The 121,896-nt window shown below is 49.4% G+C and overlaps 4 protein-coding genes and 1 long non-coding RNA gene across 8 annotated transcripts; 2 read left to right on the forward strand and 3 right to left on the reverse strand.

The window, feature by feature from the left end:
• The first annotated feature begins 8,719 nt into the window (after positions 1-8,719).
• Positions 8,720-20,407, forward strand: PTMA (prothymosin alpha). 2 transcript variants are annotated; one of them, XR_003706968.2, is made up of 6 exons: positions 8,720-9,020; positions 14,286-14,357; positions 15,199-15,289; positions 15,826-15,987; positions 18,772-18,845; positions 19,403-20,407. XR_003706968.2 is itself a non-coding variant. In XM_028731812.2 (5 exons), the coding sequence occupies exons 1-5, from the start codon at positions 8,976-8,978 to the stop codon at positions 19,448-19,450; spliced, it is 330 nt and encodes a 109-aa protein (XP_028587645.1). In that variant the 5' UTR covers positions 8,726-8,975; the 3' UTR covers positions 19,451-20,407. The 2 variants fall into 2 exon arrangements, 1 of the variants encoding a protein (XP_028587645.1); XM_028731812.2 differs by lacking the exon at positions 15,826-15,987 and having other exon boundaries at positions 8,726-9,020.
• Positions 20,408-55,350: 34,943 nt separating this feature from the next.
• PDE6D (phosphodiesterase 6D) lies at positions 55,351-87,475 on the reverse strand. Of its 2 annotated transcripts, none has more exons than XM_028731808.2 (5): positions 87,260-87,471; positions 61,971-62,059; positions 58,372-58,497; positions 58,026-58,131; positions 55,351-56,106 (listed from the first exon to the last, which is right to left on the reverse strand). In XM_028731808.2, exons 1-5 carry the CDS (start codon positions 87,310-87,312, stop codon positions 56,025-56,027), a joined length of 456 nt encoding a protein of 151 aa, XP_028587641.1. In that variant the 5' UTR covers positions 87,313-87,471; the 3' UTR covers positions 55,351-56,024. The 2 variants fall into 2 exon arrangements, with proteins under 2 accessions (XP_028587641.1, XP_028587642.2); XM_028731809.2 differs by lacking the exon at positions 55,351-56,106 and adding an exon at positions 57,881-57,917 and having other exon boundaries at positions 87,260-87,475.
• On the reverse strand, positions 71,711-87,185 carry LOC144327924 (uncharacterized). Its single transcript, XR_013393093.1, has 2 exons — positions 83,555-87,185; positions 71,711-83,519 (listed from the first exon to the last, which is right to left on the reverse strand). It is a non-coding gene; the product is annotated as an uncharacterized LOC144327924 (long non-coding RNA).
• A 4,488-nt stretch (positions 87,476-91,963) lies between the features above and the next one.
• Positions 91,964-104,049, forward strand: COPS7B (COP9 signalosome subunit 7B). 2 transcript variants are annotated; one of them, XM_028731806.2, is made up of 7 exons: positions 91,964-92,061; positions 94,658-94,834; positions 96,422-96,497; positions 98,586-98,674; positions 100,016-100,218; positions 100,328-100,433; positions 103,759-104,049. In XM_028731806.2, exons 1-7 carry the CDS (start codon positions 92,008-92,010, stop codon positions 103,915-103,917), a joined length of 864 nt encoding a protein of 287 aa, XP_028587639.1. In that variant the 5' UTR covers positions 91,964-92,007; the 3' UTR covers positions 103,918-104,049. The 2 variants fall into 2 exon arrangements, with proteins under 2 accessions (XP_028587639.1, XP_028587640.1); XM_028731807.2 differs by lacking the exon at positions 91,964-92,061 and adding an exon at positions 93,212-93,364.
• A 5,303-nt stretch (positions 104,050-109,352) lies between these two features.
• On the reverse strand, positions 109,353-119,521 carry NPPC (natriuretic peptide C). The gene is made up of 3 exons (XM_028731805.2): positions 119,193-119,521; positions 117,229-117,628; positions 109,353-109,882 (listed from the first exon to the last, which is right to left on the reverse strand). Exons 1-2 carry the CDS (start codon positions 119,283-119,285, stop codon positions 117,266-117,268), a joined length of 456 nt encoding a protein of 151 aa, XP_028587638.2. The 5' UTR covers positions 119,286-119,521; the 3' UTR covers positions 109,353-109,882; positions 117,229-117,265.
• Between the last annotated feature and the right edge of the window lie 2,375 nt (positions 119,522-121,896).

Consider the following 121,896-nt stretch of genomic DNA (forward strand, 5'->3'; position numbering starts at 1 on the left):
AAGTATACAAATTTCATTCATAAAAATAATAATAATTGTGCAATATGTAAAAACACGCAAACTGACAAAAGATCCCTGCAGAAGAGGTGGGGCACTCCAGACCCCTTGTTTTTCAATTATTTAAACCACTTCTGTACCCTAACCACTCATCCAAGATACCAGGAAGGTCCACAAGCGGATTCCCAGTAGAAACCATAAATTAAAATGCAATACAGTAGGATACTTAAGAAGGGTTGTTACCAAAACAAACAAAACAAAACCCCGTGGTATTAGCAGCTACAAAAGCCTTGAGTAAACAGATGAGTCTTAAAATAAGCATTTAAAAACACATCAGAGTTGGCGCTTGCCTCACGTCAGCAGGGAGGAGATTCCACCGCAATCCAACGGGCCATTTCCTAGGTTGCCACAACATTAATCTCAGCAGGCTGCAGCACAACTGGGAGAGTCCCACCCTAAGATATCAGCATATGGACTGGTCTATATAGGAGAAAGCGCTTCTAAGCAGATGACCTGGTCCTAAGTTGTTGAACTCTATCCATGCCTTTGGGACGCGGGTGGCGCTGTGGGTTAAACTACAGAGCCTAGGACTTGCCGATCAGAAGGTCGGCGGTTTGAATCCCCGTGACGGGGTGAGCTCCTGTTGCTCCGTCCCTGCTCCTGCCAACCTAGCAGTTTGAAAGCACGTCAAAGTGCAAGTAGATAAATAGGTACCGCTCCGGCAGGAAGGTAAACGGCGTTTCCGTGTGCTGCTCTGGTTCACCAGAAGCGGCTTAGTCATGCTGGCCACATGACCCGGAAGCTGTGCGCCGGCTCCCTCGGCCAATAAAGCGAGATGAGCACCGCAACCCCAGAGTCGGTCACGACTGGACCTAATGGTCAGGGGTCCCTTTACCTTTTATCCATACCCTGCCAGCATCATTCATCTCCCACATAATGGAAGTTGTTGTTCGCATCTGTCTGTCTCGAGAGACAATGGAGTGTGCCTCCGAAGGTGAGGTCAAACCGCTGCGTTAGAGGCACTGAAGTGAGCTCCCTGGGGCGCAAGCCTGGGCCGTGTGTCTGGAGATCCTGGGCTGCCCAGACAACTAGACCCCCCCTCTGGGCCTCCCTGATGGGGTCTAAAGGAAAGCAGGGCAAGACGATTTACACCCACTAGGCTGCAGGAGTTGCCAGAAGGAGGCGTACACAGCGCCATCCAACTGCCTTAGGGACTCCGCTCTAGATTTGTGTAGGGTTTGCTTCTTAGCCTTGGAGTTGTCAGCCGGCACACCGGGGAGGGGGGGGCACAGATTCTCCTCCCCTGCTGAAGAGTATCCTGGGATATGGTCTTAAATACATTCTCCATGGCTGTTGGGCCTACGTGTCACCCCACATGAGCCCACAACGCACCAAATAATGAACCCAATGAAAAGCACGCTGCCCCCGAGTTCCTATGAAAAAAGGCAATTTTAGAACCACAGGTCCACACATCGCATCTTTGTGGCGCTGGGGAGGACGGCAATTACTTGAACAATCAGAAACCTTCTTATGATGATTGACGCGGGTGGCGCTGTGGGTAAAAGCCTCAGCGCCTAGGGCTTGCCGATCGAAAGGTCAGCAGTTCGAATCCCCGCGGCGGGGTGCGCTCCCGTTGCTCGGTCCCAGCGCCTGCCAACCTAGCAGTTCCAAAGCACCCCCGGGTGCAAGTAGATAAATAGGGACCGCTTACTAGCGGGAAGGTAAACGGCGTTTCCGTGTGCGGCTCTGGCTCGCCAGAGCAGCGATGTCACGCTGGCCACGTGACCCGGAAGTGTCTCCGGACAGCGCTGGCCCCCGGCCTCTTAAGTGAGATGGGCGCACAACCCTAGAGTCTGGCAAGACTGGCCCGTACGGGCAAGGGTACCTTTACCTTTACCTTATATATATGCAAATATCTACAACAAAGAAATTTATAAAAGAACCAGGAGAGGTTTGTGCAGTGTTGCAAATGAGCCTGTTACACAAACAGAACTTTGTACGTTTTCGCTTGAACATTAGGGTGCAAATTAGATTGAGGAATCCTTATGCACACCAGGAACACCTGCATTTCAGAGGAAAGGAGAATTTATTTGTTTCTCCTGCGCAGCCTAAATGCATCTTAATGCACTCCTGAATAATGCTTCACAATGAGGTTGATTGAGGGGGGGGGCTCTTTCCACACTTACAAATGGGTTTAAAAGGAAAGCGATTCCTCAAGCATTTTAGCAGTTCCTGGGAACACATCAGGTTGAATCGAGAATGAAAAAGCAAAGCTGGACCACGAGGAAGACCAATAACTTTGCTGCGGAAGGGAAGGGATTCATCACGGCTGAAACCACAAGAGTTTAGGCGGACACAAATGGGAAGTTAAGGATTAACTCAACATCCAGACTGGACGTTTCCCTGCAATCTGCTACAGAAAACGGTGCAAAAAAGGTGCCCAAGTCTGCAGCATGCTCTGTGACCCGTTGCTTCTTAGTGCTCAGACCCAGGTTTTCTCATGGGAAAGTCTATGAAGCCTAATGAAAGGGGTAACTACCTTCCTGCACGGACAGGACTTTGGAGGAGGTGACAGGATGCAAAGCTGAACAGGACTCCTTTGTGCCTCTCCATATGTGTGCAAGAGAGAGAATCTGAGTCTGTGCAGCTTTCCCCCCACCAACATTTGGGAGAAGGTGCACCTGCCAAAATCCCCCCTTCTGCACAACTGTGCAAGAGGAAAGAGTCGTGGACTGTTTCTTGGAATCCTCTCCTTCCCCTCCTTTTATCTCCTCTTTTAAGAAATTTGTTTTCACTATTTAACCTGTTCGCCAGATGCATTTATTTACTCTTTAGTGAAAGCAAAACCGTGCTATTTCATACTGGATATTTTACAATCCGATCTTGAGGCTCTCTCCTGCTACACTCCCCCCAACCCCCACTGCAACAGATTTATTAGAGTGTGTAGGCCCTTAGGGTGTGTGCAGGACTGCCAACTTTTTGATAGCTGTGCCTTTTAACAGCCCCTTGTTCTGCAGATATTAGCAGGTGAAGCTTCTTGCAGCATGGAAATAAACGAACCTCATATGCTCTATGCACCAAGTAAAACATTCCTTTTCACCAGGCCTTTGGCTAATTCAACTATCTATGGCCTTTTAAAGGGACGCGGGTGGCGCTGTGGGTAAAACCTCAGCGCCTAGGACTTGCCGATCACATGGTCGGCGGTTCGAATCCCCGCAGCGGGGTGCGCTCCCGTCGTTCGGTCCCAGCGCCTGCCAACCTAGCAGTTCGAAAGCACCCCCGGGTGCAAGTAGATAAATAGGGACCGCTTTCTAGAGGGAAGGTAAACGGTGTTTCCGTGTGCGGCTTTGGCTCGCCAGATGCAGCTTGTCATGCTGGCCACGTGACCCGGAAGTGTCTGCGGACAGCGCTGGCTCCCGGCCTATAGAGTGAGATGAGCGCCACAACCCTAGAGTCTGGCAAGACTGGCCCGTACGGGCAGGGGTACCTTTACCTTTATGGCCTTTTAAAATGTGGGTGCAGAGGGGGGCTATTGTTTTTCTTCGTTACTATGGTATGTAGTTTTGCATTTTAATATTGTACCCTGCCCTGTGATCCTTGCACAAAGGGCGGTAAAGAAATTTAATAAATAACGATGATGATGATAATAATTGCTGCGGATCCCAAACAGCAATAGAAGCCATCTGAAAAGAAGGAAACCCTACATGCATTTAATTGCATGAAAGCCACAATGGCTTTATCTTTCAGGGCCACAATTCTGGGACAGGGAATCATCTCATTCCAAGAGAAAGAACGGAAAAGGGATATCAGTGCCTTGAGAGAGGCATTGCTGAGGTGAAATGATGAACAGCACGATGACTGCTATTCTGTGCATGCTTTCAAAAAAAGAAGAAAACGAGTAACAGTTAATAATTATTACTTTTTAAATTACACACCATTTGTCACTGCAAGAAGAAATACAAGTTTTGGTTCACTAACAAATAGAAGCCGGTAGCTAAAATAACAAGAACTCTAGGTAAAGCTCTGTGACAAGTGTGTAATAGCGGGTGGCAAGACAAGGTTTGCCTCTGTGAAAAGTGCAAATTGATCCTCAGGGCCAGGGGTCAGCAACCTAAGGCCTAAAGGGCCAAAAGTGGCCCATGGGGGTCGTTTAAGCAGCCCACAAGCTGCCCCCAAACCAAGCTGCCCACTCATCGAGTCCCCATGCACTGTACTAAACTGGTGCAGCGCAGGGATTCGCTTCCGCGGCGCCAGAAATCGCGTCTGCGCAGACGGCGGAAATTGCGGGCGCGTGATCCGGCCCACGAAGGGGATCTGCTGGAGTGAACCGGCCCAGGCAAGGTAAACCTTGCGGCCCCCTGCTCTGGGCTAACATTCATGCTTTGCTTTTGAGTCTGCATGCTTCCTATAGGCTGTTACCTATTGGAACTGATAGGGTGAGAGGCAGGGAGGTTGGCAGCAGGGGGAGCTAGAGGCTCAGAGCCAACAACAGGCGGAGTCAGCTCTGCCTACTTCCATCCCATCCTCCTCTTCCCTGGCCGGTTCCACAAGGGCAACAGGAGGAGGTGGCTGCCAGGCAGGGCTGCAAGAGGGAGGGCACTTGGAGGGCAGCGCCCCACCTTCCAGCCTCCACTGTCTGCTGCTGCTGCTGTTCTCTCGCTTAGGAAAGAGCTGGAACGTGGCCCTCTAAGCCTCTCCGCTCGGCCCCCTGGCTTCTTCCCAGGGAAATGAGACTCTCAATCTCTCTCTCTATACATATATATAATTAGTTTTTTAACGTAACACTTTCAACAATTATTAAGCATACTTTTATATCTTATACAATTTTTTTTTACTTCCATCAATCGCATCTGAAAATTTTCCAATCTTTCACTATTACATTTAAATATCATAACTAATATCTCTCTTCTTTCCCACCCTTGCAATATTTCCTATATTTCTCCTTACAAAACGTCTTGTAGTCCTATTAGTGTAATTTGTTGATTACAGTTGCTCTTCAAATAATTCATATATTTCTTCCAATCTTCTGTAAATCTCTGGTCCTGCAGGTTTCGAACCCTTCCTGTCATTTTATCCAATTCTGCGTAGCCCATTAATTTCATCTGCCATTCTTCTTTCGTCGGTATTTCTTCTTGCTTCCATTTCTGGGCCAACAATACTCTTGCCGCTGTTGTTGCATATAAAAACAATTTAACATCCTGTCTGTTAATATCCTCACTTACAATACCAAGTAAAAATGTTTCTGGTTTTTTTAAAAATGTGTATTTCAACATCTTTTTCATCTCATTATATATCATTTCCCATAAGTTTTTTTTACTTTCTTACATTCCCACCACATATGATGAAATGTTCCTTCTTTTTCTTTAGATTTCCAACATTTGTTATTTGTCTTATACGTTTTAGCTAATTTCACAGGTGTGGTATACCATCTATACATCATTTTCATCACATTCTCTTTCAAAGCATTACAAGCTGTAAATTTTATTCTTTCTGAGACTCTCAATCTCAGGGTTCGAAGCCCACCATGGACAAAAGCCTCTGGCCTCACCCAGTATGTGTTATGTGACCCCTTGGTTTTTCAGGAAGGAATGGAGTCCTTGCATTTCCAATCCCTGTCCTAAAAACTTTGGGCAGCTTTGGATTCAGCGCTGGAAAAGCTGGAGTTCAAGTGCTGCTCTCACGCCGCTTTTAGTACAAGGGAGGTCTTAAGTTCACTGCTGGGTTTTCTTCTCTTGAGGTTGCTCATCCAGAAGCAACCTTGTTAACTATCATCATAATTTCCTTTCCGCAGAAGCTGAAGATTGCATGGGGATGGCGGCTCTCCAGAGTCACATTCCCAGGGCCTGGCTGAGCAGGACTTGAACTCGGCTCTCAAATTTCCAAAGTCCAGAGGAAAGCCAAAACGTCTCTCTGTGCCTGCTTTCTGCATGGAGCTCAGCAGAGCGTCGAGAGGGCGACTCGGAAAAGTCCGGGGTGCAGATATTTTAAGCGCACCTTGTACCCCAACTATGAGAAAAAAAGTTAGACGTCAGGAACGAAGGACTGTGGAACGAGACAGGGGAGGCGGAGAAGCGGGGCTTCAAAGCAGCTCGGAGGCACGAGCAACGCGTGCCAAAACCTGCAGCTGTTTTTGCAAAAGTCAACCCCGCGCAAAAGTCGATAGAAACTGTTCCAAAGTTCGCAAAACAGAAGCAGCGGAAAGACCAAAGTCCATGCGGCGTCCAGGATAAATGAATTGCTTCTTCTTTCGCTACATCACCGCTTTTCGTTGAAATCACGGGAGAACAAGGCAAAACCTAGCATTTTCCTTTGCAACCAGCCGCCCGGACCGGCGATTGCAGGCGAGAATTTCCCTTTCCTTTGCAATACGAGGCGGCGCGAGAGAGAGCTGAAAGTCCATTCCATCGAGCCAGGCTGATCCCTGCCTCCCGGTTTTCCCAAACACCCTTAATCACAAGTGGCACTAGCCTCGTCCAGTAAAACGCCGCAAAGCGTCAACACTGTGTTCGCCCGACGCCGCCGGCCAATGAGCGCCGCCGGAGCCCAATATCCCGCCTTCCGTGGAGCAGATGTGCACCGGCCTGGCGGCCATGTTGAGTGCGGCGCCAGGGCTGTTCGGTCGCCGACTGCGTACTTCGAGGCGTCGCTGACGGCTACGAACACCGGGGAAAGCTTTCTTAGAGCACGGGGGAACCGGTTGGATCGGGTCCGGTCGGTTAGCGGCCTTGGCTGCGTGGGGGAACCGAGTGGTGTCTCCGCCAAGGGCGCCAGTCGCCATCTTGAGTGTGGCACATGGCGCTTGCCTCCCCCTGCCTTGCAGACTCCATTGGGCATTCGGTGCACGGACGGAGGGGACCCCCCAAAAATCTCCCAGCCCCCCCCCGCAAATGCAAACTTCGGGGGTTTTTATTATTATTTGCAAAAGAAACAAGCAGCATGTGCAAAGTCAAAGAGCTTAAAATGAAAGCAGTTTTAGCAATTCCAGGGTTTTTTTTGTACGGTGGGGAGATTTGCACCTTTTAATAATTGCAATTGCAAGATTTTCAACCCCCTTGCACATATTTTTTCAGGGCTCCTTGCACCCAAATCCCTTGCCATTTTTTAAAAAAAAATTAAAAATATTTATTGAAGTGGTGGGCACCGAGCCGGGGAAGCGGGCGAGTGTGGTGGGGGCGGGAACCGGCCACCCGCATTTTAAGTTTGGCAGGATTCCTCGCGGGGGCTTTGATCGATCACCTCCGGTGTGCGTTGCGCTTTGTGAAACGAGCATGGCAGCAAAAAGTCGGAAGGGACGAACGAGCAGTTGCTGCTCCAGTCGAATTTCCCGGTTAGCCCTCTCAAATCAGAGCGAGAAATCGTCTCTCTGTCTCCCGCATCCTCCTTTCCCCCCGCTTTTGCAAATAAGAGAGAGCGGGAAGAAGTGCGCGGGGAGGAAACGCGAAACTCATCCCCTGCTTGGCGTGAGCTGCGGGCTTTAAAAAATGTGAAATTTCGCCCAAATATTTTAGACCGGGAAGATGGGATTTGGAGCGGAGATTGAATTGAACAGAGATCAGCAGGTTTCGAGAGTCATCTCTCTCCCTCTCCTCCCCCCATCTCCAAGTGCTGAACACGGAGAGAGGCGTTCCCACGTGCACGCGGGTTCTCCGGCCAATAGCGCAGCCTTCCCGTCCTCTCATGTTTGCTCAGCAGCAAGTCGAGCCAAAGACGCGTGTTGAGGGTTTTTGTGTGTGTGTGTGTGTGTGTTTTTGCGCGGGGTTCTAGTCGGGCTGTGCGCAAATCCCACGAACTTTGGGCGCCGCCGCGCAATTTTCAGCACGTTCGCCAGCTGCCCAAGCGACCCTCGCTGGTTCCGCCTGAACCTGCTGGCGCGTTAAAGAGCGCGGAGATGCGCGCATGACCTTTTAAAAAAACAACTAAAAACCACCCCACCCCCTGTTGTTCTCCACCCCCCCCGATCCCCGACTCGCAAAAGCCTTCTACCCCCACCCAGGTTCCTGCAACCCTCCCCCCCCCCGCAGCAGATTGCGCACGAGCGCAAGACTCGCGGACGTCGCACCCCCAAGGTTTGCGCGTTGCTTTTTGCGCAAAATGGTGGTGCTCGAGAGAAGTTCCCTGCGCGCGCGTGCGTATGCAAGCGACTTTGCTTCAGCGGGGGCGCAAAAAGGGCGGTTTTTTTTCCAGAAAGCGGCTTTGCAACTTCGGAGTGAAAGGGGAGCAGTGCGCGCGTGTGCGCGCGCCGAAAAGAAAAGTGTGTGGGGGGGGTGAACTCGGCCCCCTTCTGCTCCTCCCTCCGGGCGCGCTGCGAGCCTTTCGCCTTTTGCAATGCCTCCCCCGCTCCGCTTTTGCGCTTTTTGCACGGCGCAAAAACCTCCCCGCGCGCGGAGGAGGGGCAGGAGACGGCTCCGGGGGGGGGGAGGCCTGCATGCCCCCCCCCCCTCTTTCCCGCGCGCGCGCTTTGCAGCGCCTCCTTCCCCTCCCTCCCTCCCTCCGTCCTGCTCGCTTTGCATGGACGGCTCAGGCCCGGCACCAACTCCTCGCCGCGCTGCCCAGACGGGAGGGGAGGGCGGGGGGGGGGGCGAGCGCGCCTCGTACAGCTTTAAGCAGCCTTGCCCATTGTTCGCCCCCCGACCAATCGGCGGGCCCCTCTTCCCCGCGGCCGCCCAATCCGCGCCGGGCAGGGGAGTGAGCGTGCCGCCCACTAATCTATATTAAAGGTAGTGGCGCCGCGTGAGCTTCCCACTGGCTCCGTCCAAAGCCATCTTTGCATTGTTCTGCCTTGCTCGCTCCGGCTCTCGGGGGGTTTTGTTTTTTTCCTCTTCCCACCCACCCCCTTTGCTCTTCGCTTCTTCCCCCCTCTTGCTCCCCAGGCGCGCGCCGGTGGACCTGTAAGTCGCCGGGGGCTTTATTTTTGTATTTTAGCTCTATTTTCTATAGATTAGAGAGAGATTTATCCCCGCGCAACTCCCAAGCCAGCCATGTCAGACGCCGCCGTCGATACCAGCTCCGAGATCTCCACCAAGGTAAGCGGCCGCGACCCAACGCATGCGATGCGTCCTCTCCTCGCCACGCCGTCCTCCTCCTCGGCCGCGGCTACTTATTTCTGGATCTGCCTCGACGGAGCCTCCCGTCGTCCGCCCCCCCCCCTCGAAAGTCCCATTTTGTCCGTGTGTGTCTCTCGACGAGCGGCGTGCGCTCTCTCGGCTCTTCCCTCGTTTCTTTGTTTGCGACAGCGACCTCGCTCCCGCAAGATTCCCGGCATGTTTTTTGTTCCTTGGAGGTGGTTTTTGCGGAAAGGAAAATGGTTTTCCAACCCCCCGAGGGGTCGGACAGGACAGCTTGTATATCGGAGAGGGAGAAAGCGGGAGGCTTCTTTTGAGAAAATCTCTTGAAAGTGCCCGAGCTGCGGGCTCTCCTGGGCTCTCGCAATGGTCCCTGTTGCAAAGCGGCCGTCTGGAAAGAGCTCTCCATTCAAAGGAGCCTCGCGGGTTTGACAGACGTGGAAAACTTCAGAGGGTCCCTCCGATCCCCCTACTTTCCCGGTGACTTTTTAAGTGCCATGAGTGCGAGTCGGGGGGACGGGACGAGGGGGAACTAAAAAGCCACCCGGCGGGAAAGACCCGCCGTGCCCAACGGTTGAAGGCAGCCTTTTCGTGCTCCTCTTCCCCGGTCCATTTCCACCTGAAATTACGAAAACAAGCGAGGGGCGTCGGGAGGGATGTTCGCCTCTTGGGTATCCTTTGTGAACGTTCCGACGTACTTGCATGCAAGTTGAGTTTGCGTGTGTCTGCTGCTCTCTCTCTCCCCCCCCCCATATTTTTTAATTTGCTTTTGCTAATTGCACGGAAATAACTTTACGACCCCCGGTGGCAGCGATAAAATCGGAAGCGGTTTGTTTGGGGGGGAGGGAGGAGGAGGCGGGGGCGGGAAGAAGGGGGTCGGGGTTGACTTGAGTGTCGGGTTGGGGGGTCGCGGCTGTAAAGAGGCTTCGCTTTGATGGGGAAGCGGAGAGCAAATGTTGGTGGCCATCCGGCGCGGGCTCTTTGTTTCACGGTGCGGGGAGAGCCAGCACGTCGCGGCGGCCCCTCGCTTAGCGCCCGAGCCTCCCGGGGTCTCTATAGATTTCCTACCTACTTAATCTCTCCCCCCCCCCAGCACCCCACCCGCCCGACATTCACAGGGAAAGGGTGTCCCCTCGGGGTTTTTGGGGGGGAGTGAGATCTCCCGTCCAGCAAACGAGCTGGACTGTTACCAACGCACTGTTAACCTTGCGCACCCGGTACGAAAAGGGGGTCTTGCTAACATCTGGGGTGACATCTGAAGTTCAAATGCCACCCCCCCCTTTTTTTTTTGGAACTAGAATGACCCTTTTCCCTCCGTCTCACCTCGCCGCCCCAAGCAAAAGTTCCGGAAGCTCTCCTCGCGGTTTTAAAAGGGGGGTCCGTGCGGATGGCGCGGGGGCGTAACGGGGCTCGCCGGAGGGAACCCACGCGTCCGAGTGGGTAGATGGATGGGCGGGGATGAATGGGAAGACGGGGGCGGGATCGGTGTTTTCCTTTCCCCGCCGCCAACATCTCGGTTGCCGTTGGGTTGCCGGCGGGACAGGTTCGTCCTTCTCTGCTCTCCCCCCCCCCCCCCCGGGGCCTTGGACGGGCGGCGGATACAATGGAGCAGCCGCCGGATACATTGTGCCAAGCAGACGGCGCGCGGCTCCTTCGGCCTCCTGGCCACCCGCAGATTCGGGGAGGGGGGAGAGCCGGCGGTTTTAATAGCTTGCAGCCTTCGGGTGGCCATTTCTCTCCCGCTTTTAGGGGCACCCTTCACTTTTCTAGGCAGGGGGAGCGTCCCCGCAGAGACCACCGACGGGGCTCCACTCGACGTCCCCCCTCCCCAAACAACCCCCGTTTTCACAGCCCGCATCTCGAAGGGTCTTCGAGGCCACGGAAGCGAACCCAGCAAGGTCATTCCGCGGCTGGCACCGTCCCTCTACTTTCTATCTCCCCTCGAGGGGAGGGGGCGTCGGGTGCAGGCGGCTTGGGCCGTTGCTGGGATCCAAGAGAGGAGACCCCCCCCCTCTCCCCGGTGCTCCTGCGCCGCCTCCAGCTTCCATTAAGCCCCCCTGCCAGCCTCGTTTCTTTCCTCGCGCCCCGTCGAGCTTTGGCGCTGCGCTCCGCGGACGGCCTTTTTACAGGTGCCGGCAAGAGCTGCGGTTTGGGGAGGGGGGGTGTTTAACCCGAAAGCTTTGCAGCTGCGGGTGGGCAGTTCCGCTACAGAACCCTGCGTGGGGGGGGGGGTGAGAAGCGAAGGGACGTTTAACGTCCCGCTTTGGCGGCGAGGTTTTTTTTTGGGGGGGGGCCTTTGGACGGACCTCAGACCCACGTCGAAGCGGACGGGCGGGCGCCCCCAGTGAGTGGTGGTGGGGTCATGGGCGGGCCACCCTTAACTGGGGCGGTGGAAGTTGGGGCATCGTTTAGAAAGGGAACTTTTGACGGTGATTCACCCCCCCCCCAAAAAAAAACACCCCACTTTTTTTTCCCCCAGGATGGCCAGCTCACACCACTTGCCCAAGTGTAACTCTTTAGACGAGAGAGTTCCTATACACAACTATCTTATAAATAAACAGGGGGCGGGGAGTGAGCCCCCCAACCTATTTTCGCCTGCAAACTCTTTTCTCCCGCCCCCGTGAATTTATTTTTCTTTTTTGCCCCCCCCCCCCCAGATGCCCCGGGGGCAGCCAGCTCGCTTTATTCCCCAGCCGGGCGGCGGCTCCTCCTCTCCAGCGCCGCCCCCGGCTGCTGCGGCCGCGGCAAACAGCAGCCCAAAGCGGCCCCACCACGTGCCGCCTCCTCTTCTCCCTCTTGCCTTTCCCCCCTCCTCCTTCCCTTCCCTTCCCTCTGGCCCCCGCCCGCGCGGGGCCTCTTGGGAATCGTAGTCCGCTGCCTTCCCCGCGCCCTGCCGCAGCCCTCCCTGCTCCTTTCAAAGGGGGAACTACACGTCCCGGCATGCGTCGGGAGTTCTTCCGCGGCTGGCCAATCGGAGCGGGCGCCGGCCGTGGCGCGCTGTTTTGAAATGGGCCCGGGCGCGTGGCAGGCCGTAGGCGAAGCGTCGAGCGCTCGCGGCGCGGGCGCCCCCTGTAGGTGGGAGGCTTTTTTATAAATTAAATAAAAATAAATGTTTGCCAGGGTTGTTAATAGGCGTATCTGTTACAGGTGGCGGCGGCAGAGGTTGCACTTTGCAAAGCTTGCAATTAGGAGGGGTGGGGGAGGGAAAGAACGATCCCATGAATGCATTTGACAATTGGGTTACCCTTGGCACCAGGCTGCAAATGTGTTTTGAAATAAGGGTTGAAATAAGTGCTTTTGTCAGTTTTGCTTTACGTGGACTGTTTTATTTATTTATTGCCGTTCCTCAGTTAGCAAATTGGGTTGGTGCAGGTGCCTCCTGCTTATGTTTCCTATGCCAGAGGCCCAGTGCATGTAGGGTGCTGTGTTAATAAAATAGTTTCATCTAGATTTCAACCTAGCGGCTCTGCAAGGTTGATACCCGTCGTGTTTCTTTTAGAGTACAGTTCCAGATAATTGTTGTTCTCTTTTTAAAAAAAAAAATATCCAGCAGGTATGGATTGCCCCTCCTAGCTAGTGTTGTTGTGGCTGGTCTTGAAGTGGCAAACAGCTCTGCTGGGCCTGTAATTATAGACTCCTGCCTCAAAGGTTTCAGGATCAAGTTAAAGCTTGTTAGTATTGTCAATTTGCCTTGGAGTGTGGAAAAATCTGGTGCTTTCTGCTTTGAGGTGCCTCTACTCCATGCAAAGAATAAAATAAAAATCAACCATGTCTTGTAGTTCAACCGGCCTGTGATGATCTAGCACTAGGTTTTCGTTACGAGGTTAACACTTGCCACTGCTGCTTCATTACGGAGCCTGTTTTGATTTGCTCTTTAGAGGGTGTTGCTCAGAGAGGTTTTGTGTTCGTATCTGTTTCTGCACATGAGGGAATACTGCTCCAATCTGGTCGATGTGAAAACGATGGATCTGCTTGCAAGCCTTGCTGGGTGAAGGTAACCAGATCCAAAAGTGAAAAACAAAACAAAACACTGGGCTTGCTTGATTTTTGCCCAGATTTAAATGCTCAGCAACAGGTGTGAGCCTAGTGGTACTAAAGTGAGGCAACACAAGAGGAGGATTCCCGGGTGTTCCTTCTCAGTGCAGGCAGCGTTTGCTAATCTGTTCCCGATTTACCCAGGAGCCCTGCTTGTCTTGAGAGGCTTAAGCGATGCATGGCTGCACCGGGCCTGCAAATAATTTGGAGGCTAGTCTAATCCAAACGAATAAACCGGGGCGGGGGGAGCAGGGAGGCAATCCTTTATGTCGGGTTGTGCATATAACCGCCCTCCAGATTAATCATTATTTGCTCTGTGGGGAGCAAAGCATGCAGCCATTCGGGTGGCAGAACCACCAACAGACCAGGCCACGGTTTATCCGCTAAGATGTTCCTAGATACCTTGCGGCCTTTTAAACAGCTGGCAGGCTGAGGCTGTCAGTCAGAGAGGGAGAGGGCAGGATCCTGGTGACAGGCTTATCTGTGTATGCGTGGGCAAGGGGTTTCCTGCCATGGCTGGTGCCTTTTTCCGCCAGATTGCGGCAACCGGCCGGCAGCAGGTAGACACATCCCGCGGCTCAAAATGGGGTTTCTGGACTCTGCTTCCCCCCCTAGCTCCTGTGGTTTTCAGTGTTGGCGGTTTGTTGATGAGCCACTGACTCGCCCCCCTTTCATAAGGGGGAAGAGAACGTGCCGTAATATCAGGCCGGAGGCCGGTGGGGGAATGTTTCTGTGCTGTGGACTCCCATAACCTAACCTGGTCCAAGCCTGGTCTGCTACGGGGAGGTGGAGCTCTGCTGGAACAACATGAAAAGCTGGGCTTTTCCGTTCCTGAGGTTTACGCGTGTTTGTCAAACACTGCACTGCCTAAGCGCAGAGTCTGTCTGTTTGGTTTGGTTGGGGAGGGGGGGCAAGGTTTTGCTGTGCCCAGTCCCGGCTTCTGCATTCAAGCTGTTCCACATGCAGTTGGGGAGGAGTACGTTCATTTCCTATACTTTCCCCCCCGGCCGCTGTGATGTTCTTGTTTTCCTTCCTTCGTTCTCCCACCCTTCCAAAAAAACAAACCAAGCTCATTGGAGAGGAGGAGGAGGAGGAGGTGAAAGAGCTCCTCAGATTCCCAAAAAGAGCGTCAACCATATTGGAGGCTGGAATCCTGGTGACTCACTGTGGTTTATTTCTGTCCCTTTTAAGGACTTGAAAGAGAAGAAGGAAGTCGTGGAAGAGACAGAAAATGGCAGAGATGCCCCAGCTAATGGAAACGCCGTAAGTATTTTCTGCCAGGAGGCATAGGAAGTTACCTTCCGCTGGGTCAAGCTGTGGGGCCCAGCCTTTTGCAAGCTGCTGCCCCCCCCCCTCCCCAGATGTGTTGAACCACAGCTCCTATCACGTTGTACTGGTTGGGACTGATGGGGAGTGGTTATCAAAAAGATCCAGAAGGGACCAGCTTACAGAAGGCTGGGCTTCTCCCCGTGTGAGGTGTCTCCTGTTTCCCTTCCCCAGAGAAATCTGGGAGGTGGTAGAACTCGAACCCAGGGCCTTGTGCATGCTGCTCTGTCACTGCTGCAACGTCGCTGGTTTCTCTTTCCTGAGCTTAAAGTCTTGTTGTAAATTAAGAGAACGCAAATGTAAGCTCATCCAACCAATACCGTATGGTAACGATTGAAACAGTAAATTATCGTGGGCTTGCAAGTTGTTGCATCCGGTCAGTGGGGTGTTGGCTCTTAGTTTTGACCCCGTCCCCCTTTTGCAACACCTGTGTTTGATTGCTGCAACACAGAAATGTTAGGATTTCAACTGTCAACCCACAGATTCTGCATCCCTGCCATAGCAGGGGATTGGCAAGTGGCCAATAACCCCGACCGCTCTGTGTGTGTGTGCGCACATGTGGGGAGGGAGGGAGGAGAAGGGGGCAGGTGCCGACCCAAACCTAGGGAATCCTGCTAGGATGATCTCTGGTGCACCCTAGCAGCTGTTTTAAGAAACAAGACCGCAGCTCTTTCAAATGCTGTGCTTTTGGGGGCAGTTTCCTGTGCGGGTGGCGTTTGGGCTGCCCCCTTTGAGGGGCGAGTTTTGCCTTTTCCTAAGCGTGTTTTGTTTCCACAAGGAAAACGAGGAAAATGGGGAGCAGGAAGCGGACAACGAGGTAGATGAGGAAGAAGAAGAAGTTGGCGAGGACGAGGAGGATGAGGAAGAAGGTGACCTTCCGTTTCCCTTTCTGACCTCCCCCCACCGCCACAAGGGCCCCCCCCTTCTGCTTGCAGAAGGCCAGCTGCTCCCCCTTGCCCCAGCTGTGTCCAGTTGCAGAGGGCAGTGGCTCCCCCTAATGGCCTTTCTGGGTTGAGCACGACAGGCAAAGCATTTTGCTTTTTCGCCAACTCCTCTAAGGAGAGCCAACCGGCGACAAAATCAGCGGGGAGCAATGTATATTGGGCCCTGCCTTTCCCATAAGGAGGACACGGGCTTCCCCCACCCCTCCCACCACCGCCGCAACAACAACCCTGTGAGGCAGGTCAGATTCTGTGCGACTAGCCTGCGATCTCCCAGCGACGGCTGCGTGAGGATTTGAGAAACCTGTCCTGGCCCCGCACCTTTAACCTGCAGGTGTTTTGGGCCCCAACTCCCGTTCCGCCCAGCCTCAGCCTCCCCGGCGAAGCTGGAATATTTGGCGTCTGTTCAGATGCGGGGGGAGGGGGGAACCGTTCAGGGTTTGATTCCTGCCATTCCTTTGCAGGCCTGGCACCTTTGCAATTTTGCAGCTGGCTTCCCAAACATTTCCCCCTTCTGTTGCTGAGGAGTCGGGGGTAAACTTCTCGAGCCTCATTCACACACTCCCCAAAGGGGGGCCTAATGTGTCGGATGCCCCCGGGTGTGTGAGTGTATAGGTGACAACCAGGTATATTTCCTTGTGGCGTTTTAAACCACTTTTAATTGTTTACAGCGAGTGGGCTATCCACTGTGCACTATATTATTTCCGTGGTGGGCTAGGAAACCCAAAAGCCTGGGTTTTGGGTGGGAGAAAAGAACCGTTTGCGATGGGCAAATCTTCCTTCCCTTTCGCCCTGTGGATAAATTGCAATGGTCTCTTGCGCAATTGCAAGAGCTGGAGGCTGCTTCCTGGAGGAGATCTCTGCGAGGGGAGCTCTTGTGGCTTAGCTTTAGGCACTTTGATTCCCCTCTTTTCCCCAATAAATAAAAAAATATTAACGACCTTGCTCCTTGTTCCCTTTACCCAGTTTCTTTGCCTTTAATGGCATCCCCGGAGAGCCTCTTTAATTGTGGCTCTGAACCGCTGGCGAAGGCATCTCATCTCTCGTGAAAAACAAGACAACGTGCAACACACACACACACACACACAAACACACACCCCTGGGTGCAAGAAGCATTGCCCCTTTCTGGAGAACGCTCTGAATCACACTTGGCTATTGTCTCCTGTGGCCTTCGGGCCGTTTTGCATAATTGGGTATCTGTTGCTGGGTGGGGGAGCGTTGCCTGGCGACCCCTGGTGATTGAGGAGGAGGAGGAAAAAGGGGTGGGGAAGCAGAGCTCGGAAACCATGGCGATGGAGCGGTGATGTCAACACCAAGCTAGGATGTGGCAGAAGCGTTCTGGGTTGCCTGCGGGGAAAGGAGGTGGGGAGATAGATAGATAGATAGATAGATAGATAGATAGATAGATAGATGCCTTTGATACCATTTCATATAGGGTGGTGGCATTAATCATCATGATTTGCATTTTTAAAAAAATAATAATTGCAAATCTAACAAAGAACGTCAGCTCACCTTAACAATCATCATCGATTACGATTTTAAGCATATATTAATATACATTGTCCATATGGCCACAAAGGATAACCAAACAAGGCTGACGATTATAAGCTCTTCAGGGATGGATATTTAACTCTCCAGCCTTGGAGTATAACTCTTTTTGCAACCATCAAGGGCTTGCAGGATCTGCTTTTTGAGAGCTCTCCGGCACAAAAGTTCAGAGAGGCAAGTAAATGTTCCTATAAAATTACATTTAGAACATCAACATTAACACTATTACAATTTCTTTTCCCAAACATCAGAAGGAACAAAGGCGCTTTTTTGTGTGGTGGGGCAGCAGATTGGGCCCCTACTCCCCAAAGTGCCCTGGAGGGTGTGTTTGCTGTATTTTCTCCCCTTTCGAAAACACTAGTATCTGGTTGCTCCTCGGATCCCGTTACTTCGCTCCAGAAGCCAAGAATGTCCTGTTCCATTGGCACAAAAGGCAGCCATTTCCCTCTGTCCGTTTCCCTCACAGCCCAGCAGAGCTCCCTTCCATCCCCAGGACTTTAAAACTCTGCTTGAGGTGAAGCAGAGCAGCATTGAGCCCCCAGCCTGAGCTAATCCCGCCTTCCTGAGCCGGCCGCCATCCCGGAGGAAGTGGGGCAGCTTTTCTGCCCAGGTGACCCTAATCTCTCCCCTCCTCTCGCCCCGAGGCCTCCTTCCACTCCGCTCTCTGCTAGTGGCTTGTGGTGACAATTAAGCCAGATTACTGGCCTAAATGTGGAAGGTTCAAACAGGCCTGCCACTTATCTAGAAGAGCTTAAACTGGGGGGGGGGGGGACACACACAGATCTCTCCAGTGCTGGAGTATCTCTCCGAGCCGTCCCCAATCCACCGGCCTATTTCAGACCTTTTCTGGGTCAATCCAGTCCTCTTTTCTTTCTCTCAGTTCTGAAGGATGTGGTCCTTGGCAGGTTCCCTGCCCCTGACAATTAGCAAAACGCCCTGAGTCAGAACTAATGAATTTTGGCTCTCTTCGTCCCACCTCATTAAAGGCGGGCTTGTCGTTGGGACGGGGACGCAGAAACAAACTGGGTTTGGCTGAGCCACAACAGAGGCCTCCCCTCTTTTCCCTGTTTCTGTGCAGTGTGGGTTTGCTCTCACAAAAGGTGCTTGTTCCAGTGTTGCCTTGCGCCTGCACCCCCGGCTTGCGTGCAGAGTTTTCTGCATCGGTTCCTCTGCACATAGTTCTTGGGTGTAACAGGGCACACGTCTCGTCTCCCCAAAGTTTCACTAGCCTTTTGGCCCCCTATCTTCTCCCTCCCCCCCCCCCCCAAGGCAGGGGGAATTGAACGGATAACTGGGTGTGAATGATGATGGAATGTCCCCCTCTTGTGCCCTGTCCTGCTGCACAAAAATGCACAGCGTCTTGTCATCTGCAAACGAAACTCTTCAAACCAGTAAAAGATTCCAGCGTTTTGTGGAGAGAAGGGGCAACTGCTTACTGGGAGTGCTGCCCCTGCCGCCATTTGTAGCCCCTGCTAAAAAGCCCAAATCCGAACAAGCAAGAAATAAAAATAAAAGGCAGAAGGGAGATTGAATAAGTAAGCCTTCCTGCAGAATACCTGCAGCTCCTTCTCCCTCTTTGCAGCAAGCAGGCAGGCAAGCACCCTCCTCAAATGGACTCCCGGGGAAATGGAAGGAGGAAGTAAAACCCATAAAAAGTAAAACTCGCATAAAAAGGAGAACAAAAGTGGCACCTTGCATTCTGCAAAGGCTAAAAGAACAGAGCTTTTAAAAGTCAGGACGCTGAGAATCTGTTCTGCAAGGGCTCCCGGAGGCTTGGACCAGGCGCAGTGGGAGGGTGTGGGTGTTGCTGCTTCCTCCTCTCGCTTTCCCTCTTTCACGCCCGTCGTCCTCTTCCCCCCCAGGTGAAGAAGAAGATGGCGATGAGGACGATGAGGCTGAAGGGCCCCCAGGGAAGCGGGCAGCCGAGGACGATGAGGTGAGTGGCTTGAGGTCCGCAGCTGTGCAAGATTTAGAGAGTCCCCTAAGAGAATTGGAGAGCCGGGGCCCTTCTGGTTCTTCCCATAAGTCGCGGAATAAACTTTCTGGCATCTGTCGATGGGGAGATAAGTGAGAAGCAGACTGCTTTTGTGGAGCAAAACATCTGCAGGCCAAGGGAGCCTGGCTACCTGTATCTTTGCCCTTTCTCAAGTTTTCCAAAATTGGGCAAAGGGAGATTTATTTCTGATCTGCTCCATGGAACTTATACGCCACCCGACCGGGGCAAGAAATCTCGTATGCAGATATGAGTAAGATTGAATAACAATTTTTAAGACTTTCTAAAAAGTCTCCGTTAACAATGGACTGGAAGACGGGTTCCAACTGGCACCAGCATCCTAAACATCTGGGCAGGCTTCTCTAAACCAAAATAGTTTCCGCCCAGTGCTGAAAAGAGTGCAGCCGATAATCAATAGGCAGGGAGTTCCGAGGTTGTAGGTGCTGAAACACAGAAAGAGCCGTGTTCTTACACGTAATATACCATTTCCCCCCCCACAGGATGACGACGTCGATCCCAAGAAGCAGAAAACCGACGAAGACGATTAGGAGGCAGAGCTACTTTTAGAAACACACACATTTTTTTTAAAACTTAAAAGAGGAATTTTTTTTTAAAAGGCCAGCGTGACCTACTCACCTTTGAAGCTCCTGTTGCAAAATGTCCCCCTCCTCCTCTTCCTCCCCCCCCCCGACCCCCTTTTTGCTGTGGTTGCTTGTCATCAAGTAGAGGGGGGGGGCAGTCCTTCTCCCAACTCTGAGTGGAATGAAAGTTATGCCACTTTTGTGGGGGGAGACCGGGTTGGGGGGAGCGGAGAAATTAAGGTCCTAATTCCCCCCCCGCCGCCGCCTCTTCTCCTCCCCAATGGAAAACTTCAAGGCCCAGCTTGCTTTCTTAAAAGTAACTTTAAAGGAGAATTTGTTTGTATTTTTTATTTACATTTTATATTTTTGTACATATTGTGACGAGGTCAGCCATTTTTAACGCGATCTCCGATTGACCAAAAGGGGGGGCGGGGCTTTGAAGTGTGGTGTTTTAATTTTTTAAAATCTCTCTCTTTCTCTCTCTCCCTCTGTTCCTCAAAAACAAAACAACCGAAAAGGAAAAAAAATTGAAATATTTCTTGACTTTACTTGTGGTGTGACCATGTCCAAAACATTTATCTCGAAAGGAGAAGGGGGGGAAACAAAACACGACCTTGTAAAAAAAATAAATGCAAAAAAAGTCCACAATCTTTATTCTGAGCATTCCAGTAACTTTCTCTTTTCTTCTGTGTATGTACTTTAGATGTACCATAACTAGTTGGTTTGTATGAGATGGCAAGGCCAAAGATAAAAGGGTTTTTTTCTTTCCTTTTTCTTCTTTTTATTTTTCGTTCTTTTGTTTTGTCTACAAAGTTGCTGTTATGTTTTTTTTGGCCTGTTTGATGTATGTGTGAAAACAATGTTGTCCAACAATAAACCGGAATTTTATTTTGCTGAGTTGTTCTAACGAAGCTGGTTGTACAATTGCTGTGTAGCTTTCGTTCTTTCCCCTTTTATTCTGTCTTTTGGGGGGGGGATGGAATTGAAAGGGCGATGGGTTTTTTCCCCCTCCTGGCAAAGAGGCCTGTTGGAATCGTAGAACTATAGAGTTGAATGGGACCCCAAGGGTCATCCAGACCAACCCCTTGAAATGCACAGCTGTAGTCTGAAACAAACACCTGGAAGCATTTGCGGCCTGGGCCCAGCCTTTGCCAACCTGGTGCCCTCCAGGGCGTGGCTTGCTCCACCCTTAAAAAGCTATTTTGTTGCCTGATTGATTTCCATTTATTACAGAATCATTATTATTGTGTACACCTTCCTTTTTCTGATGGACTCAAGGCAGCTTACAGATAATAACAGTTAAAAACAGAACTGGGAGGAAATAATTAAGCAAAAATTGATGGGAGAATCTCCTTTGCACTGTGAATACATTGGCATGATTTTGATGGTCGCTGAAAAGTCCCACATTATCTGGGAGGTAAGGCTGAGAGCCAGGAATTCAGAGAGACAAATTAAAACCATAGATAATTACAATAGAAACAGCATGGCACCAGCCCTTTGATTAGAAGCGGTCAGTTCCCGAACGTTTGTCAGAAGTTCTTTGACAGCTGGGGAAAGACAACAAGGAAGGAAGGAGATTTGAAGCTTGGGAGGAGCCACCACTGAGAAGGCCCTCTCCTGAATCCCCAAAAGGCCTCCCGCCAGAGAACTCTTAAATCCAGGCAGGTTCATATCAGGAAATAGTCTTTGAAAGCCTGGGCCTAAGGCGCCCAGGGCTTGGGAGGTCATAACCAGCACTTCGAATTGTGCCTGGAAACAGACTGGTAGCCGGCAGAGCTGTTGTAACCAGGGGGTTACTGGTTAAAGGTGGGACAATGGGGGTTTTTCTCACCCTCCTAGTTTTACCCTCAACAGCCCTGTGAGGTAGGTTAGCCTGAGAGACTTGACCAGCCAAAGATCACCTGCTGAGTTTCATGACTGGGTGGGGATTTGAACCCTGGCCAGGAAGTAGTTAAACACCTTTAATTGCTTCACCACACTGCCTCAGCTTGCTTTGCAGTCGGGTTTCTTCACATGAGAGAAAGCCCTGCATCTAACGCCAGGTTCGTAAAGGCTTAGGACAGGGGTCAGCAAACTCTTTCAGCAGGGGGCCGGTCCACCGTCTCTCGGACCTTGTGGGGGGCCGGACTATACAGTGGTACCTTGGGTTAAGGACTTAATTCGTTCCAGAGGTCCGTTCTTAACCTGAGGTACCACTTTAGCTAAAGGGGCCTCCTGCTGCGCCGCTGCCACACAATTTTACTACTTCCAGATTAGCCGAGTCTGTAACTTGAAGTGTTTGTAACCTGAGGTACCACTGTGTTTTGAAAAAAAATGAACAAATGCCTGTGCCCCAGAAATAACCCAGAGATTCCTTTTAAATAAAAGCACACATTCTGCTCATGCAAAAAACACCAGGCAGGCCCCACAAATAACCCGGAGATGCATTTTAAATAAATGGGTGCATTCTACTCATGCAAAAACACGCTGATTCCCAGACCGTCCGCGGGCCGGATTTAGAAGGCGATTGGGCCGGATCCAGCCCACGGGCCTTAGGTTGCCTACCCATGGCTTAGGAAGTCCCAACATCTTCCGCCTTTAGCTTAGTAAGGAGGTGGCCAATGCGAATCAAAAGAAGCAGAATACACCTTTTCAGCCCTCAGGGTCTACTGAAATTTCCAAACCCTCTTCAAGGCCAGCCCCGAGTGCTACGCATTGCAGTAGTCAAGCTCAGAGAGACTGCACAGTTTGGGGAGCCTCCAGAAAGAATTGCCAAAACTTGACAACATGCCCTGGCACCTGGATGGGAAAGCAAACCTGGATCCCGGAGCCTTTTCAACTATCGACAGCCATTTTGCTGCACGTCTCTGGGGCTTGTGAGCATGCGGCGAATGTTCCAAGCCTACGAGGTGAGCGATGGATGGCACCCAGCTCGCTGGCATGCCCACCTGCTGGGCAGGTGCCCTGCAATAGGGGACCAGAGCAAATTCTGCCTGAGCAGCTGGCGAGAGAGCAAGCGCAAAAGAAACCCTGCCTTTCGAGGAATCCATCAAGCAACGGCGGCTTTTGGAGGCGCTTCCATGCTCTCCTGAGCGCACTGACCTTTCGGCGGCCTCTCTCGCTGCTGCCTCGTGCATCTTTCATGGGCACAAGAAGGTTACTGGAGCAGGGGGTGAGCTTAGGGGAACCGGCAGGTCTCTGGAAGAGCAGAGCAGCTGCAAAGACTGCCTTGGAAACCGGGTCTCTTCCCTCCTCCAGCCTCCGTTGCGCAGAGCAGGGCTGTTTTTCCTGCTGTCAACAGAAGCAGCTAATTTCTCTCCAGAGAACATAATGTTGCTCCACTTCTGACAGCTCTACATTGCCGCCGGTAGGGCAGAAGAGAAATTGATGGAGGCCGCAGTTCAGTAGGAGAGCAGCTCCTTTGCGTGCAGAGTATTCCGGGTTCAGGAAGGGTTGTAAAGCCTTCTGGTCGGCCACTGGAGAGAGATGCTGCCAGTCAGTGCTGGTAATCCTGACCTGGATGGACTCTGTATAGGGCAGTTCTGCATGTCTCTGCAGACAACATGGCTTACAAAAAATGCTTAGATTGGTGCCAAAACTCTATAGATTTTCATGTGCACTTTTAAAAAGCAATCCAAATGATTCCAGTGGTCTGACTTTGGGGCAAATTGGCCACTATATTTCTATGTGTTGGACGTGAGAAGACATTCAGAGTTCTGTTGGGTGCAAAAGCACTTTTTGGGGGGGGCAGATGAGGCAGTAGCCTGCGGTTTTTCTTCCAGGGAAGGGGGATTGCTGCGGAAATTTTCTCCCTGGTGACTTTATAGTTTTACAAAACATGGAAATGTGGTCAGAGGGTGAAATGGAATTTCTAGCTCAGAATCCCAAGTTCTGCAGCAGCTGCAGAGATATCTGCGATGTCAAAGTTGAAGCACCCTGACCCGTTTCCTGTGTCGTTTTCATGGCTGAAATAAGTGCTAGCAACTTCTTATAGAAACCCAACACATCATCGAATCCGTTTGTCTAGGTTTGGCAGCTGCCATCAGATATTATTATTATTAAATCTGTATGCTGCCATTCATCGGAAAGTCATGGGGCGGTGCACAACACAGGAATGCAAAATGGGAGCACAAAATACATAATAAAACCAAAACAAACCTGTAACACACACCTATAACACACAAACACATTTAAAAAGTTGTAGAATGTTAATCAGCCCAAGGCCTGCTTCTAAAGAAATGGTTTTGCCAGTGGCGCTTTTTTTTTCTGAGGGGCTAGAACCTTAGGTATACCACCCTTAGGTATAGGTCAGCTTAGGTAGATATGACCTTGCTATGGACTTCGGTTGGTCGCCGCAAGGGGCCTGGTAGGAATTTTTCCAAGTTGGCGAACTTACGGCCTTTTGGTTTTTTCGCCTACCTCGTAGCAAACGTCACAACTTTCTTTAGTATTGGCGGTTAGGCATTGGCTGGGGGTTCAATTGTTATGCAAATGGATCGGGGGGAAGGTACGCCATCACCTTCCCCAAGAAAAGGGGTAGTCCGGTAAAGGACTCCGGGGGGCGTTGTCTTGTCCGAAACCTGGGAAGGTAAGGGCCTCCGGCACGCCCCCGAGCGGTGACACCCGTGGGGATCCTAGTTGGCGTACTTCAACAGGACCCCCCACGGTTCGTGTTAACCCATCCCGGTCACCATGCCGGGTAGTGGATAGGTGCCAATGCCTAAGGCCAATACCTTCAATTCTCTAATCAATAAAGTTGTGGCCTTTTCATGCCCAATTAACTTAATCAACGTCTCCTGTGTCTTTATTTCTGGGGGGGGGAGGGGTATTGACACGCAACCAAAACAAACCTGTAACACACACCTATAACACACAAACACATTTAAAAAGTTGTAGAATGTTAATCAGCCCAAGGCCTGCTTCTAAAGAAATGGTTTTGCCAGTGGCGCTTTTTTTTTCTGAGGGGCTAGAACCTTAGGTTAGCTTTAACCTCATCTGGCAAGGCTAGTGTTAAGTTGTGGGTGAACATATCAGACGACACAGCAATTCTTCCAACAGCTCTTGTTTATTCACAGGCCAGAACAGAACTGAACTGAAGGCTTCAGCCAGCCTGCTTATATAGAGCTCCACTACAACGCAACAGTAACCATTTTCTGTAACTATCCAATCACTGAACGTCACTTTCAATCCCCTATTTGCATATGTGGACCTGAGTGAAAACTATCTACAGTATCCCCCTGCTGGCCCAGGGTGAGAACTTCAGTACATAACAGGTAGCAAACATGGTGACTGCCAGATGTCATTGGACTACAACTCCCATCAGCGCCTGTCCATGTTTGGGGATTATGGGAGTTGTAGTCCGGCAACATCTAGAAGGAATCACATTGGCTTGCCCTTCTATGCAGCATCAAATCAAAGCCAAGGTTCTCTCTGAGATTTTTGGCATCCGTCTGTCTTAAGAGACAACGGAGGAATGCGCCTGGGGTGTTTGTGAAGTTAAACTGCTGAAAGGTTGCAGCAATAGAGGAGAGACATGTTTTGTTGCAGCTGGAGCAAATGAAGACATCCGGTTGCACTGCTGCAGATGCACCGTGACGTTTCTTCTCTCTGCGCTTCTCCCAAAGGTCATTCCTCCTCTGCTCACTGCTGTGGATACATGACCTGTTTGTCTCCAGGCACTACGGTCGTCTGCAAGTGATTCCCACACGGCAGGGTTGATGATCCCAGCCTTTGTGTCACATTTGCAGACATCTTTGTAACACAGAGTTGGTGCCTGAAGAGTTTGGATTTGATATCCTGCTTTATCACGACCCGAAGGAGTCTCAAAGCGGCTAACATTCTCCTTTCCCTTCCTCCCCCTCAACAAACACTCTGTGAGGTGAGTGGGGCTGAGAGACTTCAGAGAAGTGTGACTGGCCCAAGGTCACCCAGCAGCTGCATGTGGAGGAGCGGGGAAGCGAACCCGGTTCACCAGATTACGAGTCCACCGTTCATAACTACTACACCACACTGGCTCTTCCGCAGAACACGTCCCTGGGGATCCTGCCCTCTTCCATTCTGCGACCGCGACCAAGCCAGCGTAGACGTCGTCGAGACACGAATGCAAGCGTGCTTCGAATCTGGACGGCATCGCGCATCTTTGTCCTGCCATGCATGTGACGCAACACGATGCTCAATTTATAATTGGAGGCACATGAATCCTCTTTTCAAACCTCGGTCCACACAGGGCTTGAGTTTCAAAGCGTTCCCTGCCCCATATGGTTGAATAAAGAGGCCAAACACCTGCCTTGCTCTGTCCCCAAATCACACTTCTCTGAGGTCTGCCTGGAACAGAACTGGTGTAGCATATGAATGTCTCTCTCCCGGGGAGAGGGGAGGGGGCTGGATCTCTCTAACCTGATGCAAAACCTGTGCTAATTTCTCTTCTCCCCACTTTCCCCCTCCAGCGGGGTTGGCACCTAAGAATAGAAGCAGCCGCAGGCGATCTGTGGAGCCAGGCAGGGTGAGTGCCGTGCAAGATTTGCCCAACCCTCTTGGCCCAGATCGGTTTAAACATGGGAGCATTAATGGAGCTCTGCGGCTGGGTCAGACCAAAGGCTCATCTAGGCTGGGATCCTGTTCTCAGAAATCCAGCCAGAGATCCCACAATGCCGATCCTATAAGCTGGACCAGAGCCTCTCGCTTCCTGCTGTTGCCAGCAAACGGCATTTAGAGACATTCTGCCTCCAGCCATGAAACCTTCCTTTGCAGCCACATGCAACGTCCTGTCCCTGGGTCTCCTCTGGTTGAGATCTTAAGCTGAGGTTTAGGGATTGTAGGGGCAAAAGCCCCGCCCCCACACACAAAAAGACGATTAAGCTATGGATGTATGCAACGACTGCAGCTACACGAGAACCTAACGAGGACTCTTTTGTGGGGGAACGGAAACCTTTTCCTTCACGTTTAAAGAAATAATTAAGCGTGATAAATCCATGCGCAGGAATTGAACTATGAGCGACAGAAGGAATTGCAGTTTATTGTAGGGTGGTTATGATATAAGAGAGAGAAGAAAGGGTGCAGCGAGGCGGAGAAATTAAAAATGGGAAACAGGAGGGAAAATCGGGGAAAAAACAAAGAAAATATATGTTTTGGAGTGATTTTAAAAAATAATAATAATAAATTACCGTATTTTTTGCTCTATAGGACGCACCGGACAATAGGACACACCTTGTTTTAGAGGGGGGAGAACAAGAAAAAAAAAATCTCCCCCTCTCTGCCCAGCACCCCTTCAGCGAAGCAGCAGGAGGCGTTGCGCAGAGAGGGGGAGAATTTCCCCCCTCTTGTTTTCCCCCTCTAAAACAAGGTGCCGCTTAAGGTGCGTTCAGTCGCCTTCAGGCGGCTACCTTGGAAGCCTGGAGAGGGGTCGGTCCGCACCGACCCCTCTCGCTCTCCAGGCTTCAGGTTCCTTTCAACCTGCTCTTTGGGGCTGGCGGGGGGAAGCCCACCACCAGCCCCAAAGAGCAGGTCGGGGAGCAGCGGAAAGGCGCGGCGGAGAGGCTGCTGCCATAGGCACGCGTCACCTCTCCAGCCGGGAGAGGGTCGCGAGGCTATGGCTTCTTCGCTCCATAGGACGCACACATATTTCCCCTTCATTTTTGAAGGAGAAAAAGTGTGTTCTATAGAGCGAAAAGGGACGCGGGTGGCGCTGTGGGTAAAAGCCTCAGCGCCTAGGACTTGCCGATCGAAAGGTCGGCGGTTCGAATCCCCGCGGCGGGGTGAGCTCCCGTCGCTCGGTCCCAGCGCCTGCCAACCTAGCAGTTCGAAAGCACCCCCGGGTGCAAGTAGATAAATAGGGACCGTTTACCAGCAGGAAGGTAAACGGCGTTCCATGTGCTGCGCTGGCTCGCCAGATGCAGCCTGTCACGCTGGCCACGTGATCCGGAAGTGTCTCCGGACAGCGCTGGCCCCCGGCCTCTTAAGTGAGATGGGCGCACAACCCTAGATTCGGACACGACTGGCCCGTACGGGCAGGGGTACCTTTACCTTTACCTTTATAGAGCGAAAAATACGGTAAATGAAAAAATAAATCTTAAGTCCTGGGCTAGGGGTTTTATTTGGGGGAGAGGTGTGACCCTGGATCCCATATCTTCTGCCCACTTCTTTTTAAAAAAACTAACTTAGTTTGTTTTGCTTTTCTGGGAGGGCAGGAGGTAAGTACCCGTTCCACCCGGGCCGAGGGACTTGCCACCTTCATTTGCAATGGGCAAATGCGCTCATTTGCAATGGGCCAAGGTGCAAAGCTTCTTCAAATGGGTGTCATGCGCCGTCAGTAATTCCAGCTGGGCCTGTGAGCCCCATGCCAGGTATGCTGGCTAAAGCCGGGCTTGAGGCTGGGGTGTCACGGTCTGGTTCATGGGCGATCAAAGTCCCGCAAGATGGCGGGGTGGGAGCAGGAACGGGGGGTCCAGAAGCCAGGAGTCGGGAAGCCAAGAGTCCGAGGGTCAGGAAGGAAGGAGTTACGAAGTCAAGGTCCGAGGATCGAGGATCAAGAAGCAAGGAGTTAAGAAGCAGATGTTGAAGGCTCAGGAAGTAATAATAATAATAATAATAATAATAATAATAATAATAATAATAATTTATTTATACCCCGCCCATCTGGCTTGGTTTCCCCAGCCACTCTGGGCGGCTTCCAGCAGAACACTAAAATACAATAACCTATTAAACATTGTGGGACGCAGGTGGCGCTGTGGGTTAAACCACAGAGCCTAGGACTTGCTGATCAGAAGGTTGGCGGTTCGAATCCCCATGACAGGGTGAGCTCCCTGCCAACCTAGCAGTTCAAAAGCACGTCAAAGTGCAAGTAGATAAATAGGTACCACTCCAGCTGGAACGTAAATGGCATTTCCGTGCACTGCTCTGGTTCGCCAGAAGCGGCTTAGTCATGCTGGCCACATGACCCGGAAGCTGTACGCCGACTCCCTCGGCCAGTAAAGCGAGATGAGTGCAGCAACCCCAGAGTCGTCCACGACTGGACCTAATGGTCAGGGGTCCCTTTACCTTTACTATTAAACATTAAAAGCTTCCCTAAACAGGGCTGCCTTCAGATGTCTTCTAAAAGTTTGGTAGTTATTTTTCTCTTTGACATCTGGTGGGAGGGGGTTCCACAGGGTGGGTGCCACTACCGAGAAGGCCCTCTGCCTGGTTCCCTGTAACTTGGTTTCTTGCAGCGAGGCCCTCGGCACTGGAGCTCAGAACCGAAACGCAGCAAGGCAGGGGACGTGTTTCTGTGGCAAAGAGCCGAAGGGAAATGCTGACCTTATATCCCTTCCCGGCTCTTGCCACCAGGTGCTGTGAGTTACCAGTCGGCCTCACCTGTGCAGCCACGCCTTGCCTCTTGAGAACAAACTTAGGAAGGCCCCAGTCCTGCAAAGTCCTACTGGTCACAGGGCCTGGCTCCTGCACGCACTCCTGACATGGGGTCCCAGCTCTGCCTCCCACTCCCTTCTGAGCCACGGCATGAGCTCCTTGCCAAAGGATGCTCGTGTTATTTAGGGGTGGGCAAGATTCAGGGAATGCCTCTCCTTCTTGCCCACGGGTGTGTTTGCTTGTGTTTTAAGTAGATGGACCCTCACTTGATAGAATACTAGAGCTAAAAGGGATCTCCAAAGGCCATCTAGCCCAACCCCCTGCAATTCAGGACTCTCAAAAACCAACTGGGAAGATGATGTACATGCAGATGCCTTTGTGTCAGGATGTGCCACACATAGAGCCAGGATACGGCCACAAGGGGCATTTGAAGTGTTAATTTGCTCCTGTGCAACACACCCCAGGCTGCCTCCCCCCACTTCCTCCCTTGCAGCTGGTGGGCTGCCAACTTTATTTTATTTTTTAAAAATATATTTTATTTTTTACCAACCACCAAAACACAAACCGCGAAACCCCCCAGGTGGCTGATACATTGGGTATACAATATTCAATAATATACATATTCAATAATAACATTTTCAAATCAACCATGTGTACACTTCTATATACCTTAACACTCCTCCCTCCACAAGCTTTATTTCACTTTTAACATTTTAATTGCCCCAAATTGTTCAAACCTACCCAAATAATTCAATATCTTCTCAAACCAATCCTCCTCTTTCTCACTGACCTTAAACCCTTTCATTCTACGTATCTTCACAGTTAGGTGAAGACTGCCAACTTTATTTGTGGCGCGGGCTCCTGCGCCTTTGGCAGTTGCGCAGCGATGAGCAGGGTTTAGACGGGTGCAGCGTTTCCTGCTGGAGGAAGTGGCTAAAAGTCATAGGGATTGTACCAGCTTCTTCCAAAATGGTTAAAGGCCTGGAACAACCAAAATGGTCAAAGGCCTGGAAACGATGCCTTATGAGGAACGGCTAAGGGAGCTGGGCATGTTTAGCCTGGAGAAGAGGAGGTTAAGGGGTGATATGATAGCCATGTTCAAATATATAAAAGGATGTCATATAGAGGAGGGAGAAAGGTTGTTTTCTGCTGCTCCAGAGAAGCGGACACGGAGCAATGGATCCAAACTACAAGAAAGAAGATTCCACCTAAACCATTAGGAAGAACTTCCTGACAGTAAGAGCTGTTCGACAGTGGAATTTGCTGCCAAGGAGTGTGATGGAGTCTCCTTCTTTGGAGGTCTTTAAGCAGAGGCTTGACAACCATATGTCAGGAGTGCTCTGATGGTGTTTCCTGCTTGGCAGGGGGTTGGACTCGATGGCCCTTGTGGTCTATTCCAACTCTATGATTCTATGATTCTTCCCTCTCTGCTCCCCCAAAATAGGCAAATGTAGAAGGCTGGTCTATTGCGGGGGGGGGGGGGGCAGGAAACAGAGAGAGAGGGAAGTGGTGTTTGCTCAGTGGCAAATGCTTTGCATTCAGGAGTTCCCAGTTTCTTCTGGAGCAGATGTGGCGCTCTAGAAAGGCAGCTGCCACAGGTCACGTTTTTGAGACGGCTAGTGAACAGGAGTCTAGAACTCTGGCTGCAGTGGAGCACAGAATAAAGATTCTTCCACAGACCAGAGAATTACAGAAGATTGGAAGAAGCATATGAAATATTTGAAGAGCAATTGTAATCAACAAATTACGCTGGTAGGACTACAAGAAGTTTTGTAAGGAGAAATATACGAAGTGTTACAAAGCAGAAAAAGATAGAGATGTTGGTTAAGAGTTTGAAATGTAATAGGGAGGATAAGAAATGCATACTGAGAGATTAGACTGGAAAATTTCCAGACAGGATTGATGGAAGTCAAAAATTTGATTAAGATGTAGAAGTATGTTTAATTACTGTTGAAAATGATATGTTAAAAAAAAAACTAATAAAAATTATTTTAAAAAGATTCTTCCACAGAGCATCTTGTGCAACATGGGGACCCACAGCAAATATCCTCCTAAACGCTGCAAACTTATTATTTTTTTAACTGAAACGAAACAAGACTCGAACAAATGCCGTTCTGAAAAAACATATAATTATGCACACAGATTAGGTAAACGCATGATACTTTTCCAATTTGCTTTGTTTCCTCCAAACGGATAATTTTAGATGCTTTCCTTTCGATGCAGAAAATGCAGCGCTTTGGCCATCAGTGTCAATGGTGTAACTAATGAGTTTAATATATTAGTTGGGAATAAAGATGGAAACCAACCCTCAGGCTGGGGAGAGAGAGGCTTCTCTCCTCGTCCAATATGTGGTTGCTCTGGTTAGTCTCAAAGTCTGTGCCGGTCCAAGTCAAAAGGGAGTTCCCTTAAAAGAGCAAGTTGATATGATTCTTTGTTGATATTATTATTTCTCTCTTTTATATCTAGTTCGTTTGCAACTGAAAATCAATAAAACACTTTTTTTAAAAAAAAAAGAGAAAGAACAATGCATTGTGTAGCATCAATGCAAACATGGAACATAAGTACAGCTACATATTGTTCAGGTTTAACAAATATTTGAAAAAGAAAATGCCACGGTAATTAGCAATATGTTGAACTGAAGGTGGATCAAACATAAATGTTAATCTTAATTCCCTGCTTTCTTATCATGTGTGCACCATATGAAGAGAAATAATATGGGAAAAATATGATTCAGTAAATCAGCAAGGGTATGTGATTTTTATTTTTTTTAAGAGCAAGGGGGTTAGACAGCAAAAGGTGGAGGCAATATTATTGCAACTTTAGTAAGATCATTCTAACTAAACCAGGCTTTGCCAACCTGGTGCCCCCCAGCTGTTGCACATCAGCACCCATAAACCCCTCCCCAGCATAACTAATGAAAGTTGTAGTCGGAAACAGCTGGAGGGCACCAGGTTGGGAAACACACCCTAAACATTTCAGCAATGCACATAAAGATCGTCAGAGAGGAGGGGAGTGGTCAGTGATGCAGGTGGGGAACTTTAACAGATGCTCCACCTCCCCTTCTCCCTGCTTTTCCCTCCTAAAGCTGATTTCCTCCCTAAAACAGAAGCGAAAACTGCATTTGAGCTGTTGCAATTGGCAGCTATGTCACAAACACACCCCGATCTTTGCATAATTCATTGAGTTTCTGTTCTATCTCAGGGAAAGCCATGCAGGGTGAGCTTAATTTGTGGTTGATGCAAACACTGCTCTTGCATGGTGTGTGTGCGTGAAAAGTGGAAGACACACCCCATTACCACCTGTTTGAAATGGGCCTCCGGAGCCCTCAGCCACGGCAGAGTGGGGTGTTTCTGGGATGCTGCTCTGCCAAACTCGGAAGCAGCTCCACTTATTTCCAGTGTTGTGGGCCGTCAGGAGAAGAGGAGAGGAGGCTTTCGGAACCGCTAATGGCTCAAGATGGTCCTCTAATGGATGCTGACACCTGGGACGAGCCTTCTGTAAATGAGCATTGATGGCTGGTGGCTGTTAGTTATTGCCCACACCCCACGTTCCTGGAGAAGGTTGCATCTTGAAGGTACCTCCAGGAAGAATCTTAGAATCGTGGAGTTGGGAAATTTGTTGGCTGTTTGAAGATGCACTGTAAACAACTTGAAACCTTAGCAGGGTTGACACAAACTGGTGTAGTAAGAATTAAAAGGGAGTATGATGGTGTAATAAACAAAAATCTGCCCTTATTCCCTTATGGGGAACCCAAGCGCCCTTATAGAGTCCTTTGTAGGTTCTCCATCAGTTGGAGAAAATAACAGAGGCAAACCAGAGAATATCGAGAAGCAAAGCAGCTCGTAAGCCTGATCTTTATTGATCTGTTGCAATAGGGTGCTCCCGTCAGACGCAGGAAAGGAGGAGGACCCAGAACCCAGGTGTGCCTGCCCTTATATAGATATTTTAAATTCCCTGCCCTGGAGTCCAAGACCACCCCCAGATACATCATACCTACATCACAGAAAAGGCGGTCTACAGTAGAAATCTGAGTGCGTTGTTTATCTCCTGTCTGGCAGGTTACCTGTTAATGCTCACTTGATTGGATACTCTGGGAAGCCTGGCCAGTCTTTTGTAATAATAAATACTTAGTTCCTGAGCCAGGTCACAGGCTCACCCTATTCATACACAGACATACCCTTAAGACAGGATTTGTGAAGGAGGAGACAATGGGGAGGCCTTTCCATTTTCCTTTGACCTTGCAGAAAAATGTTTGAGGTCAATTTGGGAGGGACAAAATGGTTTCAGGACTTTTTCCTGTGGGGTTTCAGACATGTGGTTTATATATCAATGTATGTGCTTGATTGGTGCATTTATGAACATTTGTTATATATATGTTGTTGTTGTTGTTTAGTCGTTTAGTCGTGTCCAACTCTTCGTGACCCCATGGACCAGAGCACGCCAGGCACTTCTGTCTTCATATTATATATATATATGACCTTACATTTTTTTATTTCAATGGGAAGCTAACAACTAGATATAAATTGGAGATGCAGTAACAAAAAGATATGAAATAAGTGACCACAGAAAGGAGGGGAGGGAAGTCGAAGGAAATTTGGATTGATTATGTTAAGATTGATTTTTCTTTGTCAAAATACATGTAATCGTAGAGTTGGAAGCTATCCTGGTGATCGTTCGTCCAGCCCCCTGCAGTACAAGAATCCTTTGCCCAACGTGGGGCTCGAACCCACAAGCCTGAGGTCAAGAGGCTCTTGCTCTGCCAACTGAGGCATGCCAGAAGTAAAGAGCCCTGCAGCTAGCACCATCTCATGCGTGTCATGGAGGGTGAGATTTTCGCCAACAACTAGTCCTACGGCTATTAGATTGCCTCCAGCATCAGAGGCAGTCTATCTCCAAAACCAGTTCAAGTGGAAAGAGTGCTGTTGACCTCGTGTGCTGCTTGTGGACTTCCTGGGAGGTATCAGAACATAAGAACAGACACGCAGGATCAGGCCAAATGCCTGTAGGAAACCCACAAACAAGATCAGAGCACAGGAACACATTCCCCCCCCCCTGCCATTTTCAGCAGCTGGTATTCCGAAGAATTGCAGCCTCTGACTGTGGAAGCAACACATAGCAATCGGGATTCGTAGCCATCAATAGCCCTCTCCTCCTCTGCAAATTTGTCCAGTCCTCTCTTAAAGCCATCTAAGAAGGTGGCCTGAAGCTCAACATCAAAAAAACGAAGATCATGGCCACTGGTCCCATCACCTCCTGGCGAATAGAAGGGGAAGAAATGGAGGCAGTGAGAGATTTTACTTTCTTGGGCTCCATGATCACTGCAGATGGTGAGAGCAGTCACGAAATTAAAAGATGCCTGCTTCCTGGGAGTAAAGCGATGGCAAACCTAGACAGCATCTTAAAAAGCAGAGACATCACCTTGCCAACAAAGGTCCGTATAGTTAAAGCTATGGTTTCCCCAGTAGTGATGTATGGAAGTGAGAGCTGGACCATAAAGAAGGCTGATCGCCAAAGAATGGATGCTTTTGAATTCTGGTGCTGGAGGAGACTCTTGAGAGTCCCATGGACTGCAAGAAGATCACACCTCTCCATTCTGAAGGAAATCAGCCCTGAGTGCTCACTGGAAGGACAGATCCTGAAGCTGAGGCTCCAAGACTTTGGCCACCTCATGAGAAGAGAAGACTCCCTGGAAAAGACCCTGATGCTGGGAAAGATGGAGGGCACAAGGAGAAGGGGACGACAGAGGACGAGATGGTGGGACAGTGTTCTTGACATGAGTCTGATCAAACTGCGGGAGGCAGTGGAAGACAGGAGTGCCTGGTGTGCTCTGGTCCATGGGGTCACGAAGAGGCGGACACAACTAAACAACAACAAGAGGGTGGCCATCATCCTGTGGCAAGGAGTTCCATAGTTGAACAATGCGCTGGAGACTCACTTTCTTTTTTTCCTGTCCTGAATCTTTGCCCTCTGCCCATGCACCTCGACCTTTGGAGATCCCAGCTGAAGTTCCTTCCTCCTCTGATACCGTGAAATTGCTCCTGCTCCCATCGCAGGGCATCCTTCCTGCTCTCAAGCCCATGACTTCTGCTTGGTTTTGAATGCCTTAATGCCTGCTGGGCCAGAGAACAGAGGGGTGGGAAGAAAGCAGAGGTTTCCTGCGCTGCCTGGGAGCCTGAAAATGGGGCAGATCCCCAGCTGAGGCCTGCTAGGTGAATATATAGGGCACGTAGCAGCAGGAGCTGTGGAAGGAGGCTGGATTTCAGAAGAGGAGGAGGGAAGGAGCCACGGCAGCAGAAATGAAGAGAGCTGCCAAGATGTGTTGCTGGTGTTGCATTTTACTCCGCTTCCATTTGCAGGGAATGCAGCTCCCGTGGGTTTGGCATCGCGGTCAGACGCACAAGGAGGGAAGACCCGAGTTCAAATCTCGCCTCAGCCACAAACTGCCCTCCCCGCACTCTTGGTGGAAGCAGCCCAGGACGTTTTTGTGCCGGAGGCAGAAAATCCAAATGCCTTTAAAATGTCATCGCAAGCAATTCACTTCCTCCAAAAACCTACTGTCTGGGGTGAGGGGTCTTAGGCTACTCACTGTATCTCGACCTCAGTCTTCTGTCTGTAATAGGGGCATAATATTGCTGGTCTTCCTTTTGGGGCTGTTGCATTCCTTACCGAACTAATGACCATAAAGCCATTTGGACCCTGTAAAGTGATTTGTAAATATCACGTTTCTTATTGCAGTTACCTTTGGGGTCTGACTTATTCACATCTGCTCCTGTGGCAACCTCTGCACTGTAGGGCATTGCAGGGTTCAGAAATCATAGAGCCATAGAATTGTAGAGTTTGGAATATTATTGGCACAAAAATGGAAACAAGAAGAACTACCGACAAAAGAACAATGGAGGATGAAACTGATGGACTATGCAGAGCTACATAAATTAACAGGAAGGATTCGAGACCTGCGGGAACAGAGATTCTTAGAAGACTGGAGTAGATATACAAATTGTTTGAAAAGTAATTGTAATGAACAGATTCCGCTAGTAGGATTGCAAGAGGTTTTGTAAGGAGGATTATTTGAAATATTGCAAGAAAGACTATGAGGAGAATTGTTAGTTAATGATAATTAGGAGTAATAGGGAAATTAAGAAATGCAGAATAAGTGATGAAAACGGAAAATCATCAGAGGAGTTGACGGAAGTAAAAAATATTGTATAAGATAAGAAACTATGTTATGTGAATGTTGGAAATGATATGTTAAAAAAGCTTATATATATATATATATATATATATATATATATATATATATATATGAATTATAGAGTTTGAAGAAACATGTCTCAGACCCTCCGACTTTTCTCCGAGGAAAATAGGGGCATCCCATTCCATAAGTATAATTTTACTATTTATACCCCACACATCTGACTGGGTTGCCCCAGCTTCCAACATATATAAAAACATAACAAAACATTAAGAAGAGTTTGGATCTGATATCCCACTTTATCACTACCCTAAGGAGTCTCAAAGCGGCTAACATTCTCCTTTCCCTTCCTCCCCCACAACAAACACCCTGTGAGATGAGTGAGGCTGAGAGACTTCAGAGAAGTGTGACTAGCCCAAGGTCACCCAGCAGCTGCATGTGGAGGAGCGGAGACGCGAACCCGGTTCCCCAGATTACGAGACTACTGCTCTTAACCACTACACCACACTGGCCTTTTTAAAAAAAACTTCCCTATACAGGATTGCCTTCAGACGGCTTGGGGGGGTTGGATGACCCTCCAACATTTCTCCAATGAAAATAGGGACATCCTAAGGCAGGCATCCCCAACCTTCGGCCCTCCAGATGTTTTGGACTACAATTCCCATCATCCTTGAGCACTGGTCCTGTTAGCTAGGGATCATGGGAACTGTAGGCCAAAACATCTGGAGAGCCGCAGGTTGGGGATGCCTGTCCTAAGGAAAAGTGGGAACTTCTGGGATGAAATCAGAAACCAGGACAGCTTCTCTAAATCAGGGACGTCCCTGGAAAATAGGGACGTTGGAGGGTCTGACCAGTCACTCGTCGTAAAATGCGACTGGTGCCTGGCTCATAGGGACGTTGGAGGGTCTGACCAGTCACTCGTCGTAAAATGCGACTGGTGCCTGGCTCATGTTGAACGCTGCTTGAGGGCATCTAGTCCAACCCCTTAAACACAGGAATATTTTGCCCAAGGTGAGACTTGAACCCACAGCCCTGAGATTAAGAGTCTCATGCTCTCCCAACTGAGCTATGATGTCTCTGCAGCTTCAAGGGAGAACTCTCCTACGGTGGCCAGCAGGATCCATTCAAAGCACAATCCCTCTCTTCAAAGTATCCTATCGTCAGTAAACAGCCAGTTCCCTAAAGACACAACACATAAGGAAAAAGGAATAAGGAGAGGGAGAGGGGAATGCAAGCTTAGGCACCAGTTCTTACAAGTCACAGATCTTATTAGAAGCAGCTGGGATGGAAATGGTTCATGTAGACTAACATGCTTTAACTGTTTTTAATTCTGAATTTTAAATGCTTGCAACGTGCCCCGGGACCTTCTGATTAAGGGCGGACAACACATTCAGCAATAAATAGCAATAATATAGTTTGCCCCTCCTCGCGCTACAGTTCCCAGCACCCTTAACAAACTACAGTTTCCATTCCTTGATTTAAAGGGGAAGGCTTTGCTATAAATGTACTTGTCACCCGGGTGGTGTGTATGCAGCCCTGCTGGGTCAATGAAGGGCAGCTCAGCCTTTCTCCAACAGCCGTCTGGGGAGCTCATGGGATTTGTAGTCTGAGACACCTGGAGGGCGCCAGGTTGGGAGGGGGGGGAGCCTGCCAAGTCGTTCCACCTTCGGAGTCTCTTGGATGAGAACAACGGAGGCCTGCCAGGTTAGGGGGGAATTCCCCCTGCAGATGGCGGAGAGAACAAAGAGGAAGAGGAAGACCACACATCTGCACAGCTGGAGACAAACGCTCCCAATTACGGCAGAAAAGGGCTGGGCCTTCTCCTTCAGCTGGCGCACATCAGGCTGGTTTTTTCTTCTCCTGCAGCGTTGGTGGCCCAGATCTGACGTGAGAGACCTGCAGAAAACACAGACAGGGTGTGTTCGGCTGCACGGAGAAGAGACGGAGCCCAGCTTGGCACTGAGCTTTGTTGTCGTTGTTGTTTAGTCGTGTCCGACTCTTCGTGACCCCCTGGACCAGAGCACGCCAGGCACTCCTGTCTTCCACTGCCTCCCGCAGTTTGGTCAAACTCATGCTGGTCGCTTCGAGAACACTGTCCCACCATCTCGTCCTCTGTCGTCCCCTTCTCCTTGTGCCCTCCATCTTCCCCAACATCAGGGTCTTTTCCAGGGAGTCTTCTCTTCTCATGAGGTGGCCAAAGTCTTGGAGCCTCAGCTTCGGGATCTGTCCTTCCAGTGAGCACTCAGGGCTGATTTCCTTAAGAATGGAGAGGTTGGATCTTCTGGCATTCCATGGGACTCTCAAGAGTCTCCTCCAGCACCAGAATTCAAAAGCATCAAATCTTCGGCGATCAGCCTTCTTTATGGTCCAGCTCTCACTTCCCTACATCACCACACTGAGCTACAATATTCCATTTTTTAAAAATGTAGTATAAACACCAAAATTGGGGAAACACCTGCCTGCGAGCGCTCCCGTTGGAGAACAGCCTTTATCATCTTTTTCAACATCAAGATGTTGAAATATAAATTAAGAAACCAGAAGGATTTTTACTTGGCATTGTAGGAGATGATATAAATAGAAAGGATTGTAAGTTGTTTCTACATGCAATGACAACGGCAAGAATATTATTGGCACAAAAATGGAAGCAAGAAGGATTACCGATGAAAGAAGAATGGAGGGTGAAATTGATGGACTATGCAGAGAGGGGAAGGAGAAGGGGACAACAGAGGACGAGATGGTTGGACAGTGTTCTCGAAGCTACCAGCATGAGTTTGACCAAACTGTGGGAGGCAGTGGAAGACAGGAGTGCCTGGCGTGCTCTGGTCCAGGGGGCCACAAAGAGGCGGACACGACTAAACGACGAAACAACAACATGCAGAGTTAGATAAATTAACAGGAAGGATTTGAAACCTGCGGAATCAGAGATTCTCAGAAGACTGGAGTAAATTTACGAACTATTTGAAAAGCAATTGTGATGAACAGATTACGCTCGTAGGATTTCAAGAAGTTTTGTAAGGTGGATCATTTGAAATATTGCAAGAAATATAATGAGGAGAATTATTATTTAATGATAATTAAATGTAATATAGAAATTAAGAAATGCATAATAAGCGATAGAGAACGGAAAATCATCAGAGGTGTTGATGGAAGTCTAAATATTTTGTATAAGATGAGAAGTTATGTTGTATGACTGTTGGAACTGATATGTTAAAAAATTAATAAAAATGTATATAAAAAAACAGTCTTTATCAAAGGTGTCATTTGAAGACACTTGAACTGAGGACGCAAGGGAGAAACGTGCTAAGAGGAAGGCACGCTTGGCAAACTCTCATCAGGATCAACTCCTGCCTGGAAACCTCTGTCCCCACTGTGGAAGGATGTGTGGATCCAGAATTGGCCTCCACAGTCACTTACGGACTCATTGTTAAAACCATGTTTATGGAAGACAATCTTACTCGGCTACAAGGGATCGTCAAAGAAGAAGAATTCCGGGAAAGAGCAAAGGAAAATGTCAGAGACTAGGTTTATCTAAAACCCAATATTGCCCTCACTGGCTGGCAGACGCTCTCCAGGTCTTCAAGCACTGGACATTCTCAGCCCTATCCAGGGCATAGCTGTCAACTTTTCCCTTTTCTTGCGAGGAATCCTATTCAGAATAAGGGAATTTCCCTTAAAAAACGTTGACACCCATGATTCAGGGATTGGGACCGTCTGCAGGCATGGGGAGAGTGCTCAGACCAGCAAGATTTCCACCAGCAGAAACTCTGGCATCCTGGCATTGGTTTGCTGATTCACACCTACAGTGGAGTTTATTAAAAAAAACATACACCCCTTATCTCTATTTGTGCCACGGGTGATAGAATCAAATTTAATTACGTTGTTTCACAGTGGGGGTCTTCCTTTGAAGGCCTGTTTCTCAAGAATAGCCACGTTTAAGTCCAGCAACCAAAATATTACCCCACACGTTGGTTGCCCTTTCTGGTGTCAGATTTGTGCTTGTTTATCCTTTGGCATAGAAACTTTGAAAAGCTGCTATCACCGGAGCAAGTCCATCAGTTTTGTTGAATTCATTAAACTAGTTTTCACTAGATTTTGAATAACCGTGCAATTGATTACTACTGTTTTGAATTTTATTGTTGTATGTAATAATAATAATAATAATAATAATAATAATAATAATACAGTGGACACTCGGGTTGCGAACGTGATCCATGCGGGAGGCACATTCGCAACCTGCAGCATTCGCAACACACAGTGCTGCGTCTGCGCAAGCGCAGGTTGTGATTCGGTGCTTCCGCGCATAGCGCAATTTAGTGATTTTGCGCATGCGCGAGCGCCAAAACCCAGAAGTAACCCGTCCCAGTACTTCCAGGTTTGGCGCAGTGCGCGACCCGAAAACGCGCAACCCAAAGCGTCTGTAACCTGAGGTATGACTGTAATTAATAAAAGTGAAAATCCAGACAAAACTATTGACTTTTGGCAAGGTTGATGTTGTTGAGCTTTCAGGGAGGAAATCCACCTGGATGCCAGTTTGATGATAACGACAACAACAATTTGTCTACTGCCCTTCATCCGAAGATCCCAACAGAAGATCCACGGCATAAAAATACAAAGTGAGAACATAACATGCTTAAGAAAACAAAAATAAACCGGCACCCTCTCACATTCCCACAAACACATTTGAAAGTCCAAAAAATGTTAATCAACCAAAGGCCGGGTAACAGAGGAACATTTTTGCAAGGCGCCTAAATATATGTATCTTGGGTTGCGCAATCTTCTATTCCGAGTAATGCTTTTTATAGGGTAGCCACTGCCCGGAAAAGTTTGGGAATCCCCGATTTAAATGAGAACATTGAAATCGCCGCCTGCTGGATTTATGAATAGAGGGCGCCCTCTGGTGCCTGAAATGAGACCTGCAGGAGGACAACCTCCCACTATAAACCAGGGCGCTGCTTTTTGCACTTTCGGTTCCTGCGGGTGACCTGTTTGGGGAGCATTCGTCCTGATTTGCTGGCACAAAGCTTACAGGGCGGTTCGACTGGACCCAGTCCTTTCTGAGCATTTGTTCTGATTTGTGTCCTGGACGGCCCCAGGACTCTGTGATCCGTGCTGCATTCATCCTTTTTGCTTCTGGGGATGTTTAAATATCTTTCCATTGACCATTCATCCATTCCAAGATTTTCAGTGCATTTTACTGTAGTAGTAGTAGTAGTAGTAGTAGTAGTAGTAGTAGTAGTAGTAATAATAATAATAATAATAATAATAATAATAATAATAATAATTTATTTATACCCCGCCCATCTGGCTGGGCTTCCCCAGCCACTCTGGTCGGCTTCCAACAGAACGCTAAAATACAATAACCTATTAAACATTAAAAGCTTCCCTAAACAGGGCTGCCTTCAGATGTCTTCTAAAAGTCTGGGAGTTGTTGTTCTCTTTGACATCTGCTGGGAGGGCGTTCCACAGGGCGGGTGCCACCACCGAGAAGGCCCTCTGCCTGGTTCCCTGTAACTTGGCTTCTCGCAGCGAGGGAACCACCAGAAGGCCCTCAGCGCTGGACCTCAGTGTCCGGGCAGAACGATGGGGGTGAAGACGCTCCTTCAGATATACTGGACTGAGGCTGTTTGGGGCTTTAAAGGTCAGCACCATCACTTTGAATTGTGCTCGGAAACGTACTGGGAGCCAATGTAGGGTTATGTGGTCTCAGCGGTTGGTGCTGTGGGTTAAACCACAGAGCCTAGGACTTGCTGAACAGAAGGTTGGAGGTTCAAATCCCCACGACGGGGTGAGCTCCTGTTGCTCGGTCCCTGCTCCTGCCCACCTAGCAGTTCAAAAGCACGTCAAAGTGCAAGTAGATAAATAGGTACCGCTCTGGCGGGAAGGTAAATGGCGTTTCCGTGCACTGCTCTGGTTCGCCAGAAGTGGCTTAGTCATGCTGGCCACATGACCCAGAAGCTGTACGCCGGCTCCCTCAGCCAGTAAAGTGAGGTGAGCGCCGCAAGCCCAGAGTCGGCCATGACTGGACCTAGTGGTCAGGGGTCCCTTTACCTCTTACCTTATTATCTGCTAATCATGTGTGCTTAAAGGTGGGGAGATCTCACATGCGCCAAGAGAAGTGAAATTCTACTCTCCCAGATTCTCAGCTAGAGAAATTGTTGCTGGCTACGATGCTCATCACCCCAAACCATTGGGCAGGCCGTCTTTACCCGGGGGTGGAAGGGGTGCAGGGCACCCGGGCGCCAAATTCTAGGGGACGCCAGGCACCCACCGCTGAAGCCATCTAAACTCTTAACTATTTACCTGTTGTGAAATAATAATTTTGATCAAGCTAGAAAAAGAAAATACATATATACCCAGGTATTACCGAAATGTATACCTACTGTTAGTGAAAGGACTTTCGACTTTGTGCGCTCTTTTACCAAAGACGTGTTGTGCTTGTCATTCACAACGGCGGCTTGTCAGACTTGGGGGGGCTGGGCGGATATGCTAAAAGACTCCCCTGCTTCTGCAGTGGATGAAAAGCCGAAGTCTGCAATTTAGAGCTGCCTGAAGATGTGAGTATAGGGGAAGGCTTTTTCTTTCTTTCTTTCTGTAGAGCTAATTAGGTTAGGTTAGAATTTGCTTTTGGTGCAAAAAAAAAGATATTAGTTTACAGCAAGGCATGCTGGGACAAAGAAGCAATGGCGGCTCTCCCCTTGCGGGGTGAAGAGAGAGCCTCTGGTCATAATGAGAACTTCCAGGTCCCCTAGAAAGGTGGAGAAGGGCTTCCTCCATCTGCCTCTGTTCAGCTGCAGATTGCAAGCTCCTCAGGGCAGGGACCTATCCCCTTGTACACACTAATAAATAGGTGAGCAAATGTCATAGTCCTTTATAATGAGCAGAGAGGAGATTAGTTTTAGATGGTGCAAGCTGTTAAAATTCCTGCTCCGTGACTGCAGTCGTGGGATTGTTGTCTCACACATGACGGTGTGTGTTTTGACTCCACAGAGTGGGAAGTGACGAAGACAGGATGTTTGTGTTACTGTGTTCCGTGAAGTGGGACTATTGTCCTTTGTCCTTTTTCTCTTTGCTGTCTGATGCTAGAGAGAGAGGGAGCCACATTGCAGTGCTCTGTGTGTGTTTATATGTAAATAAAGTAGATTAGTCAAAATGCTGAGTTGCTGAGGTCTGTCATGCGCATGATGCGCAAACTCTGTGGATCCCTAAGTGTGCCGGTGTTGGTTGGCATCGGTCGCTGTGATGTTTAGGCTGAAGAAAGCTTATGAAGCTCCTGAACGATCAACCAGGAGGGAGAGAACATGCCAGTCGGGCACGTGTCTCTGCCAGGGTTCTACTCAAGTGTAGGCTGAGCTCCTGACAGTTATAATAGCCAGTGGAAGATGAATGGGTTGAGCTCACCACTTAGCCACCAGAGGGCTTGTCTCTTCCCCTTTAGATCTAAAAGGCCCATCGTTTTGTTTCCAGGAATTTCCTCCGGCTCAGAGTCCACTGGGAACCAAGACAGAAATGCTTGAGTCGCAGCACCATCACTATTTGGCCACGTGTCACAGAGTTTGAAGGGACCCAAAGGCTCATCTAGTCCAACCCACTACAATGCAGGAATCACAAGTAAATATAATTAATTTGATAAAAGCAGGAAGTGGGAGAACCGGCCTTGGTCCAGTATACCTGAAGGAGCGTCTCCACCTCCATCATTCTGCCCGGACACTGAGGTCCAGCTCCGAGGGCCTTCTGGCAGTTCCCTCAGTACGAGAAGCCAAGTTACAGGGAACCAGGCAGAGGGCCTTCTCGGTGGTGGCGCCCACCCTGTGGAACGCCCTCCCAGCAGATGTCAAAGAGAAAAATAACTACCAGACTTTTAGAAGACATCTGAAGGCAGCCCTGTTCAGGGAAGCTTTTAATGTTTAATAGGTTATTGTATTTTAGTGTTCTGTTGGAAGCCGCCCAGAGTGGCTGGGGAAACCCAGCCAGATGGGCAGGGTATAAATAATAAATTATTATTATTATTGAATGCAAAGCAGATGCTCCAAATATCTCAAGGGCTGTCACAAAGAAGAGGGAACAAGCTTGTTTCCTCCCGCTCTGGTGGGTGGGACTTGAACCCATGGCAGTGACAAAGAAAGGAGATTGTGACTTAACATCAGGAGAAATTTTCTGACATTAAGAGCTGTTCAGCAGTGGAACAGATGTCTCCCTCATAGCTGTCAACCGTCCCTTATTTGGTGGGAAAGTCCCTTATCCCAGCGCCGTGTCCCACTGCTGTCCCTTATTGATGATGTCCCTTAAATTTCCCGGGTTTCAAAGGAAGCAGCTCCTCTCCTCCCTCCCTGCCGGCCAGGGAGGAGGGAGGCTCCAACTGGGTTGCCTGGCTGCGTTGCTCACCCAATAAGGAGTCTAAGAACGACTGGGGGGTGGAGCTTGCATGCCTTGTGCCGATCAAATCGGCCGCGTTGCCTGGGGACTCGCCTTTGCTCAGCGCTTCCCAGCAGAGAGGTGACGGTGGTTTTCCTTGCTGCATCCCCTTTGCTGGGTTGCTGCGCTGTGGGAACCACTGCTTGAGGCTTCGTTTGGCTGCTGGCTGGACTTTCTGCCTTTGGCTCGGAGGGGCTCAGAAGTTGAACATACCTGTGCCCGGAAAATCCCTTATTTTGGCTGCTGATCCCTCATTTTCAAGGCTGCTGGTCCCTTATTTTCAAATCTGTAAGTTGATAGCTATGGTCTCCCTTGGCCCACAGGGTCCCTTCCAACACTACAATTCTATGATGGTCTGTTCCACAGGTGAGTCCTAAGACTGACAATAGGCTCTGGGACTAAGCCTTGGCATGTCTCGGCTGAGCCTGTCAGGCCGATGCCCCACAGGTGCAGACTTTTCCCTTGGGTGCCTCTCCTTGCCAGCACTCTCTGCGTTGCAGTTTGCCAACTGGCAACCGTAGCGACAACGGCTGCGGAAGTAATGTGCCCTGTAGGAAAGGCTGGCACCTTTTGTTCAGCGTAGATCCTCGCACTTGTGGATCATTAAGTTCATTAGGAGGCACAATTTAACCAACTTGAGATTGATCTGGTAAGACAGGCCCAGGGAGGGCAGGCTGCCAGCCGGCAAATCCTTGTGGCTTGGGGCGAAGTTTCTCTGGGCGTTGATGCGTGGTGTTTGCTGCCAGCTGTCTGAAAGAGCAGCGGGAGAAGACTGGGAGGAGAAGGCAAGAGCGATGGTTCCTAATGGCTCTAGAGAAGACTTTCCCAAGCTGGCACTCCCCAGGTCTTTTGGACTCACCTGGAGGGCACCAGCTTGGGGAAGGCTGGACTATAGCTGTCAACCGTCCCTTATTTGGCGGGAAACTCCCTTATCCCAGCGCCGTGTCCCGCTGCTGTCCCTTATTGATGATGTCCCTTAAATTTCCCGGGTTTCATGCTCGCCCGGCTCGGGAGGGAAGCAGCAGCTCAGGGTCCTCCGCCGCAAGAGAGAGCACGCACACGAGCTGCTGCGTCTCTGTCTCTCCCTTTCCCCCCTCAGGGGCACGTTGTGAGGATACGGGTGGTGGCGGGCGGGCAGGCAGCCCCCCTCTTGCGAGACTTCTGCCGCGCTGCCAGGGGAAGCCGGAGGCGGTGGCGGTGGCTGAGGAGGCGGCCTGAGGGAGGAGGAAGAGGAGGGGATGGGGAGGGACGCAGAAGGGCAGTGCTTCAGCGGCCGCCATGGCGCCGCCACCACCTCATGCCAGGCTCGCGGACGGCATGGGCGAGAGTCTCCTTCCCTCCCTCCCTCTCTCTTGGGTGGGGAAGGGCCGGTGGAACTCCTCGCGCCAGGACGACTGCAGCCCTGACGTGCTGCTTAGCATCCCCTCCAACCAGTGCAGCATCTTAATGTAGTGATTTCCCCCTCTGCATCCCTTTCCTAACTCTATTTTTATAAATCATTTGTCCATCCATAGTTCAAATTTTTACTATAAGTTTTCTGTCAATCCTACCAATGTATGTAACTCTTTCCAATAGCTTTTCAACTAAATTATAAACTTTCCCCATTCTTTATTAAAGAGGTCCTCTTCCTGGTTTCTAATTCTGCCTGTAAGCTTTGCCATCTCGACATCGTTCATCAGTTTTGTCTGCCCCTCTTCTTTGGTGGGGGTTGTAGACCCTTAGGATCATCTAGTCCAACCCCTGCAAAACACAGTCAGTCGCAGCCAAAGCAGCATGGCTCCATCAGTGGCGAGTTTATGTATAAGCTAAGCCAAAATCCCTCATTTTGGCTGCTGATCCCTTATTTTTGAGGCTAAAGGTAAAGGTAAAGGTACCCCTGCCCGTACGGGCCAGTCTTGCCAGACTCTAGGGTTGTGCGCTCATCTCACTCTATAGGCCGGGAGCCAGCGCTGTCCGCAGACACTTCCGGGTCACGTGGCCAGCGTGACAAGCTGCATCTGGCGAGCCAGCGCAGCACACGGAACGCCGTTTACCTTCCCGCTGGTAAGCAGTCCCTATTTATCTACTTGCACCCGGGGGTGCTTTCGAACTGCTAGGTTGGCAGGCGCTGGGACCGAGCAACGGGAGCGCACCCCGCCGCGGGGATTCGAACCGCCGACCTTTCGATCGGCAAGTCCTAGGCGCTGAGGCTTTAACCCACAGCGCCACCCGCGTCCCATATTTTCGAGGCTGCTGGTCCCTTATTTTCAAATCTGTAAGTTGACAGCTATGGGCTGGACTGCCCCATGCTGTAGTTGCTCATGAGGACTCTTCCCACATGGTAGCAGCAATCCTGCCTTCAAAGGCAATAAACAACTATTTTACTTTTAAAAGACAACTGAAGGCAGCCCTGTTTAGGGAAGTTTTTAATGTCTGATGCTGTATTGTTTTTAATATTCGGTTGGAAGCCGCCCAGAGTGGCTGTGGAAACCCAGCCAGATGGGCGGGGTGTAAATAATAAATTATTATTGTTGTTGTTGCAGACGGTTGCCACCATTATGCAACCAAAGGCCAGCAAACCACTCTATTCTGCCTTGGTTAGACCCCACATGGAATCCTGTGTCCAGTTCTGGGCACCTCTATTTAAGAAGGATGTCGACAAGCTGGAAGGTGTGCAGAGGAGGGCGACCAAAATGATCAAAGGTCTGAGATTCCTGCCTAGCAGGGGGGTTAGACTAGATGACCCTCGGGGTCCCTTCCAACTCTACAATTCTAGGGTTCTTTGGGCACAAGCTATTTCCCCAGATGCCACTAGAGGGCAGCAGAAACACACGGAGATGACTTATCCAAGGGACAGAGTCCATCGCCATTACATCACACAGCAAGGAGGAGCAGCCCAGGGGGTGAGGGCGAGTGGCTGGCAGAGTCCAAGGAGAGCCCCACTTCCCTGCCTTAGCACAGGGGAGGCAGAAGAGGGGGGCAGCCGCTCTTTGCAAATCACGCTGCGAAAACTTAAAGACAACTTGATGGGCTTGCTGCAAGGCCTTCTCGGTGGTGGTTCCCTTTTGGAGGCCTTCCTTCCTTGCTGCGATGCATCTGCCTCCTTCATTATAAACCTCCCAGAGGAATTGATCCTTGCATTGCAGGGGGGTTGGACTAGATGACCCCCTTGGGGTCACCTGATTTTTTTAAAATAAAAAAGTCCTGTTCAATCAGGCTTTTGATGGCTGAAAGATACTGTTAGGAAAGATACTGTTCCTAACAGCCTTGATATTACTAGCTGTGTGATTGTTTTCCATCATGGAAAACAATCACACAGCTGTTATCTATATTTATATCATCGATCGATCAATCAATCAATCAATCAATCAATCTATTATGTACTGAGTTGAATAGGATCCAAAAGGCAGCAGTCTGATTGGTCCTAGAATAATAGGGTCCAGAATACAGCAGTCTGGTTGGTCTACAGGAGCCACCCAATCCAGCTTCAGGGGGAAGTGAATCCGCAACCTGAATGGCCTACAGGAGAATCCCGGAAATTAGCCAATCACGTAGGGCCCATTGTGTAAATAATGTATATAAAGCAGACATTCTGGGGGAACTTCCATTCCTCCTCACCACTATGAGCTGAATAAAGAGCATGAAATCCACTCTCGACTCCGAGTATATTTCACTATCTATCTATCATCTTACAATATGGGTTTTTCCCACTTTTCTGCTGCTGTCGTCCTAGCCTTTCTTGGGAAGAAGGGCAGGGTGTAAGTTTAAAAGAATGAAATGAACAAGGGGCAGGTATGCATGCTCTGCCCTGGCACACATGCTGCGAAGGAGTTTCAAGGAGGAAAAGGCCACCCATTTCGCCCCCACTGCAATAGTTTCATTGGCTTGGCTGAGAAGCGAGGTGCTTCTCAGGGGCTGCAGGTACACACAGAGTGGAGAAACAGAGAGATGAAAAAAGCAGGTGAGGAGGGGACAGGGGCTGAGGTTGAGCCTGCAGGGCTGCCCTGCTCCCCCCAGACCCTGCCTGGCATTCATTTAAAATAAAGAGGTTCAAGGCAGGTTAGTCACCTCTAGCAACCAAGCTGCAAAGCAGATCAATATTATCAACCTGGGTGACAATTACCTTTTGGGCTGCCTTTTCACTCCTTTTTATGTCCTAGTAAAAGCTTTGCTGCCTTGCGCAAAAGCTCATAGTTGTGGGCTTATTCGACTTCAAAAAAGGCTGTAGCGGATTTACTGCAGGGTTTTTTCTCTCCTAAAGTCACATTTAGTGGATTTAGGTTTTAAAAGTTACTCGGAGTCCAAAAGGTGGCTTTTATTAGACAAACATATGTAAGAGGAACAGACTATTGGGAGCTAATGGCCAGGATAGCTAAATGGACTCTCTGTATTCAGAGACAGACGCCTCTATTCCAGTCGTTGGGAGAGGAAAGGGCACAGGAAGGATCAACAGCCAGCGGCTCTTTGGCATCCCAGACTGCAGTTTTCTCCCAGCCCAACCTGGAAATGTCAGAGGGACCTTCTGCAAGGAAGATGCTGTGCAACTGAGCTACCAGTGAGGGATTCCTTGCATACCCTGCCTGGGCTTTGCAGAATCATCTAAAGGGAGGAGCCAGGAGAGTGGCCTAGACAGAACCTGCTACATGATGCAACAAGGCTTTTCTCAGGCAATTGTTGTGGAGTGAGACAATGGAGTGTACCTCTGCGGGTGAAGCCAAACTGCTGTATTAGCAGCAAAGAAGTGACGTCTCTGGGACACAAGCCTGGGCAGTGTGTCTGGAAGTCCTGGGCTGGCCAGGAACAAGACCCCGCTCTCAGCCTCGCTGATGGGGTCCAAAGGAAAGCAGAGCAAAATATTTGGCACTAACTCATGGGACCGGATCCGGCCCAATCACCTTCTAAATCTGGCCTGTGAACGGTCGGGGAATCAGCATATTTTTACATGAGTAGAATGTGTGCTTTTATTTAAAATGCATCTCTGGGTTATTTGTGGGGCACATGAATTTGTTCATTTCCCGCCTCCCACCAAAGTATAGTCCGGCCCCCCACAAAGTCTGAGGGACAGTGGACCGGCCCCCTGTTGGAAAAGTTTGCTGACCCCTGCACTAGCTGCAGGAGTTGCCGGAAGGAGACGTACCAGGCGCCCAGGGCCTCCGCTCCAGATTTGTGTAGGGTTTAAAGGTAAAGGGACCCCTGACCATTAGGTCCAGTCGTGGCCGACTCTGGAGTTGCGGCGCTCATCTCGCTTTACTGGCCGAGGGAGCCAGCGTACAGCTTCCAGGTCATGTGGCCAGCATGACTAACCTGCTTCTGGCGAACCAGAGCAGCGCACGGAAACGCCGTTTACCTTCCCGCCGGAGCGGTACCTATTTATCTACTTGCATTTGACGTGCTTTCGAACTGCTAGGTTGGCAGGAGCAGGGACCGGGCAACGGGAGCTCACCCCGTCGCGGGGATTCGAACCGCCGACCTTCCGATCGGCAAGCCCTAGGCTCTGTGGTTTAAGTGTAGGGTTTACTCCTTAGCCTTTTCTTCTCCCAAAGATATCCTGCAAGGCAGCGGAGATTTAGGACCAGAGTTTTCCTTCTCCTAGATGGGCCACCTTCCCAGGTTGACAAGCCCCATCTGTGCCTCACCTCCCTCTACTACAGCATGTCCTGAAATCACCTTCTTGACCGTTGGGTCCACTCTTAGTCTCATCCGTTCAATCCGCCAGTGCCTTTCTTCGCATGCAGGAGAAGCCCCTAACTCCCTAAGGATTTGAGACCCTTCGGCTCCTCTCACCTGGTTTAACCAGCCAGTCAAAGCCATTTCCTGGGATGTGGCTGCTGTCACATGCGGACAGCCTCTAGGAGCCACAGGTGAGAGCCGAGTGCAGGGTGAGGACCAAAAGGGGACAAACTCCCCCAGAAGCATGGTGTCGTCATCCCCAGCAGAGGTACTTCCCCCACCTTCTTAATATTCAATGCAAATACGGTGCTGAGACCAAGGTCAGTACTGAGTTATGGCTTGTGCATACTTATATTTGTTCTGCATTTCTAGGCACAGGTCTGAGGCTTCCAGGTCTGCATCCAAGCACTTTAAAAAATCTTTTTGCCCATCTTTCCCCAGGAAAACCTGCTCTTTACCACTGAATCGGAACTAACAGCAATCTGCAGGAAACCCAAAGTGCTGTTTTCTCCGATTCAGCGGCAAAAAGTGGGTTTTTGTGGGGGAAAGCAGTGGGGCAAAATATAAATAGCACTCAGACACAGACCGGGGAAAAGCCAAAGGGCAAAGTACCATTAGTGGGAGATGCAAAATTAGGGCCTAGGACCCACGTACCTACGGGACCGCCTCTCCTGGTATGCCCCGCAGAGGACCTTAAGGTCCACAAATGACAACATTTTGGAGGTCCCAGGTCACAAGGTGGTTAGATTGGTCTCAACTAGGGCCAGGGCCTTTTCAGTACTGGCCCCGACGTGGTGGAACGCTCTGTCACAAGAGACCAGGGCCCTGCGGGACTTGACATCTTTCTGCAGGGCCTGCAAGACAGAGCTGTTCCGCCTGGCCTTTGGTTTGGACTCAGTCTGACTCTTATGTTGCCCTCCCCTTGCGGTTTTGATTTATGGGCTACTTTTAAAATGAGGCTGCATTTTAAATTGCATTTTAACCTGTATTTTAAATTGGTTCCCCCCTCCCAATTATGTTTTTTACTGTGATTTTATCGGTGTTAGCCACCCTGAGCCCAGCTCTGGCCAGGGAGGGCAGGGTATAAATAAAATTTATTATTATTATAAGATTAGCATGGAAAGGAAGTTTTCCTTCTGGGGCAGTTCTGGGTGTGAGCTGAGCAGGATTGGGGCTACAGTGCGGATAGGGTTAACTCCTGCATCCTGCCATGCTGCCGAATCGCCCCCATCCTGCATCTAATTAGGAAACAAGCTAAGCACCAGACCGAGTTTCCCTGCAACCCAAGCCATTAATGCTCCACCAGCTCATTACCTGCCTGGGCTTTTCACCTCACCCAGAGAGAACTGTATCATTAGGCTTCCAGTTATATAAAAGCAAAGCTGAGTGCTGGTTCTCTAGCCGCTTGTAATCCAGTCCCCTACGCATCCTATATGGCATGTTTGTATGGTTTGCACGGGAGCGGATTTCTCACGATGGTTTTGTGACAGTTCCTGCCACAGCTACGCTTCTCATCCAGGATGTTTGCAGGCAAAAGCTTTCTGGAGAGGCTTGTGAGCCTCCCTCTCGCAAAAGATTTTGGAGGCAGCGACAACAGTTCCGGAGGCTTTTATTTCGCCTTCCGAGTTCAGCAGGTGCCACCACATTCGAGGCCACGTTCACCCTCTGACCCATCAACAGCAAGCATCCTGTTTTATTCAAAAGGGCCTGTGGCGGAAATTGTAGTGTGCGCATTGATGGATAGCCTACGTGGGGAGAGATGTAAAAACTGTAAAAGGAGTGTGAAAGGATATTAGTAGGAGAATCTGCTCACGCAGGCCGAGTCAATAATGCTTGTGCAGGTAAAACTCAGCCTTAGGCTAGCCAGAAATAAAGGAGGGACCCTATTCTTCTCTGCAAATCAGGCGTCCGGCTCAGATAACGCAGGCATGCTTTTCCTGTGAGAACATGACAATTTCAATGCAGGTGTAAAAGCTAAGGTGAAGCCAGCCTGTGCAATTTTTAGTCCTGGAAACCCCACTTTTGTGAGTTTCCCCACTGCTATAACCAAGTAGAGTTGCCTTAAACATCACAATAGTGTGGTTATTGAAGATACCCACTACAGCTCCAACCCCCCCCCCACCACTTGATTGATCTGACCCAAAACATATGGTGCAACTTGTTGAGGCAACTTGGAATTCTGTCTCAAGTCCTCCTAAACTGCCTGACCCAAGGCAGAACAGCATTTCTGTGACATCACAGCAGCTAAGCCAATGGCAGCCAGCTGGGTTGGGAGAATTCTGCCGGCAGTGGCTTGAGCCGAGGGGGCAGCGAGAGGCAAGGATGTTCAGGAAGGCGAGTGCCGGACAGCCAGAGGCTCTGCTCCTAGCAAGTCAGGATGCATGTGTGAATGGGCAGAAGTCATTCCAGATTAACTAAGATTGCTCTAAAATTCTGAAGTTCGGAGCATAGACCATGTGGGGCTTGGTGTGGCAAGCTGGTGGGGTGCAAATTCCATTTCTCGATGGAAGAACGTAAAGTCGGTTGCAGATGTCCCGGTCGCTTTTCTGTCCATCTTCCTTGCTTTTGCTGGATCAGGCCACGTGGTCCAGCTCTGCCTTTCCAACGGTGGCCACTTAGATGCCCCAGGGAAGGTCACTCAGAGGGCTTAATGGAGGCAACTGCCCTATCTGCCCCCTCTGTACATGCACACGGATGTTATTTCTGGAACTCACCCAGTGACCCAGGCCCACAAACAGCTGCTCCCGCCTGAATCTCTGACGGGACTGTTGCAAAGGCAGCGCCATGGCAACAGTGTGGAACTAAGGCAGCCCTCTAAGGAGGCAAGTCGCCCGGGGAAGCAGTTTCTATAGGAACCAATGAGAGCAGGGGAGAGTTACGTAGCCACTTCTAGAAAGCCACAGAGGAGCCTGCAGCCCGCCTCGCTGTGACGGGATAATCAGGCTTCAGAAGGCTGAGGGCGCACAATGCACCACAGAGACACAACCGCTGCTATGCAAGACCCCCTGCCTTCATTTCTGCAACGGGGGCCCTTGGAGATACACTCTGTGCAATGGGGGGGGGGGTTATGGTCTCAGTGCTCTGCCCCAAGTGGCTCGATACTATCTGGGGACAGGGCTGTTGCACTTTTGGGGTTTCCCATTGGGGTACCCCTCTCAGCCACTGTGGCAGGAGGCTATTCTGTTCTTGCAGGTCTCAAAGAATAACCTTTTCCTGCATGTTTTCCCCCCTAGGCGCTCTGACCGCAGCTGCGCCTGCCCCCTTCTCCACCCACTTTAGCACTTTAGCTATTTGGAGCTCCTCTAGAGTAGGACGCCTTTCCCCAGCACAGCACAGCTAAGCCCGTTTTTTGTTCCACCACCTGAGATGTGGGGGGGGGGGGGGGAGAAAGAAGGCCGGAGGAGCTACGAGTTGGCAAGATGTTTGTCTTACTACTTCAATTTTATTGTTTCAACTGGGTGTTGTTTTTTTAAGTGTCTAATGCTAAAGGGTTTGACCAAACTGCGGGAGGCAGTGGAAGACAGGAGTGCCTGGTGTGCTCTGGTCCAGGGGGTCACGAAGAGTCGGACACGACTAAACGACTAAACAACAACAACGCTAAAGGGGGGAGAAAAAAGCAGGGTAACAACTGGTTAAAGCGTGTGCCAGTAGCTGAACTGCTGGGGTGCCACAAAAATCTTAATGAATGGCCCAGGGGAGTTTACATGCACACAACCAGCCCCTCGTGCCACAGCCTGTCCAAGTGTGTCTGCAAAAGGCAAAGCTCTGATCCGCCGCCTTTCTAGCCAGCCTTCCCCAGCGCCGAAGAATTCTACATTCTCTCTGCAGCAGGTGAGACCAGCTTGTTCAGATTCAGAGAAAGAGGACTGCTTGCCCTCACAGGAGGTGAGTCGGATATCCGCACAAGGCGATGTGCCAAGTTTACGTACAGAGATGCAAGAGACAAACGGCTCTACCAATGGGTCGTTGAAAGTTTTCAGATAAAGAAATGTGCTTGTGCTTAGTTGCCAGCGCAACTGATGCCAGCGTACCATCTTTCTCGCCCTTCTTAGAAAGCCGCCTGGGGCCTACGGAACACGAAGGGAGGTGAAGTCTGTGGGCAAGGCGGTGGCATTTCCCAAAGGAAAAGGAAGAACAAGCTGTGGCCATTAGGGCTCCCGACTTCCTGCCCTGAGCATGGCTTGTCCTTCCGAAAGTAACAATGGTCCACCTTACATCTTACCTGAATGCCTTCCCGCTGGGACAGAAAAGCAAAAGCAGGTAACTTCAAGCTGAGAAGCCTCAGTTCAAGGGCTGGGCCAGATTGTCGCTCCACAGCACTCGGCAGGCCTCAACTTTGCTGGGAGTTGTGGCCCATAAGTCTCTGGAAGGCCCAGGCTGCCCAAGACAGACCGAATATGTTTGCTCTACCTGCCCTGTTTCTTTCCAAGCTCTAGGCGACGTGTCCCAATATGCATCCACCTTCACAGGTGGAAAGTTCTCCAAGGCACTGAGGTCAAGCGATGTTCAGCCTTCCACGGACCCAGGAAGCTACCCTGGTCTATCTGGGGAAAAACAATGCTGCCCAGGGTTGTAAAGACTGCCGAGAGAATAATTGGGTGCACTCTTCCCACCTTGGATCAAACCTAGGCTTCCAGGTGCCATAAGAAAGCTGCAGAGATAGCGCAGGATAGTGCGCACCCCGGAAATGATCTCTTTCAGCTTCTACCTTCTGGAAGAAGGTACAGGGTTATAAGTATAGAGAAACAGTTTCTATCCAAATGTGATTTTGGTTTTAAATCCAGCGTAAGGAAGTCTCTCTGGGAGTATATTGTATTCAATTATGGGGTATCAGAGTTTTTAGGCTAACCAGGCTGGGATAGCAGGCTTGTTGGTTTTTGAATGTCTGATGTAGATTTTTTCAATTTCGTTGTTCTCTATGGGACAATGATAATAAAGATTATCGTATTGTACTAGTTCTATATCCTCTGCACTGACTAGGAACAGCAACCCAGAGAGTCTTTTCCCATCCTTCCTTGGAGATGCAGCCAGGGATTGAATCTGGGGGCTTCTGGATGCAAGGCATGTGCTCTGCCACCCATCTTCAACCTCTCTGGTATATGAAGGAGCAGTTATCCTTCCTTCGCGAGCCTCCCCGCTCGTCTAAGCAGAGAAAACCCTCCCTCCATTCACACCCTGCACCATGCCAGTCTCCAGCCTGCAAATAGTTTTTTATGTCCTTGTGTCTGGACTCAGCTGGTCAAGGAGGGGATGAGCCAGAGAGGATTAAAATCTTGCCTGGACCTCCGAGTGGTAGGAATGTTTGCTTTTTAATTCAGAAATGTTTTATTTTAATTACATTATGCAATAATATCAGTCTATTTTACAAGTTCAAGGAGCGAAGGGGTGCGGGAGGGACGTGATGATGTTTGGGCCCCCTATGTAGAAATAAAGAGATGGAATGAATTGAGAGAGAGCAAAAGACAGAGAGAGAGAGATAGGAAGGGAGAAGGAGCGAGAGAGTTAACTTAAAACCGAACTGACAAACAGAACAATGGAGAACTGAAGGGTTTTTCCAGCCTGCCATGGAGGGGAAGTTTGGGTACTAAGATACAGAGACATACAAAGGATTTTTAAAAAACCTAAACATAATTTACAGTCTTGATCCTTCATGCCCATTTGGGTCTCTAATAAAACAGAGTCCTCAATCCCTCCTCTACCCCCCCACCCCATTCTGAGCAGATGGTGACACGCCGTGTTGCGGCTCGGCCTCATCCAGCCAGAAGAGCAGAGAGAATGGGCCAAGGCTGCAACTTGCGCCGAGCTGGTCCCCGGGCTCAGCGCCTATGGGAAGAGAGAGACAGAGAGAGAGAGATTCTTCCACGGGACACTTTTTTGGATGTGGGCTGGGGATTCGGCACCAGGAACCAGGTGAGGGGGGGAGAACTAAACCAGGCCCGTGCCCCGCCCTGCCGGGGCCTTCTTTCAAACGTAGAACAGTCTTACTCTTGACGTGCTGACGAGGAGGTCGTCGTCGTAAAACTTGGTTTCTATGATAACGTTCCCACTGCAGAGAGAGAAGGGGGGGGGGGAGGATCAGGGGAGAACAAGATGCATAGAATCAAAGGGCCGCTCTTAAAACTGCAAGCTAGAGGAATGGCTTATGAAACTGATGGACTATGCTGAAATGGTGAAATGAACTGCCAAATTAAGAGGACATAAGGACAAAGTGTTTAAGGAAGAATGGAGACCACTGATGGATTATCTATCAAATTGTCACCCCTATACGAAGTCGCAGGCAGGATTTGAAATATAAGCAGTGGATTATTGAAAGATCTAACGGTGGCGGGGTTTAGACAATAAAAATATACATGCTATAGGTAAAGGTAAAGGACCCCTGGATGGTTAAGTCCAGTCAAAGGCGACGATGGGTTGCGGCGCTCATCTCACTTTTCCGGCTTTCCGGGTCACGTGGCCAACAGGACTAAACCGCTTCTGACACTGTGATGGAAGCCAGAGCGCACAGAAACGCTGTTTACCTTCCCATTGCAGCGGTACCTATTTATCTACTTTCACTAGCGTGCTTTCAAACTGCTAGGTTGGCAGAAGCTGGGCTAGAGCCACAGGAGCTCACCCCACTGCGGGGATTCGAACCACCAAACTTCTGATCAGCAAGCCTAAGAGGCTCAGTGGCTTAGACCACAGCGCCACCCGCATCCCATCTATGTGCTATAAAACAGCTAGGAGCAGAAAATAAACATCAGGAAAAGGAAGGGTGGGAAGTCAAGAAGAGATTTTGTATGTTGAAAAGAAAAAAATGGTACGTGATGATAAATGCTTTGAAATATTTTTGGAGACTTGGTGTAAAAGAGACCTACATGCTGGGAGGCAGAGATGCACCGGGGCTAAGCAACACCTGCCTCTGAGGTGCCTTCAGGTGAGGGAGCTTCCAGGAGAGCTAACTGGGATGGGTGGAAGCTTTCTGAAGGCCTTCTAAAGCAGGTGCACACATCCCACTGCAGAACATAGGAAGTGTCAAAGACATCTTAGACCAGGCCAGGCTCACTGGGTAAGAAGCAAGTTTGCAGGCCTCAAGGCTGGGGGAAACTCTATGATTGGAAGTGCGAGAGCAACGCCTGAACTCTCAGACGCCGCATGAGCGAGATTTCTATGTGTGGTACGCTGGTTTGACATCATCTGATAGGAAGTGCCTACAGAGGGTGGTGAATACAGCACAAAATATTATGGGCTGTCCCGTGAATCCGCTGGATGAAATAGCGGAAGAACGGTGCCTCAGGAGAGTGAGGGATGATTCACACCCTGGCCGGCACTTTCTTATCTCCTGCCCTCAGGCAGAAGATATAGAAGCATGATTAGTTGCACCAACAGGGTAAAAAACAGCGTCTATCCGTGGGCTGTTAGGCTGCTGAATGAAAAGATAACAACAGGGCAACTGACTTTCGGGTTTGGTAGGTGTGCGTCAGTAAACGAGGGGAATTAAAACTAAGAGAGCTGAGTGGCAGGTGCTCGTGTAATCTCACTGTATACAAGTTGTACAAGGGACAGTGAAGTATTTCAATTCAATTTCAATTTCTAGTGGGTGGTTCAGGGTGCACAGATCCCTCCCTAGGCTCTGCAGAAGCCAGTTCTTCTGCTGCACAGGGCACTGAGCTCAGTGGTCTGGAGCATAATTCTGACCCCTTCGGCCGCAGAATAGCTTTACATTGGCACCACTGAATTTGACATGCTTTGTCAGTCCAGCCCGCTCCACACTCCAGGCAGCCCTTGGATCTCTCCTTCTGCAGTGTGTGTTATATGCAGGGAGTTTTTCCAGCCGGAACTCAAGTCAGCACCTCTCAGGTGAGCACCACTGCCATTCTAAGGGAGGGAGGGAGGGAGGGAGGGAGGGAGGGAGGGAGGTGTTCACGGTGAGTTCCAGCACTTCTTTTTCAAGAAAAATGGCACAGGATATATGTGACAACTCACGTTAGAACATTAGCGGTCATCATCTGTGACTCAGGAGCGGCCTCTATCAAGGACTGCCAAGTGTTTGTTGAGTTGGGAATCACAAAGCCAAACTCAAAGAACCATTCTGTAAAGGGAAGAAGGGGACAGTTATTGCAAATGCTCTAATTCCATCTCTCTCTCTCCCCACTCCCCTCACCCTGGTTATCACCCACCTAAGCAACAGGCTGGGAAGCAAATCTGGACTTCTACCCTACAGGTCATAAGCTTTATCTGTTGCAGAGAACCATTTCTCCCAATCTAAGATCTGCTTTTCCCTCCATATTGTTAGACATCACCTACAGCTACTCACAGAACAGAACATTACCTTCTAGACACTGTCCTTTGAAATACACTTTCTGTTCCAGTCGGAATTTCTCCATCTGCTCAGTCGAGGAAAAGTTTAGCTCCCGAGATACAGCCTTGCATTTCAGAATTTTCTTAGGAACTCGAGCTAGCAGAGAGAAAGGGGGAAATTAGATTATCATTCTGAGTACCCCGCTGTTGCCAAAGGCACTGAGGTCCAAGAAGAGGAGAAAAATACACGTCCGACTTTTGTGAAGCAAACACATGCAACAGGTTGTAACTAGGGTAGTCTACTGCAAAAAAGGCCTGGGCTCTTACACCTTTAATAGTTGTGTAGGTAAGGAGAGTTTGGGGGATTTTGGTTTTTTTTTTAGCAATTAAAGGTACAGGAGCCCTGGACCTCTTTCGCACCTACCCACCCCAGCTGTAACCTCAAGCACTTTCAGACAGACCACTCATCTGATCTCCTGCATCAGGAAAGTGACCAAGAAAGGAACCATAAATGACTAAATGCCATAAATGACTCATGTGTCATAAATGACTAAATGCAGTATGTTGGTCAAGCAGGCTGGGCTTACGCTACACACACGAGACAATCAGGGCTAGGGCTGGGGGTTATCTGGTTTTCAAAACTGTGATAGATCAGCAGCTAAATACCACAATATGCTGATATGTTACAATGTCCAGAATGTACCTTGGGTGCTTAGGGGAGGAAGAAACAGCCGAGATATATCCCCCAGCCCTACTGAGCAAGCCCCAATACCTCTCCGGCTTACACGAGGCTTCCTTAAACTGCTCAGCTGGGGGGGCAGGAAGGTCCCCAGTCACCATGATGTATTGCCAGCTCAAAATGTCTGATACTGGTATTGCGATCTGAACGCCATATATACTGGTTTAAGACAATTTGCCAACATACAGCCCAGCTCTAAACAGGGCAGGTGCTACTAGACATTTTTTGGCCCGGCTGCATCACATAATTTCCTCCTAAGACCATGGTTTTCAAAGGGTGTTTGCAGCAACCTCAAGGCTCCTTGGAAACTTATGAATGAGATCAGGCACATTTGACAGACTTCTCTGACCGGCAGCTGACCTGTCATGGCTCTCCCGAAGCATGCGGCCACAGGGGAGATCCTGAGCGTGTTCCAGGAAAGGGAGAGGGCAGGAGGCAAATCGGACTTCTGAAATAGGTGCTGTTCATTTCTGAATTCTAGTTGCTTAAGGGGTACCATAGTTCCAGTCTTGTCTCCATCTGGTCCTTTTCCTTCCTCCACGGCTGATTTGCACATGGGCTCCAGTCAGTGGACTTCAGGGGTCTAAAGGATAAAGGGACCCCTGACCATTATGTCCAGTTGTGGCCGACTCTGGGGTTGCGGCGCTCATCTCGCTTTACTGGCCGAGGGAGCCGACATACAGCTTCCGGGTCATGTGGCCAGCATGACTAAGCCGCTTCTGGCGAACCAGAGCAGTGCACGGAAACGCCGTTTACTTTCCCACCGGAGCAGTACCTATTTATCTACTTGCACTTTGACGTGCTTTCGAACTGCTAGGTTGGCAGGAGCAGGGACAGAGCAACGACAGCTCACCCCATTGCGGGGATTCGAACCGCCGACCTTTGCCCTAGGCTCTGTGGATTAACCCACAGCGCCACCCGTATCTAGTAAAACCCAAATTGGACCCTGCAAGCCTGAAGGCTGCTCCTGCCTGTTCCAGGGGCCCTTTCTTGCTTCATGTGGGGAAACAGGAGCTCCCAAAGGTCAGCTCAGTGACCCTCTCGAAACTGCACACTCTCTAGACCCCTCCTGCGAATGATCTGCAAAGGCGGCAGCATCATATCAGAGAAATGGATGCAGAAGGCATTCCCTGAGGACAGAGATGATTGGAACCACTGTTCCAAGGGTCACTTCGGGGCACGAGGGCTTCCCTCCACAAAAAGCGCTTCCATGAAGTAAGCTGCTTATAGGTCTCTGTGTCTAACCACGGAACCTGCATCTTTTTCAGGGTACACAGTTCTGGGCCCCCAAACCAGGCTTTCCATACTCAGCACATGCTGAAAGAACAGACCCAAGCCTTGCAAACCAGCACACAAAGTGGTTAAAGCTTCGTGACTCAGAGATCCCACCAATCAGACTCAGGCCACTGAGGGTCAGGAGGGTTTCAATGATGTGTTCTTGATGAGCGCTGCATCAACTGGGATTTTGACAATGTAAAGAGGGAGAGGAATGTGACTACCAAGTTCCAAAAGGGAGAGCAGTCCCGTGATTCCAAAGACAAGAAGCCAGCATGGGAAAAGGTATTACTGAGTTATCTTTGTGGCTGAATCCATTCCCTGGGGCGGGGGGGGGGGGAGGCGTTAATGACTTCTTTTAGCCTTTCAACTGAGGCATGATTCAGGAGGTATCAGATCCGCTTTTAAGTTATTAAGGTTAGGAGCAGTGATTTCCCACAAAAAGCACTGCATAAAAAGGCCAAGGGATCTGCTAAAGTGGATCTGGCGGGGGGGGGGGGGAGCAAAGCAAAAAGCCAGATTAATGGCTTGCCAGGGCACTGCCCCCCCCATCTGGCCTCACATTTCTAGACATGTCCACAAATATCCTTAGCAAAGCACAAAATGCTAGTGCAGTAGGAAGGGACAAAAAGGCCCCGGAGAACAGAGGGAGCCAAATTTTCCCCCTTCCGAAGTAGCGGCAGGGTTGGGCTTTCTCAAGCAGTGGAGGGTCTACCCTTTTCCTCCCTTTTTAACCGGCTAGAATTTCCTTAGCCAACACTGGCTAAGCTCACAAAGCAAGAGTGAACACTTAGGATTGCTTCACACTTAAAGCCAAGGTTGTTGTGTGTTCCTAGATATACAGCCTTGCTCAAGAACTGCATCATCCTGGAAATATCTTACTGAATGACAACGTACCTCACCTTTTGGGAGTCAAAAATTTAGATGGCAGGCCAATTTTGAACATAATTTTTTAATAAAAAACCCTAGCGTTATACACGGAAAAGAATGATATAAGGAAGTTTATTTAATATATTTATTAAATCTACTACTTCCTTACATTTTAAGGCCCTCCGCCGCATATATATATCATGATATATTGAGATATTGTGATATTTAGGTAAAGGTAAAGGTACCCCTGCCCATACGGGCCAGTCTTGACAGACTCTGGGGTTGTGCGCCCATCTCACTCAAGAGGCCAGCGCTGTCCGGAGACACTTCCGGGTCACGTGGCCAGCGTGACATCGCTGCTCTGGTGAGCCAGAGCTGCACACGGAAACGCCGTTTACCTTCCCGCTAGTAAGCGGTCCCTATTTATCTACTTGCACCCGGGGGTGCTTTCGAACTGCTAGGTTGGCAGGCGCTGGGACCGAGCAGCGGGAGCGCACCCCGCTGCGGGGATTCGAACCGCCGACCTTTCGATCGGCAAGCTCTAGGCGCTGAGGCTTTTACCCACAGCGCCACCCGCGTCCTGACTATTGTGATATTTAGCTGGTGATATATCGTTATATTGAAAACCAGATATCTCCCAGCGCAAGACAGCACCCCATCAAACAGTGCTGAACCTGCTCAGTATTTCAGGATCCTTCACGCACAAACCACGGGAAGTCCAGTCACACAACAAGGCTCAACAGTACCTTCGTGCTCTACTCCAGGGACGGAGAGGTCTTCTGTTCCTTGCCAGAGAATTTTCCCTGTTTCTGCATCACGGAGATTCATCCAATTTCTGTTTGGAAGGCAATTAAGGAAAAAAGCAGCAACATTGCGGAACGATACTGAGAACTTTGTCCCTTATTCTAGGGACAAAGGCCTCCCGTGGCACCAAGAATCAAATGGACCAAAACTGAAAATGAACAGCAACATTCAGCTCCCATGAACAAAGGAAACTTCCTTATGTCAGGCTCCCATCTCCATCTAATCCAGTATTTTCTTTTTTGGCATGGGGTTCAGGGAAGAAAACGGCCCCACGCTGGCTGCCCGGTCCTTATTTTCAAACTGGGGATGCCAGGAGTGAACATGGGACCTTCTGCATGCAAACCATGTGCTCTAACTCTGAGAACAGTCCTTCTCCTCACAAAAAATCATGGGTGCTTTGACTTTTGGAGCGTGCTCTCCCACAGCAGCTGAGAGAAACTGAGCCGCATTCCTGTTGCTCCAATTACAAGCTGCTTTTTGAATTATTTTTTAAAGTATTTCTATGAAGCCACCTTATATGAAGTTCAACTAAGTTCATCTAGACCAGCGGTTCTCAACCTGTGGGTCCCCAGATATTGTTGGACTACAACTCCCATCATGCCTAGCTAGCAAGGCCACAGCTCAGGGATGATGGGAGTTGTAGTCCAACAACATCTGGTGCCCAGAGGCTGAGAACTGATGATCTGGACCAATACAATTCAACTCTGACTGCAGCCACTCTCCGAAACCTGCAATCTTTTTAGCTGGAGATGTCAGGAGAGCGGACCTGGGATCTTCCGCGTACGAGGCACGGGCTCCAGCACTGAGCTTGCAACCTCCCAGTTCCTACTCCCAAAGGTTCAGCAGAAGGCTGCTGTTTAGGGAAGCGCCAGTGTTTGGTGAAGAGGATTTCACATAGAGGAGGGAGAAAGGTTGTTTTCTGCTGCTCCAGAGAAGCGGACACGGAGCAATGGATCCAAACTACAAGAAAGAAGATTCCACCTAAACATTAGGAAGAACTTCCTGACAGTAAGAGCTGTTTGACAGTGGAATTTGCTGCCAAGGAGTGTGGTGGAGTCTCCTTCTTTGGAGGTCTTTAAGCAGAGGCTTGACAACCATATGTCAGGAGTGCTCTGATGGTGTTTCCTGCTTGGCAGGGGGTTGGACTCGATGGCCCTTGTGGTCTCTTCCAACTCTATGATTCTATGATTCTATTCTATGATTCTATGATTTACACCACAGAGCTTGTGATACAGGCTGCTCTCTCTTTGGCAGCAGAAACATCTTTCAATAGCTGCAATTCTTTTTTAGAAAAAGGAAGCAAAGAAAACAGCAGTCGAGAAGAGCATGAGCAAAATGGGCCTTGTGTAGATACGACTGACCAGGAACAATGCGCAGAGGGGAAAATCATTCAGAAGCAGGTGAGGAGGAATGACAAGCAGAGCAGGTGATGCCTAGCAGATCTAGTTAGCTGCCAAAGTAACAAGGAAGAAGGTCGGCAACTGAAACATGTCCTGCGGTGCAGAAATCAGACATCTTGAACCAGAGCCACATGCACGGTTATCTCCTAATGTGTTTAATTGGTTTAGCCAGTCTTCTACCTGAGCGAGAGAAAGGCTGTCTTTAAAAATAGATTCTTATCTCAAGAAGAGCAGCCGGGACCTGTAGGCGCAGAATCCAGAGCATTAAGTATCACTAAGTCACTGAGGCCACGTTAGTATGGATATTTGAAGGAAGACTGTCAGAGGAGTTTGGAGGAGGCGAAAATTTGCAACCGCAAGTGGAGAAAGACGACAAACCTGGGAAGTGGAGGAAGAAACCGCAAAGCAAATGCAAAATTCAACCCAGAAAAGGTGTCTGGCTACAGACAAAGGTCAAGTAGCCTCCAATTCCTCAAGAACAGACCGCGATGAGCAGCATAAAGCAGGGGAATTCTCCTGCCTCCCAAATCAGCCATGTCTCACTGCAGTGCCCTTCCAGGGCTGACATTTAACTTGGTTTGTGCACACACTTATTACTGTAAAATCTCCCCCCACCTTTCAACCACAGGGACTCCCAAGGTAGCCAAAGGCAGAAAGGCATAAAATCAATACGAAACACAGCTAAGTTCAAACAAAGAAAACAGTCAAAACCGTTCGGCGGCAGCACTGGATTCCCACTGAAAGCTAAAGAAATAAACAGATTCTTTGATTGTTTCCTAAAAGTCATCAGGCAGGGGACCCAGTGAACTGGTCGTGGGAGAGGTCAGGTGCCAAGACCAAGGTAAGTCTCACCCCTCGAGGATACTCATCGTGTTTCAGAAGATGGAAGAACTCTGACCAGGATGCGGAATGTATTAATAGGTGACCTGACCTGGGCCTGTGAAATGCAATGAAAGAGAACGGCAAGCGGAGAACACCAACGCAGCCACCACACAAGATCAGTGATGGCCTAAGTTTTGGCAACATCCTCACCGTCAAAAAGAAAAGAAAATGCCCAAGGAACCGTGGTGCAGTGGTTGAGGCTTACCCAGCTGGCGATGTTTGCAGCCATCGATTCAAAGCCTCTCTCTGGCCGAAGGGGATATGGAAGCTACACCAGAAAACTTGCCAAGGGGGACACAGCATGTGATGTGGTCCCTGCAGGAGGTCCCACATTCGATCCCAGGCATCTCTAGAGATCCCTGGAGCCAGAAGGAGGAAGCACCCCTGCCTGAGTAGCTGGGAAGATGCTGCTAACCAGAAGCAGGCAGCAGGGAGGCTAGGGTAAGGTACCTTTCAAATGTTCAGATATTTTATTCTGTACACGTAGTAAATCGATTCAGAAGTACAAACTTTCTCTTGCTTTGTGACACACTCAGTTTGCATTTCTCTAAAGAACCCTTTTTCCTCTGGGATACGAAGCCTCTGTTCCCACGTCTTCATTTAATGCAGGACAGCTGAGGTTTTGTTGCAACCCACATTCAGCTCTGCATCCAGACAGGCCAAATTCTGGGGTAAGAAGGGCTTAATTCTGCAATCCAAACTGAGCAGGTTTGCTTATTTATTTACTGCAATTGGGCACTGCTTTGCATAACGTATTCTGACTGCCCCCCCAAAATGGTTAGGAAAAAGGAGCTAAGCCAATCACTCAAAGCCCATCCCCAACAACTTGAAACTTTTCCTGCTCTTCTAAGACTCAAACTCACATTCTGCAGCACTCTGCAATTCTTTCCACTGTATTAATTTAAGCCTGGAAGCAGCATGGAGAGGCCTTGTCTGACCACAAGTATGGCAAGTGGGGATGGACTGCTTAACCCTTTCCCAGCTCCAAACTGTCCTCCCCAAGGTGCTTTTTCAGATCAAGGGCCCTCCATCTCTCCTCCCTGCCTGGGAAGTAAAAACACAGGTCAGGGAGGAGGCATTGAGATGGAAAACCAACCAATCAGCCTTTTGCTATTTGGACATAGCTTACTTAGGATGCTTTGGGTATAAAAAAAATGCAGAGGAAAGAATTGCAGAATCCTACATAATCTGTTAATTTAAGATCAAGATTTCAGCAGGCATGGCCCCCAAACATTTAACAATGGGATCATCCATGTGTCTACTTCAGTGTTTACCAAACTTGGGGCTTCAGCTGTTTTCATACTACAATTCCCATCATCCCTGACCACTGGTTCTGCCAGCTAGGGATGATGGGAGTTGTAGTACAAAAACAGCTGGAGTCCCAAGTTTGGGAAACACTGGTCTACTCAGGCTCTAGAGAGCACAACTGCGTCTCCAATGTGCTGGCAGATGAGCAGACTAGCTGGAAAAAGCAGAGATCACATGAGTCCTGAAAAGATTAACAGCCACTCCCTTTTTGCATTTAAGCCTGAAGTGCCACATATTTTCCCCCCAGACAGCCCAGGGAGTTGGATGGAAGAGGAGGGAAAATATGGGCTTCCAGCCTGCAATGCATTTGTACCAAGTCCCCTACCCTGCACAGCAATTTCTGCAGCCATCCCTATTAAACCACTAACATTATTAGACTGTAACGGGAGGCCAAGCAGAGAGCAACAGTGAATGCTGCAAGAGATGGATTTCAGGAGGGAATTGGAACTGCTCCAGATGCATCCATTGTCCTTTAATTGCTTATTTTCTTCCATTTCCCACTCCAGGGAGAAATGAGGGCTGAGCTGAGAGTGCAGCTCCCATCAGACACCTCAGCCTGAGATATCTGCCCATCACCAAATCTGCATACAGACACCCCTAGAGCTTGAGTGATAAACCCAAGACAAGGAAAGTATTATTGGCAGAATGGTTCTCACAAAGGGGAAACATGGCCGGGCAGAATGAGACCTCAGCACTCAGGATGTCTCCAGAGTCTATGGAAGCCCAAGAGTCCCAAAAAGGTTCCATCAAGCTGCTGTTGCTGAAGCTCATTTAAAGGGATGGAGCTGCAGAATGAATCCAGAATTGCACCCCCAACTGCATTCCTGCTCCTTCAGGGATAGTGCAACCCTGTCCACGGCAGATAACTGACCCGATTTCTCAGATCTGGTAATAACTCACACACAGGGCCTCCGTCATGCCAGGATTCAAGCTCAGCTTACTTTCCCTCATCCTGCCTGGCAAGGCATCTCCTGATGCAGATGTTATGGAGAAGCAGAGCTGTTGTGTCATCAGCAAACTGATGGCACCATGTCCCAAAATTCCTAATGACCACTCCCAGCGGCTTCCTGTAGATATTAAATAGCATTGTGGGTGGAGTAGTTTCTTGTAGGACCACACAGTGTAACAAACAGGGAGACATAAAGCACTCTCTCAGCGCTACTCTTTGGACTTGGTCATGATCATGATTGGGGGAGGAAAGGGATGCCAAACACAAAATAGCTGTTGGTGTTCATGCTCTTTACTGAACGCCATGATTTCATTTCAGCAGAGAACTCACAGAGCCAAATCAGGCACACAACACAAGCAATGTGCAGCCAATTGAGTCAAGGGTTTTTAGATCCACCATCGCCCGTCTTTTAAAGCAATTCCCCATTTCACTTCTTCACCAACACCTGCCCTCCTTCCTAGGAGCTCAAGAGAGCGCTCCACGCTCAGTGATTGGCCCAAAGCCACTGGCCAAATTTCATGCCCTCTGGGGTCCAAGTCCCACGGTGAAAGGACTTCCATGTCAGAAAGGAAGGCAGCTTAAAACCCTCTCAAAGGGTTCAGAGATTCACAGTTCTCTGTGTCCTGGCCAGAGTCAAGCTGCATACCCTTAACACTCAGCCAAAATAGAAGCCACAGTTTCCCAGCCAGCCCCTGTTAATCCTGGCACAACCCATCTTAGATGAATATTGGGAAAACACAACATGCAAAGTAGCAGAGCTGGGAGGGAGGGAGAGAATGAAAAACGTTTGCAAGAAGCCTAGATGACTGGGATTTTTCCAGCCTTGCATATGTGAAGTGGAAAGATGACGTAAGAGGAGTAGGAAAAAGTTGTTTCAAAGCCTTAAGACACCAGCCTCAGAATTCTGAGCGTAATATAGTCCATTTCCTTAGTGGCAGCCTCCAGCGTCAAGGAGCCTGGTTTCCAACCTCAGCTATGCATTCAATTCACCATTACTCTCTTCCTTGCAGTTTCCAGGAACACCCCCTGCTCATTCCTTGCATCATGCACTCAACAGCATGCCCAGCTTTGTACCCTTCACCCTGGTCCTCTTCTTAAGGCAAAAGCAGGCAGCCCAATCCCCACAGATATTTTCCTCCCTGCATTGCCACAGAGATTTTCCAAGGCTGCTTCCAATCCGTTTCAAAACTTCGACATTCCTGGCACCGGAGAACAAAATCAGAGACTCTGGCAGAACAAGGACACTCAGGAGTTTCTCCAGGAAGCCAGCTGAAGACAAGAAAGCTACTCCAGAAAGTTGCAGCTATCTAGCTGGCTCATTTGCCCGCTTCCCTCCAGAGAGGTTCAAAGAAAGACCAGAAAGAGGGGTGGGATGTTTAGACATTATGCTCCAACAGAACTATTAGAAAGTGATAGCAGTGATATGTATGTGTACATGCAGGAACATTTTATAATGCAATCAAACACATGGTGTTGTGTAGTTTGCCGCAGACAGAAATACTGTACCAGAACAGCAAGTATCTAGCTAAGCCTTGAAGGATAGGGGCAACTTCTCAACTCTCTATTTTCCAGTCAGGTGTAGCATAGATTTTCCCACTCAATACAACCACTTTTCAGATAGCAGACTGTATAGTGAAGCTGGCACCTTCTAGCCTCAAGGTACATGTGTTCTTGGGTATGGTTACACAGTGGTACCTCGGTTTACAAACTTAATCCGTTCCAGAAGTGCATTCTTAAACCGAGGCATGCTTTCCCTATTGAGGCCTCCAGCCGCCTGTGCCCTTCCACCGTTCAGATTCTGTTCTTAGACCGAGGTAAAGTTTGCAAACCGGGACACTACTTCCGTTTTTGCGGAGTTTGTAAACTGAATCATTTGTAAACAGGACTGTTCTTAAACCGAGGTATATCAAATCCACGGGGGGACGGGAAGGAACAATTTCAAATGAGGAAATCTTTATTGCTTCCCATTCAAGAGCATTTCCCTTCCTTCCCTAGCAAGGGGATTTGTGGACAAAGTCTTTCTTTACCACAAAGCCTCCCAGAGTGGTTGGGGAAACCCAGCCAGATGGGCAGGGTATAAATAATAAAATTATCATTATTATTGAAGGTAAATGCAGCTTATATGACCTGCCAGGTTGTGGCTGATCCTAGCCCAGAAGATGCTAGAAAACCCGAGGCCGATTCCAGAAAGACAACTGTGCAGCGCTCTGTGTTGATCTTGCTGCAACAGAGTTGTGGCACTTTTCAATATTAACAGATTTGGCGTCACATAAGCGTCTGTGGGCTAGAAACTTCACCAGATGCATGAAACGCTGTCCTCAGCTGGTGCGTGCACACACTCACACACACTTAAAAGTGTGTGTGTGACAAGCTGAGAGGCCAAAGGCCATGGCATATTAATAGCCGCTGTAGGTCTATGCAGAACCCAAATGTATGCAAGACAAGAAGAGAGTGACTCTTTCACAACAGCAGCAATTGACAATAATATACTCTTTCCTGTTACTCCGCACTAATGATTATCGGCAAATCAGATTTATTCAGTTCAGGCTTTATTGAAGGAGACATTTCCTTCACGTTGCAGCTTTTAAATTATCAAAAGCATGATTGGAAAGATAGCATTATCACCAATTACTGCTGTTGTGAAGAGGTCAGTATGCTGATCTTGTTCACTCTGCGACTGCAGCTTCCGATCTTTCCCGGAAAAGCCATCGAAAGGGAGGCCACTGCTGCCGGTTCTTTTCTCTTTCTACACGTGTGTGATGTATTAGCCAGCCAACTGCAGGGAATGCTTCATGCACCTGATGAAGTGGACTCCAGTCCACAATAAACCTGTCAGTCCGTGAAGCGCCACAAGACCCTTTGCTGTTTTTAGAAAACACCAAGAGATTTCCGTTTGGTAGCAGCGCTTATCTGGACTGGGCCCTATGTCAACTCAGGGAAAGTACAAGCTGGTTCTGGGCCCTTTGAGGAAGTGTTGTGACTCAATAGTGCAGCCCATGCTTTGGATGCAAAAGGGTCGCAGTTCAGTCCCCGGCATCTGCAGGAAGAGCTGGGAGACGTCCTGCCCAAAGCCCAGAAGAGCTGCTGCCGGTCAGTGTGGACAGAACAGAGCTGGATGGACCAATGGTCTGACTCAACCCGAGGAAGCCTCCTAGGTTCCACATCCAGGATCAAAAGACAATCTTCCCCGCAAGAGTTTTGTTGGCCCAGAAATGGAAGCAAGAAGAAATCCCGACGAAAGAAGAATGGCAGACGAAATTAATGGACTACGCAGAATTGGATTAAATGACAGGAAGGATTCGAAATCTGCGGGACCAGAGATTCACAGAAGATTGGAAGAAATGTACGAACTATTTGAAGAGCAACTGTAATCAACAAATTACGCTAGTAGAAGTTTTGTAAGGAGGAATATAGGAAATATTGCAAAGAAGAGAGATATTAGTTATGATATTTAAATGTAACAGTGAAAGTTAGAAATGTAAATTAAAGGAAAAAGATTGGAAAATGTTCAGATGTGCTTGATGGAAGTAAAAAAAAATTGTAGAAGATATAAAAGTATGTTTAATAATTCTTGAAAATGATATGCTAAAAAAACTAATATTTTTCTTTTTTAAAAAGACAATCTTCCCCGGAAGTGGCAGACCATGTCGTGCCATTCCTCATCCTTTTGTTCTTATCGCACGGCACACATGAACAACTTTGGATCTGCTGGAAAACACTCAGCAGGCTCTTCATCTCCAGAAGCAGCGACTGCCCTGCTCCTGAACAGCAAAGCAAGGATACTGGCACCCTCCCTGCCAGGCATCCTCAGCGCACCTGGGAGAGAAAGGATGGCAGAACGCCAGTCTCACCAGGGAGAGCTGCTTGTGTCACTTGCCAAGTGGCACACTGCTGCCATGGCGATAGGTGCCAGAGGAGGGAGGATCTGCATCATAAAAAACAATATGGGTAAACATGAGCCAGAGAGCCACCGCATCACCAGGCAGAAATGGGCGTTATCTTACACAGCCAGATGCTGAAGCAAGCAGTTTCAAATGTGAGCTCCTGACAGCTGGAACTGCTTTTCCCCTCCACAAAAGCAGGGATACCCTTCTGGGAACATGTCAAAAGGAGTGGCGATACTGCGGCAGGGATGCTAATAAGCCTGTGAGGGTCGGCATTTGCACACTGAGCAGAATCCAAACTGTTGCACACTTCCTTCGCCCAGCTTTGATGTTTCCTCTCTCTCTCTCTCTCTCTCTCTCTCTCTCTCTCTCTCTCTCCTCACACCCCATTCCCAGAAGCAGACTAGCCATTTAAAGGTAAAGGTACCCCTGCCCGTACGGGCCAGTCTTGACAGACTCTAGGGTTGTGCGCCCATCTCACTTAAGAGGCCGGGGGCCAGCGCTGTCCGGAGACACTTCCGGGTCACGTGGCCAGCGTGACAAAGCTGCATCTGGCGAGCCAGCGCAGCACACGGAACGCCGTTTACCTTCCCGCCAGTAAGCGGTCCCTATTTATCTACTTGCACCCGGGGGTGCTTTCGAACTGCTAGGTTGGCAGGCGCTGGGACCGAGCAACGGGAGCGCACCCCGCCGCGGGGATTCGAACCGCCGACCTTTCGCAAGCCCTAGGCGCTGAGGCTTTTACCCACAGCGCCACCCGCGTCCTGCTGACTAGCCATTTACATGAACACATTTAGCAATGCAGAGTGGCTGAAGTTCGACACTTTATCCTGCTAAAGCCGTGTATTAAAAGGATAGTTCCAAGAGCATGAAATGTACACACACTTAGCACGCACCTTCGATCAATTACCCACAATAAATCTGGATTCCAGGCAAGCCCAGAGAATGCAGATGGGCCTCTTGTCCTTACTGATTTTAACTTATTGCAATTTCACAGCGGACTCACACTGAGCCCTGGGCTGCTGCAGCATCTAATGAGCAAAATAAAAATTCTGATCAGGACTGAGGCAAGCACTCCCTGGGAAACCTATGCCAATGCTGCAACGGGCTTCTATTTGCTGACGAAGCACCAAGGCACAACAGGCTGCCTGCCCAACATTCCCAAGGAAGAACATCAACCTGGACCGTACAGCACGGCTGTGCCTGCTTTGCACTTAAAAGTATTAAAATACTATGGGAAAGTAACCAAGTTACAGTGGTGCCTCGCAAGACGAAATTAATCCGTTCCGCGAGTCTCTTCGTCTTGCGATTTTTTCGTCTTGCGAAGCACGGCTATTAGCGGCTTAGCTGCTATTAGCAGCTTAGCGACTATTAACGGCTTAGCGGCTATTAACGGCTTTGCGGCTTTAAGAAAAAGGAAACAAACTCGCAAGAACTCACAAGACGTTTCGTCTTGCGAAGCAAGCCCATAGGGAAATTCGTCTTGCGGAACGACTCAAAAAACGGAAAACCCTTTCGTCTAGCGAGTTTTTCATCTTGCGAGGCATTCGTCTTGCGGGGCACCACTGTACTTTATTTATTTCTATGGGCTGTAGTTCAGGGCAGATGCACTCTGTAAGCCCCAATGCCATGGCCTGATCTGTTGTGGTGTTACAGTGAGCATAAGTTCTTCTCGCAAGGGCATCAGCTCCTGGGCTCTACATCTGATGTTGCAGGCCCACCTGCTGCCACTGACTCAACTGCTCTGGTACTAGAGGGTCTAGTCCAGGGGTCAGCAACCTTTTTCAGCCGTGGGCTGGTCCTCAGACCATGTGGTGGGCAGGACTATATTTTTTTTTGGGGGGGGGGGGAGAATGAATTCCTGTGCCCCACAAATAACCCAGAGATGCATTTTAAATAAAAGAACACATTCAACTCATGTAAAAACCGTCTGCGGGCCGGATTGAGAAGGCAATTGGGCCGCATCCGGCCCCCAGGTCTTAGGTTGCCTACCCCTGGTCTAGTCAGTCCTGAGGATTTTTGGGGGGCGGGGAACTAGAAAGTGAATTCTATGTGAAATTTAACCCCTCACTCCCTTAGGCTGAAACCCCTGGTCTTTGTAAGCACAGATCATCTGAGTGGCATCTGAGTGTTTTGTGAGAAAGGAACAGAAAACTCTTCCTGCAAGGCAGGATATTTGGTGGATGAAGGCACACTATTAGGGCTGCTCTATGCTTGTCTTAGGGCATACTACTCTAAATTTTACATACAACTTCAAAAGCATACTTGTGGCACTAAAGGAAACCTGCATAGCTCCCCAGAACTGCACCAAAAAAACCCCTTCCCTGTCTCAGGCCTCGTTTACCTAGGCTATTTCGGTTTAACTCATCAATACTCTGTGTTTATAGATACCTAGGTATGAGTTAGGAGTGATTAAAGTACACTGCTGACAAACAGGAAGTCCAAATGGTGGCCAGCACAACACCCAGCACAGCAGTATGCGAATCAAACTTCAGAAACAGGGAATCATAAGCAGCAGTCCAGGGAGAGGAAAGTACAGTGGTGCCTCGCAAGACGAAATAATCCATTCCGCGAGTCTCTTCGTCTAGCGGTTTTTTTCGTCTTGCGAAGCAACCCTATTAGCGGGGCTTAGCGGATTAGCGCTATTAGCGGTTTAGCGGCTATTAAAGGCTTAGCGGCTAAAAGGCTATTAGCGGCTTAGAAAAGGGGGGGGAGCGGAAAAAAATCGCAAGACTCGCAAGACGTTTTCGTCTTGCAAAGCAAGCCCATAGGGAAAATCGTCTTGCGAAGCAACTCAAAAACGGAAAACCCTTTCGTCTAGCGGGTTTTCCGTCTTGTGAGGCATTCGTCTTGCGGGGCACCACTGTACTTTATTTATTTCTATGGGCTGTAGTTCAGGGCAGATGCACTCTGTAAGCCCCAATGCCATGGCCTGATCTGTTGTGGTGTTACAGTGAGCATAAGTTCTTCTCGCAAGGGCATCAGCTCCTGGGCTCTACATCTGATGTTGCAGGCCCACCTGCTGCCACTGACTCAACTGCTCTGGTACTAGAGGGTCTAGTCCAGGGGTCAGCAACCTTTTTCAGCCGTGGGCTGGTCCTCAGACCATGTGGTGGGCAGGACTATATTTTTTTTTGGGGGGGGGGGGAGAATGAATTCCTGTGCCCCACAAATAACCCAGAGATGCATTTTAAATAAAAGAACACATTCAACTCATGTAAAAACCGTCTGCGGGCCGGATTGAGAAGGCAATTGGGCCGCATCCGGCCCCCAGGTCTTAGGTTGCCTACCCCTGGTCTAGTCAGTCCTGAGGATTTTTGGGGGGCGGGGAACTAGAAAGTGAATTCTATGTGAAATTTAACCCCTCACTCCCTTAGGCTGAAACCCCTGGTCTTTGTAAGCACAGATCATCTGAGTGGCATCTGAGTGTTTTGTGAGAAAGGAACAGAAAACTCTTCCTGCAAGGCAGGATATTTGGTGGATGAAGGCACACTATTAGGGCTGCTCTATGCTTGTCTTAGGGCATACTACTCTAAATTTTACATACAACTTCAAAAGCATACTTGTGGCACTAAAGGAAACCTGCATAGCTCCCCAGAACTGCACCAAAAAAACCCCTTCCCTGTCTCAGGCCTCGTTTACCTAGGCTATTTCGGTTTAACTCATCAATACTCTGTGTTTATAGATACCTAGGTATGAGTTAGGAGTGATTAAAGTACACTGCTGACAAACAGGAAGTCCAAATGGTGGCCAGCACAACACCCAGCACAGCAGTATGCGAATCAAACTTCAGAAACAGGGAATCATAAGCAGCAGTCCAGGGAGAGGAAAGTACAGTGGTGCCTCGCAAGACGAAATAATCCATTCCGCGAGTCTCTTCGTCTAGCGGTTTTTTTCGTCTTGCGAAGCAACCCTATTAGCGGGGCTTAGCGGATTAGCGCTATTAGCGGTTTAGCGGCTATTAAAGGCTTAGCGGCTAAAAGGCTATTAGCGGCTTAGAAAAGGGGGGGGGAGCGAAAAAAAATCGCAAGACTCGCAAGACGTTTTCGTCTTGCAAAGCAAGCCCATAGGGAAAATCGTCTTGCGAAGCAACTCAAAAACGGAAAACCCTTTCGTCTAGCGGGTTTTCCGTCTTGTGAGGCATTCGTCTTGCGGGGCACCACTGTACTTTATTTATTTCTATGGGCTGTAGTTCAGGGCAGATGCACTCTGTAAGCCCCAATGCCATGGCCTGATCTGTTGTGGTGTTACAGTGAGCATAAGTTCTTCTCGCAAGGGCATCAGCTCCTGGGCTCTACATCTGATGTTGCAGGCCCACCTGCTGCCACTGACTCAACTGCTCTGGTACTAGAGGGTCTAGTCCAGGGGTCAGCAACCTTTTTCAGCCGTGGGCTGGTCCTCAGACCATGTGGTGGGCAGGACTATATTTTTTTTGGGGGGGGGGGGAGAATGAATTCCTGTGCCCCACAAATAACCCAGAGATGCATTTTAAATAAAAGAACACATTCAACTCATGTAAAAACCGTCTGCGGGCCGGATTGAGAAGGCAATTGGGCCGCATCCGGCCCCCAGGTCTTAGGTTGCCTACCCCTGGTCTAGTCAGTCCTGAGGATTTTTGGGGGGCGGGGAACTAGAAAGTGAATTCTATGTGAAATTTAACCCCTCACTCCCTTAGGCTGAAACCCCTGGTCTTTGTAAGCACAGATCATCTGAGTGGCATCTGAGTGTTTTGTGAGAAAGGAACAGAAAACTCTTCCTGCAAGGCAGGATATTTGGTGGATGAAGGCACACTATTAGGGCTGCTCTATGCTTGTCTTAGGGCATACTACTCTAAATTTTACATACAACTTCAAAAGCATACTTGTGGCACTAAAGGAAACCTGCATAGCTCCCCAGAACTGCACCAAAAAAACCCCTTCCCTGTCTCAGGCCTCGTTTACCTAGGCTATTTCGGTTTAACTCATCAATACTCTGTGTTTATAGATACCTAGGTATGAGTTAGGAGTGATTAAAGTACACTGCTGACAAACAGGAAGTCCAAATGGTGGCCAGCACAACACCCAGCACAGCAGTATGCGAATCAAACTTCAGAAACAGGGAATCATAAGCAGCAGTCCAGGGAGAGGAAAGTACAGTGGTGCCTCGCAAGACGAAATAATCCATTCCGCGAGTCTCTTCGTCTAGCGGTTTTTTTCGTCTTGCGAAGCAACCCTATTAGCGGGGCTTAGCGGATTAGCGCTATTAGCGGTTTAGCGGCTATTAAAGGCTTAGCGGCTAAAAGGCTATTAGCGGCTTAGAAAAGGGGGGGGAGCGAAAAAAAATCGCAAGACTCGCAAGACGTTTTCGTCTTGCAAAGCAAGCCCATAGGGAAAATCGTCTTGCGAAGCAACTCAAAAACGGAAAACCCTTTCGTCTAGCGGGTTTTCCGTCTTGTGAGGCATTCGTCTTGCGGGGCACCACTGTACCTTTGCCCAGAAGAGACCTGCACAAGCTGCCCTGTTCCAGTGGGCAGAAGAAACCCAGAACTGACTAGCTGGACTGTGGGTGCCAGAGACACTGAACCTTATGCCCACACTAAACAGCTGTTTGCATCAGTCCTCATATCCAGCTAACCTGAAGCTCATTTTCTGAAGCCTTGACAGTGTTTTGCCCCCAGTTTAAACTTCCACTGCCAGACATCACCATATGGCACCTTCTCTCCCACCAAAACTATGGCACCTTCTCTCCCACTGGACTAGAGTCTTGCTTGCAGATACTGGAGGTACGCATGTGGAGGAGGAGCTGAATCAATGTGCTTCATTTCCACCTGAAAACTAAAAGACTTTCCATCAACACAGCCACCTCAGTCTTTGTTAAGCAAGGCCTAACCAATCCTTTCCTCGGCTGTTAGCAGCTGTGCTCTAGTGAAACATTTAAGCGGACTTCCTTTTTCTTTAACGCTGCACCTGGTTATTGGCCAAAGCAGCAGCCCTTGGAGACTCAGGTGTCAATATTCTCTTAGATGGAATAATAAATTCCACGGATTGGAATGACACCTTGAGGTCTAAGCCATAGGCAACTCACTGGAAAGGGGCTTCTGAAAGTTAAGAAGCTGATCGTTTCTGCTGCTGCCCTATTCACAGAGCGATAACAGCCATCTGCAAGGGAGGAAGAGAGAGGAAGTCAGGGACTGAGAGAATGGTCACAGAGCAAATGGGAGAAAGATGTGCTGGGAACTAACTGGTGCCAGAATGCAGTTGGTCACCGAAGGCTCAAAAGCAAGGTGCGTTCCTCGAACCTTTGTTTGTGGGACAAGCCATTCAGAAGTTTGAACTGACACTTCTCTGCTCTGCCTTCAAAACGGCACACGGCACTTGCGCTGGAGTCAGCCTTAGCTAAGCTCAGACTGTTTCTACAATGTCCAGGGGGAACGGGGCATCTCCCAGGCATTGCTGTAGTAAGCCATTCACAATCAAGGCAGCTCATCCTGCCCTTAGAACTAATGGCACACACAGAGACATTTAGTCCTTGCAAGGCTAATGCTGCAGGTGTTAAGCATTTCTGCGAGAGGCAAAACAATACGTCAAGAGCGAGACGGCTCCCAAGAAAGCGATTGCGCACGGTGGTACTTATTTATGAACCAGCCCATATCAGACGTTTCTGGTGCCATGCCAACCCTGCCGCCTTACACATTCCTGAACAGCGTGGCCGTTTGTTCCACGTTCTACAGACTGAGAGTTGTGAAGGAAACAAGAGCGCGGAGAGTCCCCCTCTGCCAACAGCCCCCTTGAGAAGCCAGGAGCTAGAAAAGAAAAGCCTCATTCTGCAGGAAAAGGAGCACAGAGGGGAGTGACTAAGACGCTGGCAGGATCTCACGCCCCAGCTCTGGCTGGCTCGCTCCAAGTCTCATCCACAGAGGGAAAAGGCTTGCCGTGTGCAAATGCTAGCCACAAATGGAAATATGAGGGTGGGGGCCCTGTGGCCCTCAAGATATTGGTGGATTACAACTCGCATAAGCCCCAGCCAGCATGGTGAATGGTCAGGTTCTGTAGATGTTGCTGGACCACAGGTGCTCTATCCCTGTATTACATTCCTGTATCCCTGTATTACTCGGAAACTACAACTAATCCAGAATGCGGCAGCTAGACTGGTGACTGGGAGCGGCCGCCGAGACCATATAACACCGGTCTTGAAAGACCTGCATTGGCTCCCAGTACGTTTCCGAGCACAATTCAAAGTGTTGGTGCTGACCTTTAAAGCCCTAAACGGCCTCGGTCCAGTATACCTGAAGGAGCGTCTCCACCCCCATCATTCTGCCCGGACGCTGAGGTCCAGCGCCAAGGGCCTTCTGGCGGTTCCCTCATTGCGAGAAGCAAAGCTACAGGGAACCAGGCAGAGGGCCTTCTCGGTAGTGGCGCCCACCCTGTGGAACGCCCTTCCAGCAGATGTCAAAGTGATAAATAACTACCTGACATTCAAGAGACATCTTAAGGCAGCCCTGTTCAGGGAAGTTTTTAACATGTGATATTTTATTGTATTTTTGGTTTTTATGGAAGCCGCCCAGAGTGGCTGGGGAGGCCCAGCCAGATGGGCGGGGTATAAATAATAAATTATTATTATTATTATTATTATTATTTTAGCCCCCCACCCGAGTGCTCTGTCACTCTACCCTCACCCACCCCCGGAGGATCAATTTAAAGAGCTTGAAAATTGCAGGTGGGAGTAATTGGAGAGCTCACTTACGCTTCTCACACAAGCCATCTGTCCACCTTCATTCCACAGAGAATTGCAAAGTACTCCAACCGAGCAAATGCTATTCAGCTTTACCTTCAGAGTTATTCATGTCCCCTTTCCCCTCACAACACAGATTCTATTTAGTAGTCATTCAAACAGCAAACATGCTCAGTTTGAAGTGCACTTTGGAAAATATTATTTACACCTTCTAGTAGTATAACTCCAATCAATATCAACACATTACAGTGCACATGTTTGAAGCACCTCGAAGCTATTAGCCTGCATATGTCTCTCCCGCACCCAAGCAGACACAGGGGTGGCTTTAGGATGAAGCAGCCTGTCTGCTCAGGGCACCAGAGTTTTTGCTCTACATCAAGAAGCAAACGCAGCCTTGCAAGGCGTTCGTGCAAGAGGGTTGTCCACTCTCCAAGCAGCACACCAGCCGCAGCAGGAAACGAGTCTCATTTCCCAACCACTGTGGACGCAGCTTAATTTTCAGGAATGGGGTGGGGTGGGGCAAAAGAAGTGATTGTAGGACCCAATACAACAGTATGTGGGGTAGAAGAGGCAGGTCAAAAGATCCTGGAAACATTAGGAAGGGGATTTCTCCTGTGGCCAGGTGAGAAGCATGAAAGGGCTAAGAGACACAAAGTGGGGACCTCTGTCTCGGTGGCCACAGAACCACACTGCATGGGCCACATGTAGAAATGGAATGCCGTTCAAATATCCAACCCTGGCTGCCAAAGTACGAAGTTCAAAGGTCCCTGGTCCAAGCTGGCAACTACTGGTCATCCAGCCATTTCTTTGCCTGCCTTCGGCACTCCCTGCATGGCCTTAAACCTCCTCAAGTGAGCAACTCTGTGTCCTTGGGAGCGAGGAGTCGGCAGAATCTGCTTAATCCAGTTTTTGCTAATATTTTGGGAAAGGGCATTATCTGCTTTATTTACCAGGCGTATGCTCATAGCAATCATCAGAAGCATTTCCGTCGGGCACTTTAGTGGAAGACTTATGTCAGATTAAAAGCTCAGCTTTCCTATGAGCTGCTCTTTGGCAGGGGCTTGCCTTGAAATTCAACCATAGCCGAATCCTCTGCTTTTCAAAGGAGGGGGCATTGTTCACTTAAAAAGTCCAATCCTGCACAGATTCAACCCCCACCCCACCCCAGGGTGGTGGTGGTGAACCATGCAACTCCCATTCTTTTCCACTGCACTCCCCAGAAGGATGTGCCAAGGTTCTGCCTGCTCTACCTAAAAGCTTCCCAAAATTTCAAATAGTTTTTGCCGTCTCACAGGCATGTTGCATACAGCAGTCACAAGCCAGAGCGCCCTATTCAAACAAACATTCACTTATCACACAACCCATATATTCAGAAACAGCTCAAATAGCATGAGCTGAATGGAAGCTCCTGCAGCCAATCGGAAGCTGCGCCTTGGTTTGTGAACGGTTTGAGTCAAACGGACTCCTGGGACAGATTAAGTTCGAGAACCAAGGTACGACTGTATAAAACTGAAGCTTTTTGTTCAGTGTACAGACACAGAAGATGAAACAAGGAAGCACCACAGCTCAGTAAAGGGTCCACACGCTTCAAAGGCAGATGATTCAAGATTCAATCCCCCGGTCTCAGTACTAGTCTGAAAGACCTCTGCCCAGAACCTTGGCTCCAGAAACAGACCAAGAATCATATCAGGCAGCTCCTTACATCCATAAGGATGTTATAGTCTTGGTGAATACTGAATCCCAAATTTTGCGTCTGAAAATTCAAGACCCAGACTGCTGAAAGTTGACAGACAAGCTAAGCATGAAAATCAGCGCTCACTAACACATGCCTGAAATATATATCTATTTTTGGGTTATCACAGAATTCAATGTGAGCTGGTGAGCATATGATCCAAATTAGATTGTGCCAAAACTCCAGGTGTGCGTGCACAAACATCCGTGGTGGTGGTGGGGAGTTAAAGGAGATAAAAGCGGATCAAAAAGAGCTGTGGAAAAGAGCCAAATGTTTAAAAAGATGACAGCTGTACGAGTGGTTATGTTCCCAAATGCATTTTGAGAATCTCAGTCTCTTCATCGAGGAATCCTTGGAAGACTGCTTGGATTGAGGCGCCTTATCTTGCAGCTCATTGGCAGTCTAAGAAGCACATATGTCAGTCCTTTGATAAATGTCTCTCCCTTGCCCTCACACCCAGAAAGCATTGGGATCATACCCACTGGTGCCTCCGTCTCCTGTCTACTGTGCTTGAGGAACTTAAAAACACAATCATGTTATTTCCCTCCCACCCAGCACACGACTTCTTCCACTTTGGTTTTCTTCCAGCGGGGGCTACAAGAGGCTGGGGAGAGGCAGTTTCGGGGGAAGGCACAGAACTCCTCTTCCCAGCTTCTCACACTGTACTTTCAAACCCACCTCTGTAGGGATTCTCAGCAGCAACCAAATTCTGCTATATGAGTCTGTTGCCAAGACTTCCCATGTTGGCCTTAAGAGGCTGACCTGTGGATCCAGAAACTGTACTTTGAATCTTGACTACGCCATGAACAAATCAGGAAGTCACATTTGGTCAGGCTCACCATCTAATTGCAATATGGGAATAGTATCAGCCTACCTTATTGGTTCATAGCTTCTCTGAGTTCTTCAAGCCCCTTCGCCATGGCAAGGCAGTGATCCATGAAGGGTTCACTGCAGATGGTGACAGCAGCCACGAAATTAAAAGACGCCTGCTTCTTGGGAGAAGGGCAATGACAGGCCTAGACAGCATCTTGAGAAGTAGAGACGTCACCTTGCCAACAAAGGTCCGTATAGTTAAAGCCATGGTTTTCCCAGTAGTGATGTATGGAAGTGAGAGCTGGACCATAAAGAAGGCTGATCGCCGAAGAATTGATGCTTTTGAATTATGGTGCTGGAGAAGACTCTTGAGAGTCCCATGGACTGCAAGAAGATCAAACGCATCCATTCTTAAGGAAATCAGCCCTGAGTGCTCACTGGAAGGACAGATCGTGAAGCTGAGGCTCCAGTACTTTGGCCACCTCATGAGAAGAGAAGACTCCCTGGAGAAAACACTGATGCTGGGAAAGATGAAGGGCACAAGGAGAAGGGGGCGACAGAGGACGAGATGATTGGATAGTGTTTTTGAGGTTACCAGCATGAGTTTGACCAAACTGCGAGAGGTAGTGGAGGACAGAGGTGCCTGGCGTGCTCTGGTCCATGGGGTCACGAAGAGTCGGACACGACTAAACGACTAAACAACAACCACCACCTTATTGTTCTGTTGTAAAGCTCACCATAATATAGTCTGCATGAATCACTTGAAACACTCAAAAGCACTATTTTAAAGCTAAATATTAATACGTAGTAGTAGTAGTAGTAGTACACTTATTGATAGTGGAGGATGCTCAACCATTTCCCCATGCAAGTCAGAAGCTAAACACACAGTTATACAGACAGATAAACACATGTGTAAGTGCCTGCCTGCCTGAGGCTGTTGGCTAAGGAATTTCATTTTTAGGAACCGATTCAGTTGTCAGTCTTGTTTAACATCTGTAGCACACAGAGCTCACGGCTATACTTCAAAAATAATTCAGGATTTACACACAGCAGAAAACAGAAGTATGGGGATCACGCATTGGCCAGATGGCTATAGGTACAACCTGTGTATCTTACAGAAGGCATCCCAAGCACCACCATCCACAGAACACCAGCTGTATGTAGGAGTGACAACTTGACCCACATTTTGCAGGGGAGATTGGTCAGCAGGAAGAAATTTAAGATGGCTACAGAGTCATTTTACCAGAAATCTCAACCAGGTGCACAATCAGATTCTTCAGGTCACTTGGCAGGACCATACGGAGAATTGAGTTTCCACAAGGTGAGAGAACTCAACCCAGGGCAGCCTGCTCACCTCGCTTGCACAGACATAGCCGGAATACGGCAGTCGGAAGCAACGTCCAGGCTGAAATCACTGAAATGTCTGGGAAAATCCATACGTATGGCAACCCATGTTGGAAGTCTACATTTTTCTTTTCTTTTCTTTCTTTCTTTGAGATTCTTTTCACTTTTTGAAATATGGCAACCCTAAGTAAGATAGCAATCAAGTATGAGCTGGCTGTAGGAACCCTCACTTCAACAGCTACCAACCCACAATCTGCTTCCTTATAAAAAGGAGCAAATTCTGATTCACACACAGCTGTTTATTCAGACCTAACACACACCAGGGCATCATCCCATGCACGGATCTGCTCTCAGGAGGCACACTTTTGTGGGTTAAATTGTGCATGTGGCAGTGGGACAACACGAGTGGTTGCCCACAGGCTGGTGAACAAGCAAATGACCACACAACTATATTATTTTACATAATTTTTATCTCCACCCTTTAGCCCCCATCTCCTACCCCACTGAAAGGCTCCCATACTCAGGCTCAGAATACTGAACTAAAGCACACGACCAAACTGTCCTCAACTCTTCTGAACCCACATCTTCTCTCTTAGAGCAAAGCCCAACCAAGAAGACCCAAAAACACCACATACACAAATCCCATTAAGTGAATATTTAAATCCATGGAGTCTGGGCCAAACTATTCAGGCCCAAGGTTTATTCCCACAGAACATCGCTGCATTACTACTGTTACAGGAAGGAAATCACTGCCCAACATGACTGAGTCAGAGGGTGGATTCCCTCAGCTATGTCTATATTCATCATGTCTTGAAAGGAAACTTCCTGAGCGACGCAGAAGTAAATAGAAGCAACTGCGAGAAAGTTTAGAGGGGCATCAACTACACAAAGAAGAGTTCTGGAAATCCCAGAGCTGGGAGGGTAGTACAATAATAGGCTCTCTCTGGAGTTTCCCACCCAACATTACCGAAACCTCCTGCTTTGAAAAAGCCTCCACTGGGGGGCAGAGGGAAAAGAGAAGAATCAAGCTTATCCAATCCTCGCTAATGTCACTTGCTTCCAAAGAAATTGGGTGAGAGAGGGGAAAAAACAAGGGTGGCTGACACATCTTAATTTCTAGAGGGAGAGAAAACTGTCAAGGCTCATAACTGCTTGGAACTTGCCTCATGTGACCTGGAAGCTCTTATGTCAGATGTGTGGCATGCCGCTGTTTAGTGGTACAGTACTTTCACATTTCAGAGCAATGAGCTCTGGCACCAAAAAGGGGAAAGGATGGAAAAGGACGGATGGACAAGCACAAAGTTTTAAGGTAGAAGTGAGCAACTCGCGACCTTCCAGAAGTTGCCGGGCACCAACTCCTGCCCCAGCTAGCATGGCCAAAGGTGAAGGAGGATGGGAGTTGATGTCCAGCAACTGCAGTGGGGACACAAGTGCCCACCCCTGATCTAAGGCAAGGGAGAATGTGAAAGCTCGGTGAACAGCCCATGCTTCAGCACAGCTGAACTGCAGAGAATATACTGGTGGCTTTATCTCTTCTCTCAGGGCATGGCTTACTTTCCAAGAGTACAGCGTCAGACTCAGAGGCTTCCTATCAGAAACAGCTTTGTTGGACAGCTCCACCGAAGCCAAAAGGACCAAGGTGAGCACACTGCAAGGACACCAATCCTGACATGGAAAAGCCACAGCACAAATACAAAAATCACAGAGGAGGAATCACATCAGGAAACTTACAAAGTAAGGCTTTGACGTTAGCAAGTTCTCACTGTTAGGAGGGGGGGGGGTGATGGATGTGAGAAACTTCTCTCAGGGCCCAGATAAAGAAGGTTCCCTGGCGCTATTTTCAAAGGACACCTTGCTGGCAAGGAACTCAAAATGTGGTCTTTAAACTTTCATCAAGCCTTCCGTTTTTGTTGACTATGAATCTTCTCAATCTATCTTGTCCACACCTCCCTAGCTCTGAAAAACATCAGGAAACAAGGGCTCAATAAATTGGTAACCATGATGCAGACTCTCATGTAGTATCCTGGGCCTACATGGCAAGTTACAGCTTTTTCCTCTACAAGCTAGTTCTTAGTTCTCATAACCAGAAGAAAAATAACGAGCCACTTCTGCTAAAAACTGAGGTCTGGCCTTGCAGGTGAATTTCACAGAGTTACTAGATTGCCCTAACATTATACTAGTCCACCAACTGACCAATATACTGGTCCATCAGCTGAAGATCTTTTGCAAAGTTTTACTTCTTGGTCACCTGGAAGAAATTTTAACTCATCACAGGTGACCAGGTAGGCAGCTATTTAGAAGCCTAGCTGACCATGCATCCAACCAAGTTCCTAAAAAAGAAAAAAACTAACAACCCCATATATACTGCAAAGTGAAATAACTATTGAAAAGTCAGGGTAATTTCAAGAGCAGTTGCAATGAAATGTGCCTCTGCCAGCTGGGAGTGCATAAAAACTCTTAGAGACATTAGAGAAAGGCTGCAAGAGTTTCTCAGGAAAGTTATTTACCCAGCGTTACTGAGCCACTCCCCATGGATACTGACCTCTGCCCTAGAGAAGAACCATTCCACTCCTCCAATTGTCCTTTTTCCAGTTGTGAACACCAAACAAAAACGGACCGCCACAAACACAATTGGGCTAGAACACAGGTTGTGCAAAGCATACCAATCAAGCACAGGGGTCCTCAGATGAGGTTCTGCTTCAGCCAGGAAGCCTGTGTTTGAAACTTCCCGCAGTTTAGTAAGCTCATTTGAGCCCACTTTGCGTGTGATAACAGTCCCCAGGCTGCCCAAATGTGCAGTGATCATACTCAAAAGCAAACCAGAGTGGCATGCCGTCCACCTCCTGCATTCTTGGCACACAAACCATACTCGCCAGAGTTCACATTGGAGACGAAGTACTGATCCCCACAAATGCCTCCTTCTACAAACTACAGACACTCAGTTCTAATGCATGGCACCTCCCTGAGCTGGAAGTTTGATTGCTTTATACCACCACCATTCAAAACATGTGGCACCAAAGACAACAGGTAGGGAGAAGCTTTTGCCTGCAGGCCTAACCAGGCCCACCAGTTGTCTCCTTTCAGCTGCACCCACCTACTTGATACCTAATATCACACTTGGCGCTAGGCGTAACCAGTGCTCCTGTTTTTCGGGGGAAAAGGTGCTGGCTCTTATGAAGGTGTTACAGTAAGTGCCACACTTTTAACATTTGGGGGGAAAGGTGCTGGTACTGCATACCCTTGAGTGCTGCCAGCAAAAAAGGACTGGGTGTAACCTCCTGGGCCCTCCGGATTTTCGCATCGCCAGCAAAAATAAAGTACCTGTTTACGTGATGCTGACACAGAAGCTTTGTTCATATACCATGTAAAAGAATGGATTTCCCCTCTTTCTTCCTCTCAGACCCATGCTGCCTGTAGCATTAGCATCTCACTCTGAAAATGACTGATCTGCTTGAATGATTCTCTGACTTGAAAAGAGAGACTGTGTGGTGTATTGTTGCCCAAGAAAAATCTTTTAATAAAAACATATTAAATATACATATATATGGTGCTAGGTGGGAGGCAGATAAAGGTGTGCCTGCGACAAAGTGCATAGCACTTTGCAAACACTGGCAGTCAGCTGACTGTCATGTAGGATGTTGTAGGCATGCTTTCTGCATTTCTCTCTCTCGTAGGTACATGATGGTAAAGAAACAGGGGGCAGGGAGAGAAGTGGCCATAGCTACTAATATGTCAAGCCTAGGCACACTTACTCAGAAGTCCATTCCTGTGAGTTTGATGGGGCTTACTCCTAAGTAATCATACTTAGTTAGTATGATTACTTAGGTTAGGCTGGCCTCAACTAGAGCCAGGGCCTTCTCGGCTGCAGCTCCAACCTGGTGGAATGCTCTGTCACAAGAGACCAGGGCCCTGCAGGACCTGACATCTTTCCGCAGGGCCTGCAAGACAGAGTTGTTCCACCAGGCCTTTGGTCAGGGCGCAGCCTGACTCCCTCCTCTGGCAACCTGCACAGAATTTTGCCTAATCGGTTGCCATCAATTTGATTTTAATTTAATTAATTTAATTAATTAATTTTTATAATGAAATATTTTTAGAATGTGTGATTATTTGACTGTTTGATTATTTGATTGTTGTTAGCCGCCCTGAGGCCGGCTTCGGCTGGGGAGGGCGGGAATAATAATAAAATTTATTATTATTATTATTATACCTAGAACTGCAGCCCGAGACAGCTGTCATTTGAAAGTACAAATTGCTGGGTAAACGAATTACCACCTCTCAGATCAGGCCGAGTTGGGCCCATTTGCTCAAGTGCTCTGGAAGCCCTTTCCTGCAATGCACCCATTCCTGCTCTTGGCACACTATGATCTGGATTATGTGGGTTAATCCCGCAGAGGCTCCCATCTATAGAATCTTGCAATGGAGGGAGATAGGGCCGGAGCCGCAGCTTCTGGCTCTTTCCAGCTCTCCAGTTCTTCTCCTATATGGAAGCCTTGCAAACTTGCCAAGCTCCAGGGCCCGCTGGCGCCAAGCCACAAACAGACACGTCAATGTGCTTCTGAAGCTTACCGCAGACCCCTTTCCAGCAGACTAAAACTGAGGAGCATCTGAAACAGAGGGAAAGTCCCCATCTCCCATGGAGAGTGCATAAGGAGTGCATAAGGCTTGCTGCAGACATAAGACCATTCCCAAACACCCCCGAAGACACAAAACCGGCTACTGCCCGCTCTCCCCATGCCAGGAACACCTTAAATCACACCCAAGTATATTCTACTGACTCGCTGAACACCCCCAACAGGCATGCCCCATTCATCCCAATACTTGCACACACCTACAAGGGAACATTTACACACCCAGCTCCCCACGCCCCGGCCAAATAAATCCTGCAAGCACATCTATGGGTATTCTTCTCCACCAGGTAGGCGTACCAGACACAGGGCTGCAGAATTGGCTGGGACCCCGGCGGTCATCTAGTCCAACCCCCTCCATTGCAGGAATCTGCACACCCCGTAGTTACAACTCTTGACGCTCCCTCCGAATATCACGCCCCCATGCATCCATTGCTTTCCCCCTCCCCGCGCTAAAACCGCCTATAATATAATATTGAGCCATTACCGTATTTCCCCGTCTGGCGCGCCCCCCGCAATCTCTCTACCGTAATTACCCCTCTTCCCCACCCCCGCCCCCCCCCCCCACAAGCCAGGCCGGATACAGCTTGAAGCCCCTCAGGATTTCCTTGGCGCGCTCCTCCTCCTGGCCCGACATGGTCCCGCTCCTCGCGGCTGGGCTGGGCGCCCCCCGGCCCGGCCTTGAGCTCCCGCTCTCGCTCCCTCACGGACCTGGGCGGGGGCGTCGGAAGGAGGCGAGAGCGCGCCGGCCCGGACCCCGCTGCGCCCGCCGCTGAGCCCAGACAGACCCACCAACCAACCAACCCGCTTTGGTCCCGGCTGGCCCCGCCCAGCCAGCCAATCGCCCCCCCCGCGCGCGCGACTGGCAACGCCGGTGACCAATCCGCGGGCTTCGCGGCGGCGGTGCCCCCGCCTCCCTCGCCGCTGGTCGCTAAGGCAGGGACGCCTGACTGACTGACTGCCCCCCTGGCGGCGGGGGAAGACGGGTGTCGCCGCAGGACAATCTTAGGCGGAAGGCGGGCGCGCCGTCCTTCCCGCGGGGAAAGCGGCCGCCTCTGGGTGAAGAGCGCCCCCTGGCGGCCGGACCTGCGGGTCGCGCTAGACACGCGGGCATCCTTCACACGTTACGCGCTCATCGCGTGTGTGGCTTTACGGTAGTTGTGAGAGACTGTGGGTCCAGTCCTGTGTGGGTCTCTTTCCTTTCAAACCACACTTTTCAGAATAAAAATTTACTCCTGCCACAAAATATAAAATATTTTTATATGCCACAAAATATATATATTTTGATAAGCAATAGATTGGAAAATAGATAGATTGGAAAAGAAAAAGGAACAACTCCCAGCTGTGCTGGATTTATAACACAGAACACAACTGTTTTATAATACGATCGTGGGAAATACAGAAAGTACAAAACAATGCAGCTACATAATAACATGGATCATAACCAAAATATAATTATGAAGAAGTTTTCTCCAGCACTTTGTTCGAATGGTGATTCTGGATCACAACTAGGATTGTCCTCAATATCATGGCTTCATGCTCTCTGGCTCTCATTTTGAAAAAATATATCTACACATATTTTGCAAATAAAAAAGATTTCATTTGACTATACTACTCTTAAATGTTTTTAAAACCTTTTTGTGGGTTGCGGGGTCAGCTATACTGGCCAATGACAGCAAAAAGAGCAGAGTCCTGTGGCGTTGGAACAGGCTAGGAAATTTATGTTTTATATATAGCAGAAGTTTCAGCGGACTAAAGCTCCCTTTCTTAGAAGTTGAGTTCAGAGTGAGGCTCTCGGACAAAGCAGCTGAATGTCAACCCACAAATTGAGAAGTTCAATAAGATTCCTTTGGGGCAAAATGAAGAAGTGCTTTCTTACCTTATTTGTGTTAATACAAGCCGTCTTAGTAACCCTGAGTGAAATGATCACCACAAATTGTTGCCATGCAGCCGGGTTCCGATGAAACCATCACAGGCTCTGCTTTTTGCTTCTCATCAGCGTTCAGGTCTAATCTTAGTTTTCTCCTCTACACCCAATTTAGGAATGAGAAAATCCATCCACTTGGGTTTCTCTCAGTTTCTCATTTTTCATCTCATTTTCTCATCTTAAGTTTCAGCTCTTCACATTTCCACAACACAACCAATCTTTTATTTTTCCCCCTGCATTGCAGGAAGTTGGACTAGAAGCCTGCCAATTCAACGATTCTACAATTCTCTGAAAATTCATTGGTGAATTTCTCCTAATATGCATGGAATCATAGAAATTTAGAGTTGCAAGGGACCCCAAGGTTCATCTAGTCCAAGGCTACATTTTAATATTTTAATGTTCCATTATTTTAATGTTGTATTTTATTTTTGTTTTTAAGTTGTAATCATTCTTCTTGTTTTTATTATTGCTTGTAAGCCGCTCTGAGCCCGGCCTTGGCTGGGGAGGGCGGGGTATAAATAAAAAATTATTATTATTATTATTATTATTATTATTAAGACCATCTGACTTCTACTTAAAAACCTCCAGTAAGGAGGTGAGAGGTGATACCAGAGCCCCCTTCAAATATATGAAGAAATGTCCCTTGGAAGACGGAGAAAGCTTGTTTTCTGCTTCTCCGGAGGGGAGGACCAGAACCAATGGATTCAAATTGCAGGAAAGCATATTCCAGTTAAACATTAGGAAGAGGTTTTCAGAGCTTGAGTAGCCACCTGTCATGGATTTGTTAGCTGTGAGTGCTGCATGGCCGGATGGTGGACTTCAATTCTATGATGTTTGGTCATCTTTCCTATCTTAAAAACAAATATCCCTTTTTATTTTTGAGTGTGGTGCATGCAGCGTTTTTATACGGTCAAGCCATACATCCCACCCCGTTGGATTTGCTCTTTCACAGAATTATAGGATTGTACATTCAACGCTTGTACTTGATTTATTTACAAAAAATGATAATATACATTTGGGGGGTCGTTTTTCTGTATATCTTTATTTGTAGGGAAATTTATAAACTGCCACTTAAGATAAGAATATCAGCAGGGTGTACAATAAAATAATAAAAACACCACAAGATTATAAAACCTTAGAGCACAAGTGAGCCCCAACACACACATTTTAGTGCCAGAGGGAAAAGCTTTTTCTTGCTCTTGAGATGTATACAGATAAATGGCAGCAACTTTCCCCCCATATTTACAGTGGTACCTCGGGTTACATACGCTTCAGGTTACAGACTCCGCTAACCCAGAAATAGTACCTCGGGTTAAGAACTTTGCTTCAGGATGAGAACAGAAATTGTGCTCCGGCGGCGTGGCAGCAGCAGGAGGCCCCATTAGCTAAAGTGGTGCTTCAGGTTAAGAACAGTTTCAGGTTAAGAACGGGCCTCTGGAACGAATTAAGTACTTACCCCGAGGTACCACTGTACTTGGACTGAGAGTTATGATAATATACATATTTTTTAACCAAAAAAAGTCATGGCAGAATTCAAATGGAAGGATATTGAGCTTTTGCCCTTTAAGCAAGCCAGAATTCCATTTCTCACATAGAAAACAGGCTTGTTGGCCCCCTGATGTTTTTACACATTTACCCTGTTAGCAGGTCATTAAAAGCAGACAGTCTTCAAGAGCTGAGGGAGCTGCAGCAAAGCAGAGATACTTCAATTTCATCTCTGAGAGACCGATCAATGCTTGTTTTTGTCTTGCAACTGCAGGTCGATGAGCATCCATCTTTTTACTGAGCGAGGTTACCTTAGGAGCCCCGGAAGTCCTCAGAGGGCACTTAGCCGTAGGATAGGACCAAAGCTGTTCTCTGAAATTAAAGGGATCAAGGCAGGGCAGGGCCCAGGAAAGACACTTTGCTGCCCGAGTTAAAAGGACACGGTGGTCCCCTCTCTTCTGCCTAATCCCATGTGCAGGATGAACTAACTGACAGCTTAATCTTCCTTCCTGCTGGGATACTGTCCTGCACCACCAGACCCCCTGTTGGCTCTGCAACCAATCTTCCCCCTGAACATAGGATACGAACTGCCCTTAAGAGTTTGATACTGCTCTTTTTCGTTGCTGCACAACAACAACAACAACATTTGACTGGGTTGCCCCAGCCACTCTGGGCAGCTCCCAACAAAAAATAGTAAAAACTTCTCTAAACAGGGCTCCCTTCAGATGTCTTTTAAAAACCACACAGCTGTTTATCTCCTAGACATCTGCTCGGAGGGTGTGTCACAGGGCAGGTGCCACTACCAAGAAGGCCCTCTGCCTGGTTCCCTGTAACCTCACCTCTCGCTCCAACATTTCTCTGACGAAAATAGGAATGTCCTATTCCATAATAAATAATTTTACTATTTATACCCCACCCATCTAACTGGGTTGCCCCAGCCCATCTGGGTGGCTTCCAACATATATAAACATATATAAACACACACACACACACACACACACACATATATATATATATATATATATTACAGGGTCGCCTTTTGATGGCTCGGGGATCGGATAATTCCATATTCTCCAACATTTCTGTGATGAAAATAGGGAGATCCTACCATATCCTCCAAGATTTCTCTGACGAAAATAGGGATTTCCTAAGCAAAGCAGGACATTCTGGGATCAAATCAGAAACTGGGACGGCTTCTGTAAATCTGGGACTGTCCCTGGAAAATAGGGACACTTGGAGGGTCTGTGAGGGAACCACCAGAAGGCCCTTGGAGCTGGACCTCAGTGTCCGGGCTGAATGATGGTGGTGGAGACGCTCCTTCAGGTATACTGGGCCGAGGCAGTTTAGGGCTTTAAAGGTCAGCACCAACACTTGGAATTGTGCTTGGAAACATACTGGGAATCAATGTAGATAGATCTTTCAGGACCAGTGTTATATTGCCCCCAGGGCCACTCCCAGTCACCACCAAATATCCACACAAAAAATCAGCCAAATTCCTCCACAATCGCTTCCTCCCACCTTTCTTTCTCACTCTCTACATGCCTGAAAGTTCTGTGCAAAGGCTCCTGAGATTGCTAGCTGCTTTCCCGCTCTTTTTGCACGATTTTTGCAGTTCTCCTACCTTTTGGGGCTGTTTTGCAGCTTAAATCGATTTATTTCCCGTGCTTCACATGGTTGTACATGAGTCAAAGTGGGGGAAACGCCTGCACATCGTTGCTATAATCCAAATTTCTAAGGAACCATTGCAACAAGTGGAAGCGGTCTTTCCCCCCTCCCCCCTCCCCAATACATTGAAACCAACATTTTAGCTTCTTTCTGGACCTCCCCACTGCTAGCTGTGCCCTGCCCTCCGCCTTTTAAGGCTGGCAACATTGTGGACATCACCAGACCGTGATTTGAGCCACGGGGGTTAGGGGGAGAATGGGATGCTGCCCGTCTTTGAATGTCAAGAAATTTGGTGCTGCTGTTAACCTGGTAACTCAAGGTTTTCTTCTAACAACAACCATACTCTAACCACGCTCCTAAATCCACTGGCGTGAATGGGCTTAGGCCTCACGGGGCTCCCAAGAGCATTTGCACAGCAAGATTCTCATTGCATGCCTTTCCTTGGAAGTTAACTATTGGCTTCAATGTGCCCTCCTCCCACAGGACTGCGCCTTACCCCACTTAATTTGGAAATAAACCCCATGAAATTCAACAGGATTCATGGTTAGGAATGCGGCTGCTAGGCCGCAACCCTATACCTATTTACCTGGTGAATAAGCCCCACCGAATGTAGAGCGCCCCTTATTTTTGCTTCTGTTGGGTTTATCTGTGCTATGTTACAGGTGCTTTTATTGTGTGCAAAAGCCTTTAAAAAGTAATATGGGGTTCCTTTAAAAAAAAAAAGCAAACATTTATATTGTTGCATGTTGTTTCAGATTTCTGTGAACTGCTCTGGCGCCTGTTTTTTTGATGAGGGTTGGTGGCGGCATGATAAACATAACAATTATTATTATTATTATTATTATTATTATTAAAACCACATTATTATTACTTATTGAAATACAGCCTTCAGATGTGCAAACTCGGGCAGAGTATTAAGGGAGGAGGACTGGGCGGGGATGGCTGTGCTAGCAATATGTATAATCATAATGAATATTATGGAAGCAGCCCAGAGGGGCTGGGTATAATTATAATTATACTTATTTGGATGCCTTCACCTGTTGATCTCAGCGTGGTTCGCAGCATAAAAATACAATATATCTATACCTATACGGTATCAATATCTATGTATAGTGGTGTGGCAGGGCGGGGGGAGAGGTTTATTGTTTCGTGCGCTTGTTCTGTATTTTTTGGTTCTGTATTATTATTATTATTAAATATTATTATTTATTGTATGCTCCAAAAAGGGGGTTTTCACCTCTTCCTCTGAGGGCGGACGGATATTTCTTTGTTTGCTTTAATGAAATTCATACATTCGTGATTGTCATTTTTATAATAATAATAATAATAATAATAATAATAATAATAATAATAATAATAATAATAATAATAATAATAATTAATAATAATAAGTGAGGCGGCGCTGAGTCTCCCCAGGCGGAACCTTCGTTCGCGTGGGAGGCAGTTCCCCGCCGGAGCGGAGGCGGCGGCGCACGCGCGCGGCGCTCTTGCCGGTCCCTCTCCGCCGCCTCCTTCTACCCCGCCGCCGCTGCCGCTGTCATGGCGGCCTGAGGTGCGGCACGGGCGGAGGAAGCGAGCGAGGAGGAGGGAAGGGAGCGCGCCGGGCTGCCAGGTAGGGGCTGCGGCAGGGGAGGCGGCCCCGTGGCCAGGGCGGCGGCGGCGCTGGTGGGGCGGAGGGTGGCCCTTGGGGGGCGGGTTTCCCCCTCGTGATGGCGGCCTCCCTCACCGGGCGGGGGGCTGTGGGAAGAGGGAGCCCCCCAAGCACACCGGCCCTCCGTCCGTCATTCGTTGCCGGACAACGCCCCGCAGCGCCCGGTCCCGTTAAGCGCCTCGCAATAACGCCCTTCTCCCATTTCCCCTCCTGTGTGTGTGACCTATAATATAGATGCAGTGGGAGGGGGCGTGTGCAGCATTATTGTTATTTATTGTGTATTCCGCCTTTCATAATATATATATGCAGTGGGAGGAGGCTATGCGTTGTTGTTGTTGTTGTTGTTTATTAAGTGTGTATTTCACCTTTCATCCAAAGATCTCAGGGTGGTTCACAGCATAAAAATACAGAATAAAACCACAAAGTACATAATAAAAACAACGTGTGTGTGTTACATATATGTAATGCACACACATATTTATAATACATACAACAGTACCTCGGTTTTCAAACGCCTCTGTAGTCGAACGCTTTGGAACTCGAACGCCAAAAACCCAGAAGTAAATGCCTCGGTTTTTGAACACGCCTCAGAAGTCAAGCAGGAAACGAGGCTTCCGTTTTGAGGTTTCTGCTTTCAGTTTTCAAACGTTTCGGAACTCAAACGGACTTCCGGAACAGTTTATGTTTGAAAACCAAGTACCATTGTGTGCTCCACAAAGGGAAATTTCACCTCTTCGCCTGAGGGCGGACAGATATTTGTTGGTTTGTTTTAATGAAATTCATACACTTCTTGATTGTAAAAAAAAACAAAGCATATGAAAGAAAGATAGGACAGTAGAATCAAGGGGAAAGTTCACAGCCGTATTTTAAAAGTTGAAATGCAGGAACAGGATTGGGAAGCAATTCTGAAATCATTTATGTTGATGACAATTCTGGCATTGTTTCCATGGCTCTCTGGACTTAGAGATATATTTTCCAAGGGTTCACCCACTCCCCTACTGGAGTAATGTAGGCTGTGTCCTTCAATAAGCAATACTCTTCAGTTACTGTTTTCCAACCTTCCACAAGTGTGTATGCAGTTGTGTTTGGAGTTGAGGTGCTGCTGCTTTGTGCATTAGTAAACTTATCACTTCCATTGGATTACCTTTTTTAGAGGAAGAAGCAGAGCTGAGACACATTTGCCACCTTGGCCACACTCATATTGTTTCTTAGCAGTGCTTGGGTAGTGATTTATCCCCTTTTTCTCTTTGAAAGGTAAAAGCGTCTAGAATGGCAGGGGAACAGAAACCGTCCTGTAATCTCCTTGAGCAGTTTATTTTATTAGCCAAAGGCACCAGTGGATCAGCTCTGACTGCCCTCATCAGCCAAGTGCTCGAGGCCCCTGGGGTTTATGTCTTTGGTGAGCTGCTGGAATTAACAAATGTGCAAGAGGTGAGTGAGTGTGACCGATTTCCTGGAGACTGGTGAGTGTCAAACCATAAATTATCCTGCTGGCTTGCTTAACTAATTTGTTTTAAATTGCCATCTTGAGTTTTGTGGAAAGTGAAAGCAAGCTGCTCAGGTAATTTTCCAGGTTGTACTGGGTAGGTGGGTGAGTGGAGTGTGGGAGCTCAAGTCTTCTCTTGCGCTCATTATAACACATGCTCATTGTTTTAAATCATGGTTGAGCATTACATGTAAGCCTGCCGTATGGTTTATGGCTTCAGAACAAGCCAGGGCATTAACCCAACTTCAAACCATGGTTTAACATCTTAACTTGTTCTGAAGCCATCAACCATAGTTTCTTGGTCCTGACAAAATGGCAAGAAGTGGCATATTGGAAGGTGCTGTGGGTGCCTGGCCAAAGTACCGTACAGTGGTGCCTCGCAAGACGAAATTAATCCGTTCCACGAGTCTCTTCGTCTTGCGGTTTTTTCGTCTTGTGAAGCACTGCTATTAGCGGCTTAGCGGCTATTAACGGCTTAGCGGCTATTAGCGGCTTAGCGGCTTTAAGAAAAAGGAAACAAACCTGCAAGAACTCGCAAGATGTTTCGTCTTGCGAAGCAACCCCATAGGGAAATTCGTCTTGCGAAGCACCTCAAAAAACAAAAAACCCTTTCGTCTAGCGGGTTTTTCGTCTTGCGAGGCATTCGTCTTGCGGGGCACCACTATATTTTTTGCCCTATAAGACACACTTTTCCCCCTCCAAAAATTAAGGGGAAATGTGTGTGCGTCTTATGGAGCGGATGCAGGCTCCATGGCTTCAGCGAAAGCAACGCGAAGCCTCCGAAGCGCAGCAGGAGAGCTCCCGCCGCGCTCCGGAGGCTTCGGGTTGCTTTCACTGAAGTCTTGCTCTCCTGGCTTCAGGGATAGCCGCCTGAAGCCTCCGGAGGCTTCGCGTTGCTTTCGCTTCAGCGAAAACCCTTCAGCAAAGCGGGAGGAGAAATGGAAGGGGCTCTGTTTCTCCTGCCGCTTCGCTGAAGGGACGCTGCGCAGAGAGGGAGGGTTTGTTTTTTTCTTGTTCTCCCTCTCTAAAACTAGGTGCATCCTATGGTCGGATGCGTCCTATAGAGCGAAAAATGCAGTACTTGGTTCATATGTTGGCTTATACAGACCTTGATCCTGCAACAGCCTGCAAAGTCGACACAGTCTTTGTGCCAGAAGATTCTGTGGAACAATGAATATGGAATCTCTTTTATTTAGGGTGGTCTTCAGCAGCACAGTACCCATCAGACGCTTTGGACTACATCATTCATTAGTTCCTGCCAGCATGGCCAGTGGTCAGGAATGATGAGAGTTGTGGTCCAAACCTCTAGAGGGCACCCACTTTGGTGAACGCTGCTTTAGCAGTACCATTTTCCACATGTAAGTTTGAACCTGGAAAACAGGAAGCTCCGTTGCTGAAACATCTGGCCTTGACCAGTGCTCTCTCCTTGATTTAAGCAAGCTCACACTAGTGTAATTTGATAACCCTTGGAATAGTCATGGGATCAAGAGCACTCTAATGGGTCTCTTCCTTTCTTTTTTCTTCATATGCAGCTTGCCGAAGGTCCCAATGCTGCTTATTTTCAGCTGCTGAATCTCTTTGCCTATGGAACATACCCGGACTATGTAGGTAAGAGGCAGCTGCAATTCTAGAACTCATTTTAACACTACTGTGTCTTCATTGGCTTTTGGCATCTCCAGTTTCTTCCTTGGCCAAGTTCATGGAAGATCTCAAAATCTGCCAGATCTGTCTGCCTTAGTGCCTTCAGTCAAAATTTCTGTCCTTTTCAGATGGAGCTCATCTCTAAAACCTTTTATTGATTTTATTTCTATCCCTATTTGTAAGCCGCTTTGGGATTTATTTGAATGAAAAGCAGTTTAGAAATATAGCCTAGGTTAACATACCATTTCTCCCCTTTCCCCCCCTCTTGTTATCGTGCAGTTCTGTTCCCATTGCCTCCCATCTCATCTCATTTCCCAGACTGCTGGTGATTAGGTCATCAGTTGCCTGGCTTTGCACTCCTTACTCTGCACTGCAGATCTTTTAATTGTCCAAGAGCAGAGCAGGAGCTGCGCTTCAGGTAGCTGGTTGTCCTGTTTAGTTTCTATCACTCTTGCTTCACGTCCATTTCCACTCCTCTTTCTATCAGCTTTCTGCTCTTCCCCTGTGGTCTCTTCTGACCCCTGCACTTTTCTTTCCTACTAATTTTACCCTTCCTTCCGGTTTCACTGTTGACTCTGAAGTATTTCATTGTACAGCATGTAAGCTTTCAGGCACTTTATAAATAGTATAAATTTATTCTGCTCTGCACTAAAGACGTAGCAACAGGTGAAGCTGCATTAATGCATCATACTATGGGTTCAGCAAGTCCCCAGAGGTCTTTCTAAGCCTTGTTGCCTGAGATCTTTCTAAGTGGATGTGCCAGGAATTGAACCTCAGGTCTTCTACATGCAGAGCATGTTAGGAATCTGAGGCGAGATACTCACGTAGCAGAAGTTGCCCCCAGTTTCAGTCACCACATGGAGGCAGTTTAAGATCCAAAAAGTTGCAGAATATAAGGCTTCAGTAACACAGTTCTGGATGTTGATATATACGTACAGTTTGCTGGCTTTTGACTTCAGCAGATATGATATATGCATATCTGTATTTCTGTTGCTCCAGCAATTCAAGACATAACACAGATTCACTTCTCAAGGCTCACTGACTGTCTAATGAGCCATTGCCATAACAACTGGCTTGGTTGACCTTGTACCTGTTCCCAGTGCCAGGCTAGTTCCCAGTGCCAGGCTGCTTCTCTGTCCAAAAGTTTTCCAGCTCCCCCGTTTTGCAGATTTCAGGGACATTCTAAGAATAATGAGATTTGAAACTTTCCTGTTACCAAATCTGCCTTGTCAAGAAGTTGTGCCTAAACTTGATTCTCATCCAAAATTTACCACCTGAGTCTTCTAAAGTTGCCATACATTCTGCATCAAATATTTTAAAGGGATAATCTTTGCAAAACGCACAACACTTGCGTAGTTCTCACATGCTCAAACCAGCTTATGGCAATTGTTTCTGTGAGGGTGGGTATCCTACTCATGGTATTTTGTAATTAAAACACTGGGATACTGTGGGTGGTGATCCAAAATGGATTTATTGGTGAGGCACAATGGAGGGAATAGAAACTGTTCAGTGGAAAATCCATGGATTCTGGCTAGCAATTCCTACCCAATGGCATACTGCCTGTTCCACCCCTTTGTTTTGTTTTTTAAAAAATGAAGAGAAATGTGTGGATGCTGGAAACAAAGTTCTGCCTTGTCCAGGTTTTCACTTGCTTGCAACTTAAGGAGAGTTAAAGCCACATTGCTCTGGTTTTCTCTTTTTGGTTATAGATATATGAACTCAGTGAAGTGACAGTCCATGTCAGCCTTTCTCAACCTGATACCCTTTAGATGTTTTGGACTCCATTGGCCATGCTGGTTTGAGTTGATGGGAGTTATAATTCAAAACATTTAGGAAGGTTATTGGGTTGGGAAATGCGGACTCTGCTTTTCAGAGGTGCGTATTCTGAAAACTGCCCCATGCTTCTCCATTTGCCAGTGCCTGTAGGGAAATGGGAGCATTCTTCTGTGCAGCAGAGAATGTGGCTCAAAGTTGTGTGAATGAAGTCAGCAGCGTTGAGTAATTCAATTGAAGCACATAACCTGAAGTTTTTCTTTAATTCAATTTCTTGGACAGCAAACAAGACTAACCTGCCAGAGCTAACAGGGGCCCAGAAGAACAAGTTAAAGCACTTAACTATTGTCAGCTTAGCTTCCAGAATGAAGGTAAAGTATTGGCACTAAGATCAGCCAATGTGAAGGCAAAGCTCCATATATGTGTGTTCGCGCGCACACAGAGTGTGTAAATGTGTGTCGACACATGCATGCATATATGAATTTTTGGGGACTTTTGACATCTCCTGTTGATCTTGAGAGCCAAAGGGTGTAGAATAGACTTATGGGACATGAATCCCTGGTGCTTTCAGGCAGCTTTTTAGCAATGGGGGAAGCAGAGAGCAGCTGCTGAAATGAAACATTTATGCCTGAATCACTTTGGCTTCTTTTGATCAGTTATCAGATGGCTTGATGGTTTATCATTTGCCATCTCTCCCAAATCGTAACTCCGTGGCGTAACTCAAGGACGGCTAGGTATCTGTGTCAACTTTAGTCCTCCCTAAAGAATAGGAATAATAGTAGCCCTGTATCCCATTAGGTATTTCTGGGAAAAAGCAAGAACTGGAGCAGTTTTTCCATTGACTTCGGCAGATAGGTTACAACAAGTAATAAACAGGCTAAGCCGGGCTGTAGTGCCACAAGTACTGCTATTACAGCACACCCTTCATGTATTTCATGGATGGGGCTTGGGTAACGTTTTGTCTTCCAGTTGGCAGCGCATGAGTAATAATAGAAACTGCCTCTGAATCCCTGGTTCTCCCCAGTAAAGCATGATGTGCCCTTGCTGTGTTATATCTAACATCTGCCATATTCTTTTAGTTCCGTTTCTCTCAAACCTTTTCAACTTAGGCCTTCCTCTTAAATGCCCTCTGCCTTTGGGGAACCCCCACTGCATGCTAGCCACTGATGGCTCAGTCCCAGCATTTTTGGCCTTCGTCCCTGTCCTACAGATACTCTGGGTGAATTCAGCATACCTCTGCATGGGGGTTTGTACGTGAGGAATGATGCCTGTGCACGGAACAAGATTTCTCCCCTTCACCCCCTAAACCTGTTTTGGGGTTTTCCCTAACCCTCCAGAACAGATTTTTTTGGGGGGAGGGTGTAGTCCCATGACACAAGCAGACCTCGCTCCATGCATGCAACAACTTAGTTGAATCCCGCTCCTTGACATGCTAAAGGTATTTGAGAAACTTAAGTTCTGATCATCTCAGCTGCTAGAAGTTAGATGGCCATCTGTCATGGATGCTTTAGTTGAGATTCCTGAATTGCAGGGGGTTGGACTAGATGACCCCCGGCGTCCCTTCCAACTCTACATTTCTATGATACTGAGTGTGAAGTTGGCAGACTGCACCTAGAAACAAAAGCATGTTTTAGTCTTAGGCTCCAGGGTCTTCCTGCTGGTCTCTGCCCCCGAATGGCAGCCTCTCACCTGGGCTCCCTTCTCTCCCCCAGTGTATTCCTTACTCGGTGTTGCTGAATGACCTGGAGATGCGGAACCTGCGGGAGCTGGAAGACCTGATCATCGAAGCCGTTTACACCGACATCATCCAGGGGAAGCTGGACCAGCGCAACCAGATGCTGGAAGTGGACTTCTGCATTGGCAGGGACATCCAGAGGAAGGACATCAGCAACATCATCAAAACACTCCACGAATGGTAAGCTGCCCCCCGACAGGGTTTCCCAACTTTCCCACCCTTCGGTTTAGGCAGAGCCCCACCTCCTGCCACCTCTCTGACATTGACTGCGCAAGTGTTGTGTTTTCAGGTGTGATGGGTGCGAAGCAGTTCTGTTAGGAATTGAGCAGCAGGTGCTTAGAGCCAACCAGTACAAAGAGAACCACAACCGAACCCAGCAGCAGGTAGAGACAGAGGTAGGTAATGGGCCCCCCGTTAATGTCTCCATTCTCTAGGGCGAGCGGCAAGCAGCAGCCCTCGTTTCCAAACGGACTGGAGTAAATTCAAGAACGCTGAGACTTTTCCTCTGCAACCTTCACTCATTCCTGTGGAATTTTCTCCTGTTGGTCTAACCAGCCTAGAGGATGTCCGTACTTTAGCTTTGTGGGAACTAATGCTCAAAATCAATCCTGAAGTTTATCCATTCTTCTCAGGAAGGCTCCTGTGAGTCTTCTGGCCTCTAGAGGGCAGCATGCTACTGCCTAAAACGGAACAATTCGTAATCACTCCTCTTAGGTTCTTCCTCTCAAACCTTTCTCAGCACTTTATATTTCACATTATTTGGTCATTCAGTCCATCTATGGCCCGATAAACTTAGCTCAGTGCAGATCCTGGGAGCTCACGGCCCGAGTTCGCAAACGGGGCATTTGCAAGGGCGTTTAGTGGGGGCGTTTAAAGGGGAGGCCAAGAGTTCTGTCTCTTGGTGTGCATAGGACCAGAGGCTTGGAGAGTGAGGGAGCTGCTGCAGTGACCTGTAACACCTGTGCTATGTTTGTCATTCTGCCAGAGAACAAGCAACAGCACACTAGTAGCAAGTGCAAGCTGGTTGTCTTGCTGGAAGAGAAGGTGTAGCAACTTGAGGCCTGCCTCGCCACACCTCAAGCAACAGGACAACATGCAGAGTTGCTTGATAGAGCTGAGTTGACTGAGATTGAGCTCCAAGATAGATGGGTAAAGAAAGATTGCCCATTGCAAGAGTCTAACCCAGGCACCCCCAAATTTGGCTTTCCAGATGTTTTGGGGCTACAACTCTCATCATCTAGCTAACAGGACCAGTGGTCAGGGATGATAGGAATTGTAGTCACAAAACATCTGGAGGGCCGAGTTTGGGGGTGCCTGGTCTAACCCCTGGAGGAATGCGACACACAGAAGTAGGACAGTCACAAACCACACTTTGTCATTATAGTTGCAAAATCACTTCTGTACTCTCACTGTGGACGCTGATTCTGGGCCAGAGGAGCTAAGACAGCAGTTGCCAACCTCAGAAGACACTCAGAAGGTGGCTGCGAAAGGTACAGTGCACAGAACGATTCTTGCCAACCCACCCCGCAGAGGAGATGGATTTGGATGAGCCTTTTTCCATTCTTGATCTAACCCCATCAGATCCAAGGCTACTGACTGTGGATGAGTATGCCGATAACATACTTGCTACCTTCTGTGGAGACGACGCCAGAGAAAGGGAATTGCAGCCCAGAGATGACAAGCTGGGAGGAAGGCGTAGGAAGTACTCAAACCATAAGTTTCCAGCCTTTGTAACTTGTCCCAACAATATCAAAATAAGCTCCAATAAACAAGAGGGGAAGACTTTGAGCACAGCAGAAGCAGACCTCAGAACACTCCAAGCAGCCTTTGGAAGGCACAGCCCATGGAATGATTCCTGCTACTCCCCAGAGGAGGAGGAGGAGGAGACAAGTCAGGGTGCTACTACTGAGGGGAACAGAGGCAGTAGTGTGTGGAAGAAACAGGATGTCACAGGAGGTGTGCTGTCTTCCAGGTGCAAAGATTCACGATGTGACAGAGAAGTTGCCAAGTCTTATAAAGCCCATTGACTACTACCCCTTCTTTCTGATTCATGTGGGTACAAATAATACTGCCACACACAGGAAGGGACTATGAGACACTGGGCAGGGAGCTGAAGAGACATCACTCCTTCCTGTTGAAGGTTGTGGCCCAAGAAGAGAGAGGGAAATACTTGGAGTAAACCACTGGCTGCGCAGGTGGTGTCGTCAGGAAGAATTTGGCTTCTTGGATCATGGTCTCTGCTTCCTTGAGGTCAGACTTCTGGCGAGAGATGGGCTGCACCTCACAGCAGTTTGCCAAGAGTGTGTTTGCCAAGAGTCTGGAGAATCTAATCAGGAGAGCTTTAAATTGGATCTTGAGGGGGAGGGAAAAACAATAGGAACAGCAAAAGAGCACCTGGAAATGGGGATAATAGCTTCATTGATGCACAGGAAACTGAGCTGGTGCTCCTGAAAACTGCTAAAAGGCCAGAAACTACAGGAAGGAAGCAGCTGCAGGGAACAACTCATGGTTGTTTACACAAATGCACAGAGTATGGGAAACAAACAAGATGAACTGGAGCTTTTAATAAAGGTAAAGGTACCCCTGCCCGTACGGGCCAGTCTTGCCAGACTCTAGGGTTGTGCACTCATCTCACTCTATAGGCCGGGAGCCAGCACTGTCCGCAGACACTTCCGGGTCACGTGGCCAGTGTGACAAGCTGCATCTGGCGAGCCAGCGCAGCACACGGAACGCTGTTTACCTTCCCGCTGGTAAGCGGTCCCTATTTATCTACTTGCACCCGGGGGTGCTTTCGAACTGCTAGGTTGGCAGGCGCTGGGACCGAACGACGGGAGTGCACCCCGCTGCAGGGATTCGAACCGCCGACTTGACGATCGGCAAGTCCTAGACGCTGAGGTTTTACCCACAGCGCCACCCGCGTCCCGGAGCTTTTAATACAGGACAGCAAATAGGCATTACTGAAACCTGGTGGGATGAGACTCATGACTGGAATGTAGGAATTGAGGGGTATAACCTGTTCAAAAGGAACAGACCACACTGGAAGGGAGAAGGAGCAGCATTATAGATAAAGGATGTGTATACTTGTGAAGAAATCCATGACCTGGAGCATGAAAAGCAGATTGACAGTATAGGAGAAAAAAATTGTAGGAGAGAGAAACAACAGTGACCTTACTGTGGGTGTCTGCTGTAGACTGGCAAGCCAGACTGAAGACTCGGATGATGCCTTACTAGAGTAGATTACCAAACATTCAAAAAGGAAAGAAATAGTAATCATGGGGGACTTCAACTTCCCCAATATCTGTTGGGACTCAAACTCTGCCAAGAGTGTAAAGCCTGACAAATTCCTCCATTGCATCGCTGACAATTTCATTTCTTCTTCCTCTAACCTCTGCTCAGTGTCCCGCCGCCAATGCCCTGGCTCTGAGACTTCCTCCTCTGGGGTTCCCTGGCTGCTGCTGCCCCCCACCACTCCTCTTTGTCCAGCCAGTCCCTGACACCAGGGTAGATGGCTGATGGGTTCAGCCCGGTCTGAGGCTGCTTCCGATGTTCCTTTGAGCTCCCTGCTCCTCCCCGTTGGTCTCTGGCTTGCTGTGCCCCCTCCTGCACCTCGACTTGGGACAGAAAACTTCTGTCCTCCGCTAGCGCTTCAGAGGAATGGGGGTGCCCCGCTGTTTCATGTTTGCAAAGAAACCTCCTCTCTGCCTCTCTCCTCCCCTGCAGGTCACAAACATAAAGAAGACGCTGAAAGCCACAGCCTCCTCCTCGGCCCAGGAGATGGATCAGCAGCTGGCGGAACGGGAGTGCCCCCCGCACACAGAGCAGAGGCCGCCCACCAAGAAGATGTCCAAGGTCAAAGGGCTGGTCTCCAGCCGCCACTGATGCCTGCACGGCGGCAGCAGGGCGTTCCAGGGCCCCTGAGCGACTCTGGCTCCTCTTTTCAGCAGCAGCTTGTGAGCCCATCTGGGTTCTTTCAGGCTGCGGGGGCGGGCGGCCCAGGTGGGTCCATGCTTGAACCAGGCAAGGGACACTGCCAAGCTCGCAGTCACTCAGGGCAGCCCTTCAGCACCGTAGCTGCTTCTTTTTCTCCTTTTTATTTTTGAGGAACACAAGGGCACCATTTGCTCTCTGATTTGGGGACAGGAGGCAGAAGCAGGGTGCAGTTCCCCTGGGGCTCCTGCAGTTAGCCGCGGCCTCCTCCCCAGGTTGCCCTGCTCCACATTCCTTGGCAGCAGAGGTCCCCCGGGCAGTGAGATTTGCCTTCAGGCTGGGAGAGGTGGCAGGAGGGAGGGAGGGAGGGATTTCTTCACTTAACCCCCAACTCTGCCACATACCAAAGGTGACGCTGTGCCCCTGGCCCAGGCACTGGTTCTCGTTGCTACCTTCTTCCCCTGCTCCTTTACAACGGCGTTTTGTCTTAGGGTGCAACTCTCTACCTCACGCTGCAGGGGGGTCGGGCTGTGTTTACTTGCCACCTGCTCTGCTGACCTCCTCAGCCCAGGTAAAAGCCCCTTCCCTCTCCTGCCGGCTTTTTAAAGTCCTTCAGCTCTGAAGGGGAGGAAGTTGGGGCAGGAAGAGTGGAGCCCGAGGTGGGAAAGCTGCTTTTTCCAGCCACCGGCTGCGGCTGCTGCCGCTGCCTCCTCCTCCCCCCCTTCCTGACCATCCTCACAAGGGACGGGGTTGTTGCTGAAGTCATGCGCTCTCAGTGTGTGTTCCACGGTCATAGTTCCCCTCCTCCCGAAGCCTTCTGAAGTGTGTTGCGTTAGAGTCTCCCTGGGCGAAAGCAAGTGCTGGGAAAAGAGGTTCCCCTCTTGGTCTCCCAGCCCTGGGGACACTCCAGCGGAGGCAGCAGCAAGCAGGAGGGGTCACCTCTGCCGGTCTCTGCCAGACTTAACAGAACTTGAACTGCTTTCTGGTTGTATTTGAACCCCGTGGACCCAACCTCCTCCCCACGCCCCCGTTTTTGTACATTTGTTGGGAGGCTTGAGAATTTACAGCCTTTTGTATTTTATTTGATATTTGTTACAAGCTTAATTGAAAGTGACTTTGTCAGAAGGATTGTTTTCTTTTCTATTAAAAAAAAAAAGTCAGCGTTGAAATTCATACCCTGGCTGGAGGCTCAGTGTTTTTTCATTGAGTTGGTTTTAGACTTCAGAGAGCTCTGGCAGGTAGAGCAAGGCACTCGGGGGGAGGCAAACGATAGAAATCTACGGCACAACCACATGTGTATACTTCTGGTCGCCTCCCCTCAAAAAAGGACATCTTAGAGTTGGAAAAGGTTCAGAAAAGAGCAAGTGATCAAGGGGTTGGAGCGACTCTGAGATTCCCAACGAGCAGAGTCGGATACAGAGCTCCAAGCTCATGTGAGGCAGCCGCACCATCCTTCTGGGATCCAAAAGAGGTCAAACTGCAGTTGCAGTATATTTAGGGCCAGGACAGGCTGGGGCGGTTGTGGTCATGCAGACCACCACCAGAGAGCAGCAAGGCCCCATGGGTGGCAGTAGCAGCAAGCAGGGGGGCGGGAGCACCTCCCACGAAACACACGGGGTTCACGGCGGTGCAGTTTGCATACAATCGCACGTTTTCAAAAATTAATTTATTGCTAAAAATGACATCCCACCTGCTGCACATCCTATGGGGAGGCAGAACGCTGGCTGGCTGTGCTCATGAAAGAACCACCTTCAAGCTCTCTAAGGCAATACAGAGAAATGGGTCCAGGTGGGCTTTGAGATCTGTGAGCCTCAGGCTTCCCGAGCTGGAGCAGGGGATTTCGACAGTGGAGACGGCAGGGATGATGTGTTAAGTGCCTGGGGTAGAAATCTGGGCTCCACAGACGATAATGAGCTCCACCACCGGCGCGTTCCGTGTGGTGTTGGCCTCTCAATGCCAGCAGCATACCCTGCTGTGAAACCACCTGATCCCAGTGCCTCATGGGGAGTTGGCTAGCTAAATTGCCAGCGGGGTAGGAAAGGAGAGGTCACGTTTTCCACGTGACGTCAAAAGGCACGTGCAAGTGGCCTCCTTCCTTCAGTACCTGAGCCCATCAGCAGCGAAGAAAACCCGAGAGCTTGGTTGGTTAGAGCGTGGTGCTGGTAACTCCAAGCTTGTAGATTCGATCCCCATCAGGGACAGCTGCGTATTCCTGCATTGCAGTGGGTTGGACTGGATCATCCCCGGGGTCCCTTCTAGCACACTGCTTCTATACAGTCTTTCCTGCCTACCTTAGCCACTAAGGAAAGAATGGTGCAATAATCCAATAAATACTCCCTCCTAAATATGAAATGTGGGGCGCAGGTGGCATTGTGGTCTAAACCACAGAACCTAGGGCTTGCCGATCAGAAGGTCGGCGGTTCGAATCCCCGCGATGGGGTGAGCTGCCGTTGCTCGGTCCCTGCTCCTGCCAACCTAGCAGTTCGAAAGCACGTCAAAGTGCAAGTAGATAAATACTGGTGGGAAGGCAAACGGTGTTTCCGTGCGCTGCTCTGGTTTCGCCAGAAGTGGCTTTGTCATGATCCAGAAGCTGTACGCCGGCTGCCTTGGCCAGTAAAGCGAGATGAGCGCCGCAACCCCAGAGTCGTCCGCAACTGGACCTAACAGTCAGGGGTCCATTTACCTTTTAAAATATGAAATACCTGGTTCAGCTTTGCTCCCATCCCACCCATACTATGGCAGGGGTGGGGAGCTTGTGGCCCCCAGAAGATGCTGGAGCCAATTAGAGTTGGGAGTGCAACAAGATTTGAAGGGACACCAGTTCCCCATCCTTGTGCCTCATGACCAGGAAGCAAAAAAGGCCCTCCAAATCTCCACCTGGTCCTCTGAGCTGTCTAGGCCACACTTTTCCCTGACCTGTAGTCACCCCACCCGGTATTTTTGCCAGGTTGGAAGGTGCCTTGAGCCATGCCAATGTCTCTTGCTTGTCCAGACGGAGGAAACAGAGGAACCAGCCTCTTGTCCAAAGGCAAAGTTGACATTTGTTGCTCCACAGGTGGAGCCTTCCTTGCCACTGAGCCTTCTGACGCGTGAGAGGGAAACCCATACCTGTTGAACATCGGCCTTTTGCACACCCCTTAAAACCGGGTCACGAAAGCTATGGTCCTCCAGGGGTGGGCTGCACTACAGCTCCCATCATCCCTGGCAGCCGGTCATGCTGGCTGGGGCTGATGGGAATTGGCGTCCCACATCATCTGGAGAGCCACAAGCTCCCAATCTCTATAAGCCACACTGTGTAGGCCAGGGTGTCTGGCTCTGTGCGAGACAAGCGGGCTGCAATTTGGTCCCTGGCAGGTACCTGCTGCGCATCATCCTGTGCAGGCAGGCAGGCACGGCGTCAGAATTCCTGGTGAAGGCAGAATCGAGGTCTCTGAGCTGCAGCCGGCCGACTGCCGTTAACTGGCTGCCTGCTCTGCCACACTGCTGCCAGTGGCCTCATTGGCGCCTTGCGACAGAGCCCAGCTGTGCTAAGGAGCCAGGCGCCCTCTGGTTCGCTGCCCCTTCTCGGCTTTCACAGAGGGACATGCCAGCACCGCCTCGCAGCTTGTCTTCTGCCCTCCTCTCCAGCCCAGCCGGATCACATGGGCAGAGCTGGATCACCTGTTGCAGAGGGCAGTGCTGGAAACAGGTGAGATTCTTCCAGCACTGGAAACAGGTGAGTGTCTGGCAGCTCGGGCAAAGCAGGAGGGAGCTTATGCACCTTTTAACTTTCCTGCAAGCAAGGCTTGCAGAAATTCCCTCTTTTATGCAACTATTAAAGGTGCAGGAGCCCTTGTCCTCTCTGTTCATCTAGCCGCCCAAGTTTTATTTGGATAATTTATATGCCACCTTTGCTCAAGTCACAGGGCAGTTTGCAGCAGGCAAAAAGATTTTAAAGGCTCCATTGAAAACACTTAACAAATTGCTAACAGCAGCAACCGGGTCTCTCCCAATGCCTGCTGAAAAAAAGATGTGTCTTAATGGCCGCTTAAAGTTATGAAGAGGTAGTGCCAGAAGCGCCTCAGTGGAGGGAGGGAGTTCCACATACAGGGGGCCACCACCAAAAAGGCCCTCTCCTGTCTTCGCCACAGATCTCATACAGAGGAGAAGGAAGAACCCTCTTGACAACCTCATCTGCCCAGGCAGGGCTGAACGGAAGAAGTGGACAATGGGAGACTGTAGTTCTGCCATGTGCTAGGGGTAGGCAGAAGGGAAGTCATGACCTACTGCAGGTTTTACGGCCAGAAGACAAATTATCAGCTCTCCCACCCCCTTGGCTCACTTTGACAGGTTATTCTCCCGTGAGATCTCTGAGTGATTTGCAGGAGACTGGCGAGAGTTTCGGACTGAATTGTATTAACATCAAAACCCACAAATTGGCTCTCCCCCAACTGGTGAAATGGGGGGGAAAGCAAAGCAGGGTGGAAATTTTGTTCATGGCAGGACTGTGAGTGCAATTAAAACCAATTCTCTGACATCTGTCCTTAGCGCCCTGGTCAGGAGATCCAGGAGTTCTGCTAAAGAAACCCAAAACAGATTTGACAAGCCTGAAAACTGCCCACCTTCTTTCTTTTTGTCCCACCACAAAACATGTAGCACAGGATTTTGAAGTGCTGCAATAACCTCCTAGCACAGGGGTTGTCAACTTGGCCCCTACTGCCCACTAGTGGATGTTTCAGGATTCTGGGTAGGCGGTAGGGGGTTCTACGGCATCTGGTGGGCAGTAAGGAAATATTACCATCAAGAAAGATGCATTAGTGGGCAGTAGGTATAAAAAGGTTGACTACCCCTGTCCTAGCAGATAGCATTATGGGCAGCGGCACCTCCTTGGGCAATTTTCAGCTCTCAAATATTGTTTATTGATGGATTGAGAGCTGCTTTGGGTTCCTCACCTGCGTGTGGTCCCCGACAGAGGCAGCAACATGCCGTCCTGCCTGCCACATCTATGGCTGAGGTTGGTTCCTGCCATGTACACAGGAGGTCCCAGATTGTAGCCCTGGCATCTCCCACTGCAGCTGGCATGGCGGACGTGTGACTCTCTCACTGCTGTTGGACTGCAGCTCACGTCAGTCCCAGCCAGCATGATGGGAACCGGAGTACAACCACATCTGGAGGGCCATTTATGTTCTGCATGCCCGTAGAAATTGCAGACGGGGACGAGGCCCAAAACAAAATGAGTACCTCAAATCATCCATGACCGAAAGCCCTTCCCATCAACACCACTTCTGAGAAAACTGGAGATCTTACTTAGTTACCAGCTACCAATTCTAATATATTTACAGCAGCTGAGGTCTTTTTCGAAACCAACAACTCTTCAAGGAGTAAAAAGAAAGACAGGTTACAAATGGTACATGGAATGGTGGTTTTTTTTTTTTCCTTCAACATTTTCCAACTATTTAGGACGGGGAAAAGAAGTTACAATGCTAGACTCCTTTTCATTTAGTTACATAAATAAAATTTTTATAAATATCTCTTTATAAACAATATATAAATAGCTTTACAACATAAATACATTTATGCGTGACATGAATGTACAAACAGCTTCCTCAGTCTCTGGGCGTGGAGCGGTCCTTTGTCGTGGGTGGGTTGTTGGTGTGTAGGATACATATATGTGTGTGTGTATATATTGGGTATGATAGGAAAAGAGCTTTTGGATTTCAAAAACAAACCCACCCCGGACGCCCCACCCTCACCACTAACACACCCCCCCCAAAAAATTGCTGGTTCTGCTACGAGTCCTCGTACCAATAGGATAAGCCCAGCCAAGCCTTTTTCGGGTGCCATCAACATTGACCCTTCATGACGGTGAGGAGATGGCCAAGATATGTCCTTGGGATGGGGAGATGGAATGCAGAATAACCCTCGTCAGTTCAAAGACCTGGAATGAGAAAAGAGGTGATGGATTAGGAACTTCCCAGATCATCTCTAGGTAGATAGGTTAAGAAGTAAGTTATACATCTATATATAGACAATGCTATTTTCCTAGAAAAAGAGGTGCTGGAGCGCACCGTTAACTTCTGGAGCTCACCACGAACTTCTACCTTGTTCTCTTAGAATGGGAATGGCACCCACCTGCCTCCTCTTTGGCTTCCTTCCCCCACCCTGACTGAAAGCAAATCCAGCTTTTCTGATGCAGCGCTACACATCTTCCAGTGGGCGCTGCGTGACGACAGCCTTACATTTCTCTGTATACAGGAAGATATGGTATCTAGTTTTGCATCTGTATGTAACTGTAAACGGGACACAGCGTATTAATCAAGAAAAGGTCGCAGGATAATACAAGAGCTTGTATCCAAGGTAGCGCTAAGTTAACTCTTATCTAGCGGTGTGCTTCCTCTACCGGGGAAATTTTTATCAGCAGCAGAACATCGCAGTGCAAGAGAGTGCATTCAGCAGGCTTCTGGCGCCGTTGCTGCACAATAGATTGTGTTAACCTGTTGTGCAAGGAGTTTCCGCTAGTGGAGCTGTTGCGTTGGGACTCCTTTGAAGCACAATATTATAATTCTAGCGGGCAGAGAACATTGGAACCAGCCCAATAGATCATTCATCAAAGCAGTACAAGACCACGACATAACAATATTAGGAGGATAAGAATGAAAGAAAGTCCCCTCAAGCTAAAGATTTTAAACCTGCCATTACCAAGGCGGCGTCTCACATGCTTAGGGGCTAGAAACTGAACAAGCGATCCTGTGCATGCACATGCCCGCAGCTGCATATAAAAGCAGAATAATTAGCAATAATTACACCAACTCATATCTATCGCAGTAGTTGAGACAATTAGCACAGAAAAGACATAGCAAAGACGTTTGACCATCTAAACGGAGGGTTCTTTGTTGGGTTGCCAAGTTGTGGGGCTAAGTGGGCAGGTTTAGGATCCGGTTTAAGTTCCCCCCCTCACTGGTCCCATTCCACTTTTGGGGGACTTAACACCAGCCTCAGCCTGAGCCCCTGCTGAGCAGGAATGAGCAAATTAGGCTGGTTTATCTTTGGCTCAGTCAGATATCCAGTGCATCTTAAACTGCTTAACCCAGCAGATCTTGCCATAGGATTGCCCCGCAAGAGATGTTCCTTTAAGTTGATTAATCATCTGCCTTGGAGCCACAGGAAGGCAGCCCGGCTACTTTGCTGCTCTTTTTGGAAGCTTCCTCTCTGGGGAAGGGCTGGCCAGTCCAAGCCCAGGTTAAATTCAAAGAAGCCTGCGAAGGGAGAGCAGGGGCAAGTCACTAGCTGGAGAAGCTACAGGGTCAGCCGGAAGATCTGCCCAGTCTTCCCAAGTATGCTGAGAAGTACCGTATTTTTTGCTCTATAAGACTCACCTTTTCCCTGCTAAAAAGTAAGGGGAAATGTGTGCGCGTCTTATGGGGCGAATGCAGGCTGCGCAGCTATCCCAGAAGCCAGAACAGCAAGAGGGATTGCTGCTTTCATTGTGCAGCGATCCCTCTTGCTGTTCTGGCTTCTGAGATTCAGAATATATTTTTTCTTGTTTTCCTTCTCCAAAAACTAGGTGTGTCTTGTGGTCTGGTGCGTCTTATAGAGCGAAAAATACGGTACATCTATCTATCTGTCTGTTACATGTATATCACAGCCTTTTGCCCAAGTGCGCAAAGTGGTGTGCATGGTTCTCCCCACCTTCTCCCATATTTTCTCCCCACAACAACCCTGTGGCATAGGACAGGCTGAGAGAATGAGACTGGCACCCAAGGTCACCGGGTGAGCTTTGTGGCCAAGTGGGGGTTTGAACCCCAGTCTCTCCCAGGTCTCGGCCCGACATTCTAACCACTATGTGGCACTGCCTCTTTTGCTCTAACCCAGGGGTCCCCAAACTAAGGTCTGCGGGCCGGATAAGGCCCGAGGGACTCGTTTATCCGGCCAGCAGTGACCCCCGCTGCCGCCGCCCGCTCTTACCAGCACTGCGCTGCGCGACTGCCCACTGAACACCAGAAATAGCTTGTGCGCATGCACAAGTGTTATTTGCGCATGCGCAAGCGTTATTTGCACATGCACAAGCGTTATTTCTGCTGCACATCCAGGTTGGAGGAGGCCCATGCACATGCACATAAGCTATTTCCGGTGCTCCTCTGACCCGGAAGTGCACCAGAAATAGCATGTGTGCACATAAGGGCACACACTCCCCCACCCTCCGGCCCGCCACATGATCGGCGCTGGAGACACCGGCCCGAGGTGCGGTAAGTTTGCTGACCCCTGCTCTAACCACTAGACGACCCTGGCTCTTGCGGCAACTGCGCCAACTGTTTCTAAGCATATAAATCAGCATAGGCACACATCCCGAAGCTCTGTGTCCTCTGGCAATGCTCTGGCACCCCCCCCCCATGTGTCTGTCTCCACATAAGAAAAACACAGCAAGGGGAGAGACTTGGAGCAGCCGAAACAGCATGGGGCGATCTGCAACCTCAGCTGCGCTTCTCTTCTCGAAATGAGCAAGTGAGAGCCACTCGCCCATCCATCTGTACCCTCATAATGAGCCCCTGGCCTGGGCGCTTTTCACGGTTTCCTAGTAAACCTGCTGCCGACGCCTGGGAATGCATATCTGCGCAAGAGGGCTGGAGGAGGGAGCCTGAGCTCCTGGCGGAGAGAGGGGCAGCTCTGGGGAAACCATCAATGTGGTGTTGTTTGCAGCCGGTGCTCTGCAGGAGCAGGGGAATTTGCCCCCGGCCCTGGGTTCAAAGGGGTCGTGCGAACAGCCCTAGCTGGAAAGGAACCTGTTGCTTGCACACCCTTCTCCCGGACCAGCAGCACAGACAGAGGGCTTCTCGGCTGCACAGCAGTTGTGGCTTGATAACTCTGCACACGGCAGATCCCATTGCATGGATGCCTCGCCATTTATGCTCAGAATCCTCTGCGGCTCTGAAGAGGAGGTGGACCCACTCGCTGTGATCCATCCCCAGTGGCTTCCCCCAGGAACCTGGGCTTTCCCCAAGCTGCAAGGAGACACCTTTGGCACTGGGCATTGATGGTTGGGTCCACAGGCTCTCTGGGGTAACTAGAGGAGAGGACCCCACTGCTGGAAAACCAGTTATCTCAAAGGCGTCAATGGCTGTGGCAAAAGACACCGGCCTTTGAATGAGCTGGGAGGCAGCGCTGATGGGCAGGGGAGTTCCTCCTGTCCATTACTACATAACCCAGTTATCAAACCAGTTGTTCCAGGAGCTGGCTGGGGTGCCCGTAGTCCCAGCTGTGCAGTCCCTGTGCCAGAGGAAACGTCTGGCTTGGGCTATGACCCCCCGTTTGTGGTGGGCATCCCTGTGGCCTTTAACCCTTGTGTTGAAGTTGCTGAGGTCCTGCCAAGCATTCTAGCAGGCTGCTGAAACCAGAATCTGTGCAGGATGAGCACTACTTTCCTCACACTGTCCCTCCACTGCCCCACCAAGGCTGCCAACTAGAGGAGGCAGCGGGTCTGGCTGGTCAAGCAGCTCCTCCAGAGCAAGGCCTGGGGCACCCTTTCAGCCAAGTGGGGCTGTTTGGCTGCCTCTCTGGGCCACTTGCCTGTTGGGATAGATGATCCTCTGTATCCCTTAAAGGTAAAGGGACCCCTGACCATTAGGTCTAGTCATGGCCGACTCTGGGGTTGCGGCACTCATCTCGCTTTATTGGCCGAGGGAGCCAGCGTACAGCTTCTGGGTCATGTGGCCAGCATGACTAAGCCACTTCTGGTGAACCAGAGCAGCGCACGGAAACGCCATTTACCTCCCCGCCAGAGTGGTACCTTTTTATCTACTTGTACTTTGATGTGCTTTCGAACTGCTAGGTTGGCAGGAGCAGGGACCGAGCAACGGGAGCTCACCCCGTCGCGGGGATTCGAACCGCCGACCTTCTGATGGGCAAGTCCTAGGCTCAGTGGTTTAACCCACAGCGCCACCCGCGTCCCTTACATCCCTTTCAACGCTGTAATTCTGTGATTCCCCACTAGCCAGCTCCCTGGCCTCGCCAGCCCCACTCTCAGACGAGGTGACTGTGGCCATGGATTCCCCTCATTTTCTGCACCATAGATACCACTGCTACTACTGCCCTCGCCTTCTGCAACCCTCCCATTCACAGGGATTGGATGCTGCAAGCGTTTCGGGCAGAGCGTCTGCCCAAACCTGGCACGTTCCTGTGGCCAGCTGGCAACCTCAAGAGATACTTGGACATGTCCCCCACAACCTGCTAGTCTCTCCTGCAGATCAGCTCCAGCTCATTTCAAAGGGAATCTGCACTAAACTTTGCAGTGAATTGTAATGGGCCCCTCCGCTACAGTTGGTCCCCCCCCCTCTTCAGAGACCACCACCTCACATGGCTTCAAGGCTTCAGAGCTCCGTCCGCTAACAGTGAACACCCCGGTTTAAAACAGCTCTGCTAAAACTTCGCTTCCTGTGCCCCGTGAACAGCATTCCCAAGACCACACAAATAGCCTGTGCAGGAAGTTCAGAGGGAATTCTAGCATCCTCGGTGCAAACAAATGTTCTGAGTGTGTAGTTAAACAATGGAACTCCCTGCCACTGGAAGCCACCGACCCAGGTAGCTTTAAAAGAGGGTGAGAGGGCGGAGTTTAGCTCAGTTGGTTGGGCATGAGTTGCTTAACCTCAGGGTTGTGGGTTTGAGCCCCATGCTGGGCAAAAGATTCCTTTCAGGGGGTTGGACCAGATGACCCCCGTGGTTCCTTCCAACTCTATGATTAATTTCAATGGGTTGGGGGGAAGCTGTGGGCACACGTCAGACACCTTTCCAAACCTCTGCCCAGCTGGATCTTCACTGGGGAAGGGGCTGTATGACATGGGGAGGCTGGTACATTGGGGAAAGTGGGGCCCTGCCCTCAGACAGCCCTTACCTGCCCCTCTTCCTTCTTACAACCAGACTGAGTTGGCTCTGCCGCCACCTACTGGCGGCCTCCCTGACTTCTACCCTACCGGTCGCAATGGGCACCAGCCACCACTGTGTATGACAACCTTGACACTGGCCCATACGCTGTCTGGAACTGGGCCTCGCCAGCCTCCTATTTTAGGTTTCGGCTCTCAGCAGGTGCCTTAGCCATCTTTGCTATGCCGGCGGCAGGCAGGAGGCTCTCTGCAAGGCAGCACGGGGGATGTATAAATACATAAGGAGCCCTCCCAAAAAAATACCCTTTGGATTGTTTGAAGGCCTAACTATAGGAATAACTATAATTATTCGCAGCGCCTAATTTGAGAGGAAGCAGGTGTGAGCCAAATCTGAGGGCTGTCTTCAGGAAAAACAGCGCTCTGCTCCATGCATGTGGGGGGCTGGCCAGTTTTGGATCTGAGGCATTACTCACTGCTCCACACCCCAAACCCTCACTGTTTCAACCTCCAAGCAAAATATTTAGTTATTTTGTGGTCTGCCTCTCGGACCCCTGCAGATAATTTATGCACTTGCCTATAAGGAATAATTTGCTCAGATGTTCTCCTTCAATGCCCCAAAATTATTATACACACTCACATCAAAGGGGTGGATTTGGGGACAGTGCACCAGTCTTGTGGAAATAGTGTTGGGGCTACATTGTGTAAGCCTTTTTAAAAAGAAAAATAGTCCCCTGTTCAAATCTCACATTTACCAAGAACCTGCTATGTGGCCTTAGCTAAGCTTCTATATTTTGGCATCATTCCTGCCTCCAAAGTGGGAACAAGAACCCTGGCCTAACTTAAAGGCTGGTTTTCAATATTATCCGGACATGAAAAGTGCTTTGAGAACTCAAAAGCGCCACATAAATGTTAGATTTATGGCAAATTAATGCAAGAGACGGGTGAGGTAGGAGAGCTGCGGGTGGGAGGGGAATCACATCCGGCAACCAAGGAGGCTTAGTTTGGTCAGAATCAAGTAAACACTTCCAGAATTAGTTACAGGTAGGGAGCCGTGTTGGTTCGCTGTAGTCGAAACAAAGAAACAAAAATTCCTTCCAGTAGCACCTTAGAGACTAACTAAGTTTGTTATTGGTATGAGCTTTCGTGGGCATGCACACTTCTTCAGATACACATATTCTTCAGGTATGAGCTTTTGTGTGCATGCACAGTTCTGTGTATCTGTGCATGCACATGAAAGCTCATACCAATAACAAACTTAGTTGGTCTCTAAGATGCTACTGGAAGGAATTTTTTTCCAGAATTAACTTTCAATATATTACTTCCAGTCAACGAACCACCATAGCTGCTAGATGGCCATGAAAATTTGTGTCCCAGGCTTTTTGGACTCGTCTACCCATGTGCTGTCTGAAACCAAAGCGGCACATTGGTTGCCAGATGTGAAATAGATGGGCATTATTTCCAGCTCTCCTACCTCACTAGAGGACTAGCCAGAGTGACTAGGTTCTACCTCCACAGCTGCAGGCAGCAGTGCTTTCAAAGAATAGTTTGTCTGCATTCAAGCACAAGGGAAACGCTCCCTTCCTGTGGTTTCCAGAAACTGGTATTCGGAAGCATATCTGCCTCTGAACATGGAGGCAGCGCATAACCATTGTGGCTAGTAGCCTTCAATAGCCCTCTCCTCATGAAATTGTCCAACCCTCTCTCACATTTAGGTTGGTGCCAGCACCAGATTGAGAGCTGTGTGGGCAGTTCTGCTGTGCAGGGCACTGTGCAGGGCACCGACCAATTGAGAAGATCCATTTGGGGGTGCCAAATGTTGGCCTCGCACAGGGCGCTATATTAGGAAAGATGACCAAAGAGTCTACACCAGTTGGTGGCCATTGCCAATGGCGGACCTCTCAAATTTCAGTGGCGCCCTGCGCATTGCCATGCCTGAGGTTCCGTGCCAGGGGTGCCAACTTGAATAAAATATTGGGGGGAAGTTCCATTGTGCAGAACTGATTACATGACGCAGTGCGTGCGCACCATTTGAATGACAATGTCCTTCAACTTTGGGGCAGCCTGGCCCACTCAAATATTTTAGGGGATGGGTGAAGACCCCCATGTCACCAGGGAGTTTGCTCCCAGGCTCCGTGCCCAGTGCAGCAGAGCTGGGAGCGCTCCTCTAAATTCTCCTCTGATATCACTGCCTCCTGTGGAAAGGAGTTCTGTAGATTAACTACGGGCTGCGAGAAGAAGGAAGGGGAGAACCACGTGCGCCCCCTCGAGCTACTGGGAGGAAAAGGTGGGGTACAAGTGAAACAGACAGACAGACGGACAAGGAGGGGGTTTGAGGCGCTGAAGGTTAGAGCGCTCTCACTTTTGCGCCGTCTCGGCTTGGGATGGACGGCAGCGCGCGCTGTCTACTTACCGCCGCTAGGTGTCGCCCGCAGGCCGCCCTCGACGGCTCAGCAGCCCAGGCCGCTAATGGTGCCGATGCGGTCCAGCTTGAGGCCGAAGCAGCTCTTGGAGGAGCCCTTCTTGGAGGGGTTTTTGAAGCGCCGCGACCCTCCGCCGCCGCCGCCTCCTCCTCCGCCGGCGTGGTGCTCCGGGTGCGCCCCCCGCGCCCAGGTGGCCCGCGACTGCTTGGTGTCGGTGCGCAGGTCCCGCATGAGCCTCGACGACGACGACGACGAGCCTTTGCCCTTCTGCTGCGACGAGGAGCCCTGCTTTCCGCCGCCGCTCCGCGCACCGCCCGCCGCGGGCCCCGACGACGCCTCCAGCAGCTCCGCCAGTTCGCGCCCCAGCGCCGCCAAGCTGCCCGACGGACCCTGCGCGGAGGAAGCGAGATAGAGGGGTGAGCGGGGTGCTGGATGGGGGTGCAAGTGGAGGGAAGGAGGGGCAGAGCAGCCCCACTGTAGCAGCAGAAAATAACAGCCCAGATGGTTTCTCCACTCGGCTCAGCCTCACCGCCCCCTCGAGGAACCTCGGATTGCCCAGGGCTGCGGGGAGAGCGATGGCAGGAGGAGGAGGCTGGGTCGGTGCGGGTGAGAACGGGGCTCCCATCAGGACGCACTTGCGCACCCCAACAGGAGGAGATTCCTGCCATCCCAGGGAGTCCCCTCGAGGAATATCCCCCGTCCTGAGGACTGGGAGGACTGGCGGGGGCGGTGAATTGTGCGGGTGGCATCGGGACCTCCTTCCCATTTGTCAAGCCCACCTCGCCACCTCAGCCTCAGGCCAAGAGGACTGTCCGGGTCACAAGTTTATTCGGGGAGAAGGAAGAGAAACGACAACGCGGAGTAGGAGTGGGAGAGGGCTGGAGGGGCGAGGAGGAAAAGCCGGTCGGAAGAGGTTTTTCTTTGGGATCAGATCTCCCCAGATCAGACCTCCCCGACCCGATACAAAGTAGCCTAGAGTTTCACTTGGGAGAATGGTTCATGGAATCGCAGAGTTGGAAGGGACCCCGAGGGCATCCAGTCCAACCCTCAGCGATGCAGGAATCACAGCGCCTGCTTGGCCGGTGAAGAGAAATGGGGGTCTCCTCCAGGAAAGCTCCCCCTCTTCCTTTTCTCTCTCCTCCGCCAGAGACAAGGACCCCCTCACCATTTCCACTATCTCCACAAGAACACCCACTTTTGGTCCCCCTTCAGCGCTTCCCCTCCGAAGGCGCGCGCGGGCGCCCGTGGGTCTCCCAGCTCCCCGCCCCGTCTGCTTCTCCTTCTAGGGGGTGTCAGATCTTCCGCTCTATTTCCCTAGCGCCTCACCCCAAGGAGAGGCTCCTCTCCGCGGGCACGGAGCTCGGAAGCCGCCCCGTCGCCGCTTGCCTGGGCGCTCTCCCCTCTCCCTCTCAGCACCACGGGGCGATGGAGAGCAGCCGGCGGCAGCTGGAGTCGCCGACCCACATACCCGGCCCGAAAGGAGGACGGCGGAGAGAGTGAGGGGCGTCCCTCTCATTCAGCCCTTCCTGCCCCACTCCCAGCAGAAGCCACCCCGGGCTGGACCGTCCGCCCCGTCGGGGATGCAAGAGGCAGGGGTACGCGGGCGAGAGGGATCCCGCTTCTATAGCCGGCGACCCAGGCAAGAGCGCGCCCGCTGACTCCAGAAAGTTATCCGGACGTCAGCTCTGCCCGTCAACCGGCTTTAAGGCAGGAGACGACAGCCACTCTTTCAGCCAACCACCCCAGAAAGCGGGGCAACTTAATCCGGATTAAGGTTTCTATGAGGACTCCGGCAGACCTCGCTTCTGTTCCTCTCCAGCCACCTCTCCTCACCTCATCCCGAATCTACCCGTCCATCTATTCTTTCCCTCCTAGTCCCGAAGCTTCCAGGGATCGCCCCTGACGGAGAGGCAGCCCGGGACCTTTCCCGTCGAATCTCCCCGCGCCGCCTTACCTTCTGCAGGTTCTGGGGAGCCGGCTTCGCCTCCAGCGCCAGGGCGAGCAGGGCGAGGAAGAGTCCGCAAGCCACGACGTGAGAGATGTACATCCTGGACCGGGTGTCGGGAGAAGAGAAGGGGAGAAGGGGAAGGAGCAGAAGAGCGCGGGAAGGAGACTCGGGAGGCGGCAGGACGGGAGTCCCCTCGACGGCAAGGCGAGCGCAGCGGCGGAGGATCGAGGGCCGGCGAGGCGCGCAGGCTGCAGGCTGTGTCCGAGGGCGGCGCGTCTGCAGACTAACCTCTCGCTCTCCTTCGACGGCCAGAACCGATTGTAGCGCCGGGATGGCCCTCGGCCCTTTATAACCAACCTGCGGGGTGATGTCATCCTCCGCCTCACTCGCGCGCGCGCGGGGCAGGGGGGGGGGGGGGGAGGTGAAAGAGAAGCCGCGATCCCGGAGGTGGATTTCGCGCTTCTCACTCGATGGGGCGCACGGGGATTCTCGCTGGACGGAGAGCCTTTGGGTTACTAACCTGCAGCGCGTGGTTAGTAGAATAGAATGGACGGGTGTTTGTGTGCATGGAATACGAGTCGTGGAGGTGAAACGGCCGCGCGCGGGGGGACTTTAGGGAGCAGACAGGCGCGTGGTGGTGCGCTCTGCAGAGATGCCCCCCCCCCTCAGCACCTGTAGGCTTGCAACGCGTGGGAGGTCAGCACCGAAGACCCCGCACAGACTAGTGCAAACTTGTAATCTCTCTCACAGACACGTGTCATCATCACAGGCGTACACGTGTCTCTCCCGAAATAACGCTGCTGCTTCTTACCTCCACATTGGTGGAGGTTGATTTAAGTGAGTGGGGGGGGGGTTGTTTGATTTTTAGACTTAGGAGGATGGGACACCCCCAAACACACATCAGATCGAAGCGTGCGCAAAGTTCTTCTCTTCGGACTTTCGTCTGAAAGCTCACGGGTGAACCATTTTGAAACGGAGTCTCGGGGCGGCAAAATTTGTCAGCTAGACCTGTCGCTTTGGGCGCTTGGGCTCCGAAGGCGGCAGCTTGGATTGGCCTTTCGGGGATCCGGGAGAGAAGGCGGTGAGGTCCCCTCCGCTGCTAACCGAGAAAGAGCTGGCGAGGCTGGGAGTTCACCCGCGAAAAGCCTCCCGCGCGAGAGACGCGTGAGACAGGCAGGTTGCTGAAGACCTGGCAGCCGAAACTCAGCACGCAAAGTTAGGTATGCAAGCAAGCAAGAAGGCAAGCAGCAGCCGTGTGTATCTAACAAGCAAGCCCACGTACCAATGCTTGGGGAGCTGGTGTTGGATTTCCACGCCTGATTGTGTACATACACACATGCACACGCATCTATCTATATCTATCATCTATCTATCATCTATCTATCTATCTATCTATCTATCTATCTATCTATCTATCTATCATCTATCTATCTCTATCTATCTATCTATCTATCTATCTATCTATCTATCTATCTATCTATCATCTATCTATCTATCTATCTATCTATCATCTATCTATCTATCTATCTATCTATCTATCTATCTATCTCTATCTATCATCTATATCTATCTATCATCTATCTATCTATCTATCTATCTATCTATCTATCTATCTATCATCTCTATCATCTATCTATCTATCTATCTATCTATCTATCTATCTATCTATCATCTATCTATCTATCATCTATCTATCTATCTCTATCTATCTATCTATATCATCTATCTATCTATCTATCTATCTATCTATCTATCTATCTATCTATTTATCTATCTATCTATCATCTCCCCTATATTTAGGGGAGTGAGGTATGAGGGTCTTGTGGCATTTCTGTGCCTGTGTGTCCACACCCAGTGGTGGGAGAGGGGTTTAAAGGATCTCTCCCTCCTCCACAGATACAAAAGCATAACTGGATTGACTCTCCCGTCCTCATTTTCTTCTTGCTACTCTCTCTCCAGATTTGGGTTAGGGCTGCAGGGGGCGGGGGATCTAACCCCTTCCTCTGGGTCTCTTCTGGCCGTGATCCGAATTGTCCCATTTCATGACTGCTATGGGGAGGATCAGTCGCTGCTGCCACGGAGCTGCTGCTTGATTTCCACTCCCCACTTTGCTCTCCCGGCAGGACACCTTCCAGCCCCTCACATAAAGACACCACCTCTCCCCATCAGAATTAACACACACTTCAAAGGTTCCGTTATAAGCTGGTTTGAGACTTTAGCCATCGCCTAAAATGGGCAGCAGAATGAAAGTGGATTTGCAACATTAGAGGAAAACGGGATGGGGAGGGCAGAGGAAAACAAGCAACCAATGTTATCATTTCATTTGCTAATCGATTGAAATCACCCACTGCTTTGACATCTTCCCCCACCTCTTCACCTCCCTTTACCTGCACTTAGAATGATACCTGATTTCCCCACCCTTTATTCTGCCGGACCTTGTCACCTTGGAGTCCACTTTATCTGACAAAACACGACAGCAGATTCTCTGCGTGTGTCTTTTAGGGTGTATGACTATAAGACCCATTGGCAGACCAACTCTGCAGTACAAAGATGCCTGCAAACATGAGATGTCTGCAAACTTGCAGGTGTCCACAGTGCCTAGAGACAGACAAAATAACAAAAAAAGAATCCTTCCAGTAGCACCTTAGAGACCAACTAAGTTAGTTATGGAAGTGAGAGCTGGACCATCAAGAAGGCTGATCGCCGAAGA

The sequence above is a fragment of the Podarcis muralis genome, chromosome 6, assembly GCF_964188315.1.
Source record: "Podarcis muralis chromosome 6, rPodMur119.hap1.1, whole genome shotgun sequence".
Classification (NCBI taxonomy): domain Eukaryota; kingdom Metazoa; phylum Chordata; class Lepidosauria; order Squamata; family Lacertidae; genus Podarcis; species Podarcis muralis.

What these genes read in the sequence shown, in the direction of transcription:
- PDE6D (XM_028731808.2), bottom strand. Translation starts at nt 87,312, where the DNA reads ATGTCGGGCCAGGAGGAGGAGCGCGCCAAGGAAATCCTGAGGGGCTTC. An exon ending in ATCCTGAGGGGCTTCAAGCT is followed by an intron (nt 62,060 to 87,259) that starts GTATCCGGCCTG and finishes CCTTCCAAACAG; the next exon opens with AAATTGGATGAATCTCCGTG. An exon ending in ATGACCGCTAATGTTCTAAC is followed by an intron (nt 56,107 to 58,025) that starts GTGAGTTGTCAC and finishes CTCTCTCTGCAG; the next exon opens with TGGGAACGTTATCATAGAAA.
- COPS7B (XM_028731806.2), top strand. Translation starts at nt 92,008, where the DNA reads ATGGGATGCTGCCCGTCTTTGAATGTCAAGAAATTTGGTGCTGCTGTT. An exon ending in GCTTAGCTTCCAGAATGAAG is followed by an intron (nt 98,675 to 100,015) that starts GTAAAGTATTGG and finishes TCTCTCCCCCAG; the next exon opens with TGTATTCCTTACTCGGTGTT. An exon ending in ATCAAAACACTCCACGAATG is followed by an intron (nt 100,219 to 100,327) that starts GTAAGCTGCCCC and finishes TTGTGTTTTCAG; the next exon opens with GTGTGATGGGTGCGAAGCAG.
- NPPC (XM_028731805.2), bottom strand. Translation starts at nt 119,285, where the DNA reads ATGTACATCTCTCACGTCGTGGCTTGCGGACTCTTCCTCGCCCTGCTC. An exon ending in CTCCCCAGAACCTGCAGAAG is followed by an intron (nt 117,629 to 119,192) that starts GTAAGGCGGCGC and finishes TCCTCCGCGCAG; the next exon opens with GGTCCGTCGGGCAGCTTGGC.
- PTMA (XM_028731812.2), top strand. Translation starts at nt 8,976, where the DNA reads ATGTCAGACGCCGCCGTCGATACCAGCTCCGAGATCTCCACCAAG. An exon ending in GCTCCGAGATCTCCACCAAG is followed by an intron (nt 9,021 to 14,285) that starts GTAAGCGGCCGC and finishes GTCCCTTTTAAG; the next exon opens with GACTTGAAAGAGAAGAAGGA. An exon ending in GGGCAGCCGAGGACGATGAG is followed by an intron (nt 18,846 to 19,402) that starts GTGAGTGGCTTG and finishes CCCCCCCCACAG; the next exon opens with GATGACGACGTCGATCCCAA.